This window comes from Natrix helvetica (genome assembly GCF_964273705.1).
Source record: "Natrix helvetica genome assembly, chromosome: 4".
Taxonomy (NCBI): domain Eukaryota; kingdom Metazoa; phylum Chordata; class Lepidosauria; order Squamata; family Natricidae; genus Natrix; species Natrix helvetica.
Window position 1 is genome coordinate 113,234,170 of NC_138550.1, and position 144,179 is coordinate 113,378,348.

Below are 144,179 nucleotides of genomic sequence, written 5' to 3' on the forward strand. Positions count from 1 at the left end.
TTCCATTAATAGATGTTCTTGACTTTCTTTTAAATAATCAGCCAGTGCATGTTTTTCTTCTTCAACTATTTGCTTTACTTGTAATAATCCTCTGCCACCTGATTTTTGGGGCAGGTATAGTCTATCAGTGTCACCGCGTGGATGTAAACTGTAGTGCATTGTCATTAGTTTCCTGGTTTTTCAGTCCAAAATGTCCAGATCAGCTTGTGTCCAGTTAACTATACCGGCTGTGTATCTTATAACTGGCATTGCCCAGGTATTTATGGCCTTGATTGCATTTCCACCATTTAATTTAGATTTCAAAATTTTCCTGACTTTGTTGGTGTACTCTCTCCTGACAATAGTTTTTACTTCTCCATGTTTGATGTTCTCCAACTGAAGAATGCCTAAGTATTCGTAGGCTTCATTTTTGTTGCATTTAATTAGTTGGCCATTGGGCATTTCAATTCCCTCACACACAGTGATTTTGCCCCTTTTTATGGATACAGTGGCACATTTTTCCATGCCAAACTGCATTGAAATATCAGTGCTGAATACTCAGACTGTGTTTGTCAGTGATTGGATTTCTATTTCTGACTTACCATAGAGTTTCAAATCACCCATATATAATAAATGCGATTTTTTTTTTCAGCTTCTTTGGCTGTTTGGTAGCCTAATTTCATTTTTTTTAAGATTACTGATAGTGGGATCATCGCGATGATGAAGAGAAGAGGTGAAAGTGAATCACCCTGGAAAATTCCTTGCTTGATATTAACCATTCCATAATTCTCATACCCTACTGCCAACTCAGTTCTCCATTGTTTCATCGCCTTTTAATTAAGGATGTAATATTGTTTCTAAGCCAGTTGTTTCTAAGCATTTTATGATCCAACTATGTGGCAATGAGCCAAATGCGTTTTTATAATCAATCCAGACCATATTCAAGTTCATTTTTCTTTTCTTACAATTTTCTAATATCATTTTATCAATCAGGAGCTGATCCTTTGTGCCCCTGCTCCTTCTTTTATTGCCTTTTTGCTCTACTGGCAAGATGTTGTTTGTTTCCAAATAATCCATAATATTATCTGCAATAATGCCTGTGAGTAATTTGAAGGTTGTTGGCAAGCATGTTATTGGTCTGTAGTTTTCAGGTATTGTTCCTTTAGTTGCATCTTTCTGAATCAAGTATGTTTTTCCAGTTGTCAACCATTCATCAATTTGACCATTTTGTAAAATTTCATTCAGTTGCCTGGCCAATATTGCATATAAACTGGTCAGATATTTGAGCCAGAAACTATGTAATTGGTCATTTCCAGGTGATGTCCAATTCTTTACTTTTTTTACTCGATTTTTGACCATCTCAGTTGTTATTTCTAATACTTGCATTTATTTGTTACCAATGCTTTTCTCAAAGTCATGTATCCACTTTGCTTCCTTATTGTATTCCTTTGCATTTTCCCACACTCCTTTCCAGAATTCAGCTGTGGCCTGCTTTTCTGGTTTTTCACTTTTGGTGTCACTATTCACATTAAGACTTTGATAAAAACGCTGTTGGTCTGATCGAAATTGTTGATTTTGTTTGTATTGGATGATTCGTGCCTCATATCTCTCAATTTTTCTAGCTGTTGCTGTTATCTGCTGTTTTACAATCTCTACAGCTTCATTGATGTTTCTTGTATCCAGTCTATATCTTCTGATTAGCTGATCTATGATTTTGCTGTTTTTAAGCCGTTGCTCATGCATGTTATTTAAGTTGCTAGCATCTGCCCTTAATTTTTTGACGTTTTTTTCTAATCGGATTTTCCACTTTGGCTTTGATGCTTTTTCCATTGTGTGCTTAGGTGCTTTGATTTTAATGCCTAGTTCATTAGTGACTATTACAGCTACACTGTACATTAACTGATTCGTTTCCAAGATGGATCCCGATTCAATTGTTGAAAGCACTTATTAATCTTTGGTGAGATTCACAGCCTTTGGGGCAGGTTGGTAGCCTAACAGCTCAAATCCTAACCAAGGACCTAGGAACTGTTAAGGTAATGTCGGAGGATATAAGTTGTTCCAAGTAGGTTAGTTTTTTGTAGAGTCAGAATGTTCAAGTCAGAAAAATTTAGAATTTTCTATTATTATTATTATTATTATTATTATTATTATTATTATTATTAGTAGTAGTAGTAGTAGTAGTAGTAGTAGTAGTAGTAGTAGTAGTAGTAGTACTTTTATGTATTTTTCTCCTTATTTATCAATGTTTTATTTTACAGGAAGATAGTCATTATGAGCCTTCTGGGATTTGGAGTAGAATAGAATAAAATAATAAAAACCCAAAAGAAATCCATCCAATTTTACCATAGTTATTTTTCAGTGTTTACATCTTTTATCAGGAATCCAGTTTTTCTGTGAAATTCACCTCTTGCTGGTTAAAAGTAAAACAGTTGTGGATACTTAAAAGAAAATCATATTTTAAAGATATATATATCAATACCTCTCTTCTCTAATTTTGTTTATTCTACATACAATATTTGAGCTTCTAGATTCTTTAATTAAACCTGCAGAATAACTCAGTTTATTTGAAAGCTAAATTTGGGGGGTGATATTTTTACAGTGAAATAATGAATAATACAAAAATAATGAATTGATGCACTGCTGGAGTTATGTAAAAAAAAAAAACCACAATGAAAAGAAGGATGCAAGGGAAAGAAAAGAAGAAGAGTAATGAAAATGTTTCTGTTGGTTTTTGAATGATCAACTATCTGTTTAAAAGGTCAGAGGTATAGCCACTCTGCTATTACTGCATATATATTTAGCTTGAGAATGTGCTGGTCTTTGGCTGCAATAAAGATTTGATTTGATTTGATTAATGAAAGAAGAGTCATTCCCATATTTCATTTCATTGATTCAATTTGATAATTTGTTTTCATCACTAATCTATAAATGATGTCATTGTTCCATTCACATATAAACAGTCAAATGAAAAATGTATTACATTTTTACCACTCATGTACTTGAAATTAAGTCCTTTCTCCATTAAGAAAAAAGAAAGAAAGAAAGAAAGAAAGAAAGAAAGAAAGAAAGAAAGAAAGAAAGAGAATTTCTTGTGTTTTGTTCACAAACACTATCTTCCTGTACTTTAACTATGGGTTCGACCTCAACATCATAGAAGCATTATGATGCTTTGCACAAAAGAGCCAGTGTTTTATGAGGAACACCCAAAATAGAAAGCAGTAACCAGTGACATACTGTGAGTTTTCAAACCCGAAAACATAAGTGCCTTTTATTGGCAGGAAATTGTCACTTCTCAAAGCTCTCAAAAATTCCAAACGCAAAAGGACTTCTGTTTCCTTTTATCAGATATTTATTAACTATTTTTGTATTAATTTTTTTCTAAAGCTAGAGAGTTTGGTACCACAGGTAAGTTTTATATTTTTATTATTCCACAGGAAAAAAATAATAATGTTCATGCCTTTAATTTAAAAAAAAAAATCAAAATTCAGACAACTTTAAATGAAAATTCTAGAAAGACCAACTCCTTGTTTCTAAAAACATGCTTGCTTGCAAGTAATATGCAGTTATTTAGGATGTGACTTTAAAACCAAGAAATGTATTTGGGCTTAGAATATAAATGTGTTGTGTTTTCCAATGCTATTTTCAAAGTATAAAATATTGTATTTTACCTTCCTTGTAAGAAACTCAGAAATAAGTCTGTTTTCCACAAGTACTATGTTTAGTAGAGGTTATCAGTTATCTATTTATGTATATAACTCCATGGTTGATGATGAGATGATAAATACATAACTCTGCTAGAAAGAGGTTACAATATACAGATGTAATTTGGTCTGAACATCAATTTCACAGCTCTGATTGTGGACCTTTACACCTTAATTGTTAAATTACAATGCTAATTTACTAAAGATAAGGAATTCCACATTTGTTTCTATCATAAAATTGTTTTTTTTTTAAAGTATACAGAAAAAACATTAAGAGTGTCAGAATTAAAGTAGCAATAATTTTGAATTTATTCATAAAATCATATTTTGGCTTGAAGGAGGTTGAACAACAACAGTAATTCTCAATATGTATTTCAATAGGACTGAAAATGTATAACAGATATAAATATAAACTAGACCAGTTGCCTTTGTTTCCATTGCATATACATTTTGAATAAAAATCCAGTTTCAGTTACATTCCAAACACAATCTGTAAGTTACCTAGACTGTAATATTATGCAGTAAACTCTTTTCAGTAAAAATATCTTCAAAGTAGATGTCGATAGAATTTTGCAACACACTGCAATATATTCTCAGCGCAACTGCCTCTGAAAGTTGTAAACCGTTCATTGAAAACTAAGCTATAATTGGGAAAATGTGGTTACACAGATTCATTGTTTTCATGTCAAGTATGAAAATTCTGATCACTGTGTGCAATAAACAAACACACAGAAGTATGTTCCACTGTGTATGTGACAAACAGAACAAGAAATCTACAGAAGAGTTTATCTGTTTTCTTTAAATATTTTTTTTCCTCCTAATCTAAGACACTGTACATTTCAAGCACATACTTTAATGATAAAACAGTGTTATAAGACATGTGGCACAACCGCATTGTTCTTTTGTTTGGTGGTTTTTGGTTTGATTGCATTAGCAAAACTTAACTTCACTGTTTCATATTTTCTATCCGATTCATCCAATGTCCAATCCTAAATAATTTAGCTGGAAAATATTTCACTGTTTTAAGAGATGATGTCTGTAGTCTATCATTTTTGTCTTTATCCAGTTTATATGAGTATAAAAATAAATCACAGGTTGGGTTGAGCAACAGGAATTTTTTTGTGATTTCCTCGTTACAGGATATTTGTCTGTTGATGGTTTTTGTTGTGGCTTTTTTTTTTTTTTTTGAGGGAGGGAATAGATGGGAAATAGAAATTTCTTTCTGAAGTAGTATAAAGCATTAGAATCAGACCTTGAGCAATTAAAAGTAAATTGTTTTTCCTGTCACACAACACACATACACACAGACATACACAAATGCACACAGAGCGACAGGCTGTTATTATTTATTATCATTTATTATGCCTTATTTATGGTAGAAAAGATATTATATGCATTTAGTTGAAGTAGCATGTACAATACTTGATAAATGACTTTATAAATTCCAAGACTGAACAAGGAAAGATCTCCCCTCATAATGAGCCTGTTGTGCTCTTTGTCAAAAGATATTTCACACATGAATGAACAGTTTGCTTTCTGCTCATTTGATGACACATATCCAACTTCCCAAATGCTTATTTACCACTTGGTTATTATACATTAAGTGATGATTTACCCAATTATCCATAGGAGGAATAGAACGGTCAGCAATTTAGACAGTAAATATATTCATGAAGGATGAGGTTGTTTGATTGTAAATCTTCCTGGTTTAAATAACACCAGAATCTATGATGGCATTCTATAGCTGCTTGTTGCTATGATTTTTTTTTTTTTTTTTTTTGCTTTACTACAAATGTCTGAGATGCATCTGCTTTGATATTTCATGAAACAAAACCATGGATTAGATAGATATTAATTTGATCCAGCAGGAATCTTTCTTTCCTTCTTATGTAGCTCCCAGAAAACTGGGGGCTGTAATTTGGGTTACAATAGTGCCAGGGAAATGTGTAGTGTAGGTATGTGTCAACCTTCAAAGTAGTTGAGACCATGAAACCAAAACCATGAATGCAAATAGTACTTTTGCTCTAAGGTTACAATAACACAATTTTGTAAGTCTGAATGTTTTTCACCCTTCCTCTGCCTTGATTTCCAGAAAAGTAGGGAGGTTCCTCTGAAAGGCTTTCTCCCTTCCCTTTTCCTTTGGAATCAAATTTCATTGTTGTTAGAATCCCATTCACTGTTATTTGGGATGTGGCTCTTCTTCCTGTCTCCCCAGGTTATTCTCACAGCCTATTACAGTACTTTCTTACATCACAATAAGCAAGAATCACTTGAACCTTGTGATATTTTTGTTATATAACCCCAAATACATCCATGCTTACAATGAAGGAAAATCCACTCTAGATAGCAAGTTTAATTTATTTAATTTATTATGTTTTATGCCACCCATTTCGTCTACAAGATGACTCTGGGTGCCTTACAAATATTATTGAATTACAATTTATTCATGATTCCTAATAAATACGCTAGGATTACAGTTTTGGCCATCACCAGAAAGACATTGTGGCTTTTTAAATTTGGCTAATCTTTAAAGAGTTTTATTTCGCAATCTTTGTCTAATCTGACTTTAATCTTTACGGGATGTGTTGTTTATCTGCACTATCACTTTCCTTAGTCCAAAGCCATCTATTTTCTTTACAAATAGGAAATGGAACAATCAACACAGTTTATTTCTGCATGACATTTTACAAAATGATCAGGTATGCCAGCTGTTAATGATACACTGGCATTTGAATGCAAATCTATTGTTATATTAAATGTGATGGGAGGAGGTGGAATAGCTTGCTATACTATTACCTGGATCCAAATTTAACCGGATCTTTCTTCCTTCCTTCCTTCCTTCCTTCCTTCCTTCCTTCCTTCCTTCCTTCCTTCCTTCCTTCCTTCCTTCCTTCCTTTCTTTCTTTCTTTCTTTCTTTCTTTCTTTCTTTCTTTCTTTCTTCTCTATAGCACACCAGTCATTTAAAACTTTGTTCCAGTTGGCTAAAGCAACAGAAATCTCAAAAATGTGGATGGAGGGAAGGAATGAAACCTCCCCCCCCCCCCAATTGGACAGCATGGAAAAAAGTTGCTATGTTGGTCTTGCCATTTTGAGGAACTCCTAGAGATGCAAATACTTTGACAGTTGTTTGAAGGCTGTTGTTTGAAGGCAAAGAAAGTAGACAGGGATAAACAGAAAGGGACAGGGAGTTTATTGATTTGGGTCTCAAACAAGATAGCTGAATTATTGGATTGTATTTACTTAAAAGTACCCTCATGAAGTTTTGGTTCTTTTGATGTCTTCTTTGAAGCCCTATTGCATAAGAAATACGAAATAAGAAATTGTCCATCAGCCCCAGTGCTTTTTTTTCCATCTCTTTTTCACTTTCAGTTCTAGATTCCTTTTCCAAATAGGTTATTGTGCAGCATTTTAAAATATTTGAAATACTATCTGCATGGTGTGCATATTATTTTTCAAAACTGGCTGTTCCTAGCTATTTGATTAATGAATTATTTTTGTTCATAGATAAGGTCATTTATAGATACTGTAAATAGATGATAGATGAGGAAAATGCCTGCCTTGGAGTTTTGATTCTGTTGGGGTGTTACTTGGAACACCCAGACAGACAGACAGACAGACAGACTGACTGACCGACTGACTGACAAACAGATAGATAGATTATAGACAGACAGACAGACAGATGTCTCCTTTCACAAATTCAGAGTGAATGTATATTGTACTAAGACTACTTCAGGATTCAACTCAATTTAAGCTTATTCTCTCAAAATCTAATGCTATTTTAATTGGAGTCCTTTGATCATACTTCATTTTTGTTCAATCATGCTTTGTAACCTTCTGAAATGTTATTTAACCTTTAACCATAATTTAAAAAGCAAAAAAATACATAATGAGGTATTTTAAAACTACATCTTCTACAGTTTTCTAAAATCAAAATTAATAAATCATGACTATGTTGCGGGAACGTTTTCCCTTTTTGCTATGATGTGTTAGGTTTTGTTATAGAGGTGGGGACTATAATTGTATTAGATAATATGAATTTGTTAGGTTTTACTTTTTAATTTCCTCTACCTTCAGGTGGACTCACCTTTTGCCCACCTGTTTTTATCTGCTATGGAACACATAAAGCCAATATCTAATTGTTTTATGGACTTTTCCAGTCCATATCTACAAAATTCAAAATACCACATCCGCAGGTGTGTATGTCTCTATTTCAGAGGTGGTATTCAGCAGGTTCTGACCAGTTCTGGAAAACCGGTAGAGGAAATTTTGAGTAGTTCAGAGAACCAGTAAATGCCATCTCTGACTGGCCCTGCCCCCATCTATTCTCTGCCTCCCAAATCCCAGCTGATTGGGAGAGAATGGGGATTTTTCAGCAACCTTTCCCTGGAGTGGGGTGGGAATGAATATTTTACAGTATCCTTTCTCTGCCACACCCACCAAGGCATGCCCACAAAGCCATGCCATGCCCACAAACCCACGCCCACAAACCCATGCCCACAGAACCAGTAGTAAAATTTTTGAATCCCACCACTGCTCTATCTCCACCCCCCCTTATTGGACATCATGGAAAGAGACACTATGTATAGCAGAGGAAGTTAACATATATATGTGAGGGGGGAGGGAGGAAGTGCTTCAGGAAAGGAGAAAAAAAACAGGCTAAGTTGTGTATGTCATAATAACATGTTTGCTTACTTATACCAAATGTAGTGGAAGTGATCCATCATAGTGTTTTGGCCAGAACCCTGAGGGCAACATGTCCTAGAAAACAGTAAAATGGTTCACTAACTTATCCAGAATGTCAGAATGAAAGACGTCATTTAATTCACAATAATCAAAGGAACACAGATCTTATTTGCAAAGATTAGAAAGGCTAACCAGCATGAATTCTACACTCTACAGAATGGTGATATGGGAGTGAAGAGCAGAGAAAGGGGTTCTCTTTAAAATGTTATTAGATAAAACAATGTTTCTAGACAGCATGTAGAAAGGACATAAATATAAACTCTTATAAAAATTTAGTGAGTAAACATCTGACATTTAAGTTGAAGGTGCATTTTAATTTTTAAAAAATAACTGCTCATCACTATCCTGCCTTCCCATAAATATGGAGCGATAACTAAAATAGCACTTTCCCTATGCCTGTCAATTTAACAATTACATTTAATAAATCTCTGATTAGAGCTTGATCATAATGCTTGAGGATCCTGAAATGAACTTAAGTGGTCCTTGATCCAAAATGATGAAAGGCTGTAAATATATTAAGACCAACAGCTTCAAATGAAAGCAGCCAGGCACTGTAGCTCATGTGAAATAGCTAGTTTATGATCCAGAAGCCTGGTCATAATCAGGCTCAATGCATTCTGCACCCACTACAACTTCACCAATGAAGCTTACCAATCATTTGAAAAGAGTAAATAAAAGTAGGTCAGTTCTACTACCATTTCCATGTACTTAGTTCTTTGAGGCTCTTTTATTCAGATCTATTAATGTTCACTGAAGAGGAACATCTGTCTCCCTTTTAATCTCTCTGCCAATGACAATACATTATTTTTCTTTTGTTTGTTTATTCTGAAGGGGAATAAACTTCACTTTCTTAGTCAACAGCCTGAACTACACTTTACAGATCTTTTGCTTTCTTTCCAGACAATAATGCCTATTTCTATTTATTCTTCATCAAAGAGGTTACTTGCTCTTCTAAATCTCTTTCCATATCCCCACAAGTTATGCCCAAGGAGAGTCACTAGTGAATGGAGAAAAAAATGATTCATTTCTATTTGTTTTGATCCTTTCCTTTTATCCAGCATAATACAGACTACATGGCATTGTACTCATTTCAACATAGGAGCATAAAATGCCTTTAAAAATGGTGGATTTCATGGTGCACTGATGTGGTTTTCAACAGATTTTCCACTCTGTCATACACTTACTTGTTTATTTGGTCTCCCGAACTGACATTTGCAAACTGAAGCTGAGTGAAGTGGCACATCTCTCTAGTATTAAAAGTGGGTGGAAGCTATTCCATTGTATCCTTGTTTTATCCTTGTTTTCCAGCTCTTTCTCACAATTCCCAAAAGTGAGCATATCTCCTGGTTGGATATTCTTGGGAGAAGAATTGGTTAATTACTAAGCACAAAGCAATAAGAAGTGAAAAAGCACACTATTTTCCAACCTGTCAGAAGAAAATAGTAATAGCCATAAACAATCTTATAATTGTCCATTTTGACATTTTTCTTGATAATTTGTCAAACATGAACTAGTATATGAGCCAAGCAAAAACAAAAACAAATCAGAGTTAACCTTTTTGAAGTCTGAAATGCCTTTAGGATATAACTATTCAATAATCTGTACACATGGATCTGTTAGGATCCAATCCTTTTAAAAATCACTGCATTGGGGAAGGAAAATTAAGAATAGTGTTGGAAACAAAACTATACAATAAACTCTTTTGACTATTAAGATAAGTAATTGATTAATGCTTGGCTGGAAATTAATGAATGAGCTAACTAGAGTGAAATATGTTGAAGTTGTTTTTAAAATATGATATGTTTTTAAAATGAATATATGTAAAAAAAGATATACGCATATTCATAATCACATGGATAAAATCAATCTTCCTCTAGCTGTAGTTTAATTTCCATTTACACAAAATATCTCAAAACACTAATTCTGTATAAGCACCCCTACCTGGAAGTAAAGTCCACTGAATTCAATTGAACTGATTTGTAAATAGGAATATATACAGCTGATTCATAAATATAATTTTTATTCATTCAATTTATTGTTAGTTTCGGACTCAGCTTTATTAGAATAGTAATAGCTTGTACTTCAGTATAGATACAATAATCATTAAGTTAAGACCTTCTAGTTCTCTGTTCCCAAAGAACTTTCTTTTCTGAAAATAGATTGGGTCTCAGAATAGGGATTGGTCATAAGTGATCTCATCTTAATTCATAATTTGTTCACTGCATTTTTGATCTAGTGTCATAACATCTGGCAAAAGGTCAGAATTGGGTGCATCTAGTATAAGTGATATGATGATTCTCTCCATGTAGTATGATGTCACATATCCCAATTGATCCAGTGGTGGGATTCCAAATCTTTTCCTATCAGTTCTATGAGAGAGCATTTCATACACACATACACCACTCAAAGACTGCCCTTAGTGTCAGCACTGGTGAGCTGAGCTGTTGTTTAGCTCAGCTGAGGCACGGCAATCTATTCTGCCATGTGAATCAGATGAACTAAAAACAAGGGACTATAGGATAGGGAACAGCAGGGGCGGGGGCAGGAAGGCAGGGCCAACCAGAGGTATTTGCTGGTTCTCTGAACGGCTCAAAATTTCCGCTACTGGTTTGTCAGAACCAGTCCGAACTGGCTGAATACCACCTCTGAATTGATCCCTCCAACAATCTTGATTTGTATTATAAAATACTAGATTAGTTGAATCCCATTAAAATAACTTCTAAATAAAGATTTAAACTAAAATAAAGATTTACACCAACTCCCATTTCTGACAATATGAAAATATATCAAGCACTTTTGAATTAATTAGTAAAAGTGGCTTGACCTGGCACTAGCAGCTTCTGATGGCTTCTTCTCCAGATGCAAACCATGCCAAATTCACTGAGCTTTCACCAAGTATCCATTTTCAGTCTTCATCTTACAATATTTTATGAATAACCATAATGACATCATACTACATGAATCTTCCAGTTTCTGCCTCCCTCCCTCTCGCATTTCTTTCTTGCCAATAAGCTGAATTCAGGAAATAAACTGAATTCAGGAAAAAAGATTAGAATGTTGTTGTTTTTCCCTTGAACACAAAGATAGTTTCATACATCTGGTCTGATCCCAATTTCTTTCAATTGTTCCATATTTTTGCTATAAATAAAGTAAATATAAATAGGTAATTCCTTATTCATAATGTGAAATGATAGAAAAACATTCAGACAGCAACACTGCACTTCTGAATAATCTTAGTTGAAAATTTTCATGGTAGGAAACAATTTTAATAGCAAGGATATAATGCATGTATAAGTAAATCTGAACAAGGATGTAAAGCATATTCAGTATCCTGATTAAATCATAAATAATGATGAAGTAGCACCAAGATACAATTGAATTTTGGCTTTCTTCCAGCATTTAATAACTGTATTAGGACACAGGAGAGGTCAGTGTTGCTAAAAACTCCTGAAATCAAAATGCCTTGATTTGGAACTAAGGCAATTACAATTGTCATTAAAAAGAAAATCCTAATCACCTACTTGGTATAAAAATTTGTCCAGCTAAAAATCTTCAGCTGTATTGCGGGAATTATTTGGTTAGGAAATGTACTGAGGGTACTATTATATAAGCATATTATTGCCTATATTCACATATTTACTAAATTAATTACCCTCAATGCTTTTACTATGCTTATGTTACTTTTAATACCTTATAGTCAAGCTGATAGCCTTCCATTAGGGATTAAAAACATAGCTTTTCTTGAAGGCTTTGGCCTAGAAAGTTCTGAGCCTGTTTTGGAGGCTGTGGATAATGTGTGTGTGTGTGTGTGTGTGTGTGTGTGTGTGTGTGTGTGTGTGCGTGCGCGCGCGCGCGCTGTTGGTGTTCCTTAATCCTGAAATCAAGAAGCCTTTACACAAGGTATTCAGTTCTGGTCGCCACGATGTAAAAAAAGATGTGGAGATTCTAGAAAGAGTGCAGAGAAGAGCAACAAAGATGATTAGGGGACTGGAGACTAAAACATATGAAGAATGGTTGCAGGAACTGGGTATGTTTAGCTTAAGAGAAAGAAGGACTAGGGGAGACATGATAGCAGTGTTCCAATATCTCAGGGGTTGCCACAAAGAAGAAGGAGCCAATCTATTTTCCAAGGCACCTGAGGGTAGAACAAGAAACAATGGGTGGAAACTAATCAAGGAGAGAAGCAACTTAGAACTGAGGAGAAATTTCCTGACAGTGAGGGCAATTAATCAGTGGAACAGCTTGCCTCCAGAAGTTGTGAATGCCCCAACACTGGAAGTCTTTAAGAAGATGTTGAATAGCCATTTGCCTGAAATGGTATAGGGTTTCCTGCCTAGGCAGGGGGTTGGACTAGAAGACCTCCAAGGTCCCTTCCAACTCTACTATTGTATTGTATTGTAAGGTATGCTGGCCCAACACCACAGGATCAGAAACAGCAGTACACTTTCACGTGGAAGAAAAATGATACTCTTCTGTGGATCATAATGTTCACATTTTGGTCAGCATAGATAGATGGTTTGAGAAAGGAATTTATTTATATTAAAGAGGAAAATCCTTAGAGTGGTGTGGTGGCCTAGATGTGGAGCACTCGTCTCACAATCATGAGGCTGTGAATTCAATTCTAGGTAGAGGCAGATTTTATTCTCTCTCTGGGCATGATGAGATTATATCTGCTGAATATAACTCCGCATTCGTGACAGGAAGGGCATCTGGCCAGTAAACACTCAGCTCCATTCAGTTGTCCAGACTCCACCCCACAAGGGATTATGGGGTTGTTAAAAGATGATAATGATGATGAAAGAGGAAAATCCTTCCCTCAATAGAGGTGGAGGCCTCATACACAACTTGTCTACCTTTATTTATGCCACCCTTGCATCAATCCCCAGAAAGATCAAGACCACTTCAAAAGTCCACCAGGGAGGTTAATTTTAATGACCCTAAGGAGCCTAGCAAGCCTGTATAGGCAAGGAAATTAAATTACCCTAGAGGGCATATCCAAGATCCCTCTAATCAACTTGGTCAAACTAAAGAAGCTATTTGGATAAACAGCAAAACATTTCAATTTAAAAAAGAAAAGGAACTTGGGGAAATGTCTGACATCGCGACGATTTGATGTGCAATCTCGGGGCTCCAAGATCGCAGTCAATACTTTTGCCACTGGACAGTCCATTTGGACCTAAACCGTCCCAAAGAGATGGTGACAAGGAAGGGTACATCTTGCTGATCTCAGGGACATCACAAAGTCCCTGATTGATCCAAGAGAATCTCTTCTAGCCGGTGACAAAAAGCACAGCCTCAAGCTGCTGAAGTCGGGACAGCTCCACAACGGAAGGAAAAGCGGAAAGAGAAAGTGTCTCCATCTGATGAGAAAATTTTATTTTTATAAAAGAATGCCCAAAAAAGATTGAAGTTAAATTAAATTGGTAAAGAAGAGGAAATAAGTGGCAGAATTAAGCATTATTGGACAGTGTGTTATCTTTTTTTTTAAGTTTTATGTTAAAAATGTAGTGTTAATGGATAAAGTTAGATAAATAATTAATAAGGATAACAATGTATATGTATGTATGTATGTATGTATGTATGTATGTATGTACGTATGTACGTATGTATGCATTGTTTTGATAAGAGGAAATTTGGTAAAAAAAATTAAATGGTGAAAAAAGGGGGGAAAGTAAGTTAAACTTAGTCAAACTATCGTTAAATAAATGACTGATAATGATGATAATGTAATAATTTGTATTGACAGGATAAAAGGGAAATTGGATGTACATTGTAAACAATGATTAAGAAAAGAGGTTTAAAAACTTTGTAAATTTGGTATAAATTTTTAAATGGTGAAAAAAGGGGAAAAAGTAAGTTAAACACAGTCAAACTAAATGATTGATAATGATAATAATGTAATAATTTGTATTGACATGTTAAGAGGGAAAATTGGATATAAATTGTAAACAATAATTAAGAAAAGAGGTTTAAAAATTTTGTTAAAATTAGAGCATTATGTTAAAAATATAGTGTTAATGGATAAAGTTAGATAAATAATTGATAAGGATAACAATGTGTGTGTGTGTGTGTGTGTGTGTGTGTGTATTGGTTTGATAAGAGTAAATTTGGTAAAAAATTTAAATGGTGAAAAAAAGGGGGAAAGTAAATTAAACTTAGTCAAACTATTGCTAAATAAATGAATAATAATGATAATAATGTAATAATTTCTATTGACAGGATAAAAGGAAAGTTGGATAAAAATTGTAAACAATGATTAAGAAAAGTGGTTTAAAAACTTTGTTATTAAACATAATTATTTTTTTTTTATTTTGAATGTGTTATAAAGGTATAATGTGATTGGATGATATTGAAAATAGATAAGGGAATGCCACTATGTGGTTTTGTTTTAAATTTTGGAATGTTTATTATAAAGGGACGTTAAAACAACTATCGTCATATGAAGGATGAGGTATGATGATAGCAATATATATATATATATATATATATATATATATATATATATATATATATATATATATATATATATATATATATATATATATATATATATATATATATATATATATATATATATATATATATATATATATATATATATATATATATATATATATATATATATATATATATATATGTTGGTTTTGTTGTATTCGGGTCTTTTCCCGTGTAAAGTTGAGATTGTCTTTGCAACGTTTCGGCAGGATCGCACCTGCCATCTTCAAGCGTAGGCTCAAAATGTGGGCTTAAAAATTTTTTTTTTAAGCCCACATTTTGATCCTACGCTTGAAGATGGCAGGTGCGATCCTGCCGAAACGTTGCAAAGACAATCTCAACTTTACACGGGAAAAGACCCGAATACAACAAAACCAGCATACCTACACCCGTGAAAATCTACGAAAACATATATATATATATATATATATATATATATATATATATATATATATATGTGTGTGTGTGTGTGTGTGTGTGTGTGTGTGTGTGTGTGTGTGTGATGTAAAGTAGATAATTTGATATGAATTAGAGGTGATGATGGTGGAAGGGATGCACGAAAACTCTGTGTAACCAATTGACACACTTTCTACAAGTTTGTAATGGAGGATGGTTTTATTTGTTTTTATTTAAAAAAATAAAAAATGGGGAAAAAAAGAAAAGAAAAGACACTTCAGTTACCATGACTGAACATCCAGAGCTACTTGAATGGTTCATTAGATTTCCTGACTGTGTTTGGAGACTTTTCTAGTGATCTAGAAGGCAGTATTAGCACATAGCTGCCATCCTATGAAATTCAGAGGCAGTCAGATAATTGAATAAAATTGCTCCTTGGTGCTTTTTCCCCCCAATTGCTTATCCTAAAGTAGAGGTAGTCCTTGACTTACAAACAGTTCATTTAAAGACTGTTCAAAATTACAACAGCACTGAAAAAAGTGACTTGTGATGATTTTATCGCACTTGCAACTGTTGTAGCATCTCCATGGTCAGATGATCACTATTTTCCACTTTCTGACAAACAAAGTCAAGGGGGAAGCCCGATTCTCTTAACAATGGTGATATAGCTTTTTGAAGAATAACTCATTTCCTTTCCAGTAGCAGAATCAAGGGTAATGTTTGGATGAGCTGTTTTGGCATGTTTGTGAAATTGTTTGCGTATAAAAAGTTTCCTGTTCATTTAGATACCAGTTAGACAAATTTAATGTGATAATGGAGTTGCCTCTGATAATGGTATCTGACCTTGATGAAGTGAATAAGACACTCAGTTCCATAAGCTCAATCACTTGTGGGCCCTCCTATTCCTTCAGGCAAATAGAAAGAGTGTGACTAGATGGATCTGAAAGCTTTTTTTGAGGGAGATTGAGGTCAACTCTTCTTTGAAAAAGACATCTGTCATTCCAGCCATCTTCTACCCTATCTCCAACTGTCACTTTCTGGGAAAGGTTGTTGATAAAATGTGATGATGACATTGATCACAATGATTCCTAAAGGAAGTAAATTATTTGGATCCCTTCCCATCACCAAATCCTTCCATCCATTCTGTCCATCAATCAATCATAAGCAATCAAAAATAAAATGACATTTAAAAAGAAAAAAAAATGTAAAGAAACCCATATGTACATATCCTTCAGTAGAATTCAAGGTCATTTGTTTGTGGGTAATGACAGCTGCTATGCAAAATTTTATCAAATTATGTCTAATAAACGTTTTTGTGCTGATAAAAGAATATTACCATAAAATTCATCAGGCTAAGCTGGATCATGTAATAATGAAAGAAAGATTAAATTCTTCCTGTCATTAGAAATCATGTGAAGTATCACATAAAGGATGGGCTCAATAGGATCAGAATCACAAGGACAAGTTTGTCAAATTATGGTCTTTATTAAATTCCCCCCACAAAATTACTGAGACTAAGTTAAACCTAACTCTAAAGAGCAAAAGTTAGAATGCTAAAGTAAATGAAGTAAAAATACATAGCTAGTCAGTTGCTCTCTATGATGCTTTCGTTGTTCTCTGATGTGCTTGGAGTTCAGATGTCTAAAAACATTTCTCTGATATTTTCTTAACCCAGATAAATTCTAAAACATGCATATAATCCATAGATAGGTTTTATAATAGGCCATATTATGAGAGTTTACCAGAATTGCTTAAAATCATGAGGACTGAAATTGGCTGAATACGGCAAGCAGATTTAGCCCTATGGAGAAATAACACTTTTAAGCCAATATTTAAATATTAAAAGACACACTTTTCCCTCAGTCTTTGCTTGTCTAATCCATACTATATCTTTAAATGTGTGAAACTCTGCTTTTAGGAACTTGGTGTACATTTTCTTTCCTCATTTACTTGTAATTAGGGCCAGGGTTTGACAGTAAGAACCTATCTGTGAAGCTATAGAGCAGCTGAGATATGGTAGCAAATTATTTCAGAGATGTAGGGCTATGTTTTCTGTCTTTCCAACAGAATAATTTTACAACTATTGAAAAGTTTCTTTGAGCACCAGAACCAGAAATTTAATGTGTCCTTTTGATAACAGTGAATCCTGATATATTATCCCAAGGCATTTAAAATTCTTCATTTGCAGCAGTCTTTTGCCCTTCTCTTATCCAGTTCAGCTTCTTTGGTTTATTGGCCAAAGCCATCATTCTGAGGATTAATTACCAGCTAGTTTCCCTGCATCATTGTAAGTTTCTGAGGGCTTGTTTAAGGTCAACCAAAGTCAACTGCATAATATCTGTATCATCTCCCTGCAACAAAGGGACATGTTCACATCTGCTATTTTTGGAAAGTGAAGGTTTGAATCTAAGAACAATTACAAGTAATTTTAGGCCTGGACAACCTTGAACTATGCCGTCTACGTTCCGACCTGAGCTTAGCGTATAAAATAATCTGCCATAATATCCTATCTGTTAATGACTACTTTTACTTCAACTGCAATAACACAAGGGCTATCAATAGATATACAAAAAAATGTAATCCATTCTAATCTTGATTGCAGGAAAAACCGTTTCAGCAATAGTGTAGTAAGTGTGTGGAGCACCCTACCTGATCCTGTTGTTAGTTCTTCTAACCCCCATATCTTTTACTTTCAACTGTCCACCATGGACCTCACACATTTCTTAAGAGGTTCTTAAGGGGGCGTGCATAAGCACACCAGTGTGCCTACTGTACCTTCTCCTACTGTTCCCATTTATATGTACTCTTTTTATGTATTTGGCTATGTTTTGCTTATTTATATCCATATTATTTATATATATTTAGTTGTACCATTTTTTCACGTGTTTTCATACTTGTTTCCTTGTATTTCTTGACACATAAATAAATAATTAAATTAGTAGGTTCATATATACGCTGAGTAGGGAAGGAACAAAACACAACTCTAAGGCCATAATGTACCTTTTATAAGATGAGCTTTATGGGATACAATTTTATATAGGTTTTTTTCCCCCCAAGAACGGACTTGAAATTAAGGCAAACATTGATTTAAAAACAGAAAGCCACATATATAGACAATTTAAGATTTACCACTATACAGATAATGGGTGTGACATGAAAGCAACAGATAATTCGGGAAGAAGATCTGTGTTGGCATCTCTGGTATAGGTGTACTTTTTTTTTTTCATTTGTGGTGAGGACTTTTAGATATCTCAGAAACTTTTAAGTTAATCAACCATGGTATTTCAATGGACAATTTGCATTATTTATGGTAGTTCTACCCTATTTTGGTGGACATTTCTAATAAGTAGTTAGGAGAAGAAATGTAGTCAAATCCACAGGATTTAGCCTTTTCTCTCTGCTATTTAGCATTAACGTAAGGTTGCCAGAAGAATTTGTTTAGTTTAGTTTATTGTTTGTTTACATAGCTACCCATCACACATAAGTGACTCTGGGTGGCTCATGATTATTCTTTTATTTTTGCAGTAGATATCACTCGTATGCTGTCCTATGGCAAGCCAAAGATGCTCGGAAAATCCGAACCTGATATCTGAGTGTATGAGAGTCTGAATAGGTAGAAACAAACTCAAGTATAATCCTAGAAAGGTGGAACTGCTATTGTACAGCAATTTATTGGCTTAGAGATGGTTCTATAATAAGGATGAGGACCTTTCCCTTGAAACAGCAAGTCCACAGCTGAAGTTTCTCCTGGATCAACCTGTATGCAGGTGGTCTTTATCCTGTTGTCACTGGTGCACCCATTACAGCACCTTCACTACCGATTCACAAATGTGAGCATGCTCCACCTCCGCGCATGCACAGGATCTTCGGTGCATGCACAGAGCATCAAAAATGGATGTGATGACGTCCGGGCAGGTAGGCAGAGCCTGCTACCAAGCACGCCTGAGAGCAAGTAGAACAGTTGGGGGGGGGGGGATCCGCTGTGCCACTTGATTTAGATTAACTATAAAGCAGGAAATCCTGCTTTCTAGAAAATATAAATCGCACGTCACAGCTGATCGTCGGAAATACCAGTTTGCCCGAACCGGTAGCAATTTTTTTTCTAGTAGTTTGGGTGAACCGGTATTTTTTTTATTACCAGTTTGGGTGAACCAGTCCGAACCAGTAGCATTTCAGCCTTGTATTACAGGTGAACACAAAGCCCAATATAACTGTTACCTTCATTACTATGCAATTAAATTATTCTACAATATTCTACATGGAGTAGAGAGACCAAGAAACTTCAGTTGGTACAAAATGCATGGGCCTGGTTACTAGCAGGTACAAATCTATACCATAGTGGAATATTTATTATCTGATTCCTTCATTGATTTCTAATTAAATTCCAAGTCCAGTTCAAAATGCCAAATTTAACCTTACATTGCCTGGCTCCAAGGTATTTCAGATTCCATCCCTCCAAGTACCCAGCCCATGTGTGCATGTATAGAGAATAGCATAGAGCAGTGACGGCAACCTTTTTGTAAAGGCATGCCAAAATTGTGTGTGCGCACGCTATCGTGCATGTGCACACGCCCAGACCCACAATGGAGAGTGCCCCACCCACCTGCACATCCATGCACGAGGTCCCCCTCACATTCATGCATGACACCCACCTGTGTGGGGGGGGGGAGTTTTCACCCTCGCCAGGCTATGGAGACTTTCCTGAAGCCTGGGGAGGGTGAAAACGGCCTTCCCTGCCCTCCCCCCCAGAGGCCCTCTAGAAGGCAGAAATGGATTTGAGGCTTTCCTGAAGCCTGGGGAGGGTGAAAACAGCCTTCCCTGGCCCTTCGGAAGGCCGAAAAGCAGCTGATGGCTGACTTGCCAGCAAATATGGCTCTGTGTGCCACCTTTGGCATACGTGGCATAGGTTTGCCATCACAGGCATACAGCTTTTTCCCTGCATCAAATTATAGTAGTCCCCATTTTGTACAACATCCAATGTGTTGAGATTTACTGGTATTTTGCATGGTAGTAAAGATCATTTTATTTTGTGTTAATAAAGTGTTGATACCACTTTATAATGCCTTGTTAAGGCCACACTTGGAATACTGCATTCAGTTTTGGTCGCCACAATGTAGAAAAGATGTGGAGACCCTAGAAAGAGTGCAGAGAAGAGCAACAAAGATGATTAGGGGTCTGGAGACTAAAACATATGAAGAACGGTTGCAGGAACTGGGTATGTCTAGTTTAATAGAAAGAAGGACTAGGGGAGACATGATAGCAGTGTTCCAATATCTCAGGAGTTACCACAAAGAAGAGGAAGTCAAACTATTCTCCAAGGCACCTGAGGGTAGAACAAGAAGCAATGAGTGGAAACTAATCAAGGAGAGAAGCAACGTGGAACTGAGGAGAAATTTCCTGAAGTTAGAACAATTAATCAGTGGAAGAGCTTGCCTCCAGAAATTGTGAATGCCCCAACACTGTAAGTCTTTAAGAATATGTTGGATAGCCATTTGTCTGAAATGGTATAGGGTTTCCTACCTAGGCAGGGGGTTGGAATAGAAGACCTCCAAGGTCACTTCCAACTCTGCTATTGTATTGTATTTAACCAGCCATTTGGCAGACTTTTTTGTGATTTCTATGGCCTTTGGTATGGAATATTATTATTTATTTATTATTTATGCTTTTGTTAATAAATTTGAGGATAAGTAATTTCTGTATTTTTAATGTTATTACAGTAAACTACATCCCAAACATGTATGAGCTGGGAAATAGCAGATATTGTAAAATAAGGAGATAAATAATATATAACTTGATGAATAAGTCTGGGTGCACATAGAATGCTAGATGGTAAACCAGTGTTTACAAACTAAAGGATATTCCCACCAGAACTCGCTTGGCTGGCAGATATAAGTGGGAAAAAAGGTATCAGATTTTTTGAATCTTAAATTGAATGTGGATTTTTTGCCACTATTCCTATTCAGAAATAGGTGAATCTGCTGGAAAAAAATTACCATTGATGAATCATCCATGCGTCCTCTACATGGGGCTCCCCTTGAGATGCACCCGAAGGCTACAGCTGGTCCAGAATGCAGCCGCACGGAAAATAATGGGGAGTACCAGGTACTCCCATGTAACACCGCTCCTGCGCGAGCTGCACTGGCTGCCTGTGGCTTTTTGGGTGCGTTTCAAGGTGTTGATTGTCATCTTTAAAGCGCTCCATGGCTCTGGACCTAGTTATCTGCGGGATCGCATCCTACCCCACACATCCCTGCGGCCAATCCGCTCTCACAGAGAGGGACTCCTCTGGGTACCATCCGCTAAGCAATGCGGGCGGGCGGTGCCCAGGAGTAGGGCCTTCTCTGTGATGGGCCCAACCCTCTGGAACGACCTCCCCCCCGATATTAGAACTACTGTTGATCTCCGCTCCTTCCGTAAGAAACTCAAGACCCACTTGTTCAAATTAGCTGGCCTGGCCCAATTGTAATTGTAATCAGAAATATAGTATAATTTAATCCTGACCTTCCTGGATGGCATTTTAAATTTTTTAAATTTTGGGGTTTTTAAATTGGTTTTAATTGGAACTATTTTTAACTATCGTTAGTTTGGTTATTGTACGGACTGTGTGTTTAAGTTGGTTTGTCTGGGTTTTGTGTTTTGCCTTGTTGTTCTATTGTATATTTATTGTCTGTACACCGCCCCGAGTCCCTTCGGGGAGAGGGGGCGGTTTATAAATTAAATAAACTCAAACTCAAACTCAATTGTTTTTTAATTAGTTTAAAATACATAATATAAAAAGAAAAAAGGAAACAGTGGGAAAGTAAGGGAGGAAAAGGGGAATGGAAAAGTGCAGGGCAAAGGGGAAAAAGAAAAAGAAATACATCTTATTCCCTTTGGTGCAGTAGAATAGGATAAGATGTATTTTTTTTTCTTTTTCCCCTTTGCCCTACTAGCTCCATCAACTTTTGCAGCCACTCATCCATTGTAGGACTCAAAGTGTCCTTCCATTTTGGTGCATAAAGTAATCTTGCTTCCATCAATATACATACAGTACCATTAGAGTTCCATTTTTTTCCCAAGTCTTTATCCATTTAAACCCTCCCAAAATTGTTTCTGGTTTTATTTTTATATTCACTTTGAGAATCTTCTGCATTAAGTTGTAAATTCTATTCCAACATTTCTTTGCTTTGTCATATGTATGGGACCTCAAATTCTCAAGCCTTTAACATTTCTTTGCTTTGTCATATGTATGGGACCTCAAATTCTCAAGCCTTTAATAATTTTCCCAGATTTTATATCTGGTGGTTCAGATGGGATGCAAGTCTACTGTTGTGGCCCAAATGTCGATCATCTGAAGAAACCAACTCACATTGAAGATATAACATAATTTTATTTGCATGCACACAAACAATAATACAGTATATATTGGACCCCCGGCAAAGCTTTGATACTTTGCTAAGTAGCCATGAGTAAAAGCAGAACCTGAATATATATGCCTTGGGCCCACTACATTGCAAAGGCAAGGCACAAAAAAAAAAAAAAAGACAGGAAGATAGTGGAATATGTTAAATCCATCTATGCAACATTATTATCTATTCCAGTTAGGTCAGTATGCTAACTGTACTATATTTGAGATAGAGTCAATGAATGGAAACAGTTTGGCTTACTGGGCCACAGTTGTTGACCGAAACTTCTCCCTGCTGCCAGGTCAAGTCAACTTGTTGTGGACTTTTTTTTTATAAATGAATTTTTAGTAGTTTATATGTACTAGAGAGGGACATTTCATAGATTTGGTAGTGAATGCTGTTTCCCCTTCTGGAGCACAAGTGGTCATAGCCCATCCGCTCCTTATCCAGTAAGGTTCTATGGGATTGGTCTACTTACCAGTCCTTATGGTCACAGCATCATCTTCTCTCATTCAGAAATGTACTATCTCACCATTCCTTACCTGGAATAGTATTAAAAGTCCTTACATGTATGTATATATTATGCATTTATATTTTTATATCCCCTTTATTATTTTATCCATTGCTCAAGGTAGCAAACATAGCTAGTATTCAAACTTCTTCCTTATTTTCCCCACAACAAATCCAAAGTGGATTGGGCTGAGAGGGAATGACTGCCCCAAAGTCACCCAACTGACTTTCATGCCTAAGGAAGAGCTAGAACTCATGATGTCCCAGTTTCTATGTGTTCAAATATTTGAATGAAAGAAATTAAGTTTTATTAAATAATTAAAATATAAATGCATTTTCACTATATCCTCTTTTGTATTAAAATTGCAAATATACACTCTTCTACCTACATGTAATGCTGAAGTAAGATTTGCCTACAAGTGCAATTATTTATAAATCAGTGTAGAGGAATAAACACTCCCCAATCAGAAACAAGCTCCATTCTGAGATTGGGATCTTTGCTGCCAAAAACTAGCAAAGACTTAGAATTGTTGGGTTCTGACCATTTTTCCAGACATACAGTAGGATCTATAAACAAGGTCCTCCTTTTTTTCACTCTATTTTGTTGAGGAATACCAATCGTTGCAATGATTTCACCAGCAAATACCTCTAAAAATTTCAACCTTTTCAAGCTGCCATTGAATGATAAATCAAATTATTTTACTGAGGAATTCTTGTTAATAACAATTGGTTTGTGTGTATGTACAAAAAGATTGATTTTTTTTGAATGGGCAGTTCTATATTTAGGATGTCATAAGGACAATTAGCCAGTGGAACAGCTTGCCATGTGAAGCTTCATCACTTGAGGGGTTTTTTTAAAGAAAAAAATGGATAGTCACTTCTTGTTGTGGCCCAACAAATGGCCAGCAGAACTAGCAGCAGACTCAGACAGTGAGGAGGTTGGGGAGGAACATGGGCCAGTCCTGGAGTCTGGGGAAGCTCTATTGAGTGCTCTGTGTCAGAGGCAGAGACGAGGCCAGGGCCGTCCGATAGTTATCAGTTACCTTCTGAATCGGAGATAAGTGAAGCTGAAGAACAGCTGGAGCCTGTTCCCGATGTGTGCATGCGCAGAGCTGTCAGAAGAAGGGAACAATTAAGGAACAGAGGTGGACTCGGGAGTAAAGGCACAAGGGGTTGCTGAACGGCCTCTCCCATAGGAAATAAATAGGAGCAAAAAGAGAGTGGTGTTTGCAGGAGACAATTAGTTAATTAGTGTGAAGATTTGCTTATCTGAGAAATTCTTTGTGAAGTATTTCTTTGTACAGCATTGCATCTGGAAGCTATCAGCTTGGAACTATCCAAGGACTGATAAGGTCTGTATTTTCACTTCACCCTTGAAAGACTGTTGGCTAGGACTTTGCTGGATGTGAATGCTAGGAATTAACATTAGCCAAATAAAAAGGGTTTTTTGGGGGGACAGAGAGTCTATTTCGTGATTTGGTGAAGCCTAGGTCAGAACACTTGCCTGAAATGGTTTAGGGTCTCCTGCTTCAACAGGGGGTTGGACTAGAAGACCTCCAAAGTCCCTTCCAGCTCTATTCTGATTGATTGAGTTAATCTCAAATTTCAGAGGTATTTAGAACATTAGCTATTCTTGTGAAATTTTCAGATGATCTGAGTTATTTAATGTGCAATAAGCTTTTTTTACTACACCTATGGCATCCAATACATCACACTTTAAGAGTTTTTTGGCAGAATTTTGACTGTAATAGCCTTGAAAAGGTAATATTTATAAAAGGCTAAACTGAGTTTTAAAATATATTATTCTTGGAGGTGTTGCACAAATATTTATCCAGCAAGTATTTAGGTGATATTTGCATTTTAAAATGGTACATAAGATAGTTAACAATGCCGATAAACTAAAATTAAGAGAGGAACTCATCAGTTAAAAATGTACCTTGTCTAACAGACAAATTAGTTTAAAATTCAATATCTCATGGGGCACTGGGACAAGACAAATGAGACTTGGCCAGCTGCTGTGATGGAGCAGGAATGGAGTTATATTTGTTTCCTGTGTTTGCTTTAGAATTGTCCTTCTGATAGTGATGGAATATTTAAAAATGACTTTTCCCAGTCATCCCCAGGCAGCTGCATATGGGAGAAAATGCTATTCTATCAGTTTGATCCAAGAGTCTGATTTTTTCCCCAGGTCATAACCAAAGGTTTAATTATGCTCAAAGATGGGATGAAAGCCAATGAAGCTATTGTCATATAAAACATCTCAATAAGATGATCAAAAAACTGTTTTGTAAATATTCAGCATGCATTTATTCATTTGTTTATTTATTTGCCTCAGTCATCAAGCTCACTTTAGGCAGCTTACATACTAGAGTTAAAAAATCAGCATAAAGACAATAAAAGGAGAACATTAACCAAATAGAAAATAAATAAATAGAGAGCATTCATAAGGATGAAACTCACTTAACTGTAATAAAAAAAACTAGCTCTTTTATGTGTGAAAAATGATCCTTTAATAATTACTGATTAGCATGAAGCATGCTCGGGGTGTATGTTGGTGACAGGTTGAGATATGTTTGTTTAGTTCTCCAATTCCTCAGTGTGCAATGAAATAATCTGTTTGAATTCTAAAACATGAAGTAAGCTATGCATATTCATATTCAGCAACAAATAAAATTCATGGAAATCTGTCAGAAAAACAAATATAGGTAACTGAATTTCTGAAAATACTTTTTTTTGGGGGAAAAACAAAATAATTTCCATATGTCACAACCTAGAGTCTTCTAATGGGTGATTTAATTTCCAACTTTAGTTTGCACAGTGCATGTTCCTAGTCAGTTTCAAGTGAAAATAAGTAGATCTATCACTCAGTTTGGCTAGCAAGAAGTATCACTGTATATTTCTTTGTTTATAGCTCTATGTTTATTAACATTAGGAAACTTCACAATCAGGTGAAACTGGCAAAATACAGGCCAAAGCAGGGAGAACAATGAAGAACAGGCAACAAATTATATTATCTCTATATAGAGGAACAAAGAACTTCCTAGAAGCATTGAAATTAATACTATGGATAATTAATAGGGACAGTTACTTTAGTTGCCCCAGCTTTAAGTATTTTTTTTTTGATACAGTATGTAATGGTGGTAGAACATTTGTAGAAAGTAGGTAATCCTCTATCATCAATCCTACACCATTAAAATGCCAATACATCTTCCTTGGTGGGAAAGAAGATATATCCAGAAAATTAGAATTTCTTTTGTTTAGGCCCTTTCCTAAATTTGCCTGAATTAATTTCTTGACAGGTCCTGGACTGCATGTATCTGATAGCAATTAAAATTCATGAAAATCTGTTGGATACAGCAACCTAACTTTTTGAAATACACTTTCATAAAGCAAACCTACTTCCCTATCTAATAGCAAGACTTTAATCTGTATTGAATTCCATTAAAAAGATGCAGATGGAAGACTTTTATGTTATATTACTTTGTAAAACCAAAACAAAACAAAAAGAAACTCATCAAGACATAGAAATCAACTAATTTCTAATAAGTATTTGTTCTAGCTAATGGTATACACTATTCTTAATTAATCAACATGGAGAAGCAGGTGTATCATCAGGCCCTCATTGTGCTGACTGTAAGAATTAAACTGCTTTTGAAAAGCAATGAAAAGGCTAATTAATTAGTATTATTGATAAGTAATTATAGGAATACACTTTATTATTATAATATGTCCACAACAATATGAAATAAAGGCAGCTGGTGTTGGCCTCCTTTTTCCCAATAATCCAGGATGTTGTGTATTGGCATAATGTATGTGCAGATCCAAAAATTGTAGCCTTTCATAGCCGACAGAGGGAAATTTTGTTTGCATTTTAAGAGCCATGGTGGTGCAGTGGTTAAAATGAAGTATTGCAGGCTAGTTCTGCCAGTTGCTAGCAGTTTGATTCTCAACGGCTCAAGGTTGACTCAGCCTTCCATCCTTCCAAGGTCAGTAAAATGAGGACCCAGATTGTTGGGAGCAATATGTTGACTCTGTAAACTGCTTAAAGAGGGCTATAAAACACAATGAAGTTATATATAAATTTATGCTATTGCTATTTAAGTACAGATTTTCTAAGTCCCATTCAATATTTTTGGGTGTGGCATCCAGTGTGCTGATAATCACTGGGACCACCATGGCCAGTTTATGCCATGATCTTTTGATTTTGATTTTTAGATGTTGAAACGTGTGATCTTCTCCAATTCTTTGCTTTTTATTCTACTGACTCCTGGTATTCTACTGACTCCTGGTATTGTCATATCAATTTGTCACCATTTCCTCTTTGTCACAGTTATATGTGGGGTGTTATTGGCCAAGACTTTATCAATCTGGCAATAATGTGAGATGCTTATTGTAAAAAGGAGACATCATTTCTATAGACTTATTAAGCTGAAAGATATATCAGTAGAATGTGACATCAATGTATTAACAAGCTTCTCTTTATACCATTCTGTTCTATACATAGTAAGATAACAATTGAAATTCATTAGGCAAAAGAACTGTTGTCAGAAATGGAAGATTAATATATCAGTTAATTTACATATATATATATATATATATATGTATGTATGTATGTATGTATGTATGTATGTATGTATGTATGTCTTTGGTTGTTCGGGTTTTCTCCCGTGTAGAATTGGAAGTATCTTCACGACGTTTCGATGAAGTCTCATTCATCATCTTCAGGCTGGTGCTTCTGGCTTGGTGCTTCCGGCTTGGTGCTTCCAGGAGCAATGTGAGATCTCAGCCGGTTCCTCCTTTTAACTGCCAGTGGGGGTTTGTGCTGATTGGGTGGGAGCTTGGCTGCATTCTGATTGGGTGGAGGTGTATTCTGATTGGTAGGGGGCTTGGCTGTGTTCTGATTGGATGGGAGTTTGGCTGTGCTCTGATTGGATGGGGGCGTGTTCTGTTTGGGTGGGGGCCTGGTTGTGCTTGTGTTAGTCTGAGTTGCAGAGGGATTTGAGCTGGTGAGCTGCTTTACTGTTGTTTGGCTTCGCGTTTGTGGTCGTGCCACATCTCCGTGGTGGGCATCAGTTTGCTTAATGTATGGATTTGAGGGGTTTAAAGTGGCTAATAATGCAGCTGTGGTCTGGCTTCTGGTTTGTGGTCCGGCTTGGAAACCCGCCCTCACTGACAAACGAGTCCCTAACACAAAGAATGATACCAGACCCACATTCACGAAAACCACACAGGATGTCACTATCACACATCCACGCAAAAAGCAAGCCCAAACCCACACCGATAATGACCACAAACCAGAAGCCGGACCACAAACCAGAAGCCAGACCACAGCTGCATCACAAACCAGAAGCACCAGCCTGAAGATGATGAATGAGACTTCATCGAAACGTCGTGAAGATACTTCCAATTCTACGCGGGAGAATATATATATTCGTAGATTTTCACGGGTGTAGGTATGCTGGTTTTGTTGTATTTGGGTCTTTTCCCGTGTAAGGTTGAGATTGTCTTTGCAACGTTTCGGCAGGATCTCACTGGGATTTGAACCTGGGATGTGTTACATATTAGGCAGACTTGCTAGCCACTTGATAGTCATCAGACTTGATGAGAGCTAAACAGCTTGAAATGGATCCATACTAGTCTCCCTTTATTTATTTATCAGCACAAATACAACACAAATATAAAAAGGCAACATTAAAAATAAAAATATGGGTTTCTGCCTGCATGGTTTTCTGTGATGAGCCGAAGGACAGAAAGAGGGAGGAGTGAGCTCCCTCCCATATTTGGGCATACCAGGGGTTGTAACACAAACACACACACACACACACACACACACACACACACACACACACACACACACACACACACACACACACACACACACACACACACACACATATATATATATATATATATATATATATATATATATATATATATATATATATATATATGTTGTATTTCTACTGATAAATAAATAAAGGGAGACTAGTATAGATCTATTTCGAGCTAATTAGCTCTCATCAGCTAGCCATACCCTTACTGGGATTTGAACCTGGGCTGTATTATATCGTCGGCAGGAGTCTTAGCCACTAAGCCACAGGCTCGCCTCCTTATCAGTTGAGCCAGGGAAATAGGTATGTATTTGTGTTACAACCCCTGGTATGCCTAAATATGGGAGGAAGGTCACTACTCCCTCTTTCTGTCCTTCGGCTCATCACAGAAGACCATGCAGGCAGAAAACCATATTTTTATTTTTAATGTTGCCTTTTTATATTTGTGTTGTAATTGTACTGATAAATAAACAAAGGGAGACTAGTATAGATCTATTTCGGCTTAGTGGCTAAGACTCCTGCCTACGATATAATACAGCCCAGGTTCAAATCCCAGTAAGGGTATGGCTAGCTGATGAGAGCTAATTAGTTCGAAATAGATCTATACTAGTCTCCCTTTATTTATTTATCAGTACAAATACAACACAAATATAAAAAGGCAACATTAAAAATAAAAATATGGTTTTCTGCCTGCATGGTCTTCTGTGATGAGCCGAAGAACAGAAAGAGGGAGTAGTGACCTTCCTCCCATATTTAGGCATACCAGGGGTTGTAACACAAATACATACATACATACATACATACATACATACATACATACATACATACATACATACATTCCTCAATCCAGGACTGATTTTTTAAAGCATGACACCTGTCTAATTTGCTGGGTGGGGTGGGGAGAAATGGGGTTATTTCATTTGTGAAGTAGGTGAAAATGATGATATATTGAATGGTTCTTGTTAGTCAGGTCTGATAATGTTTCTTTTATTACTGAGTTCAGTGAAAATTGCACTATATGGCATTTGAATAATAGGGAATATAGAAAGTGTCTAGGACAAATAATTCATCATCCTATGAAGGTGATGTATAAAATTTGGAGAGGAAGTCTACAATTCTAGCCATCCTAAAATCTCAACTAAAAAAAAAGTAACAAAGCTATCTTCTGATGAATAACATGCATGTTAATAGAGGCTCCAGGGGAAAATTCTATTATTATCCAGTATGTTTTCTGAAACTGGTTTCTATTGTTGTATATGAAACTCTGGATGTTTTAGTTGCAGAGTTTAGAGGCTGGTATACTTTTTTAAAGGGTTTGAGCCTCCATGCATTTCTTGATAGACAGTCTTTTGTTTCAGAAAACTATCTTTTAGATGTATTTAGTTTTCAAAAACTCACTTTTGTCCTTTATTTTGTCCTTTATTTTACCTTTTATTGTGTAAACCGAATGCACAGTCTTTCAAATTGGTGAATAAGTATTGTTATAGAATGGTCTTTTAAAAAATATATATTTTTAAAGTAATCTAGATATTTTTATTAGAATGTGTATTTTTGTAAGAAAAAAAATGGTTTTAGTTTAGGCCTAGGATCCAAGCAGGAAGATAGATGGAGAGAGTTGCTTTTTTAAAAAAAATTATGGTTTAAGTGTTTAAAAGTCCTTGCCCAAACTATAGCAACATTCTATTGCTACAAGAGAAAAATCATCTTAAAGGAAAGCTTGTGAACTTTTTAACCATGATTCTTTATTTTTATCAGGTAAATGTTTTAGCTAATCTAGAACATGGTTTTAATAAAGTGAGTGTGACAGTTTTGTATGCACTCAAACATTAAAGCTTAACCCTAACCCTTTACTAAAAAGCTGTATATGAAAATGAAAAAAGAAATGCAAAATAAAGTACAGGATTTTCTTTCTAAAAAAACAAGACAAAAAGAGAAGTATTGACCTACTGTTGCAACAAAAAAGATTAGAATGACATTTTAGTGGAAGTACTTTATACTAGAAGGCAATCTGGCATCACATAGAATGTCTAGGAAATATATGAAATATTAAGTGTTTCATACTTTGATGAAGCTTTTTGTCATTCTGTAGATTGCCTAGGCAATTTATAAAATGCCTAATTTCATACATGAATGATAACATATATAAATAAACTTTTAAAGCCTTATCATTCATCTTCTTGAAGTAAAACCCATTAAAATCTATTAAGAAAAAATCGTATATATATATATATATATATATATATATATATATATATATATATATATATATATATATATATATATATATATATATATATATATATATATATATATATATATATATATATATATATATATATATATATATATATATATATATATATATTTGTGTTACAACCCCTGGTATGCCTAAATATGGGAGGAAGGTCACTACTCCCTCTTTCTGTCCTTCGGCTTCATCACAGAAGACCATGCAGGCAGAAAACCATATTTTTATTTTTAATGTTGCCTTTTATATTTGTGTTGTATTTGTACTGATAAATAAATAAAGGGAGACTAGGATAGATCTATTTCGAGCTAATTAGCTCGAAATAGATCTATCCTAGTCTCCCTTTATTTATTTATCAGTACAAATACAACACACACACACACACACACACACACACACACACACACACACATATATATATATATATATATATATATATATATATATGTGTGTGTGTGTGTGTGTGTGTGTGTGTGTGTTGTATTTGTGCTCATAAACAAATAAAGGGAGACTAGTATAGATCTATTTCGAGCTATTTAGCTCTCATCAGCTAGCCATACCTTTACTGGGATTTGAACTTGGGCTGTATTACATATTAGGCAGATGTGTTAGCCACTAAGCCACAGGCTCTCCTCCTTTATCAGCTAAGCCAGGGAAATAGGTATGTATTGTGTCACAACCCCTGGTATGCCCAAATATGGGAGGGAATACACTGCTTCCCCTTTCTGTCCTTGGCTCACTCCAGGAGACCACCCAGGCAGAAAACCACATTTTTAATGTTGCCTTTGTTATATTTGTGTTGTATTTGTGCTGATAAATAAATAAAGGGAGACTAGTATAGATCTATTTCAAGCTATTTAGCTCTCATCAGCTAGCCATACCCTTACTGGGATTTGAACCTGGGCTGTATTACATATTAGGCAGATGTGTTAGGCTAGCTGATGAGAGCTAAATAGCTTGAAATAGATCTATATTAGTCTCTCTTTATTTATTTATCAGCACAAATACAACAAAGGCAACATTACAAATATGGTTTTCTGCCCGGATGGTCTCCTGGAGTGAACCGAAGGACAGAAAGGGGAAGCAGTGTATTCCCTCTCATATTTTGGCATACCAGGGGTTGTGACACACACACACACACACACACACACACAATCATGTATCATGATTGGTAGATTGGTGCTGATTGGTGCTGATTGGTGCTGCCTCTGTGTACATTGTTGTTTCATGTTGCAATGGCCTGGGTGGTGGGTGGGGCTCGTTTGTTGACTAGTGCTGGTTTCCAGCTGTTTGGTAGGTGGGAGGCATCATCACGTTTATTTATGTTGTGGAGGTGTATCTCTATTTCAATAGCTTCCATAACTATTCTCTTGTTGAAGTGTTCTGTTTTGGAGATTAACCTGGGTGCCCTTCTCCCTTACATCAAAGGCACCATAGATAAAATCATCAAAATTCTCCACAAACACAATAACCAGACAGCCTTCAACATTGACCAAAAAATAGCCAACATCTTAAGAAGCCCCAAAGATAAAATCCAGCTAGAAAACCAAGGAGTCTACAAAATACCATGCAAAATCTGTCCTGCAACATATATAGGACAAATGAACAGGAGAATAAATGCATGCATCGCAGAACACAAGAATCCATATAAATAAAAATGTAACGTTTGTTCGTTCAAAATCTCAAAAGTCTAATCTTTGCTAAAAACTTCTAAGGTGCTGTTCAAAAAGGTGCTGGAAAAGGGAGGAAGTATTTTTTCTTTTTTTATTACTGCAATAGCTGTCTGGTTAAATGGAAAAGAAAGAAAAGAGAAAGCGCAAGTTTCTAATATGTTTAATTTCACAATGCTTGTGTGTATACAATATTTTTTGCTGTTCCATTGTCTGTGCAGATATAGAGATTGTCTGGTTTGCCAACTCTAGAACATGCAACATATAATTGTCCATGTGAGAAACAATTTTCAATTGCTGGAAAGACGTTGGACCGGGCACATTTACCAAAAGCATGCAAAGAAAGAAACATTCCCAGGGTGGTACCCTCTGGGCAGGGCCATGCTGTTACCAGCAGCGACAAGGTTCGTGAGGGTCTTGCCCACCTGGTGGGTCCTGCCACTCGCTACACCGGCCACGGCTCCCCCGGCAGAGGCATGGAAGTGAGCCATGGTGGCCCCTGCAAGAGCCGCCATGGAGGGTGCTCCCACAGGCCCCGGCCTGGCACCCTCCAAGCTCCCCATGATGGGTAGCCTTTGGAACGATGGGCTGGATGGGGCCCTCCAGACCCCAGTGTGGGAGGGAGGCTGGGGGTGTCTCCCGTGGGCGTAGTGGGGCGGCGGGTGGGAGCAGTATCGTGAGCTGCACCATCTTCTTCCTCTGCTGTGTCTCTGCCGCTGAGTCAGGCTGCTGTGGCTGCTGCTGCATTGGGGCCGGCAGAAGGCCCGATGCTGCCCCCGATGATGACGACATCTCCCTCATGTGCCAGCCCAGCCGGGCTGAGGAGGAGAGGAGAAGAAGGTGGCAGCCGCCCCCAACCCTACTTCTCTCAGCGGTGGCAGCAAGAGGAGGCGTCCGGCGTCCTCTGAGGAGCAGGATGATGATGAGGAGGAAGGATGTGAGGCAGCCCCCGCCAGCCATGGCCCAATGCAGAGATGCCACCGCTGCTGCAGCCACCACCTCACAGGGCACCCAGCGGGTGCCCCAGCTCCACTGCACCTCAGGCTGACACCGCTGCCCTCCATCAGAGCCATCTTGGCGAGGCCGTAGCTGGATCGCTGTGAGGGGGTGGTGGAGAGTGCGCACTGCCGGTCCAGCTGAGGAGATGCTCCTCCTCTGCCTCCTCTGGAGCGCCACTGGGCTGGGTGGGGGGAGGCTGGCTTAAGGGTAGAGGGAGGCGGCTGAGGGATGGTGCATCACCACCCCGCCTCAGACAGCAAAGGCCCGGCGGGAGGAGAGGGGAGGAAAGCATGTTTTTACCTGTCACAGGTGTGACATCTATATAATATACATATATAAAAACATGTGTGTATTCGAATGCAATGTTGTGTCAAAATTTCAAAGCAATCGGTGACAAACTTTCGGAGATTTGAGATTTTGGACAAACAAACATTACATTTTTATTTATATAGAAATTGATTGAATAAGCCAATAATCTGTCTTTTTGCTTTTAAAAGTCTTGATGGTTATTCATTTTAATTCATGTTCCAAAAACTGGGTTTTTTTAAAAAAAAATTATTTTTTCTGGAATTCTTTTACAACATATCTCTTCTATAAGTCGAAGATTAAAAAAATATGTTCAAGTCACTGTTCTGAGTTCAAATCCATATATCCAAGTCTACTTCAGTGTCAAACCCACGGTGTTATGTTGTTATCACATGATGTATCATTACTTTTTCCCCTTTGCTAAACCAGGGTGGCTGTGGTTAGTGTGTGACACATCTGGCCTGCGCTCCACAAGTTTGACCCCCCTGCTCTACTTTATTATATTTGTGTGCCTTGTGGCTATTAAAACCTCACCTGCTTTCATTTGGAAGTCCTGTGTAACATCTTTGTCCATATCATTCCTGTAGTCCGCCATTTTAAAATCCTTATCCAAAACAGCCTGATTCTCACATATCCACCCTTTCCTCTAAAGACACTTTTATAATAGCAGATGGTCTTTAAAAAAAAAAAGTTCTAAGTACATTGTTACCAAATCGTCTTGAATTGAGTTAAAATATTTTTTCTCAATTCTGTATCAATATACTTCTTCTCCTTCAATTGTAATTATTAATTCTGTCTATTGACCAGCTTTCAGGTCTCCTCTTATCATTTTCCCCCCCTTCCAAATCCACCACATTTTCCCATGGGAAGATTTCTTGCAATTGAATTCAAAATCGTCATATATTTTATTGAGATTTTAAATAACCGACAGGAAGGCGTTTCATAATTAGTTTCAAAGTCTTATTTCTATTTGCAACTTTCTAAACCAAACTTTTTAGCCCTCTTTTTGTTTTTTATATCAAAATAAAATATTTTTTCTTTACGTTCTTAAATTTACATGAAACTTCGTTCACTGAGGATTGAAGGAAAATAACATGGTGTAATGAAACCTGTCTTTTGGAAGGTTCTTAATATCTAAAAAGTAGTTACTGTAACAAGCCATTTCCATAATTGATTAAGTGCACAAACCCAGTGTCCGTTTGATGGAGCCAAACTACAGCTTAGAGAAGATTATTTTCTCATAGACCCCAGAGTTCTGAAACCCACTGGAAGCTACTGTTTTTATGATCTTTTTGTGGAGATTTTTGTAAGGAGCACCTGTGAGCAAACTGGTTTCACTTCTTGATCCAGAGAGTTCAGGGAGCCAAGCTATTTACTGACTCCTCTCTCCACCGAAGCTGTCACTTCATTCACTACAGAGCTATCTTCAGTCTGCCATTGTTTCCCCAGAAGTCCTGCTAGTTTAATGTTTCTCAACCATTACAATTGTAAGAAGTATAGATTTCAAGTTTGAGAGTAATAATAATAATAATAATAATAATAATAATAATAATAATAATAATAATAATAATAATAATAATAATAATAATAATAAATATTTATTTCTTAGCCGCACCCTCTCCCGAAGGACTCGGGGCGGCGTACAATGAAACATATGAAATAAATATGTGGACAAAACAAACATATAACAGAGACATATACCGAGACACACACAAGGAGGAGGTCGGCTGATAAATAAAAACAATTAAAATACAGTGTTTAAAAACCCCTAGATAATTAAATATAATTAAAATACCCAGTTAAAAACCCGTCAGGAGCGATATGGTTAGATCAAAGTTGAGCCAGGCCAGCTGCTTGGAATAGGTGGGTCTTAAGCTTAATACGAAAGGAGCGGAGGTCAGAGGTATTCCTAATATCCGGAGGGAGGTCATTCCACAGGGCTGGGCCCGCCACAGAGAAGGCTCTACTCCTAGGCGCCGCCCCACGACACTGTCTAGTGGACGGCACCTGGAGGAGGCCCTCTCTGTGCGAGCGGATTGGTCGCAGGGATGTATGGGGCAGAATACGATCCCGCAAGTAACTAGGTCCTGAGCCATGGAGCGCTTTAAAGATTGTTATCAAAACCTTGAAACGCACCCGATAGACCACAGGAAGCCAGTGCAGCTCGCGCAGGAACGGTGTCACATGGGAGTACCTAGTATTCCCCATAATTACCCGCGCGGCTGCGTTCTGGACCAACTGTAGCCTCCGGGTGCATTTCAAGGGAAGCCCCATGTAGAGAGCGTTACAGTAGTTACCCAGACAGCATGTTTGAAGTTGGAATCCATGCATCTTAAAGTTACCGAGGCTGGAAAACTTTTCACTAAGAGAAAACAGAACTACAAATTCATATATTCTGTTGCAGGTCTGATTAAAATTGACCTCCCCCACCCAAAAAAGAAAAAGAAAAAAAAAGAGGGAAAGACTCATTGTTTTCTCCTTTAAGTGCTTATACTGTATGGCTAAATATTTTTTAGAATTGTTTTTAGATTCCATAACAATAATGTGAAAGCTTAATTGGTCAGCTATGATAAAAGTGATTTTCCTGTGTCTATCCTGTTTGTGGGTTTACATCAGGGGTAAAATCAACTTACCTTCGCTATCAGTTTGCAAAGGTGAGCATGCATGTGCCACCTCTGTACATGTTCAGGATCTTACATATATGTGCAGAGTGTCAAAATGGGATGTGATGATATCTGGGTGGGTGGGCGGAGCCTCCCACTGCCACCACTACTGGTGCACCTGAACCAGATAGAACCAAATGAATTGCACCACTGGTTTACATGTTTCTGAAAAACAAATATCGAATCAAAGATACTTTTTAAAAAGGTGGTTTTCATCAATTTGACACAGAAACAAGGTTGCTGCTCTAAGAGTTATTTTTTTCCCCTTTCTTTCCACAGATGCATATTGATTGAAAAGGAATTATCAGCATGTATTGTCAAAAATGGATTTATTTTGCTTTGACCCTCGTTCACGTGGGGCCATGCATGCACAATTGTGATACTAAGGACATGGAACAAGATTTGATGAGATCTCAGATTGTGAATCTTAGCGAGATTCGGAGATTGCTCGTTGCACAGGAAGAGATGATGTCAACACTTCTTTTGAAATCAGGCCAGGTATGGTAATTTTCTGAAAGAAGATTAGCAAGAGACCGAGGTGTTGATTGATATCTGGCTGCTTGACTAAGCTTTCCTTTAATCCAGTCTGGTGAGAAAGATTTTTTCTTGAAACTTTCTTGTGTTATACTGTATATGTAGCAATATACAATGATCTATAAAAGACATAGAAGCACAGAAGCATTTACTACTACTTTCCTAAAGGTTCTCATTTAAATGAATCAGGAGAAGTTCTGTGTCTGTTTTTATTTAGGCATAGAGCTTCTCTGTATAGAACCAAGATTTGGCCATCTGAGAGTGGGACATCAGGCAGCAAAACCAATTAGATTATGTAATGTGACACTGACAGTATCCCATTGAGTGAAACTGTCAGTGGTATCACCCGACTAGCAAGAGAACAACTCTTGCATGATTGAATATACATAAGGTAGTAATGGTTTTACTATTTATATTTTGATTTTTAAAAAAATTAAAAGGTGCTGTCCTTCTGTAGAGATTCACCAACAGGTTACTGGCATTTTCTGATTGTGGTTGTGGTTATTTGTGCTTCTCTTGAATTATAGAGCACCAGCAATTTTAGGAATGAGTTTCAATACCACTAGCAGGTGTCTTGGAAAATCTACCCCAAGTGTTGGTATTCCTGGTTGGTAAGACACATTTGTGGAGCAGACCAACCCTTTTTATCTTCCAAAAATAAAATAAAAAGTTAATCATTATCAACATCTGGCCATTGATGAGGTAGTGCAGTGGTTAGAGGGCAGCACAGCAGGCTACTTCAGCTGATTGCTAGCTGCAGTTCAGCAGTTCAAATCTCACCAGGCTCAAGGTTGACTCAGCCTTTCATCCTTCCAAGGTGGGTAAAATGAGGACTCAGATCATGGGGGGCAATATGCTGACTCTGTAAACCAGTTAGAGAAGGCTCTAAAGCACTGCAAAGTAGTATATAAGTGCTATTGCTATTGATTTCGACCCTTGTTACCATTGTTCAGTTTTGGTTCTTCATCAGAGTAGATGCATAGCACAAGGAATGAGTTACCAATATTTTAGCTGGGTATTTTATTATGTTAAGTAGTGGCTAATTTGCTCATCATTAATTTTTAATGAAGCTGATTAATACTAAATCCTTTTACCAGTAAGACAGCTCTAGGGCCCTGCATGGTTCATTATTTTAATGTGGCTTTGCCACAAGGAACAATTATTTTTTATTCTTCTTAAAATATAGACACTGATTGCACATTTGCTAATTTTTACTCCGAATTCTTCCTCCTCCTCTTTGCACCTTCTCTCGCCTTTTGTGTCCTTCTCCTCTACTGTGAGGAAAAAGCAAGACCAAACATGTAAACAAAAACACACCTAAATCCACTTTTTGATCTTTAGATGTTGCAACCTTTTCTGTAAGGCAACTTTCAAGTTGAATGAATGGCAAAAAGTTTAACCACTAATTAACTGGCACTAAAATTTAATTGGGCCCAAAGGGTGAAGTACTCAAAATCTATTAATTACTTTTCACAGCTTTTTAAAGCAACCATAGTGGAAGAATGATGACTTATTTCAGAAAGGGCAAAGAGAAACATACATTAAAATGTGTGTATCCATAAATGTGGTATCCTTTTAAAATGTGCACATGCTATGCAATGGTTTGACTTTTTAAAAAATCAACAAAAGAGTAAGGAAATTCAAATATTTTTAATCTGAAGGCCAAAAAAAATGACTGCAGAATATTTTGACCCACATAAAGGATATTGTACATAGAAAACGATGAGTGGCTTTTTCAGTGAACTTCTACAGTGAATTTATAGCCATTCTTGATAGTTTCCCTTTGAATATGAATAATAGACTAATCCTAACATATCAAACCTATGTTCTATTTATTCTGACAACCTGGTTGTGAGTGGAGAGGAGACTTAGCTCAGTATGCAATGTGATTATTATTCACTATGGCACTTGTATGCCTACTAAGAAAAGACAAGTTCCACACCTGGAATGATTAGAAATGAACTCAAAAATAAAAATATTCTAAATATACAACAATAATAAGATTGCATTTCAAATGCTGTATACATTTCTGGTCATGCACTTCAGAAAGCATATGATAGAACTGGAAGAGAGGTTTTTTTTTTAAAAAAAACCAACAAAATTATTAGGAAATAAAACAACTCTGATATAGAAAAGATTACAGCTTTGGGTGCTACTTAACTTAGAGTCAAACAAAGTAATGGAGGCAAGGTGAAGATATATAAAATCAAGCATTCTACAGAATATGCAAATCCAGAGGTTTTCTATAGTGTTATAACTTTCACATGATATAAGAAAATACAATAAGAATAAAAATAACATATTGAAATATTGAATAACTAAATAATGGAAGATTATAACAGCATAAATATGGGTATTATTATTAGAACCATATATGTGTGTTAAATGTAACAAATATGATTAGTAATATTTTATTTGTAGTAAAAGGAAAGACACTCAGAATATGGTGATTGGCATAAAAATAACATTGAAATATTGAATAACTAAATAATGGAAGATTATAATTCAACCAAAATATGTGTTCTATTACCAGAACTATATAAGCTTGTCAACTGTAGTAAATATGGTGACTATTATTTCATTTGTACTAAAATGTAAGACAGTTGGGTGCCACACTGTTCACTCATTGATATGTTTGTAAAAAAATAAAAAAAAACCTTTAAAAAAGAAAATACAATATTACACAAAACAATGTTAAACTGTAGGGTATGTTGCCATAACATGTGGTATTAGCCAACAATTTGGAATGTTTAATAGAGAGCTAAATAAATTCATAGAGAGTAACTCTAAGTCTGGTTGACTGTATGGTACTTCCTTGAATCACTGGTAATAGATGTTAAACACCCAAGGTAGAGGAGATCTAATGCCTATGAATTTGCCAAAAAATATAGAATTGGCTACAGAATGCTGGACTAAACAGATCTTTGGTTTGCTCCATAAAGGTTCTTTGATCTTCTGCTTCAAAAATCCAGAAGTAGGATCAGGGTCAAAGCTGGACATATGTGTAGAGGCCATGTATAGAAAATTAAAATTAAAGTATAGGTTATGCTTGGAGATATTTAGTTCTTTCAGTCCAGAATTTCTGTGATTTGTTGGAAATAGATCAGAAGCAATGTGAGAGTAGAACATGTATCATTTTGTAATCTCATTGCACTGGGACAGAAGTAAAACAGCTTCACTTGGTTAGACAGTGGTATAGATGTAAAACTGGATATCATCAATGATATATAATATCACCCATTGGCTTCAGGGAAATATTGAAAAAGAAGGGAGAGAGACAGTAAATTTCAGGATCCTCTTGTTTGTTGTTGTTTGACCTATCATTTCTTGGACTTAGCATTTTTTAATATTTGTCAGCCCAAATGTCATATTCTACAATTGTTTGTCTTCCTGAATCAGAAACAAACAAACAAACATGTTTGGGCAGACAAGCAATGCATCAGTTCGCCTGCAACTGGAATGCCAGATTTTGTGCGTTAATATTTCTATTAATATGAATCTCAACCTAAAAAGCATTGCTGACTGTGTCTGTCTTTCTCTCTTCTTTTACTTCATTTTGAAAACAATGAGCTTTACTTGAATGATGTTTTCAGATCAGCTTATTACTCTCTTTTTTTCCAGCTGAAGTCTGATTTAGACAAACAAAATAATTATCTGAAGGATAAAGGTCCACAATTCTTGGATGGGCCTTATGAAGCTACAGTTCCTGAAATGTCTCCAGAGGGTATGGCATGTTGTACTTAGCTCTTTTATTGATGTTTGTGAGTATTGATAAAATAAGTATTGCAGTTGCTACAGGAATGTTTTTTTTCCCAAGTATCCAGACTTCACAAGGATTTCTTATTTCAAAGATCCTGTACATTCCATTATACCCTGAGGTCAGTGGTGAAATTGAATTTTTTTACTACTTGTTCTGTGGACAGGCTTGGTGGGCTTGGCAGGGGAAGGATATTGCAAAATCTCCATTTCCATCTCACTCTGGGGTCAGCCAGAAGGTGGTATTTGCCGGTTCTCCAAACTAGTCAAAATTTCCACTACTCTAGAACTGTCAGAACCTGCTGAATTTCACCCCTGCCTGAGATTGGATGGTGAGGTTGGTGAGGTTGGATACACTATTTGATGAGGTTGGACACACCATTTTTTTGACTTCTACCTTTTGGACATTTCTGCTTCTTTAAAATAATCATTCAATGACATTCTTTGCTGATTTGGTCTAATAAGGACCAGTGAGTGAGTGGCCTTCTAGAATCTCCTCCCCACAAGCCTCCCTCCCCAAATAAAACCCTTTAATGTAAATTCCCAGGGCTTGAATGCAGAAAATCCTATCTTTCCTGATACCCTGAGTCTGAAAAAGATACACTTTCCCTCTTTAGAGACTTGTAATCTGGTTTACTTAGCTGTACAAGTATTGATAAGAATGTAGAGTTAAAAAACCTAGTTTGTTTCATCTAGCTTGAGCAGTCTTACTGAAAATGGCAAAAGACACCTACCGGTAATTTGGATGAAATTTGCAATTTTTGTTGTTGCTGTTGCCTTTCCAATTTGCACTGGATTCAACTTACAGCTCCATCTTTCTCTGTATGTCTTCTCTCTGTTTAATTTTTGCTTCTTAGAATTGGTATGGTTTGTATTTGGTTGCTGTAGATATATCTGGGCAGTTTTATGAGGTTTTGATCCAGTATAGATCACTCAGTTTCTGACAATTTTCAAGATAATTGATGCTGTAATGAAGAGGAAGGGGAGTGAAAAGCGGCATCCTACACTTAAAGTGTATTAAAATTAATTTCAGTTATTTTTCAGATGCTGTTGCATCTATAACACATATTTAGTTCCAGGAGATGTTGATTTAGTTATTGCTCAGATTTCTAAGCCAAGAAACAATTGCAATATATATTTTTTGAAATTAATTAAATTAATTGGGGAAAAATCAAGGTAATAACAGAAAGCAAGCCATATCAAACAACTAACAAAAGCACAACAGAGATATGAACATTTAACTACCTTCTGAAAGCTCTGCATGGAAATTGCTAATCTAACCTCAGAAGTGAAGCTGCTTCTTGACACAAAGGCCACCACATAAAAGATTAAAAATATAGAATAGAATAGAACTCGTGTATTTGACCAAGTGTTATTAGACACACAAGGAATTTATCTCCAGTGCAGAAGCTCTTAGTGTACAATATGGATAAGAGATACTGTAAATATCTCCATATCTATATCCCATAGCCTTATCTAGGAGAGGAACCACAGTTATCTCTTCTCTAAAAGAACAAAAGGACAGGGAGATTCTCCTCAGAAGAGACAGTCTAAAACAGGCCTGTCAAACTGGTGGTCCACGGGCTGGATGCAACACACACAGGCCACACCCACCCTGGCTCCGCAAAGGAAAAAAGTATCGGGATACATCATGATATGTCTCATGACACTCATGGTCTAAAACATAGCTCAGAGACAAGAAGGTAATCTCCAGCATTTTAACTAAGTGCCAACTTTGCAGCCACAAGTAGCAAAGGTGTTACTCTGCTGTTATTTTGGCACTGCAGTTTCTGAGTGGTCTTCAAAGATAGCCCTAAAAGATCATGTTGTAGTAGTCTAACCTAAAGGTGATGAAACTATAGATCACCATCACAAAGATCTCTTGTTACAAAAAGGGATACAACTGGCCAGTGGTGGGTTTCAAATAATTTAACAACCGGTTCTCTGCCCTAATGATTTCTTCCAAAAACCAGTTCACCTAACTGCTCAGAAAGTTAACAACCGGTTCTCCAGAAGTGGTGCGAACTGGCTGAATCCCACCACTGCAACTGGCATATCAGTCGAAGGAGGGGAAAATTGTTCAAGAATCAATATCAATGCACCTTTGTTTCAAGATTCAGCACACTATCTGAAAGCTTCCTCCTCCTCCATGTACATTTCATTAGACTCAAGGAAACCATAACAGTAAATGATGCCTTTTGAAAATGGAACTGCATAGTATTCCCTTAGGCATTTTTCCAAAACATAATTCATGTAGCTGAAATGTAGCTGATTAGAATGCACCATATGTATTAGTCATTTTGGTGGACCAGAAGTTTCATTTAAAAGGCTTCTTTTTTTAAAAAAATCCCCATAATTCTCTTTTAGCTTTCATGATATTCATATTTAGGGTTTTCAATAATGCTTTCAAATGTTTAGAAGCTGATTATGAAAAACACTACATGAATGTGACAGTCACAAGTTCTCAAATTGGAAAAAAAATGTGGCTGCTTTAAGAAGTCACTCATTTAAAAAACATGCAGCTGTTAAAGCTCCAGATGATTCCCACCCCCCAGGAATACAGAGAAGCTTGAAAAAAAACCATTCTTTTTCATGATCTCTTCAGAGGCGCGTCCATTCTATTTTCAGCAACTGTCTCGACTGTTAAAATGATTTAATTCAAGATGGCACACTGACTTGTAAAATCAAGTCACTGGGCCTCAGTGAAGCTGACATGAACCCAATTCAGCTGGCTGCTTTCCTTCGGCAGGGACCTACATATGTAAAGTACAGATAGAAGCTCCTTGCACCTAGAATGAGGCAGTGTGCTTCTACTGATCTAATGCTTTGAAGGGGGGGGGGATATTTCAGCCTGGAGTGCCACTCAGTCGCACATTTCAATTAAAGCTTCATCAAATTTGAGTGCATTCTCCAATTAACATCACTAATTAACTAGGTATCCCAGTGATTGAAGCCGGATTAAGAGTTTACACTGTTCTTCTAATAAAATGGCACACACCTAGCATGACATTTGTCTATTTTTAATTATTACATTGATATCCTGCTGCAATCATGAAAGAATCCCAAGATATGCAACTCACAAGATATATAGTAACAAAACATTCAACAGTAAAGGAAAAGGCATACAATAAATGCAATGCAGAGCATTTAATAGAGCAGCCATAAAGATCCCAAAAAATGCTGTGATGCGTGTATATCTACAAAGGTAAGAACCATGCAAGCCATGGTGTTCCCTGTGATATTCTGTGGAAACAGAAGTTGAACTTTGAAGAAGTAGGATAAAAAGAGTATTGATACTTTTGGATTTTGATGTTGGTGGAGAATACTATGGACAGCCAACAAAACAAACAAATAAATCACTGAATTAATCAACCCAGAGTTCTCACTCAAAGCACAAATAACCAAGTTCAAATTATCCTACAAACTAAAAGTTATGGGAAGACATAACCCTCTGAAGAAGGCTTTAATACGGGGAAAGACAGAAGGAGAGTGATGAATGAGGATGACCAGCAGCAAAGTGGATGGACTTGGTTACAGTGGCTATGAATACACAATTGGAAGACCCAAAAGGTCAGGTTAGAGACTGGTTGTTATGGAGAACATCAGTGTATGTGGTTTTAAAATGTCAATAGTGACTTGATGGTACCCAATTAATCCATTAAAACATCCACAGTTAGGTTAAAATTAGAAACATATGCTTATATAAAGCATAAGCAATTCCAGTAGCCAACTATGTATGTATGTATGCATTTATGTATGCATTTATTTGTAAAATTTACTGGCTGTCCATCTTGCCTCAAGGTAACTCTGGGTGGCTTGCAATCCAGAAACGTATGCCCATTTTTCAGCTGTTCATCTTATTTATTAATCAAATTTATATGGCACCCATCCAGTGGAAGGTTTTAAACATTTTACTACCAGTTCTGTGGGCGTGGCTTGGTGGGTGTGGCATGGGTTGGTGGGAGTGGCAAGGGAAGAATACTATAAAATGTCCATTCCCTGCCACTCCAGGGGAAGGTTACTGCAAAATCCCCATTTCTTCCCGATCTGCTGGGACTCAGGAGGCAGAGAATAGTTGGGGGCAGGACCAGTCAGAGGTGGTATTTACCGGTTCTCTGAACTACTCAAAATTTATGCTACTGGTTCTCCAGAACCTGCTGAATACCACATCTGCACCCATCTCATGAAAGGGCAGCATGCAACAGTCCAATAGAACAATAAATACATAAAACAATAATTACCTCAAACTATTATATAATAATGATTATTTTAAAAATCATTAAAAACTAAAAGCAGAACTAAAATAAGAAAAGAAATAATAGATGGGGGGATATTAATAATAGTGGAAGCCACCTTATGAGGTCACCCATCCCTGGAGATGCCAGGCCTGCCGGCACAGGTGGGGCTTAAGAGACTTTGAAATGATGGCATTGTAAACTGTTTAGAGTGTGCTGTAAAGCATTATGGACTGGTATAGAAGTCGGAGTGATATTCCTATTATTAATATGATCCTGTAGGCAAATCTATTGCTAAATCATAAAGGGCTTTATGAGTTAAACATTTTACATTAAGCCCAGAATGTAAGCAATGTGGACGCTGTAGCATGGATTGTCTGTAACACATAATGGAAGTTGTTACTTTAAAGAATGCCTGGGGATTTTCTAATGGTTTCACAGCAATCATTTTCCCTATCAACTTTTTTTTACAGATAATATCTGTTTTTTTTTTTAATCATTTGGGGGTCTCCTGATGAATTTATACGTAAAACATCCAGTAACAGATGGAAGAATGTGATACTCCAAGCCTTAGCAAATGCTGTAGGTCTTCTTTTGCCTGACAGGGAGGTTAATTTGTATTTAAATTTAAACCCTGTTTGAGAAATGAGTTGGATATGAGTTTTTCTCATAGTGATCTGAGAAAAGAAAAAGAGAGAGAATGCTAGGGAATATTTTCCCATGGGTGTAATCTCTCAAAAGGCCGTTGGGATAGTATCAGAATTAGATCCAGGAGACAAGACAATTCCCGGGTAGAGATGAAATTGTCTTCAATAGATGGATTGTAGTATCTGTTCTTCAGTAGAAAATGCTCATTCCAGACCTCAAGGATATGAAAAGCTATCAGAATCCTGTTTGAGGATCATAGCTGCATTACTTGTTTGGCGTTTCTTTCTTTCTTTCAAACCATACCATAGGTATTAAATTGGAAATTGATACACGGCAATTGCTTTTTTTTTTTGCCCTGACCAGAAGCTTATATTACTATCTTTTCACTCTACTGCAATTGGAAAATTAAAAGAATAGAGCAGCTCACATGCATACACGAGAGCATGTATACTTTCAAACGCAGAAGGTATATATTAAAAAAGGGACTATTATTGCATAAATAATATTGGGGAGAAAGGGAAAAAATCATGCCTTAGCAGCTTGACCATTTTGTATCCATTTTTTCTTCATTTTACTGATTTACAAACTGTATAGAGATTCAGGCTGGAGTGCAATAAAACATAATTTTAAACAACCCATTGTTCCTTAGCTTAAACAAGCTAAGGAACTATGGGGATAGCCAATAAATGTTAATAGCAGTATTAAAATTACTGACAACATCAGTTTAAGTTGTTTAACCTGAATTCCATTCATCAGGTTTACAACTTCCATGGAGAATAATAGTAAATCTGAATGTAATTCAAGTATCGTTGCTAATTTATTTATTGCAAAGGGTCTCCAATGACAGATATATTCTGCTTTCCCATTTATGATTAATTGTCATATTCTAGTTTTATTCTTAAATTAAAACCTGGCTCATAAGGAGATGTATTCTCACTAAGCTTTCATTAAAAATATTTTTTTCCACCATGTAGATAAAACAATATGATTTATGCAAATGGGAGTAGGACTAGACTAGGACTGTCCAATCTTGGCAACTTTAAAACTTGTGGACTTCAACTCCCAGAATTCCTCAGCCAACCCTGCTGGCAGTTGAAGTTCCTAATTCTTAAAATTGCCAAGTTTAGACTCTACTGTACCATACCGTTTAAGATAAGGACATCAAAGGATATGAAAGTAGGATATACCATAGATATATCCTATAGATATAGGCTAGAATCCATCAGGAAGATGGATTCCATCAGGTAGAATCCATCAGGAATTCCATCTCAAACATTACTGGAGCTGGTGTCTTATATTCAGTTATCTGAAAAGGCTGTTCTGCCCTCTATAGGTACTGTAATAATTCATGCTTTATAATAAAGGGCAGTTGTATATTTCAGAAAACGGTCCTTTAGATTTCTTTATTTTTTTCAAACAGTCACTTTCAGCCTTGGCAAGTGTTTTGATCTCTTAACTTTTACTGTACGATGGTACATTTAATACCCAGTCTTCTACATAAACATGTGAAAAAAGGGGGAAATTGAATTGTCTTTTTAACTTAAAATTACATTTAATGTTTCATTTTAGGTATTTTTTAATCAGAAAACATTTTTCTTCTAAAGTTTTTTTTTTTTTTGCGGTTGCTCTTAAATTTTCTTTGTAAAGCAAACTTATAAATATATAAAAAAACAATTATTATAAACAGGAAGCAACTTGTTTACCCTCATGAAGGTCTTTCAGATTTATCCCCTTTTCGGGTTTGTTCTTTATATTTCCCAAGAAAATATGGTCACTGTATCTGTAGGTGATGCTTCTAAATGGATTCATTTATCTGCCCAGGTCGGATGGCACAGCTTTGCCTCATGATATGAACCTCTTCAATGTGTTTTATGTCTCCTGAAAGCTCCCAAGAGGCTCATGCGCCAAAGTGTATTTCAGCTTCTTTCCATATATTATTGGAATCTTCTTCTGGAATTGTCAGTGAAGACAGCAAATGTCATGAAGTGGCACATTATTTTACTTGTAGAACCAAAGGTGCCATATTGATTTGTGAAGCACCTTTAAAGCTTGTTATAGTCCAACTATCATTGCATCCCTGACATTGTTCCATTTTTATGACCAGAATGGCCCTCGTTCCTCATATAAATGCAAAAATGCAGAAGAGAAAACAGTTACAAAGAAACTCCATCTTACTGCCATGGACAACCAAAATCAGCTTCCTTATTTATTCACAATGTGGGATTCCATAAAGGACAGGTGTTATAACATTTGCACATCACTAAATAAATGGATAACATTAAGACAGTGCTTACTTTCACCTAAAGAAAGATTCATCACTCATGAAGTAGGGAACTCCACCAAGAATATCAGCAAGTGACTTTTGCAGATCATATTTCATGTTCTAAGGTAAAGGTAAAGACATATGTGCTAGTCGTTCCTGATTCTAGGGCGTGGTGCCCATCTCCGTTTCAAAGCCGAAGAGCCAACACTGTCCAAAGACATCTCTGTGGTCATGTGGCTGGCATAACTAAATGCCGAAGGAACACAGAACGCTGTTACCTTCCCACCAAAGTTGGTTCCTATTTTTCTACTTGAATTTTTTACATGCTTTGAAACTGCTAGTTTGGTAGAAGCTGGGACAAGTAATAAGAGCTCACCCCATTATGCAGTGCTAAGGATTTGAACCGCTGAACTGCTGATCTTTCTGATCAATCAGCTCAGTGTCTTAGCCACTGAGCTACCGTGTCAAAAAAAAATCTATTATTAAAGGACTAATATTATAGAATAAATAGAAATGTAACAAAATATCATAACCGAGGTGAGCAAATCTCTGTCCAAAAATCAATATTCTTATAACAGCTGGATCTTTCGTCCAATGTTTTCTCAGGTACCTCAGTCATTCAGGTGACGGCAACATACCCAACAGGTGTTCGTCTGATTTACAGTATTCTTCCAGAACAACCTTATTTTTCTGTGGAACCAACTTCAGGTATTGTTTCTTTTCTAAGTTAAGTATCACCAATAAATCACTTAAGTATATTGCAGTCTATAATTTTATTAGATTCATTTTTAGGAATACTTCAAAAAGCAAATAAATGAGATTTAATTCAGTAAGATTATAATTTATTTATTATTTATTTGTTTGATTTGTATACCGCCTATCTCATTTAGAAAATTGGAAAGCCACATGTACAGTATTGTCCTGACCTAGACTTAAAACTCCGTCAAAAACCCCTTCTATTAATTTACTGTGAATTCTGCTCATTCACATACAGCAAAGTCTTTCAAGGGAGATTTTACCTTATCTGGCATAGAGAGCTGCCAAGCTGATATCTGCAAAACTTGGCAAGGTGTCTCAGAGAGTCACGAGCCCATTAAGCAAACTAGTTGTCTCCTGTAAACTCCACTTCCCTTTTACTCATCTTTTATTTCCTCTGGGAGGGGCCATTCATCGTCCACCTGTAGCCTTACTCCCAAGTTGACCCCTGTTTTTTAGCTGTTCCCTTCGTCTGGCAACTCTGTGCATGCACATACTGAGAACAGCTGTTCGGCTGCCTCACTGATGTCAGACTTTGAAGGCAGCTGATAACTGGCATAATGCTCTGGCCCCCTCTCTGCCTACAACACAGAGTCCTCATCAGAGCCTTCCAAAGACTGGCCCATGTTCCTCACCAACCTCCTCACTGTCCAAATCTGCTGCCAAATCTGCTGCCAGCTCCTCTGGCCGCTGGCGAGCCACAACAAGTACTATTTACTGAATCAAGGGCTTGCCCTATTGTGATCTAGTTTCAATCTAACAAACTTCCTGGGTAAACAAACGTATACTATCCCAACATTTTGGCTTTCCTCCCATATTTAATAAATTATGAAACTGAATATAAATTATATGATTTATTTCACTATGCAGAGATGTAAGTTTACTATAAAACAAAATATCCTATACTATAAGTTTGAAATTTGGTCTCTAAAAGACAGTGAGGTTGATAAATATCATCCAGATCATTTTAAAATGCAAGAGTATTTGGAATGCTATGTGGCCATGACATTTCAAAATAATAGTGTAGAATGCAAATCAGAGCTAGCAAGATATTGAGGTTCTAGGGAATTTACATTTGTGGAAAGAGTATAATGTTTGGAAGTCTGCATCTTAGAAGCTATATTAGGACAGAGCTATAAAAAATAAAGTGAATATGCCTGGTTTTTCTTCTTTATTTAGTATTAGAATTCAGGTAAACTCTAATGAAGCTGAATGGGAGAAATCCAGGTCATACCAAAAGGAAAAAAAAAATCCAGGTAGCAATTGTTTGGATAAAGCTATTGAGGAAAACACTATTAATAATGATCATTATCACATTTATTGATTGGTCATTTTTAATTTATGTATAAAATTAACATAGCCACCCAAATTTGACTATATTTAATCTTTGCTCTTACATCACATCTGGTTGACCACTGGAGAGAAGCAAATTATAGTAGTAGTGTTTTTGGTTTAATCCACAAGGGCTATTCTCTGTTTTTACAAAAAAAAAAATAATTAAAGATTATAATTGCAATAGTAAAAACTGATGCAACCCAAAAGAAAGAAGAGTAGAGAGAAAATAAAAAGTGCAAAGAAAAAAAAGAAGAAAGAATTGTTTATAGTAAAGAAAAAAAAAGAAATACATAAAGAAGTAACTCCCATAAGAAGTATAAGCAATATTGGTAACATTTTACTTCCTTTTAATGTGTAAATAATGATATCTTCATCTCATGGCCCATTTCTTATTTATAAATAAATTCATACAAAATTGTCATTTCAGAAAAAGTCTATTAAAGGTTTGCAGAAAAAAGAATAATAATATATTTTAACCTTGGTCAAATGATCTAATTTCTATTCTTCCTTTTTATTTATAACGATTTTAATCTTTAGTCCATTCAAATAATGTCAGAGAATTTGATTTATTTGTATTTCTTTTTTATTCCTTCTCACAAGATTTCAGCCAAGTTTTGACAAATTTCTTTTGTAAATCCAATATAAAAGAATTTATCCAGATCATGCTCTTGGTTTATCGTTTGCCACAAAATGGTTGTTCTCTGCTTGTGTTATATTTTATAGGTGTGGTTAGAACGGCCTACCCAGGGGACAGAGAAACCCAAGATAAGTATTTTGTTGTTATCAAAGCTACAGTTGAACAAATTGGTGGACCTTCAGGTACAACAACAGTGACTATTAATCTCTCTGATGTTAATGACAATCCCCCTCGTTTCCAGCATAGTAAGTTGAATGTATTTTCATCATTATTTACCATTTGAATACCCATGCATAAATATTGCATTCCTAGTATGTTAAACAGTAATTGAAAGCTAGTCTACATTTAATAATTATTATGTATGAGCTTGATTACTCTCATCAAGGAACCTTAAGCAAATTTGGTTTGCCATTGAATTCTTATTACTGATATATAAATACTATGTAACAATAATTTCTGGAATATATTTATTTTAATATAATAAATATAATCATATATTCTTTTTCCGTGATCATTTGTCTTCCAGCAAGAACGGAAGGGTAGTTAGACCAAATAATCAGGGATGGGATCCTATCAGTTTAAGAAACAGTTCGCTGAGCGCGCACTTCGCTGCCAGCTGATCTTCGGAGCTACAAGTTTGCCGAAACTGGTCTGAACTGGTAGAATTCCACCCCTGCAAATAATAGAAAATGAAGAAATTAAAATGTCCTGGGACTTTAAAATTCAAATAGACAAGCACCTGCCACATAACCCCAGACTTAACAATTGTCAACAAGAAAGACAAAAAAAAAGTCTGATTATTGGACTTGGCAGTATCTGGAGACAGCAGAATAGCGAGAAAGAGTTCAAGAAAATAACAGAATAGAGGTAGACGTAAGCATTTGTAGCAAAAGAAAGTGAAGATAGTAGTGATAGTGCCTTGGGTACAATCCTAAAGCATATGGAGCCCCATCTGAACGCCGTTACCATTGACAATATCACTATCAGTGAATTGCAAAAGGAAGCTTGGAGCAGCTTACATCCTGCAACAATACCTTTAACACCATCAAACAACAGCATCTGCCTATTCCAGGTCCTTGGGAAGAATTTGATAGGTAGATAAAAATCCCAAATCTCATCTAAACATCTGGCTGACTATGCAACCAACCATAATAATAATAAATGGTAAGGAGTTAGCAAGATTTTCTTTCCCCATTCTTGCCTAGGACAAGCAGAGCTGCACTAATTTAATACATCTGTCACTGTATTCCTAGGCATTGTCAGTGCTACATTTTTTTTTTAATTTATGCACTGGAATATGTTTAAGAATGAACCCTTTAAACTATAATCATATTTCAAATGAATCAATATAATCAATACAAACTATAAATGCTAAACATTGCCATTAAAACCAATAGTAAAATAGTTAAAAATACAATTTAAGTGGATTTGTAGATCTTTTCTGAGGAGAAAAACAACTTGAAGATGCTTCCAAGCTCAATATATATTGGATATGCATTGGATAATATATGAATGTCCTTCCATACATTTCCTAAGCTTTTACTTGCCAATTTCTCTCTTACAATAACTGAGAAGGACCTCTACTGGCAACTAAATTTACTACAAGTGAAAGTACCTTACCCAACATTTCAAGTTTAAATTAGCACTGGGATTGAGAAAGCAGCTGTATGTTCTTCTACCTGAAATTTCTTAATTATTTTTAGAAGAATTTTATATAAAGTACATCATGGTAGTCCACCCTAACAGTTACCAGAATACAAATAAAATAGAGAGACAATGTGTCTTTTCCAGGTAGCATCCACATGGTGTACCAGCCTTGTTAAAACAAAAAATATATCACCTGAGTTTTCCCCACCATACAAAACACATTGGTTTCATAGAAGGGACCCAAGATTGATTGACTGATCATTTATTTAAAAATATGTATATGGCTATGCATCTTAAGCAAATCTGGAGTGCTCACAACAATAACCGAATACCAATTCTGGCAATAGCGATAGCACTCAGACTTATATTCCACTTTACATGGCTTTTACAGCTCTCTCTAAGCAGTTTACAGAGTCAGCATATCGCCCCCACAATAAAACCGATGAATAAAACAATCATAAAACTATAATAACAGTAAAACCATAAAACAAAATAGAGTGTAGTAAGGAGACCCAGATTCAGAGGTGGGTTCCTACCAGTTCGGACTGATTCGACCAAGTAGGTAGTAACTCAGCCTGCCACGCCCCCAAACCAATTCTATCTTGTTTTTTTTTCCTTCTGCACATGCACAGAAGCATTTTTTTTCAGTACTGAGCATGCACGCACAGTACTGAGTGAACCGGTAGTGGCAGCAGCCGGTTCCCACCACTGCCCAGATGGTTGGGGGCAATATGCTGACTCTGTAAACCACTTAGAGAGGACTATAAAGCAGTGTGAAGTGGTATATAAGTCTAAGTGCTATTGCTACTTGTTTGTCACCATCTATCTCTAAAAACATTAAAAATTCAATTGGAGTCGAGCATATAGTAAATTTAAATAAGTAAACCATAACAATCTGCCTCTAACTTTAATTTACTAAAGCCAGTTATTTTATGCTAATGTTGCACCATGTTGTCATTTGTAAAAAGTCTTGGAAGCTCAGAATTTTTTTTTTAAATAGTAATTATTATGCTACCGGAAGGAATTATTTTCCTCTCTGCTTCATTTTTAAAGCTACCTCCTTTCCTGTCTTCCTTTACTGGAGGATTAACACACAACTATTCAGGTTTGGCTATATGATATACGCAATATATGTTGAAGAGCTGAAATAAGAGTTATTTAAGGACAAAAATCCTAGGAAGATGAAGTAGTGAAGTGATAAAGTAATATGGAATAACATGGAAAGCTAAGCAGTTCATAGCAATCCAACAGATTTTTAACTTAAGAAAATGAAAACACCCCTTGGCTTAAAACAGAGATGGGACCTCAAATTTGTAGTGTTATTTTCATGCCATCTCAGGAGAGTTCCCACCAACTTCCCCAGACATGAGTCAGTAACAAGAGCAGTCATGTTACCTACATTTCTTTTTAAACAGTGGCTCCCAATTATCCTCAAAATTCCATTTTGAAGTTTTAAAAAATAGGCAACAAAATCAAATAATGCTACATAACAAAGTAACTAACTAAAGGATGGGGGGAGGAGAGCCTCTATTCTTAATTTGTTATGAGTAAATTTATAAGGTAATTTGAATAAAACAGTTCAGAAGAATCTTGATTTGCATATGTAAGAGCAAAAGACTTTTATGTGATGAAACCTTACTGTAGTTGCCTTAATGTATTTCTTTTTCTTTTAATATATATAATGGATTCTGGGGTTGCTATTTATGTATTTATTATTGGTTCCTCTGAACGAAGGAGACACATCAGAAGACCAGTTCTTTCATTTCCCAATTAGGAAAATAAAATAGAGAAAAAAGAATCAGATAAAAGCAAGGGGAGAAAAGGCTTTTGAGGGCATCTCATGTTCTGATAAGAGAAGCATAACCAATGTGTTTGATGTATGAAAAAAAAAGCTTCCAGGGGAGAGGGGAGTAGAGGATACAGCAATCTCTTGATATGAGTCAATTTAAAAAGGTGACAATAATATGGATATAACAGGGAAAAGTTGGTTGAACTTTCTTTATTTTATCTGCTTTGGGAAATTGATTTTCAAATTGATCTGTATTCAAATTTAAGAACTTTGCTATATTTTGATGTTCTACTGTTCACTGGTGTTATTCTAATTATAAATAATGATATTAACGTGTCAGGTTAAAAGGAAAAACTTCAGGCACAAGAGATTTAGCAGTTCTACATTGCAATACTTAAAAAAAAAACCTCTACACAGCTACTTCTTTTGAAATTCAGGAATGGTTAAATTAAACAGTCAAAAGCTGTTAAAGACAATGAGCTAATAGCCCAAACAAAGAAATATTTGTTACAATACTTCTTTACATAACAATGTGAGTCTCAGAAAGGATCACGATTTACATTTTGTTGCTTCAAATGAACAATGAACGTTTAATCAGGCTTGTACTGATAATTGCCTTTTCTTTAAGAGCGCTATGAAATGAATGTATCCGAGGCAGCTCCCTTGGGCACCATCCTTGGAAAAATCATGGCAAATGACAGTGACATAGGAGACAATGCAGCTATGGATTATATAATAGAAGATGATAACCCTCATATCATTTGTATCATTACTAATAATGACACCCAGGAAGGAATTGTCATATTGAACAAGGTGAGATGTGATCTGTAACATTACAAACAGGGAACCAGGCAAAATCAAACAGCTTTACTCATTATAGGTTCAGATGGGAAGAAGTTGTAATAACTCTAAAAGCTGTTTCATCCTCTTTTCCAAGATTTCACCCTACATAAGCATGATCAATATAAATAATGTATTCATAAAATGGGCAGTTTATTTGTTGCATACCTAGAAACAAACAGTGTTAATCACTCTTGACTGAGAAAGTTAAATATTCTGTGTTAAACTCTGCTGGCTTCAGATTGTCTCAAGAAATGTGTTCTCTTGGCTTAACTTGAAATAATTCTTTCGAGCAGTCCTTATTAAGTCTAATTTTGCACTGCAGGCTAAACTACTTACTTCCCATGTTGCTTTTAAAATTCCAGTCTGGTTTGTAGTGGTTTGGCAATGAAGCTGGATTTGTGCTCAGACAATGGCCTTTTCAAGCTACGATTGGTCTGTCCTTGCATTTCAGCCTTTTAATCTGTATAAGAAAGGCAACCCTTAATGAATGGCCTCTATTGAGAGGATCTCCCAGGGTCTATCTTTTTTTTAAAAAAAAAATTAGGAACTGTTTTCTTCTCAACAGCCCCCATTCTTTTCCTTTGCTTTCCAAAATGTTTCCACACATGCATACCTTTACATACCCTTCATATATCCTATAGTGTTTCCACTCGTTACTCACCTTATTGTATCAATCCAAAAGACACAGATTATGCCTTCATTCCACTGTAGCCCATAGAAACTTTGGGGAAACAGAGAACTGATGGTCCAGATTCTTAGAAGTAAAGGAATAGCATTCATTGCAATTGTGCAACTTCCTTCCGACATACCTGTGTTGATATTGAAATACTTTAAAAGGTTGCAGTATAGTGGACACAGAATGGGTGGAAATGAAATGGATGTCAGAAAGAAAGTTCAAGGACGGGCAAAGATATGCTGGAAAAAAAAGAGTAAGAGACAATGACCAAGAGTATCTATAGTAATTTTTACAGACCACCATTAGATCAACTGGAAGAAAAGTAAATGAAATCAGCACAGAACATAATGAACCAATCCAGCAGTCCAGGATGAAATGGCTGTAAAGGGATGCAACCAATGCTGTTTCTGTTTTTATGGAGTAACCATACCTGTTCATTGCAAAGACTATGTGCTCTGTTGTCTCCCCCCCCCCAGAAGGGATCTAGGACAACTCACTGTGATCATCTCACAAATGCCAACTCACTGTAGCCAACTTGCCACGGGACAGTGGCAGGCAACATTTATTGTGCTCAGTTGCCCTGCATGGAATTGCCCAACAGCAAGTTATCCACAGTGAGTTGGCTGTGGTGAGATGGCTGCACTGAAATACAGTAGCCATGTTGGATTGGCCATAGAGAGATTGCTGTAGTGAGTTGGCTGTGGCAAGATAGTATCTGAAAGTTGGCCATGGCAAGATGGCAGTGGCTGTTCCATTCCATTCCAGAAGTGATGCTGAAGGTTGGACAAGGAGTAATGGATGAAAACTGACCAAGGAGAGATTCAAACTAGAAATAAGGAGGATCTTTCTGACAGTGGGAACAATCAACCAATGGAAAGCTTGCCTTTGGAAGTTGTGGGGGCTTCATCCCTTGAGACTTTCAAGAAGAGATTGGACTGTCATTTGTCAGAAATGGTGTAGGGTCTCCTGCTTGAGTGGGGGGTTGGATAGATGACCTATAAGGTCCTTTCCAACTCTGTTAATCTGCTAATCTGTTAAATCTGACCCCTCTCTCCACAATTCTGTTTTTTCCTTATCTCCCCATGCTTCCTGGCTGGGAAACATTGGAGGGATTTGTTCATGATGATTCTCTTTCCCTTGGATGGGAAACCCAGGGAAAGTGTCAGATCACTGGACAAGATGAAACACCACACAGTAATTTATATTACCAAAACCAACTAGTAAGAAAGGTAACTGAAAAAAGTATGCACATGAGGATTACACTAACATTTTCTTCCCCTCGGGGCAGAAAAATATTGGATAACATGCCTATTTTGAAAACATTCCCTGTGAAACTGAAGCAATGTTTCTCAATTACCTGCTTATTGTTGTTAATTTCTCAGTATCCAATTTTCTTCTTCTTCTTCTTCTTCTTTTTATAGACAGTTGATTATGAAAGCCAAAGGGCATACAAAATAAAAGTCAAAGGCATTAACCGGCATGTTGAAAAGCACTTCCTTGAAAAAGATGCTAAGTTTGAAGATGAAACGATTCTCAGGATCACAGTGAAGGATGCTGACGAGCCTCCAGTTTTTCTATTAGAGGAATTCTTTATGGAGGTTCCTGAAGACAACTTGAATGGCTCATTTGTGGGAACTGTGAGTGCCAGAGATCCAGATGATATTGACAGTCCAATCAGGTACACCCAAATTTTAAGATATTCCTGGATAGAGATATGACTGGACATAATATTATTATATGGTTTTTAGTGACATTGAAGAATACTTCCCAAGAACATTGGTGTAAGCCTTTGGGTGCTGTATATCTGAACATTACACATGTAGTTATTTTATTGCAATGGAGGTTATAGATAAATCTCCTGCTTGCAAGGTATCCCTTGCTTCATTGGGATTCAGAAAAAGGAAACTTTCATAAAGTTTCCTGCTCTGAAAGGTAGGGAAGGAAGGAAAGCTAAACTAAGCAAAATAAATGGGTCACAAAGTCTGTGAAAATAAATCTATCAGTTTTGTTCTCCCGGTTTCAAGGGTTTTCTATCCTTTATGTTTAATGGAAGTGGTAGTTGTTCTTTTGCCTTTCTCCTCTTAGTATTTTTTCCCTTTGACATTGTTTCAAAGCAGCCACAATAAAAATGCACTGCTGTAGCCCAACTTAGTTGCCAGTGTGAGTCACTTCACAAGTGGCACTTCACTGTCTCTTTTTAATCGAGTCCTTCACCTGCTGGGAGCCTGTCTGTGAAAGAAGAATGAATAATGCATTTTAGATTTGCTTCACTCTAATACAGGTATGAGCATATTTCAGCGCATAAAAAGAGGGGCTTTGATCTTGGCAGCAGTGAATTTTAAATGTTTATCACTGTTCATTTTTCATGATTTCTGAATAGCCAAAGCACTCATATCCATATTCATGGCTACACAATTCTGTTTCCTTGACTGACAATAGTTTATACATCCTTCTTTATGAAGGAATTTTTGTATTCCAGGTCTCCGAAACTCACTCTTCCTCTTTCTTCTCTCTTTTTTTCTAAACCTTTCGTGTGCAGATATTCTATTACCCACCACAAGTATTTAAAGACGTTTTTCAGCATTAATGCCCATAATGGAACAATTAGTATAACTGGACCTTTGGATCGAGAGAAACAGATTTGGCACAACCTAACTGTTACTGCCATAGAATCAAGTGAGTAGGAGTTTTAAGGTACCTGTCCCAAATGTGTATCATGCAAGGGCATCTGCAGGAAAGGACGTTAAAAAGTCAAGAAGGCAGCTCGGATGGTGAAATCCAAGCCCACCTTGCTATGATGCTTGTAAAAAAGGACTAGAGCTTGGCTCGTGCATTTATCATCATCAACTTGACTTATTTAGCTACCCTTGCAGATGTCCCTGTTACCAATATCTTTTTATAATAATTATTTTCCAAAGGGTTCATCTTTTGCAGTTGAGACTTCTTGTTCCTTTGTTGCTTGTTTCAAAAGGTAACATTAAGGAAAGGGATGCCTTTGTAGCAGAGGTGGGTTCTGGATGGCACTACTCCCAGTTTGCTCATGTGTGCGCTTGATGCACGCTGTGTGCGCATGCGCAGTACAATTAAAATTGAAACTGAAAAACCAAGATGCCGCCACCACCATGCAAAGAACTGGTTTGGAGGCGTGGCAAGCCAGGGTTGCTACCGGTTCTAGCGACCCAGATCACCAAACCACTACCGGTTTAGCTGAACCAGTTCGAGCCATTAAGAATTCACCACTGGTTTGTGGGGGTTTAATCTAAAATTTTATTTTCTTTGATCAAAGAGCACATTTAAAAGGACAAACAATACAGGTAGTCCTCGACGTAGAGCTACAATGGAGCCCAGAATTTAGATTGCTAACTGGGAATTTGTTAAGTGAGTTTTGCCCCATTTTAGGAGGTTTCTTGCCACATTGGTTAAGTGAATTGCTGCAGTTGTTAAATTATTGACACAGTTTCTAATCTGGCTTTCCCATTGACTTTACTTGTCAGAAGGTCACAAAAGATGATCACATGATCCCAGGACACTGCAACCCCCATAAATATGAACCAGTTGTCAAGCATAGGAATGTAAACCACATGGCCACGTGCATGCTGTAAGGGTCATTAGTGTGGAAAATGGTCATTAGTAATTTTTTTCAGTGCCGTTGTAACTTCAAATGGTCACTAAATAAACTGTTATAAATCAAGGACTACCTGTATAATGGAAATAATAAGGTACACTGCAGGATATAAAATTGTCCTCTTGATACAGGAGCTTATATTATATTAGACTATATTTATCAGTTCTTTATTCGTTTATGAATTAATAAAGTTAATTTCACTTTATTAATTATTAGTGGTCATGAAATTACCCAGTGTTTACCTGAACTCCAGTCAGAAAAATTAATTCTGAAACTGACGGCAGATTCAGTTGGACTTCTATATAGCCCCATCCCTTTTGATATTCTGAAAAGCTCTTAAGATCTGGTTATGGGCCTCCTATGAACTGGAGATATGTCTAGATAGCATTCTTGATGAAGGAGGTATTTTTATATTCTTCAATTATGGGTTGCGTTTTTTTATTAGGATATCTATAGGTTTTTATAGTTGTATTTTCTCTTTTTATTTTCCTGCTTTTTATCTATTGTTATGCACTGACCAGTGTCTCCTTGGGAAAGTTGAGTGGCTATATAAATTTGATTAACAAATGAATTTAGTTGGAATTGAAAAGGATTGTCTATAAATAGTTCTCCAGTTGGTGTTATATAAAATTACAATGCAAGTTGGAAGTTGCCTAATCTATGCATTTCTTCGCAAGTCACCTTGCCTTTTAGATGTTATTTCTTGCTTGGTTTTTTAAAAAATACTTAGAATTAGAACTAAACAGTCTCTGCTAAATTTTTAGTTCCTCATAATAAAAGGGTAAATGCAAATCATAAAGGGACAGTTTTATCTATCTTAAGATTGGTTCTTCAGTAGGACAAGCATATGGTTTTTCATTAAAAAGATACTGCAGGCAAACACTTCAGCCAAATAAAAGGAGAAATAATTTCCATATTTTTTTTCAGAATCCCAGCTGAGTGAATACAGCATTTTAAGTGTACTAAAAATAGTGGATTTTATATGCACAATGTCAAGACATTATGTGACTGTTTTCATTCATATTCTTAGATTTTAGCTTTTTTAAAATCACAAAAACATAGCAAAAGAACTTTAACTATAAAATATTCTTAATAATTACAAAAAAGTCAAGACTATCTAACTATAATTGTACTAATTATTTATTTAAATAAGCACTTACGTCTTGCTCTGCGGATAAATGTGCACTGTTCCAAAGAGGTAAATAATTAAGATAATTTAAAAAAAAACTATTTTAAAAAAATGGAAAATAAGACAAAAGTAATCCCCAAAGTGCTTTTTTCAAATGGCAACTGTTTTTGGTTTGAAGAAGCTTCTTGGATAAGAAGTGAAACATCTTCAAGCCAAAAATTAAATCCAGTTGCCATTTGAAAAAAATGCACCTTTGGGACAACCATGACCTGGATGACTAAGAATCTTCATAGACAAGACAAAAGTAAGTGAATTGAATGTCAGCTATCAAATCTAGAAGCTAACATTTAAAAAAAATCATGTAGAATGAATATAAAGACAAAGTCTGTTGTAATTAGTTTAACTGATGCTGGTACAGTGGAAAGAAATACACATTTCCATTTATTAGTGCATGTGTGATGCTTACATCATATGAGTACTTTTGAAAGGGATTGCATATTGTGAAAAGGTAAAAATTGAGTATTTGAATCTGTTTGATCAAAGATTGACCTAAAATTAATTCAGAGATTCTAGTTTAGAATTATGGCGTTTTTGGATCACATTAAAGAAATGGAGAGGCAAGGGGAGTAATGGAAAGAGAGACAGATGTGTAGTAACCATCCAAGAAAGAATAGAGGAGTTGCTTGTTCACATATTTCAAAAATGGCAGCTAAGTCCAGGAAAAAGGGCAAAAATAATATGTAGACATAAACTTGATGAAATTTCAGAATAATAAGCACTTGGGCTAGTAATCTCAGTAATTACAACTACTTAGTTGAGATCTACATCTTTTCCAACAGTACTACAACTGGAAATAAACCAAACAACAAAATTAGAGAGAGAGAAAAGAAAACTTTAAAAAAATGAAATTATGATTTTCAATTTCCAGTCATAAAAACTTTTGCCTTGTTAGCCACTTTCTCCTGCTCTTAGAGTTTATAGGAATGTAATAATTTGGAAGAGTTAGATACTTAAACTATTTCCTAAATCATATTTTCAAGGAAGATTACCTGAATTGCCTATTTATCTATTCAAAATTCCAAGTAGTTTATACATGCTGAAAACAAAACTGCAAATATGTTGGATCTCCTCAATTTTACATGAATGCATAATTTTCCCAAACAAATGGCCTGATGCTTATAAGTATCCATGTATTAACTGAGTTGCTTAATAATTTGGGAAGTGATTTTTTTGGAGTGAGAAAGATAATTCCTATAATTGTACCACACTTTGCCTTTATCTACATATCATAAATTAACTTTATTAATTATAATTTATTGCAGATCAACTTTAACTGAAAAGAAAGAAAAATAAAACAAACATGGGAATGTAAAACATAACTTTGGTGGTATGGGTAGGGGAGGAATAAACATATATTAAAATATTAAATATGTATTATATTTGGAAATTGCATTTCATACCTCACTATTGCAGAGCTTTACTTATAAATGGTGAATTAATTTAAGTAATCCTATAGTCCAGTTCTTTAAAATAAAACAGATTAATTGCATATTAGTTGCCTTACCAACCAGTGACAGAACTAATAGTTAAAATAGTTCAACAGGGGGACAAATACCCTAAAATATTTTGTTTAAAACAATGTCAGATTTACTACACAATCCTTCTGCATGATATCACACTAGCTTCCATATTATGATACATAAATAGTCAAAATAAATTATTTATCCAAATTTCTGATAATATTATATGCATTTATAGCACATTGGCACAATGGAAAATTCTCACAGACAGGTGTTGAAATTATATCCAGAAACTCTTTCACTCTTCTTTTTAGTGTATAATTAAATATTTTACTTTACTATTTATTTAATCATTCACTAGTAGAAATGTATCTTAGAAAATAGAAGTGTCCAGTTTTTGAACACTTCCTTGCAGTAAGAAAGGCCTACTTTGTAGCTCTACTGAATTCAGTTGAGTATATATCAGAGCAAATTGTAGCATATTGTGCTTTAATTCACTTAAGTAATTAAGGAAAAAGGATTGCTTTATACATTTGTCTAGCTTACAGCTCACAAATCATCTTGATAATTAAGCTAATTTAAATATAGTGCAATTCACTGTTATATAGTTCTTTTCTGAATGCCTTAAGCAAAGACCCATCTGTGCAAAAGGATTTGAATTTAACATATATTCACTCAATTATTTACAAAACCTCCTTACCTTCCTTCCTTCCTTCCTTCCATACATACATGCATACATCAATTTTGAACTCATGAAGACATATGAACTTTTTTATTTGCTGTTTAATTTCTATAAACTATATTATAGCAATAATCAAACACAGAATGCATCTGAATTAATATTTGTAGTTGCCAAGGTTGTATTAGATCATTTATGAATCATTTCTTATAGAAGATTTTTTATAAGATGATATACAAAAAGCAACATGCAAAACACTATTGTTTGTATTGTGATTTCATTTTGTCATATATTAATGTTGAATGTAGTCTTGTATATAATACTTTTTATTTAAAATCTAAACTGAACATCACAATGTTCCTTAGAAAGGATTTTTGAACAGAAAGAGAAAGAGAGAGAATTGCAACAGTAGAGAAAAAGTTGTTGACTTTTCATTTTGTTGTATTTTTTATTTTTGTTTTCTTCTAATTTAGTAAACCCAAAGCAAATGTCAGAAGTAAATGTTTATATTAAAGTTCTTGATGCAAATGAATATGCACCAGAATTTGCAGAATACTATGAGACTTATGTGTGTGAGAATTCAAGAGCTGGACAGGTAAGACTAACACTTTGTAAAAAGTATTAAAATTCTCCTGAGATCTATTATAATTTATATTGATATTCATTGTTTCCTGATTGCTTATTTGTACCTTATGACTATCATTAAGTGTTGTACCTTATGATTCTTGATGGATGTATCTTGTCTTTTTATGTACACTGAGAGCATTTGCACCAAAGACAAATTCCTTGTGTGTCCAATCACACTTGGCCAATAAAGATCTCTATCCTATTCTATTCTATCTGCCAATGTTTCTTTCTTCTACTTGTAGGAAATATTGTAAGACTTTTTTTGTTCATGCATGCATCTGGAGTAAAATCTTTCAGCTGTAGTGAAGAGCAACAAAGATGATTAGGGGACTGGAAGCTAAAACATATGAAGAACGGTTGCAGAAACTGGGTATGTCTAGTTTAATGAAAAGAAGGACTAGGGGAGACATGATAGTAGTGTTCCAATAGCTCAGAGGTTGCCCCAAAGAAGAGGGAGTCAAACTATTCTCCAAAGCACCTGAGGGTAGAACAAGAAGCAATGGGTGGAAACTAATCAAGGAGAGAAGCAGTGACATGCAGTCAGGTGAGGCAAGTGAGGCACAGCCTCACCACTCTCATCATGAAAAAAAAAAGTAAAAGGAAAAAGCTGAGCTAGTTACTGCCTCACCGTGGATGATTCTGCTTAACTGTTAAAATAAGCTGGAAAAGGTACGTGTGGGTTGGAGGGAGGGGGAGGAATTCAAACTTCATCCTTCTGGTGCTCTGCAGGGCTTTGGGCAAAGGCTGGAGGGAAGGACCCTGGCTCGCTTGTGTTCTCCCTCCCCAAGAGTAGTTTGATTGCAGGCAGAGCCACATTGTGGGGCCAGTGTGTGTGCTACAGCATGACTCTTTGCCTGGCTTCCTGCCTCCTCCTGTGGTCTCCTCACTGGTGCTCTCTCCCCCCAAGTGTGGTGACTTCCTCCCCAGGCCCCCATTCATTTCTCCTCACACACACACAGCTGGATAAAACTATATAAAAATCTAGCCCAGCTTCACTGATTACAAGTTTGAAAAGGCAACGTGGCTCCACCTGCAATCAAACTACACTTGGGGAGGGAGAGCACAAGCGAGCACTGATGAGACCACAGGAGGAGGCAGGAAGCCAAGCAAAGAGCCATGCTGTAGTACACACACTTCCCCCCAGTCTCTTTCTTTTGGAAGGCTCAGATCGGCTCCCCTTCGGCTTCTCTGCCTCTCCTATCACCCCAGCCTGCCAGCAGGAGGTGGTGGGTGGGCTTTATTGTGTTCCAGGCATTTCCCACCCAGACAGCAGGCTGCATTTGCAGTGGTGGAGGTGTTTGGGAAAGGCAGCAGGGGAATGGGGGGGGGGGGTGGCAGAGGAGCTGCTTTCAAGCCACTGGAAAAGATATCCAATCCAACTTTTGTGTGTGTGTGGGGGGGGTTGTTTGAGAGTGAGTGAGAGCAGGAAGGGGTAGGAGAGATAGTCCAATCCAACTTCTGTGTGTGTGTGTGTGTGTGTGTGTGTGTGTGTTTGATTGAGAGAGGGGGAGGAAGGGAGAGAGGGAGGAAGGAGGGGAAGGAGAAGAAAAAGTAAAAGAAAGAAGGAGCAAAGGAGAAAAACAAATGCTGTCGCTTTAAATTGGAACTGAGCATGTCTGGCTGTGGAATTCTGGGAGTTGAAGTCCACAAGTCTAAAAATATTTGAAACCCAGCACTGTGTCAGTGCCTCACCAGTCATAAACCTCACTGCACGTCACTGGAGAGAAGCAACTTAGAACTGAGGAGAAATTTCCTGACAGTTATTAATCAATGGAACAACTTGCCTGCAGAAGTTGTGAATGCTCCAACACTGGAAGTTTTAAAGAAGATATTGGATAACCATTTGTCTGAAGTGTTGTAGGGTTTCCTGTCTAAGCAGGAGGTTGGACTAGAAGATCTCCAAGGTCCCTTCCAATCATGTTATTCTATTCTATTCTATTCTATTCTATTCTACTTATCTAGTTATAACATTATTCTTTTTTTTTCTTCTATATCAGAAATGCGAAGAGAGGCTTTGTTCTGACCGCAGGTTACTTGTATTTTCATAGCCATATATTGTTCTGTTTGTCTTTACAAAATGATTGCATGCTAGGATGAAGTGTTAACTACAATAAAAGAAGTTAATTTTATCCTCTGCTTAGCTTTCCTTTACCTCTCTCTATGTTTTATCCTTCACTGTTATAAAGAGGGCATAGACCTGAAAATAAAATAAAACAATATTCAGGAGTTCCAAGAGATGTCCCAATTTACATTATCCTTTATCTCCAATTTAGGGTTATTGAATCATTTCCTGCCATTTTAATGTCACCACTTGCAATACTGGCTTAGCTGTTGATATAAATTTTAGTTTCTTTTGGCACTTCTAACAGCCAGGTACTGCTTATGGGGGGAAAAATGATCCTACCATTTCCCCATAAGCAGAACTTGGCTCTTAGAAGTCCCCAAAGAAACTAAAATTAATGATGGGGCTGAATTCGATTTATTATATCAAATCAGATCAAATGTATGTGCAGAATAATCTCAATTTAATTTAGTTTTAGCTTTAATTCTCTGGCCAAAACTGAGCAACAGGCATAACAAGAAATGTTATCTATCCTCACACGACTAGAATTTGATTGGCTCTTGGTTCTAGACTAATAAACCTGAGGAGTAGAGGTGCTCTTAGAATCTTAATTATTTTAAGAATCAAAACAATGCATCATTCCCTACTCCACTTGAAGTATTAAATTACATTAGTTGGGCAATAGAAATCCCACTCTTTGATGTATTGTTGCCTTCATTTCTGTGTATCTTTGTCTACAGTTGATACAACCTTAGCATTATTTATTTATTTTTGTCTTTTAATGACCCCGTAATCCTTTGCATTGGGGTGGAATCATAAAAACTGAATGGAGCTGAATGTTTACTGGCTGGACACCCTTCCTGTCACCAATGCAGAGTTCACAAGAGATAGTTACTCATAGTGCCCAGAGAGAAAAATATCTGCTGCTACCTAGGATTGAACTCACAGCCTCCTGATTGTGAGGCGAGATCTCCCCCTCTAGGCCACTGCACCACTCACAGTCATAACATCATATGATTAAGAAAAATGATTGCATTTTTTTAAAACTGGGTTTACCTGGGAGGATCTGATAGTATCAAAACAAGAATATGTGTATCATCTTGCCATTAAATAAATTATATGATAATGCAACTGCAACGTGATGTCTGACATATGAATGATCATCTTCATGAAAACATGATCAACACATGTTGATTCTGCACTGTGCATTAGTTATAAGCAGGCAATGCCATTGTCTAATTGGAGCATGCTAACTGTGAGAGAAGATTCTCTTGCTATTTTAGATTCCTTCAAAAAAAAAAAAAAAAACTAGTTAAGAAGCCAGTAACTATATGCATAGTTTAGCAGCTAAGCAAGAATATCGTTAGTTTTGTGTGAATAGCTCAATCTCCCCATGGGTCCATAATTTTAGTTTTAACCACAGATTCCTATATAGATCTTCAAAATAGGATAGGACAATATATGTGTTGTATACATACATGTATGACTGACATTAGCAAGAACAAAGTCAAAAAGGATAAGATGATTGCTATAGTAGTATGAGCAACACCTCTTTTGTGTATGCATGTAATCTTGATGAATGTGCAAAGTGCTAGACCTTCAGTGGTTTTGACAAACTGCTAAGTTGCCTTTTACTTTCTACTGCTGTTCTATTGCATGAATTGATGAAGAATGGTCAAGGGGAGTAAACTAGTGATGGGCTGCTATCGGTTCAGACTGGTTCGGGCGAACTGGTAGTTGCAACCTGCCCCCACCCACCTGCCCTGGCGCTTTGCTGTCCTATTTAGCCTTGTTCTTGATGCTGTATGCATGTGTGCAAGGCGTGTGTGCAAAGTGCATGCATGGAAGGTCGGACGCATGTGCACGCTCACATTTTTTGTGCTGTGTGAACCAGTTGTTAATTCATGTGCCGCCCATCTCTGAAGTAAACAATTATACATTTCCTTCCTACAACTTTCTTGCCCCATGTTAAAGGTGAAAGGAGAAGATAGGAGATCAGTATTCCAATTCATTTCTACAATTTGGTCACTGTCCTGGAAGATACTGTTTCTCAACGTTAGCTGTATGGACGTTAGCGTTAGATGTATGGACTTCAACTCCATGAGTTCCCCAGCCGCTCATCTTAATATTTCCAAGATTCAGAAACATTGTTCTAGTGCATCAAAAATAATCATAAACATAATTTGTGGCAAAGTAGAATCTACGGGAGGGAGGGGAGTCACACAACAGATTATAAATAATAATATATAAATAAATATTTATTTCTTAGCCGCACCCTCTCCCGAAGGACTCGGGGCGGCGTACAATGAAACATATGAAATAAATATGTGGACAAAACAAACATATAACAGAGACATATACCGAGACATACACAAGGAGGAGGTCGGCTGATGAATAAAAAACAATTAGAATACAGTGATTAAAAAACCCCTAAATAATTAAATATAATTAAAATACCCAATTAAAAACCCGTCAGGAGCGATATGGTTAGATCAAAGTTGAGCCAGGCCAGCTACTTGGAATAGGTGGGTCTTAAGCTTAATACGAAATACGATTGTCAATTGCATTGCACGTGATGTTTGAAGGATTGGGCCAGATATCACAATACGAGCATAAAATCTTGATATGGCATAGCTGAACATAAACTTTAGTATCAAAACTCAACTGGGATTAAAAGAATTTGGTAGATGCACTAAATTGATTAATGATAGCTCTGCATTGAAGGCATAAATCTTTTGCTGTCATTGGTAGGTGGCCAAGCACTAGCTACACTAATTAAACTTTGCAATTGCCCTTGATTTTTTCTTCCTTGTATCAAAAGAAGAAACGTTAATATATTTCTGTTAAAGGAGATGGAAAGATGCCCTTTGGATGTCATAGCATGAGGAACATGAAACACCAAGCAGTCACACTTCTTATTCCGCTGCTTAATGTCACACTTGAAATAGTAGGGCAGGGAGGTCACGACATCTACAGAAGGGCTTCAGTTTGCAGATAAATGCGATTGCCTTCAAAAATACTTCCTTTCCAACAAGTATGCCAGAATGGCAGCAATTTATCAAACAATATAAAAGGGGACCAAATTGATCTAAGGTATTACAAAGGAAAGAATTGGACTCTGTTAGAATTATGATGACCTGGAACTATAGGGGAAAAAAAAAAACGATTTGGAATGTTCTGCTTCAAATCTCTCAATAGGAAAATAATGTGAAGAGCAAAAGCTTGAAAATATTTTCTGTTCAGCTTTTGTAGATAAGACTAAGCAGGAAGAAGCACTTTACCATTATCTTTGCTGGAACTGATTTTTTTTTCAGGGATAAGGCATATTGCTTTTTTGTTGTATTAATATTGCTTCCAATTTTGTTCCTACTCATAATAGAATTAGGATATACAAATCACTATAAAACTAGCCCATGTTAGTTTTATATTGTTATTTATTTCCAGTAAATTGCTTTAAAAAATGAAAAAAGTTACAAAATGTATTTTATATTGACATATGTTTACCCAATATATATTGTTTTGTACATATTTTTGTACAAAAAATTTATATTTAGCCATTATTTGTGCATTTTCTATAGAAATGGGAAATCTGTTTTCCCAAATCACTTTGAAAACATTCTGGTGGCTTAATGTTATGCCTTGCAGATATGACTTTTGTTTGCTCAAATGCAAGAGTCAGATCCAGCTGAACACAAAACATTGAATTTATCTGTGTCTTTCCACATTTGTACATATTTATTTTGACACAAATCCCTGCAATTTGAGGATCATCTGTGGATTGAATTTAATATGGCAATTTACTCAATTTAATGTATTGTAGAGTGGGTGAAAGTGTGCACTTTCAGTCAGAAATGGTAAAACAACACTTATTTACCTAGCACTTAATATAAATCAGCAATTATAATAAAAATAAGGCCTGTTGACTTGACATAAGCTCCCTTTCAAAAAATATCCTAAATACTATAAACAATAACAGTTTAAGTGAAATATTTTAATATATAAAATGGAGGAGCTTTCTGAATAAATGAAAGCCATGTTGAAGATTCACTTTGTTGTTCTCTCCTCCACATATATAAATAGCTTTCCTCCCCTGAGTTACTGAGGGGAGAAGGTATAGGAAAAATGCAATTATGCAAGAAAAATGAATTGAATAAATGCAATATTAAAATGCACAAAAGTCTATGAAAGAACTATCAGAATAATTTTTTGAGTATATCTAAAATTCTCTAGAGTTGGAACAAATCAAACTTCCAAAATCAAATGCTATTATAGAAATCACCCCATTCATCTAGTACAGTAAGCTTTACTCCAGGTTCATTGAAGAACATTATCGATGTCATTACTCCAAAGGACACTATCTCAATTAAGCTGTTTTTCTTACCCCTAGTATGAAAGGAAGATGTGGTCTAAGCAGCTACCTAAAACTAGCCATAATCTATAATATAAGTGAGCGCCATCATCTCCTGAAGAACTGATTCTATATGCTTTCTGTAAACATAGGTGCATTATTGTCTCTGCTAAGGACTATGTACCTCAGTTGACAGCACTGAATATGATATTAGCCTATACTCCAAGGTTTTCTGATAGTAGTCCATACTCCAAGGTTACTAGAGCTAGTTCTAGGCATAAATGAAACAATGTACTATTTAGGGAGTTACAATCTGAGGGAGGGTTTGAACATTCAAGATTCTTTTTCATTTCCTACATATTTGTTTTAGTTTCATATATGCATATTTCTATATATTAATCTATCATCATCATCATCATCATCATCATCATCATCATCATCATCATCATCATCTTTTAATGATCCCATAATCCCTTCTGGGGTGGAGTCTGGGCAACTGAATGGATCTGTTTACTGGCTGGATACCCTTCCTAATATATTCAGCAGATATGTTCTCAACGTGCCCAGAGAGAGAAATATCAGCCACTACCTAGAATTGAACTCACAGCCTCCTGATTGTGAGACAAGAGCTGCACCTCTAGGCCCCCACACCACTCATATATCAATCCATCATGATTCTCATTAATTACAATATGCTTTGTTTCTGCATTCATTCATATTTTCTAATCAAAGAGTGCTGTCTCTCACTCAACAAGAGATTCATTATGCATTTTGGTAGCATCCTTGTTGATTTCAGTTGTTTGTGGTACTTGCATGCAGAGCCCCTTTAGCTTCTCAAATCTTAGGGTTTCACCATGTTTAAATCTAGGTCAACTGGTGATATTCCATCATCCCACCTTGCCGAATCAAGTGTCCAGACAGATTTATTTATTTTGGAAGTAGAAATAGAACATCCTTTCTTTTCTGGCATTTAAAAACAATTCTGATCACATATTTTTAAAATGGGGCTTTTTCATCATTCTCCAAAGTACCTGCATGATGCATCTGTTTGCTCTTTGGGATGTAGATATTAAAGATAGGCCAATCACCCTGTCCAAACTCCTTTCCAAACTTGTGGGCAAAGGTATTGGGGTGACAATTTCTTCAAATTTGTCTGAGAATATCATTACTGATAAAGCCTAATCATAGCTCTTCCACCATGATAACTTCCTTTAGGATTTACTGGAAGTGTGAGAAGAATAGAGGCTTATGTAAACTGATGAAGAGACAAGGACAAAATAAAGGACAACAGATACAGAGCCATCTCCTTACTAAATCAGTGCAAAATTCTACTCTAACCATAAAGCGTTTCCAAATTTCTCTACTCTCTCAAAACAGTTTTGAATGCAAATTGCCTTTTATCCATTTGAATGACATGTAGAAATAAATGTGGGAAAATATCTCTAGCCGGCATCAGTAGGAATAGCCTTCCCAGAGTGTTAAATTACTATTGCAAACACATAGTCCATTTAAGCAAATGTTAGGCAGGTACCTAGTTGTCTTTTTCACTGCCTTGTAGATAATTTCAGTTTTCAGATTAATGAGGCTTGATACAACACAGTTCTTAGCAATTAGATTACAATCAATAAGCCAACTGCAGATGCTGGGTTTCCAAAATATAGTCTAACTATATTACTTTTGCATTCTAAACCTTGATCCAAATATAATTAGTGTAATACTGTTGTTTTTAAAATCCAGCCTATGGAAGAGCTAATCATTTGCTACATTTAAGTAATTAATCTAAGACCAAACTGAACATAATGTGGAATATCCAAGACTATAGACCAGTTCAGTCTGCAAAGTGGGGACTTAACCTTCCTTCATCAGCAATTTCCTGACTCAAACCCAATGGTGTCATTATTTATTCAGTGTCATTAGCTACTTTGAATTAGAATTTAGACAATTTTCTTTTTCTTCTTATATTGCCAGTAGAAGCTTTAAATCTGTGGAAAGATGCAAGGAAATCCAGCTGTTTACTAAGCAATTCCCTCCTCCTTTGGCTGTTAGATGCCAAATTATGAACATGGAAAGCTGCCAATGGTCCATCTAATCCTAGGTAGTTAATGGCTGGCAGCTGTTCCCCAAGGTTGCCAGGAAGATGGTTTTTTTCCCCAGCTCGGCTTGGAGATGCAGGAAATTGAATCTGGGGTATTTTGTATGGAAATCACATATTCAGCCAGTAAACTATGGCTCCACCTGTTTTAAGAAACTAAGAAAGTGCCAAAAATATCTTACTATGTACATCTCTAGATGATTTTTCCACTTTTAATTCAGCCACAACACCAGAATTCATGTTTTTAGAAACTCATTGATTTTGCTGGATTCTGCCCCAAATGTTTTATGTATACACATGCATACCAAATAGACGAATAAATATTTGATGCCCATATTAATTTAATTGTATCTTGCTTTATGAGATGAAGCTTTCCTAGGATCAGTTAAAATATAGGAGACAAAACAGTTGAATGTCTGACATTTACTGTGTATAGCTATCTATATGCCATTGGCAAAACACTAAGAAAACATGAGCGCATAGAAAAGATTAGCACATCTACATCCTCCTTATTTAAACCCTGAGAAATTGGTGTTTGTTTCTCAGTGTATGAGGTAAGGTTCTTTCTGAAATAGGAATATATCAAAGGAAGAAAAAGTATGGAAAACATGTACCAACCGTAAAACTTATATTGTGTGTAAAATGTTTCTTTTATCACATCTTTAAAGTAGAGTAATGGATGGAAACTAATCAAGGAGAAAAGCAACCTGAAACTAAGGATATTTTTTCTGACAATTAAAACAGTTAATATTTGGAATGACTTGCTTTCAAAATTTTGGTGCTCCAACAGTGAAAGTTTTTAAGAAGAGATTGGGCAACCATTTATTGGAAGTGGTATAGGGTTGGACTAGAAGACCTCCAAAGTCCCTTCCAACACTATTATTCATGCAACTATAGCAACAGGAAATGTTCCTTAGGACATCCATAAGAGGAATACTGAGAGAGGGAAATTGGGCTGCCACCTATTGCAATCCTGTTAAGCTGAATCAACAATTTCATTCATACAGTAGTCTAATTGAAATTTGCTGATTCAGCCCCAAGGCACAATATATCATACTAATACTTAAGTGCCTGGGTTTCCAAAATATGCTATTCCAAAGCACATTTTTTCCATGGGTGATGGGTGAACTAAATGTATGTCACTGATGTAATCATAATAATTCTTTTATTTCAGGCATAACAAGAAATGTGCACTTCTTAAATACTATGGGACATGATGACAAAGTCAAGGCATTGCTCTTTTTTTTTAAGGAAAAAAGAGGGAAAACAATTTCAAAACATTAATGGAAATATGCATAAATCTGGTTTTAGTCAAATTAGTTTTTCTAATGCCAACTAGTTAATTATTAAGGGGTGCTTTATAAAATTGAATTGAAATGGGAAATTAAAGAGTGTTTTCAAAATAGTGTGTGAGGCAGTAAACAACTTTTACTGACAATAGTAGCATTTTTTTTTCCTGCCATGGAAATGATGGGTTATTATGGCAATTGTAACATGACATGTTTATGAGATGTGAAATTTATCCTTTTTTAACGCAAATATGCTAATTTTTACTTTTCTTACACATGGCAATTTAGTTTGATATGTTTTGTCAGTGGGGATTATTTTCCTTCTTTGAAAAAACAATTGAGTGTTCCCATATTCAATCTGTTACAATCTCAAAGAATTAACAATTCAGCACATGAACCTGTCACACTCTTTGGGTCACAGCTAGCATAATACATCATTTAAGTGATGCCAATGAGGTTTCTGCACAGGATGGAAATAGATATTGAAGGATGTGTTCAAACATAGAAAGTTATACTTTTCATCTTGAAAAACAAAGAGTAGAATACTTTATTCATTCCTTTTCCTGTCCCTCTTTGTTGCTTATGGAAACTTTAGTTAACCTTTGCATTGCTGTTTTAAAAGTAATTTGCATTACTAAATTGTCAAGAATTAGTGCTTATCTCCTTCCAATCAATACAAAATCAAGGGGCATAATTGTAAGGCATTTAAAAAAAAAACAACGCCCCTTAAAAAGGTTGAATTAAATAATGTCAGTTTGTAGCAGCAGTTAAAAACATTCCCTGCCCTTTGGAGACAAACTTTGTTAATTGAATAGAATATATTGCCTGCAGTTGTGACCCATTGCATTAAAACCCAAGCAACAATCCTTGGCACTAAACACGTTGTTTATTGATTTTTGTTTCCAGCTCATCCAAACAATCAGTGCAGTAGATAAAGATGATGCTATGGAAAACCATAATTTTTCATTCTATCTGATGGAAGAGAGCAAAAACGGTTCCAGTTTTGAACTTGAAGATAATGAAAGTAGGTAATGAACATGGTTTGGGGATATCTGAATTTATTTCTTTTTCATTACTAGATTAGAAACTGAATGTTCATATCAAAGGAATGTTTTGCTTATTTTGAAAAATGACCTCCATGGGCACCACTACTCTGGGTTCTCCCCTCTGTTGACATTAGTGGCTGTCATGGCTCAGAATCACAGCCTGAGATACATCCCCTCAAAATCAAAAAAATATATATCCAATTGCCTTTTGGAAAACCCCTTTGGGGCAACCATCACCTGGAGACTGAGAATGTCCATAGACTCCTGATGGCCATTAAAGATCCCTTCTCTATGGACTTTCTCTTGATGGTCCTTTGAAAACTTCTCTTTGCTGTGTGCCAATTGCAGGGATTGTCATTGAGTATTCTCTTTTGGCTACTGTCCCTGGCACCCTCTCTTTCCCATTTACGTGGTCATCCTGAACACTGTTATAATCCTACTTTTGTTCCTCGGCCATGTTCACTGCTGGGTGGAACTCAACTAAGTGCCCTACTCAGCTGTTTCAAAAAGGCTGGCTTCCATTTCCTCTGTGCTTGCTTCATTGCACATAATCCATGGGCCTAATCCATCTCCAGATTATGAGGCCTGACAACTGTCAGCCTCTCTTCCCTTTGGGAGTCACTATTGCCATACATGGTGTCCTTGGCAGTGACATTGCTGTTGGCTGTGGACATCTTTGTAGCCGTCCTTACCTTGAACATTATTTTGCCCCACAGTGGGTATGGCTGTTGTGGTAGTCCATAGGAGATGTGGGATGTCTTAGTGGACATATTTTGTTAATAATGGTAACAATAGTGGATCTTCTGATAATAAAGTAAAGCACTCCAAACTCGATTGCAGAAAATATGACTTCAGCAACAGAGTGGTGAATGTCTGGAATGTTCTGTGGTTTCTTCCCCCAAACCCCCATAACTTTAACCTTAAACTGTCTACCGTGGACCTCACCCCATTCGTAAGAAGTCTGTAACAGGGCGTGCATAAGTGCACCAGTGTGCCTACCGTCCCTGTCTTATTGTCCCCATTTATTCGCACCCATTTCCTGTGTTCGTGTCCATGTTTATACTTATACCCGTTATCTGATATGTGTTTGACAAACTAACTAAATAAATAAACTTCAATGTTTAAATAAGACATTTAAAAATGGTGTTCGAGATTTCAGTGATCTATTTTGAGAGACTGTTCATATCATAGTAAATTCTCACCACCTAAAATAATTATCCAGTGGCTAGAAGGTCATCAGAGGGCTATGCATTTACAAGCTGACTTGAGTTATTGGAAGAGCTTTGGTTGTAAAATGTTGTGCAGTGTGATTGATAGTAAAAAAACAGACAACCAGAGAAGAAATTATCCAGGGAAGAATGAGAGGTGACAAGAAAAAGTGCCAGATCTCCCAATAATTTTCATCTGGTTTGTTATAACCAGCATTCTATTTTTTTATTCCTCAAATTTATTTCCACTATTTTCTCTAAGCTCTAGGTCATCTCTACTATAAAGTCATAAACTCTGTTCGGTTTTGTTATCCTTTGCTTTAAATTATAAGATTGTAATCCCCCGAGGAATTCCTACCTAAGAAATATTATCTGTTCTCTCCTGTGTTGTTGGGTTTTTTTTAAAACAGAGGCTAAGTCTTTGTGACTGGGTCATATATGACTTAAGATACTGATCAAGCTGGGTACATGATCTCTGGCTTTCTAAACAGCATTTATTATTTGGCCTATTTTTTTTTTAGTAGGCAAGAGTGCAGATAAGTCAGTGATAGTAAGTTTAGAGCATATAGTTTTCCTACATAAAGAAGCTTACATTATCCATGACCTGAAGTAATAAACATTAGTATTAAAAAAACTGTACTTGATCTGAAGCCAACTATTGACTCCCAAAAAATCATTTTTGTGGTCCTTTGTTCTTTCCTCTGAAAGACATAATCTGTTAATTCATCCTTTCTTCTTTAATTTTTCTGTCCCTTGGCATGGCCTTTTTTTCTGCTTGCTCTCTTCGAGAGATAATTGCTTTCAGAAAAGGAAGTTTGGGTAATGGTGAATCAGACTACTGATTTGCAACATCTGAATCTTATTTGCATGATCTTTGATATGTTGTATATGAGCAGCTGACAGAAAATATAACTCTCATCATTATTACTATAATTTTGATTATTAAATTTATCATCTATAAAATACCCTATTAACTTATTTTCCTATGGTAACTCAGTACTATCTGTTATATCAAATATAAAGGAAAAAGAGTTGTGGTCAACTTTCTTTTGATAGAAAAAAAATCTACACAGGAATGTCTGAAAATAGGTGCTTGGTAGGACCTCCAATAAGTTATTGAGATATACTTGGCATCATTGAAAAGTATAATTGATTAGACTCTTATTTTAAGAGCTATTTTATAAATATCTAGTTCAGGTTCTTGTTTTTTTAATGTATAGAAATCTATATGAAAGGTTCATAGTTGCTTTCTAAATATGAAAACTTTTCATACTAAAGACCTTTCTTTTATCTGGTAAAGCTGCCAAGTGCTGAGTGGTATTAGAAAAGCATATAGAAAAGCAAAGAAGCTGGATTGAAAATGAAGCAAAGGTGTAATATTAATAAATGCTTAAGCTGCATTTGCTAAAATGAAATGAAGGAAAAAGAAATGAAATTCATAATTATAGAACTTTTTTTTTGCGTCTTTCTACTGATGTTATCATGGGGATGGCTTTTCTGTGCTGTGGTGATATGCAGCATATGGATCCTGAAAACTGAGAAAGAATAATGTAGGGGATACTAATTTTTAAAAATCTGAAGGGAAAATCTAAGTTGAACAGCTGATAAAAATTACAGCAAAGGTCACTAAAGGTATCCTGCAGAGACTTAGAAGAAGAGCTATTTCTAATTCAGCCAAAGCATACATTGCTCATATTTAGCTTGCTAATTATAATAAATGTTCTGGCTAACTGAATAAATCAATAAAGCTAACTTCTGGAAAGTTCACGGTGGTATAAATAAGAAGTGACATGTTTACTTTTGGACTTGATAATATGGCATCCTGAATTCCAAACCCATCGTATTTAAGTATAATTTCCTAAATGACTTGTTACTTTGGATAATGGAAAGGCAAACACAGGCTAACTGTAACAACAGCTCATTATTAACTCAGTAGCAACTATGTACAATCCAGCAAAGGTTGAGTCTGACAGCAGCCCTTTTATAGGGAGCTGTCAGACCCTTCGACCAATGAGATTAAACCTCTGTTCCCGCTGGAGCAGAGGACCTTGGTGGAAACCATTATAGCTGAAGCTATTATCTAACAACCCTCCCCTCTTAGATGGAGTAATCCTACTGGTTACATAGTCACACAGGTAGGTGGGCTTTTTAGTAGCTCTGTCTGACCTGCGCAGTTCAGTCGGAGGGTGTTCTTTGGACAGGTCGGACAGATCTGTTTGCTCCACAGCTCCGCTTGGTGGAAGCTCCTGTAAACTTTCACAGGCCGCGGCTGGACCTTCTAGAGCCAGTTTGCTCAGAGCTCGCTGCGGGCCTGCAACACAACCAGATAAGTTCCCCGGTACCCTTGGGCTTGAGCTGCTTGTAGACGAAGTTAGTTCTTGCTCTGTTTGGGTAGGGCTTTGGCTAACTCATTCAGGAGTTACCTCTGGTTGCCTAAGAGTGGAGTTGGAGAGGCGGCCACGGAGTTGGTCAACGTGCCTTCTCCAATTCCGACCGTCCTCAAGCTCTACAAGATAAGAGAGAGGCCCAGTGATGCCTATCACTGTGGCAGGAATCCACAGAATTCCCCCAGCGTAGTTGTGGGTATAAACTGAATCCCCTACATTAAAATTCCGAATTTTGCTTGTGGAGTCAGGGTGCTATGCAGCAGAATAGTTTGGGTGCAGCCTGTCTAAGTGGGACCTTAGCTGGCGACCCATGAGAAGCACTTCTTCTCCCTTTAGTGGCACTGGGCATGATGTGCTGAATTAGCAAATAGTGGTCAACCCATGTTTGCCAATTTCCAGGGCCCATCCTAGATAGGGCCTCTTTTGTAGATCTCACCATTCTCTCTGCCTGACCATTGGATGCCGGATGGAATGGCACAACCAGGGCATGTCTGATTCCGTGTGCTTCTAAGAAGGTCTCGAATTGCATGGGGGTGAATTGGGTCCCGTTATCAGAGACAAGGACGTTGGGCAGGCTGTGCGTGGAGAAAAGTCTCTGCAGTACCTTGATGACTGCTTCTGCTGCAGTGGTGGTCATCAGGACTACTTCTAGCCATTTCAAGTAGGCGTCCACAACTACGAGGAATGTCTGGCCATGAACTGGGCCAGCAAAATTAATGTGCACCCTAGATCACAGTGCTTGCGGTTGCTTCTACTCCTTAGTGGGTGCCTCTGGGGGAGCTGGTCTGGACTCCTGGCATGGTGTGCAGGTAGTCACCCATTCTTCGATCTCTATATCCATGTTAGGCCACCACACGTAACTCCTGACCAAATACTTCATCCTGACAATTCCAGGTTGCCCTACGTTTAAAGCCTCTAATACTGCAATGCACAGTTTGTGTGGAACAACGACCACTGCAAACAGCCATTAACAACAGACAGTTCATCACGCTTACTATGGTACATTTTGAATTCAGTCCCAACAGGCCCCTTAGGCCACCCCCTCCACACCCAGTTCAAAATTTGTTTGATGGTGGGGTCTTTTGCAGAGTGATGGGCAACATCACTAGACGAGACAGGACCAGTCTCTAAGCAGTCAATGAGAAGAACTGGCGTCTCGGGGGTAGGGTCAGGAAGAAGTTCTGGTAGCGGGCAGCGGCTCAAAGTGTCGGTGTGCCCCAAAGTGGAGCCTGGTTGGTGGATGAGGCGCTAGGAGTAGTCAGCTAAGAAAATGATCCATTTGTTCATCCTCGCTGATAATGACACAGGAGTAGGCCATTCCCCAGCCAGCAAACCCAGTAGCGGTTTATGGTCCGTAATTAGTTCAAAATTGCGACCGTATAGGTACTCATGGAACCTTTTTACTCCAGCCACTGCAGCCAAAGCCTCACGGTCCAGCTGGCTGTAGTTCTGCTCAGCAGCGGACAAGGTCCTAGACTAAAAGGCTATGGGAACCTCAGGTCTGTTGGGCATGTGGTGGCTGAGGAAGGTTCCGACACCAAATAGGGAAGTGTCACAAATTAACACAAGTGGCAGGGTCTGGCTGTACTGAACCAGGAGTCTCTGACAGTAGTCTCTTCACCGTGGCAAATGCAGCTGCTTCGGCTCTGCCCCAGGACCACTTTGCATTCTTTGCCAGGAGACGATGTAAGGGCTCAGCAACGGTGGCTTTCTATTTAAGAAAGCCGCTGTAGAAATTAAGGAGCCCCTGTAACTCAGTTTGATTGTGAGGTGTAGGGGCATCCTGCTTTAATTTTTCTCATGGTCAGGTGAATCCCAGAGCCTCAATTAGGTATCTTAAGAATTGAACCCTTGGCACGTTAATTTGGCATTTTTCTTTTTTGAGATGGAGGCCGTTGTCTCTAATTCTAGCCAAAACAGTTCATAAACGTTTGAAAAGTTGCACCTCATTTGCAGCAGATACCAAGATGCTGTCAAAATAGGGGACGACTCCTGGAATATCCTGCAAAAGCCATTCCATGACACTTTGGAACAGTCCAGGGGCGATACTAACTTCAAATTGCAGGCGGTGACATTTGAATGCACCCCTGTGTGTCACAATGGTTTGGGCCTCCACTATAGCGTCATCTACAGGCAATTGTTGGTATGCCTGCGCCATGTCCAATTTAGTGAATACTTTGCTGGGGCCAAAATAATGTAATAGGTTTTGTACAATGGGTACAGGGTAAGCACTTTGTTGTAACGATTGATTGTGCATTTGTAGTCCACGCAGATACAGACAGACCCATCAGATTTGACAGGTGTCACTATAGGGGTCTCCCAGCATGCGTGATCAACCGGCTCTAGGATTCCCTGGCCTACGAGTGTGTCAATTTCCAGATCAATTTTGGGGCAGAGAGTGAAAGGTACTCTCCTGGGTATTAGCCTTATGGGGCTATGTTGGGGACCAAATTAAAAGAGATTGGAGTCCCCATATACTTACCCAGACCGGTTCCGAAGACGTCTTCAAATTCCTTAAAAATCGCTTCAGCGCTCTCGTCTTTCAAGGCATTGATACCGGTCACTTCTAGGCCCAGGGTTTCTAACCAGTCAAGACTCTGGAGGCTCTGCAGGTCGCCGCTGACCACCATCACTGGGAGCTGGCCGCTGCATTTCTTGAATTGCACCCAGAAGGTGCCCTGGCCCACAATGGGGACTCGGTTCCCCTGGTAATCACGGAGGCATTTGTCAGGGGCTCCTAGATGCTGCTTCTTCAGGCTAGGGATAGCCTCCTTGAGTGTAGACCATGGCATGATGGTCTGTGATGACCCTTTGTTGATCTCTATCTTGCATGGAGAGCCCTCGATGAGGACTGTGACCCTCAGCTTTTTTGGCCGCCTAGTGTGGACTGGCCGATTGAGGTGTGATAGGTGACTCTGGTGTCACCCTCTGAGTGCTGTGGTGGCTTCTGCCATGCTCCTTGGTTGGGCCTCTGCTGGCTGTTGGATCGGCTTCTTCGTTGCCAGATCGTCATGGAGTGCTCGCTTCTGCAAATTTTGGCAATGTGCCCCTTTCGTTCATAGCAGATAGCGTCATGGAAATGGCAAGCCGATTGGGCATGGTCTCCTCCGCAGCTAGTGCAAGGTGGGAAACCCTGTTCGAATTTGCGCACCAGCTTGGTGTGGCTACTGTGCATGCTGCAGCTGTCATTTTTTCACCTTCTGAGCTCTCGGCCTCTGCAGCCTCATGATGTACGCGCATGTTCTTTCGCACATCTTGTGGAGTGCTTTGGCACTGCGGGGTTTCTGTTGACTTGAGGGCCGATTCTGCTGCCCTGGCTTCGTCCAAGGCAATTTGTAGAGTGAGGTTAGATTTGGTGAGTAACCTCCTCTGTAAATTAATGTCCTGCACACCGCATATGATGCGGTCAAGAATAAGCTTGTCAAGGTTTCAGAACTCGCAATATGCTGTGGCCTTTCGTAGCGCCGCAACGTACTCGTTGATTAATTCACCTTCCTTCTGGTTGCGAATATTAAATTCATGCCAGTGGACATGCTTGGACGGCTTGGGAGTGTAGGGAGTCCTCAGTGTCTGCTGGAGCACGGACCATGCAACCGATTGTAGTGGCATTGGTTCTGACAGGTCTTTGTCAGTTTTGAACACTTCCCGTCCACAGTAACCGAGGAACATGTTCTTTTTGAGGCCTTCAGAAAGGCCCATGACGTCGTTGGCTTCAAGGAAGCAGTTGAACCTCAGCATATACGAATCCCAGTGCTCGGTGACTGGGTCATACGAAGTCAGTGGGGCATGCATGGCCATTTTGTGTTCTGAAGGTGTTTTGAGTTTGCTGCTCAAAAATGGCTGCTCGAAGCCATGCTGAGGTCCGGGCTGGTTTTACTTTGCTGGATTGCTACACTCTTTTTGGTTCACCTAGTTGCCTTCCAATCCCACCTTTGTCGCCAGTGTTAGATTGGGTAATGGAAAGGCACACCCAGGCTAACGGTAAGAGCAGCTCTTTATTGTAACAGAACAAGTATGTACAATCCAGTGAAGTTTGAGTGTGACGGCAGCCCTTTTATAGGGAGGTGTCAAACTCTTCGACCAATGAGATTAAATGTCTGTTCCCGCCAGAACAGAGGACCTTGGTGGAAACCTTTATAGCTGAAGCTAGTATCTAACAGGACTATTGATATTATATGGCTAAAATATATATTTGGTAATTTATATCTAACCCTGATTTGGGCTTTAAGTTAATATACAACTCAGGAATAAGCACCCCAGTAAATCCTCTAAGTTTAGAAGTTATTATTCCATGATTAACTGTCGATGATAGTACCCTACATAAAGGCATTTTATTACCCGTAACCTATGTACAGTATGTGCCCAAATATTGCTTTACATTGGTGCAGCAATATTATGATTTATCAAGGCACTTCATGTTGTTTTGGGGGCTCCTCCATCATGGCTAGAAGCCAAATGAGGCAGACAAAATTATGGAAAAGGAATAGACGAATCACTTTGTTCTCTAGAAGCAGAACACAATTGTGTTCTTGAACAAATCAGCTTTGAAGGAATATTTTGCTCTAAGCACTGTCTTTGAAAGTCTGCACAGCTTTATTAGTGTTATGCCATTTTATACGTTACCCCAGCTACTCATAAATATAATATTCAAGTCTAGTTTAAAGCATTTTCAAAAACACATCTTAAAAATGGCAATAAAACCCAAAATTTTAAGCTCAGGAGTTCAGGCTAAGCAAATATATCATTTGTTTAAAAATGTCTGCATGAAATTCTATATATTCCTCAAAAACAACGGGGACACCAATGACAGTGTATGGAATTGTGGAAAATGATGCAATTGTAGCAAAAAATAAGTATTTTTTACAACTCCCTCTTTCCAGAGAAAGTGTAGAACTGTTAGATACTGCAGAACTGAAAGTCAATGTTTTGTTATTCTGTACATTTTAATTTTTTACTGTTATATTGGTAGAATTTACAAGAATATAAATTTGCATTTTTTAAATTCAGTTTTAAAATTCTACACTGAAACTGATCTGTTGATAAATAGTTTTTTTTAATTATTATTTTACAGATAACACTGCCAGGATCTTTACTACAAGAAGTCGGTTCCATCATTCTGAACAATTTCTTTATCCCTTGCCCATACTAATTGTGGACAATGGAATCCCTGCTCTAACTGGCACCAGCACTTTAACGGTCACTGTGTGTGATTGTAATGAAGAAGTTAGCCTTTTGTCCTGTAGATATGGAGCGTTCCTGATTTCAATGGGGATTAGCGTACAAGCTTTAGTTGCTATTGTGGCTTGCCTACTTATAATATTAGGTAATTTTTTTTCTTCTGTTTTATGCAAAATACATCTCTGCTACCGTTTCATTGATTAGACCAGGGAGGGTCAAACTCAAGACCTTAAATCTGCTTAAATCTGGCCCGTGGGGCCAGCCTGGAAATAGCAAAGGACCAGCCCGCAGTGCCTCTGGCATCCAAAATTGGGTGCAGGAGGCCACTTGTAGCCCCCATGCCCCATTTTCAGCCTGGATGGCCTTCTGCAGCACTTTGCCAGCCAAAACGGGGCACTGGGGGGGGTGTGCCACAGGAGACCATCCAAACCAAAAATGGGTCACAGGGGCTGCCTGTGCCCCCCCCATGCCCCTTTTGACTGGTGGGGTGCTGCAGGTGGCATCCTTCTCATCTGTGCCCCCCCCTCGCAGAGGAGAAGTACAATGCTAATCCAGCCCTCAAAGCAATCAAGTTTGATATCCCTGAATTAGACCATGCTGCTTATTTTGGTAGATGGCTTGGATCCAGAACATAAGATGAATAAAGCATTTGAGTCTTCTGCCCTTCTTTTTCTTACCAACCTCCAGTGGTCCCCTCCCAACCCCCCCCAACCCCCATCCTGTGGAGAATAACATGGTGGCTGTAGCACTGGAATGAAGAGAGAAGGAAAAATGTTGAAAACTGGTGGAGAAAGATAGATTTTGCCCAAAACACTCCACAATGACCTTGGTTTGATTTTCTCAGTGTGACCTCTTTGTTCATCTCTCCCCCAAGCTAACTCATAATGTTCACCACTGTCCACAGTTCATTAAAGCTCATTTCGGTGGACACTGGGGGCTTGGTCAGAAGGGGAAAAAAGAAATGGAAAGTCAATTTTAACCTCCTCTGTTCTACAGAAGGATATCTAGCTCCAACATAATGTATCAATTATGTTTAGACATTTTCATCAGTCACACTATTTAATCTAAACATCTGTTTGCACATTACTTAGATTATCAGTTGACACCTAAAAATATGACCTCATTCCATCACAGACACAATTTAAGTAACCACATAGCTACTAGGATTTGCATGTTTGTTCTTTGCAGACTTCTCAAATATTTGTTAATCTTTTTTTCCCCTGTTTTGTTTGCTTGCTTGGCAGTATTTGTTTTAGCAGTTGTGGCTTTGAAGCACCAAACAAAGCCAGCAGCATTTCATGAGAAAGGAGAAATATTCAGAGAGAATATTTTCAAGTATGATGATGAAGGAGGTGGAGAACAGGACACTGAGGCTTTTGATATTTCAGCACTGAGACCACAAACTGTTCTGCGACCTCACAAGCCACGAAGAAATATTACAACAGAAATCCAGAGCCTTTACAGGCAATCTCTTCAAGTTGGTCCAGAAAGTGCAATATTCCGGGAATTCATTAATCAAAAGCTAGAAGAAGCCAATTGTGATCCAGATGTTCCTCCTTATGATTCCCTCCAGATTTTTGCTTTTGAAGGAACAGGTTCATTGGCTGGGTCCCTTAGTTCATTGGAATCAAACTCAGTAGGATCACTTATGAATGACCATTATGATTACCTTGTTGAACTAAGACCTCAAGTCAAAAGTCCAGGAAGCATGAATGGCCACAGTTCAGCAGAATGGTTAAGTGTTAAGAAGTGCTAATATCAAACAAGTGGGAAAGAATTGGAAGGGCGATTAGGATAATCTGAAAAAATCAGAAGACAGAGAAATTGATGGTTCTGCCAAGCACAGTTAAACTCAGCACAAATCTTATTGCTGACACATCCTTTTCTAATACACACTATCACAACTGAAAAAAAAGTCAGCACATGGGAATAAGAGATCAGCATTCTTAAAAAGAAGATTCTGAAATAAATAACAAATTGTGCTACTCTCAGATTATCTTTTGGGTCTTAGCAGGCACAAGTATATTTTATTTTGCAAACGCCATATTAAAATCAGGAGCAGAATCTATATTTTCTAAGAAAGTTTTCAGCAAAAGAAAGACATTAGAGTGCAGAATTTTATTTTTTGAACTATTTACAAAACTGCAGATATATTGACTGCAGTTTAATTATTATCATAGTAAACTAATATATGCACACACACTTGTTTGAAAATATAAATGCAATTATATGGAATTATATATGAATGAATTTATAAAAATGAAAAATAATGTGGGTGAACTGGAAACCTGGAGGAAGATCAAAATAATATGTGTTTTCCATAATCATGTATAGGTAAATCCCCAGATCAAACTTCCTATATTTTCCTACAGTTTTCTTAAGTCTCACAGCTTCCGTTCCCCCCCAGATAAATTAACCAGTTTGCTATTACAAATAACTTAGCATTTGATTGTTGCTTATGCCTCTACATATTTTTAGAATATAAATTATTTTATTTTTCTAAAACACATTAGAATAAAAGTATGGATTGTTAATAAATTTTGTGGAATCACTGTACTGGAATTAGAGTTTGAAATGATAGTTGAATTTGTGATTCAAGAATCAAGTAAAAGAAGTTATTCTACTTTACATATTTGATTAAATTTTAAAACATTGGCCATGGAGTATGATGGGAAAATATTAAAATATTTGTGACTGCTACTCTTGGGGAAGTGGGATGAAAATAGCAAAAAAATGTATGTAGGATATTAACCAAACATATATAGGATATTAACCAAAGTGTTACTTACATAGCTTCAAGAATTCCACCACAATCAAATTTTAAAATATTCTCTGTATTTCTGTTAAGGTAGCAATAGGTTTAGAGAAAAAGGGCTAAAGCAGTCTTTAGATTGCCAGAAAACAGCATACAGTGAACTGTATCAAACCACTGCAGAAAATTGAAGGAAGGAAGGAAGGAAGGAAGGAACGAAGGAAGGAGACAGGGAGGGAGAGAAATAAAAGGAAAGAGAGAGGGAGAGAGGGGGGAGGAAATGAGGAAGGAGGGAGGGAGAGAAGGAAGGGAAGAAAGAAGGAAAGAAAAAATAAAAAAGAAGGAAAGAAGAAAGAAAGAAAGAAAGAAAGAAAGAAAGAGAGATTTTGTTAAAGTTTAAAAAGTTTACCACTTAGAGTTTATTGGCTTGCCTTAGTGTCAAGGTTAGCCACACTTGTTTATGGAATAATTTAAAAGCATGCATGAGAAGCAAGTGCATCAAGGCTTCTTTGTATATGATACAATACTATATAAATCAGTGACGTGTGGTGAGGTTTATGACTGGTGAGGCACTGACACAGTGCTGGGTTTCAAATATTTTTAGACTTGTGGACTTCAACTCCCAGAATTCCACAGCCAGGCATGCTCAGTTCCAATTTAAAGCGACAGCATTTGTTTTTCTCCTTTGCTCCTTCTTTCTTTTTCTTTTTCTTCTCCTTCCCCTCCTTCCTCCCTCTCTCCCTTCCTCCCCCTCTCTCAAACACACACACACACACACACACACACACACACAGAAGTTGGATTGGACTATCTCTCCTACCCCTTCCCTCTCTCACTCACTCTCAAACACCCCCCCACACACACACAAAAGTTGGATTGGATATCTTTTCCAGTGGCTTGAAAGCAGCTCCTCTGCCATCCCCCCCATTCCCCTGCTGCCTTTCCCAAACACCTCCACCATTGCAAATGCAGCCTGCTGTCTGGGTGGGAAATGCCTGGAACACAATAAAGCCCACCCACCACCTCCTGCTGGCAGGCTGGGGTGAGAGGAGAGGCAGAGAAGCCGGAGGGGAGCCGAGCCAAGCCTTCCAAAAGAAAGAGGCTGGGGGGAAGTGTGTGTACTACAGCATGGTTCTTTGCCTGGCTTCCTGCCTCCTCCTGTGGTCTCCTCAGTGCTCGCTTGTGCTCTCCCTCCCCAAGTGTAGTTTGATTGCAGGTGGAGCCACGTTGCCTTTTCAAACTTGTAATCAGTGAAGCTGGGCTAGATTTTTATATAGTTTTATCCAGCTGTGTGTGTGTGAGAGAGAAATGAATGGGGGCCTGGGGAGGAAGTCACTACACTTGGGGAGGGAGAGCACCAGTGAGATTAAGCAGAGTCATCCACGGTGAGGCAGCAACTAGCTCAGCTTTTTCCTTTTACTTTTTTTTTTCATGATGAGAGTGGTGAGGCTGTGCCTCACTTGCCTCACCTGACTGCACGTCACTGCTATAAATGAATACTCTATTATACGCAATAGACTAAAAACCGAGCACTTTATCTAAGAGTCATTTATTTGCTGAAAACTCACTCTCAGGCAAAAGAAAAATAAATCAGGCTTCTTTTCCCTGTTTAATATTTTGAAGGGATGGTGTGGAAAATGCAAAGGAATATAAGGGAAATTGAAATAGTAGAGATTGTCTTACTATTCAAATAGAGTTATTTGGTAATTAATGAATTATATGAATTTGAGGAAGAGGAGAGAGAGAACCAAGCAAAATAAACTCAAAGATGCCTCTTCTTTTGCCCTTCCAGGCAGATCTATATTAAAAAAAAATGAAACTGAAACAAGTAACAAAATACTATTCCCCCAAGTATTTTGATAAGTAGGGTTGATGAAGGAGATAAAACTCAATGGCTCATATCAGTATTGGATTCCATTCAAGTCTCATAAGTTGATTCAGCAACAATGTTTAAACATGGACCATATGCTGATTCCCAAATCACCTTTGAACTCTGAAACAATTGAAATCGCCTGATTCAGTTCAATGTCTCAGAGAGATTTGAAGGCAAAATCTGATAGAATCTCATGAACTTGAAGATCCTTTCAATGCTTTGCAAAACCATCCTAGTCAACTTGCGTTCACATTTGTTAGTTTTCAAAATTCATTTAGCTACCTGCGGGATCGCATCCTCCCACACACATCCCTGCGGCCAATTCACTCTCACAGGGAGGGGCTTCTCCTGGTGCCGTCCACTAGGCAATGCCAACGGGCGACACCGAGGAGTAGGGCCTTCTCTGTGATGGGCCCAACCCTCTGGAATGACCTCCCCCCCGACATTAGAACCACTACTGACCTCCGCTCCTTCCAGCAGAAATTGAAGACACACCTGTTCCGACTGGCTGGCCTGGCATAATTATAACGTCTACCTCCTGGCATACATATTTTTTACTGGTTTTTAGAGGGATTGTTTCTTTTAAACTTAATTTTACAGGATATTGGGGTTTTAAATTTTGTATATTCTAAATTATTTACTTAGCTGTACAGTTTTGCATATCTTTTTATCCTCCTCTTATATAGGTATATATGTATCTATCTATTTAATAATTTTAATTTGATATATTTCTGATACGGACTGTACACCGCCCCGAGTCCCTTTCGGGAGAGGGGGCGGTCTATAAGTGCTAAGAAATAAATAATAAATAAATAAATAAATAAATAAATAAATAAATAAATAAATAAATAAATAAATAAATAAATAAATAAATAAATAAATAAATAAATAATATATTGATTTCTCACTGGCAGAAATCTGAAAAAGTTTAAAATCAAGCAATTTCAAGGATAGAGCTGTATCTGCTTTAATTGCACTAACCAGCTTGTGTTACGGTATATAGAACAAAGTCTATTCACATCTACTGTAGCTCTTCCCTTCCTAAAAAATGATTGACTTCCTAGCCAGTTATTTTATTTTTATTATAGAATATAAAATTAGCTTCAGCAATCATTTTTATTATCAGAATATTAAAAACCTTTTAAAATGCTGACATAAAATTTTATGCATAAAATTAGTTAACATGCTAATACAAGGCATTAATGTTAATCTAATTCTTTAGGAAAGGATCCCATCCATTACATCTCTCCAAAATTAAATTAACTGTTCCTACTGTATTGTTTGTTTGCAAAGTCTCTAGACAGAATAAAATTGGCTTCAAACTATTATTCTCTGTTATTATAGCTAGCTGATAAGCCAGCCTTGGCCGGGTATTTATTTATAGGGGGAAAACATCCGGACCAAACTTAATTCCTAATGTTGGATTTCCCCCTCACCAGAGGGAGCCCCCTTGTGGAGTACTGTGAAGCCATTACCATGGCAACATCACTGTGCTGTACAGTAGAATCGGCGGGTTGCAGGTGGTACATCCCAGTACGGGCGTACCGGTGCCTTCCGGGAGCACCGGGTTCCATTCCAGTATGGTGCTCTGGAGGGCCCACCCGCTTGCCCAAGCTCCTTACATGTATTTGAGCTCTTTGGTGGTTCTGCACATGCACACGGAGCGTACAGTGCCTGCGCGATAATCTGCTGAGCATCTGGAGCATCGTAGAGGTGTCATGGAGGTAAGGACGCATGTGCGCACTGTGCACATGCATGTGGGGGATGCAAGATTAAACACTTGGACATTTTGTTTGGGGTATTGCAGGATGCAGGCCTTTCCATCTTACACAAAGCCACTAAAAATGATCACTCATCACCTTGCAATACGAAATTGTTAATGTTGTACATCTACATACCTGGCTGTACAGATGATATGGTTCTAGCTCAGCACAAGAGCTGTTAGGGATTGGATGTAGAAAAACAGACTTGGATTTAATCCCAGAGCTGCTGAAAACCTGGAAACCTTCTGATTCCAGAAATCATCTTGCCCTGAATAGGTTACATTCTGCAGATGCAGCTAGTTTACAATCTGGGGTTTCTGTAAAGGCTCATGGCATTGGTTTAAAAGCAAGGGGATATTATGGGGCAAAAATCTTTTTATCAACTCATAAAATTATAGGATTAAAATTTTGTGAAAGGTTGTTAACGGTTCTATGCTATTTGTCTGTCCAGGACTAGGCATCAAATACACCATGCCATATAAATAAATTGGCAACCATGACATAATCACAGCATTTAGCCAGTCTCAATCTCTCAAAACTAAGCAATGATTGGATTAGAACTTGGATGGGAAGCGATCCAGTAATACCAGAGCCCTACATTAGACTGGATTTTTTAAAGGTGCTGAAAGATGCTGTCAGCCTCTGTTTCGCTATTTGCTTTCGGCTGCCATTGAAATGGGGAGGCGGGCTGGTATTTGGGAGGGGGTTGGATACACATTGATATGTATACTTTCGCGCGCTTATGCCTCAGATCTTGTTTTACTTAGCTACTCTTTTCTTAACCAGTAAAAGTACTCTTTATTTATTTTTATTTATTTATTTCTTTGGATTTATAAACCGCCCCCTCTCCCAAAAAGGGACTCGGGGCGGTGTACAGTCAATGAAACACAGATAAAATACATAAATAACAATATAAATAATATATAAACAATTAAATACTTGAGCATTTGAGTGGAGGAGGTGAGACTGTACAAAGAAATAAATATAGTATAAAAGCCCTAAAACATCCCAATTAAAATACCCAAACCCAATTAAAATATATCCCCGGGAGGTAAGACTAAGAGTGTGCCAGGCCAGCTAATTTTATTCTGCAAAATGGAGTTAAGTTATTTCTTTCTTGGTTACTGAAGGAGGATGGCTTGACATTAAGCAAGATCTCAATTATGCACTAATCCCAGAGCTAACACCTTCCCAGAGGAGTGCAAATAAAACCAAAACCTTCAAAGGAATGACTTAACCAGGCAGCCACCAGGAGGATGACATGGGAGCGGCTGCATCCTCATGTCCCTTGGAGATGGAGCGGATGGCGGATCTGAATTTGGAGGAACAATCTGTCCGCCCCAGGTGGTCGTAGGGAGTGGGACAGAGTATGACCCTGAGGAAATTCTGGCTGGAGTTACCACAAGGCGACATTGGCGACCGGCAGCTGCAAGGCAGGACGCCCACGAGGAGAACCTTATGATGTCCCAGGCCATGAAACTCTTTCAAGAGGCTTGGGAGAGGCGACGTTTACGCGAGGGCGGTCCCAAAAGAGAAGCTGACCTCCCAGACCTAGAGGAGAGAACTGCAGAAGCCCTATTCTGCCCAAGGGGGGCCCTGGGGGCAGACAGTGGGGCTCATCAGGATGGAGAAACTCTGCCAGCAACAGCAGCAGCCACCGCAAGAGCACTTCCAAGAGGTGGGGAGCCCGCAGATGCCAGATGGCAAAAGTTCCTCCACTTGGTGTGAAATTTAGAGGTGACCCAAAGGAACTAGTCTGGAATTTCATGCAACCATTCGGAGAAGATCTCCCCACAGAAGGAGCCAAGGTAAGAATGGTTGCCATGGTGCTGGAGAACAAGGCAGTGGCATAGATGGTTGCCCTGCATAATGATGACTCCTCCCTGCTGAGAGACTATAATAGGTTTATGGCCACCCTGAGGAAATGCTTTGACCCGCTCACGGAGCAGAAGGCCAGAACCAGAATGAAAACCCTTACCCAGGGGAAGAACCCAGTGGCTGATTACATACAAGAATTTCGTGAATTGTCCATTTATATGCGGGATGGTTGGAAGAAGATTTAATGGACAGCTTCATGGATGGTTTAAACAAAGATGTATACCAAAAGTGTGTAGACACCCCCCCCCCCCGTAACTTGCAACGCTGGTACGAATTAGCAACAGATGTGGAGATCAATCTAGCCAGAGACAAGTGCCATGAAGATAATGAGAAAGAGAAAGCTACCCATCCCAATCCCCCCAAAGGAACTCCAAAAGGAGGGAAAAGTTGGTCTATAAGCAAGCCCCATTCTACCACCTGCTTCTGTTGTGGAAAGGAGGGGCACTGGGGAGCATATTGCCACTCCAATATTGGCCCAAAGCCCTCTGTCGGGGGCGGAGGAGAGGAAGCCAGACAAAAAACCCGGAAAGGGAAAAGACACCACCATGAAAGGGGTGAACCTGTTGCAAAATTCCTTCCCATCCTGAGAGAAGAAGAACTGTCTTCCTCATCAGGGGAAAGTGAAACCGAATCCAATGGTGATCATCTGGTGAGTTCCCACTCAGGCCCCATGACTATCCCAGTAGAACTTAAAGTGCCCTCTACTGGTGCCTAAGAAAAAATGCTTGCCTTTTTAGACTCGGGATGCACACGTTGCATTATTAGCCCGGAAGTGGTGGAAAAAATGGGCTTGGAACTAAGAACTTTGAAAGTCCCCATTGCTTTTTGCCAACTGGATGGATCTATAGCTGGAGGGGAGGCTGCCCATTTTGTGATTGAACTTATAGACATGTGGATGGGAGATCACCAGGAAACATTAAGTTTCATTGTAGCACCGGGGATGGACCAATCTCTCATACTGGGCTTACCCTGTTACATAAATGGAACCCACACATCAACTGGAAGAAAGGGTGGTTGCACATCCAATCCGTTAAACCCCCTGAGGGAGATGGGAGGGTTTCCAATATTACCAACATTGAAGCTAACCTAGCGGCCATGGTGCAGGAAAAAATTGAGGGGGAGGAGAAAATCCCAAAGGAATATTGGGACCTAAAGGAGGTTTTCAGTGAAAAATCTTCTGATAAGTTACCCCCTCACTGCACGACGGATTGCAGCATTGAAATCCTCCCAGGAGTAAAACTTCCAAAACCCCAGATCTACTCAATGACCCTATGCAAGATGGAGAATTACAGAAGTTTACTGACAAAAATTTGAAAAGGGGGCTTATTGAACCTGCTAGACCACGTGTGGCCACCTCTGTATTGTTTAGAGAGAAGATAGATGGCTCCTTTCGTCTCTGTGTGTGAATTACAAAAATTTAATTCTGTGTGTGTTGAAAATGTATACCCCCTCCCTCTGATGAAGGACATGTTGGCCCAATTGGGTAAAGGAAAGATCTTTACGAATTGGACTTAAGAGAGGCTTACTACAGAGTCAGAATCAAAGAGGGGGATGAATGGAAAACTGCCTTTAACTGCCCACTCGGGTGTTTTCAATTTGGAGTACTCCCGTTTGGCCTACAGGGGGTGCCAGCTGTCTTTATGCAATTAATAAATGAAGTTGTACATGAACACCTGTACAAAGGCATGATGGTCTACCTTGACGACATCCTTATCTACAAGGAAACACATGATGAACATGTGACTTTAGTACGGTCAGTACTCAAAAAAACTCCGGGCCACAGAACTTTATGCCAAACTGTCTAAATGTGAATTTCATCAAGAAAAAATTTATTACTTGGGCTACCGCATTTCCCACAACGGCATCAAGATGGACCCCGCGAAGGTCCAGGCTGTAACTGAATGGGCACCTCCTCGCACCTCATGTGCAAACTCAAGGAGGGCCTTGAGTCCAATCCTGGTTCAGAGAACATTCAAACGAATGCACTATGGAGGATGGACTGGCTTGGGTAGGAGCTAAGTTATATGTTCCTGCTAGCCTGAAGACTATTGTTCTTCAACGGGCCCACGATTCGAGGATGGCAGGTCATTTTGGATTTGTGAAGACTTTACATCTAGTTAAGAGACAATTTTGGTGGCCTTCATTGAAAAAAGACATTGAGTCCTACATAGCCAGTTGTCCAGATTGTGCTGCTGCAAAGCACCCACCGGGAAAACCCCAGGGCCTTCTCCAAGGTGTCGCCTGCCCTGAGGCCCCATGGAAGGAGATATCAATGGACTTCATTGTTGAATTACCAGAGAGTTCAGGCAATACTGTGATTTGTGTGATTACTAACCTGTTTTCCAAACAAGTTCATTTTGTACCCTGTTCCAAAATCCCATCGGTTAAATCGTTAGCTAAATTGTTTATTTCACATGTCTACCGGTTACATGGAGTACCAGAACACATAATTTCAGATAGAGGGGTCCAGTTTACCTCCCTCTTCTGGAAGGAGTTTCTGAAGCTAATTGGCTCCGCCCAGGGCCTAAGCTCCACTCACCATCCTCAAACTAACAGGGCTTGTGAACGGACTAATTCTGTGTTGCAACAGTACCTCCGGTGTTTCATTAATTATCAACAAGCTAACTGGGCTGAACTGTTACCACATGCTGAGGTGGCATACAACAACTCAGTGCACAGCAGTACTGGCTTGACCCCGTTTAGAGTTGTGTTTGGACAGGACTTTGTTCCAATTCTTGAGTTGCCTCAAGAGAAACCAAAAATTTTGTCCCTCTCTGAATAAAGCTACCAGCTTTGCCTTATTTGGCCCTTGACCCACCAGGCATTGGAGGCGGCTCACCAGGTGCACAAGAAACAGGCTGACAAAAAGAGGGTGAAGCAAAAACAATACAAAGAGGGGGAAATCAGGTGTTTTTGTCCACCAAGTTTCTACAAACCACCCAGCAATCAAAGAAATTGGGGCCAAAGTATGTCAATCCTTTCCCTATCGTGAAAATCATTAATCCTGTTTCTGTACGGTTGGAGTTACCAAAGCATCTTCATTGGATTTATCCTGTGTTTCATGTCAACTTGTTGAAAGCTGAGCACACTTCTTGTTTTTGTGCGCCCCTACCTCCACGCCCTGCCCCTCTTCTTATTGAGGGAGAGCAACACTTTGAAGTTAAAGAAATTTTGGATTCCAGGAAACATAGGAATCAAATTCAGTATCTAGTGTCCTGGAAACATTTCCCCCCCTCCCAGGCTGAGTGGGTGGATAAATCTCATGTTAGGGTTCCTAGGCTCTTACAGAAGTTTTACACTAAGTACCCTAATAAGCCTTGATCTTATTTGCATCATACATGTCTTATATTGCTTTTTCTATTGTTTTATTTTCTTACAGGGATTACTTCTTTTCCTGAAGGAGGGCCGGATGTCAGCCTCTGTTTCGCTATTTGCTTTCGGCTGCCATTGAAACGGGGAGGGGGCCCTGGTATTTGGGAGGCAGTTGGACACACATTTATATGTATGCTTTCTCACGCTTATGCCTCCGTTCTTGTTTTACTTAGCTACTTTCTTTTCTTAACCAGTAAAAGTACTCTTAATTCTGCAAAATGGAGTTAAATGATTTCTTTCTTGGTTACTGAAGGGAGGACGGCTTGACAGATGCAATGGCATACTTCTGCACTATGGCCAAGAAAACAACAAGGACTTCAAATTAAAGTATTCTAGAAGGAGCAGATTTGGATCATTTCCAGTCAAGATTGAGACTTGGGAGAGTCTCAATGGTGGGAGATAAACAACCCTGACTCTTCTCTTAGATGATCTTTCCTGGGATCTGTCTGAGGAAAGGACACTTATTATGACCCTCTTAGACCTTTTAATGGCATATGGTACCACTGATAATGGTCTTCTGTCCATGTATAGTTGTTAGAAATTGGGTTCATCATTTTTTAAAACCCTCAGTGGGTAGGTCCAGCTAAGTGCTTGAGGTGTCCTTAGTGCTCTTTGAGCTTGGTTCTTGCAAACATTTCATTACTCCAACTGGATACCATCATCACTAATATGTTAGAGATGTTTGAGATGTCAGAGAGCTCCATTTCCAACGACCCCTCATTTCAACCCTGAGCTACAAATATTCCCCTTTATTGGTAGCAGTAATTGAGCCCTTGGTTCAATTCACAGTAGGAAACTTTTGACTAGTTACAGTGTGACTTTTATGTTTGTAAGACTGAGGAAGAAATTGAATGACAAAGACAATTTAATAACTCCTATTATAAATTGTAACAATATTCTTTTTCCCAAAATGAGTGACAGCAAATTGCCCAAAATGAAAATTAGTGACTATTTCTAATGTTGGATGAGTCAGATCATATATGAGTTATAAAACATCTAGGTGAAGGTACCAAGAACATTTTTTTTCTGAGAATATCAAAAGAAGCTTGTGATATTCAGCCATAAATCATTACCACAGAAGAAGCTGCAATTTCATGAACATTGGATGGATTGTTTTATTTTTCAAGCATACAAAAAAAGTCAACTGAATGTAAGTTAAGTCTAGATAATCCTGGGAAATTGATATGGAGTGTTGTAAGCACTAGCTGGTAACCTGTGGTTTTCCAATTGTTCTGAAATCGAACCCAACAGGGCAGGTGATCGAAGATAATCCTGTCATTCAATGACATGTGGAGGTTGTCCACTGTTCTGCCTTGTGAGAAACCTACTTATATTAGATCTCAAAGATGATTGCTCATATATTCTTCCAACTGAAGTCAATTTATCAGTTATGTATGTGAAAGAACAACCTCAACATTACTGGGGCAGAAATGTTATACACAGAGAGAAATCTAGAGAAGGCTCCAAAGCAGGCATCTGACTCTTTTGCAACATATTATGCAGTGATCTAATTTTTACTTCCCAATTGATGTTCAATTTGCCACCTTTATATTATTTTATAGTTAAGCTTGTGTCAGAAATATCCTTGATGACATACTCAGATATCCCAATGCATTAAAAAAACAGACATTTTGAAGGAGAAATGTATTTAAGAATACATATTCCAAAAGCATACATGCACGCACACACACACACACACACACACACACACACACACACATATACCCCCATCCATCCATTCATCCATACATCCATCCATACATCCATACATCCATACATACATACATACATATCTGTCTGTCTGTCTGTTTGTCTATCTATCTATCTATCTATCTATCTATCTATCTATCTATCTATCTATCTATCTCTATCTATCTAGATGTATGTATGTACGCATGTATGTATGTATGTATGTATGTATGTATGTATGTATGTATGGATGGATGGATGGATATTTGCATGTATGTAAGTAAGCTGGTCTTGTTGTATTCAGGTCTTCTCCCGTGTAAGATTGAGATTGTCTTGGCAACATTTCAGCGTGGTCTCACTCACCATCTTCAGACTGGTGTTTTCGGCTTAAAGTGTGGTGATTGCAAAGGGGCAATTGCAAAGTTGAATCCTCTGGAAAGGACATTGGTTTCAGCTGTGGTGAGAGTTCTGTCTGATATGTTGTGTACTGTTTGTTTCATGTGTTGCTGTGAAGGGGGGGTTGGTCTTCTGTTGTTTTTCTAGTCTGTGGAGTTTGTTGGTGTGTGTGTCTGTCTTGTAGGAGGTTTCTGATTTGGCTCTCCAGAGGGCTAGTTGTTTGGATTTGTCCCAGAGTGCTGGGTGGATTTTGTTGCTGAGTTTGAGGTGAAGAGTGAGTAGGTCTCGGTTGGTTTGGTCTAGTAGGAGTCTTTTCCTGTGGAGTTTGTTTCTGATTAGGGCTAATTCAGTTCTTTTCAGGATCCTTTCGGTGGCTGAGGTTTTAGAATGGAATTTTAGTTGGAAGCATGTGGGGATCAGGCTTTTGTCTCTGCAGTTGCGTACGAATGTGAGGTCACATAAGATGGTGGCTCTTCAAGTTTCTCGTAGGTCCTGGTGAGCAGGAAGGTTTCCTCCCCATAGAGGTAAGATATTTGTTTTCGTAAATTTTAATGGGTGTAGGTATGCTGGTCTTGTTGTATTCAGGTCTTTTCCCGTGTACGATTGAGATTGTCTTGGCAACGTTTCGGTGAGTTCTCACTTACCATCTTCAGGCTGGTGTTTTCAGCTTAAAGCGTGGTCGGAGCTGCCGTCTTTCTATAAATCTTGGTGGGGCATGTGTGGAGTGCTGGCTTTGTTTCAGTAAGTGGATTGATTGGCTGTGTGGTTGTGTGTGTGTGTGTGTGTGTGTGTGTGTGTGTGTGTAATTTCATTTACATTTCAAGTCAATATATGCTTGAATTACATCAGTTGGAAAAAAAATCCAGTTGTTTTACTATACTTTTACATTTAAAACGGAGCAAAAATGATATTGATGTAAAGGAAATTGTACCAGAAAAGACAATACCCTATATATTATTGTGCTTTAACATTACTAGAGAAGGTACAACTTCTGCTCTGGGATTCAGTGACAAATGACTTCAATGCCATTAAATATTGACAAAGCAATAGTTCTAATGAATGAAGAAGTGTAATAGGGCAGAAGGAATAAAGCTCCCCCCTCATTTTTTTTTCACATTTAAAGAATGAAAAAGGATGGGAAAAATTATATAATCTACAAATTGATTATAGTAATTATTATTAGTAGTAATATGTATACTTATCGAACTGCATCTTTCTCATCTGTTGATGGATAGCAATAGCAGTTAGACTTATATACTGCTTCACAGTGCTTTACAGCCCTCTCTAAATGGTTTATAGAGTCAGCATATTGCCCCCAACAATTTTGGGTCTTCATTTTACCCATCTCGGAAGGATAGAAGGCTGAGTTAACCTGGAGCCTGGAGCCTGGTGAGATTTGAACTGTCAAATCGCAGGCAACTGCCAGGCAGCAGAAATAGCCTGCAGTACTGCACTCTAACCACTGTGCCACCATGGCTCATAAATAATGAATATCTGCAGAATATCTCAATTGTAGACTGAACTGCTGAAGACAGCACAAAGGTTTTCTTTTAGAATGCATTTGATATGTGAGTTTGTTAACGCATCATAAGAGCAGTGGACTTTGTAAACTGAGAGCTGAGGAACTGACTAGTAAATTGCAGAATACTCTCCAATACTAGTACTCTCCAAAAGAACCTGCTGAAGTTTTTATTCCCTGGTCCCTTGAGTACCCAGGGTTTTAAAAACAAAATTATCCAGGGATTTAAAAACAAACACACTCTTTGGAACCTAAGCAGTCCATACTAAGATGTCAAACTAATGTTCAAAATAAAACATCTGACCAAAGAAGTTAATTGTTCTGACAGTAGCAATGTGACGCTTGGTCTTCTTCTTTGCCACCAAAAGTCTCAGGAAGCCTTCAGTCTCAACTGTTGCCTTGCGTAGCTTGTGCAGTCTCTGGCTTCCTTTCTTTTTAGCTTGAGGAGTTAGTTCTACTCTCTGCCTGGACATTGTTATGCGTAAAGACCAGACAGCAGAGTAGAGCGGTGGATTTGTTTGTATAGGTCTGATAAAGTTGTCCCAAAGGTGTCTTTTCATAAGGCAAATGAACTTTCTTAGGTTTTATTTCCCTTTCAAAACATTTTGCTTCTCATTCAAGAGTGCAGATGGGTGTGGAATCTTCTTGGGATTGCTGAAAGTCCTAAGAAAGTGCCACACCTATTTGGACTCTAATCCAGATGACTGAGGATACAGATAAACCTCCAAGTGGCCTCAAGGATTTTCAGAGAGCTAATGATCAGATGACTACAAACAATATAAATTCTTCCATTCCCCACCATTCACTTAGAACTCAAGAAGCTTCTTGGATGAGAAATAAAACATTTTCAAGGGGAAAAGAAACTCCAAGGAAGTCCAGTTGCCTGTTGGAAAAAGCATATTTGGGATAACCATGACCTGGATGATTGAGAATTGTCATAAATACCTGATAAAGTTGATCTACCAGGTTCCTTTTCTCTAGGTTTCTCCTTGCTACCTTCTGCTGTCTCCCTCAGCCTTCCTCTCCAATCCCAACCTGCAACAGCAGATTCTAGGTACTGTTATTCTGCGGAACTTTCTTCCAAATATTTATTACAATGTTCAGGTGAGAATCAAAGAGAATCAGTTATCAGCTACATAAGAGTCCTGGGAAGAAGAAGCATATACATTAATATAGTGAATATATTGTAACACAGTGTATAATAATGTAAAAGATAAACAGTGAACTAGTTTTCGCTTGCTTGTTTTTTGGGGAACAAACATCCATTTCTATGTATATATGGTAGCATTGAGACTCTTGCTGAGAGATGGAGATGAAACTTGGCTACATTTGCAGAAACTTGCTGAACTTTTCCTGAAGCTGCTTTTACCTAATTGTTGGCAAATTTAGTAACTCAAACTACTAAAGCAATTTAACATAAGAGAAATAGCTTCTGGTTTAGGATAACTCTTCTCTTTCCTGCAAGAATAATGCTTTTTAAGCAGCATAGCCAGAGAAAATCCACACAGTAACTGAAGGTTTCTACTGCATTTTGTATTTTGTTGTAGACACGTTCTTGAAAACGGAACTGCTAGTTTTATATGTTTTTTCAAAAGTACTTTTTTCTCCCAGAAGGTTTAATAAACAACTTTTAGAAAAAAGAGTTCTGTGAAGCAACTTTTTCAAGTTGAAAACAAGTGATCTGTGCAATGTATGGTCTGTGACAGCTAATTTGCATGGTAACATATGTGCTAACAATTTATAACAGCTATCACAAGAATTGGAAAGCATCAAGATTCTTCAGGAAGACAGAGAATAAGGAAGATTTCACCTAAATAAATCAGAACAAGCTTAGCATATTTTGATAAACTTATTTCTATAATTTTTATGTTTCTTTTAGATATGTTGAATGCTCTGAATGAAATGTAAAACCTTCTGATTTCATTATTAGCTATAGTTATGGAAATCACAGAAAAAAATGATGGCTAGTTGGACAATACATAATAATCTGGTGTTTTCTTTCAGTGATTTACTAATATTCATATTAAAACAACCTATAAATTCATATATCACCCTTTAAATTCCAGCTCACCTTATCTTACACATCCATACGGTTGTCCAGTAAAATATCTCTGTATTTCACCAGTGATACTTGTATTAATCTGTATTTCCATTATGTTTGGATTATAAATTACTGTCTATTTAAAAGTGAATAATATGCACCTTTCAAATGAGACAATTAATACTGCACCATTAATTAAGAAAAAGAAGAGGTTAGTGAGGCAAGCTAAACTTAGGATCTGGCAATTGATTTTGTAAATCAACTATGACAATTAATTACACAATTAGAAAGCATATACCTCTATTCACCACAATTTTCCAAAAATCCATTGATTAGTGTAAATCATCTGTACAAAGAAGATTGAATGATGATAAAGTGTGTGCCTGCTGTAATTTTAGTAGCTGACAAGGATACTTTTGCAATCTCTTTAAGCACGACTTTACTAAGGATATTAGGAACGGGTGCTAAGTGAGAATTATTGCATAAGCTGCTTTTACTACAGGCAGATCCTTTCAGGTTCTTACATTAGGTTAAATGCTGATTGCTAGTTTTTTTTTTTTTCTTTTGAGCTTTTTCTGGGTCTTGTTCTTAGTTTGTAAAGTGCCTTCTTTTTAGATTAGTACCTACTGGACAAAATCTTGATATCCAGTTACTATTTCGTATTCTGATTAACTTTTCAGTAGCAGTTAATAAGACTTTTCATCTAAAAAGGGTTTTAACAAAACTATGTCTTTGAGGAATGCTTCAGCTAAAAAGATTGTAATTTCTGAATTTTCCTCAAAATTGATTCAGATTTTTCTAAATGGCAATACATTTTCTACCTTAAAAATAATAATTAAAAAAACCCTACTTAATGCATCATAAAAATAATTTATTTGATTTTCAAGGACAGTTTCTGTTTCCTAGTACTTGATAAGCCATTACCTTATTAATATTGCTGTTCTAAACTTATTTAATTTCTACATATGTTACTTTTTTAACTAATGCAATCATTATTAATATTACATAGCATAAACTAATTAAATTTATTACTGTGAATTTAAATCTACAGTCTTATATTCTATAATGGGAATGAGAACTCTCTAGATGCTATTGCATTATAATTTTAATCAGTCCCCATTACTGTAGTATGATAATGTAATATAATGAGAGACATTCATGGTTAACTGAAGTTGTTAGCCTGTGTTATATCAACATACATGGGAATGAAGGTGGCAGGCTTGAGACCCAATACAAAGATGGCTTCCAATATAGAGGATGCTATTTGGACCCTGACAGAAGCTCCTTTAACCAGAAGGAAGGAAGGAAGGAAGGAAGGAAGGAAGGAAGGAAGGAAGGAAGGAAGGAAGGAAGGAAGGAAATATACTGCTTCATAGTGCTTGACTCGACTCGCTAGGTGGTTTACAGAGTCAGCATATTGCTCCCAACAATCTGGGTCCTCATTTTATGAATCCTGGAAAGATGGAAGGCTGATTCAACCTTGAGGCAATCAGGATTGAACTGGCATTGGGCAGAATTAGCCTGCAATACTGCATTCTAACCACTGCACCACCACAGCTCTTCAATAGGTATAGCTAATATACTGACCTAGTAGGAAGGATAGTAGGAATTAAATAGTAATAAGCTCAAAAACATTCTAACATCATGCTGCAATTTCTGCTATGACTGACTTTTTCATTTTCTTGCCTTTAAATGTAAAAGACAAATAGTTACATAAATGATGGTTTTGCTTTTGCTCAGGGCTGCCAACACTTTGCTTGGAGCTCAGCGTATCTGTTATGGCCCGCAGAGGTCTTCCAGCAGAGCTAGCTGCAGAGTCAGATGAGGAGGAGGTGGAGGGAGAGCCTGGAAACAGCATCAGAGACAGAAGCAAAGCCTGGGCTTTCAATCTTCCCACAGGTGGAAAGGCAGCTGTCTTTGGGGCCTGACTTGAGTGAGGGGGATGAACAGATGGGGCCCATCCCTCATGCATGTATGCGCAGAGAGAAAAAGAGAGAAGAGCAAAGGAAACCAGTAAGCCGGAGCTCAGGGAGGGACAGACACAAATGATAGTCAGTCCCTCTCTGCCTGGGAAATAAATAGTAGGGGTTTGGGAGTGGCCGGTTGTCACAGACAACCATTTGTTTCTAGTATTCAGCATGTGATTTGGATTTCTTGGCCAAACCAGGTTTGTTGCAACTAATTACATTTGATTTTTTGTTTATCCATGTGAATAAAAGACTGTTAGTGCCTGATTATAAAAAATGGGGCTGTTTTACTCACCAGTAAACGTCATATCACTACTTGCAAAGGCTGGGTCAGAACAGTACACTTGTTCTCGTTTGCATGCTTAATAAATTTATGTTGTATTTTCAAACAATTTTTGTTGTTTTAACTGAGCCAGATTTTGGCTGAAGCAATATATTAATAAACTGCATTTTTAAGCTTGTGGTTAATGCTCATAATCTATATGTACTTTAAACACACACACACACACACACAGAGACACGTGTGTGTGTGTGTGTGTTGTATTTTTGTGTTGTATTTGTGCTGATAAATAAATAAAGGGAGACTAGTATAGATCTATTTCAAGCTATTTAGCTCTCATCAGCTAGCCATACCCTTACTGGGAATTGAACCAGGGCTGTATTGCATATTAGGCCGATGTAATTGCCACTAAGCCACAGGCTCTCTTCCTTATCAGCTAGGCCAGGGAAATAGGTATGTATTTGTGTTACAACCCCTAGTATGCCCAAATATGGGAGGGCGCTCACTACTCCCCCTTTCTGTCCTTCAGCTCATTACAGAGAACCATCCAGGCAGAAAACTTAGTGGCAATTACATCGGCCTTATATGCAATACAGCCCTGGTTCGATTCCCAGTAAGGGTATGGCTAGCTGATGAGAGCTAAATAGCTTGAAGTAGATCTATACTAGTCTCCCTTTATTTATCAGCACAAATACAACACAAATATAAAAAGGCAACATTAAAAATAAATAAAAAACTATGGTTTTCTGCCTGGATGGGCCTCTGTAATGAGCCGAAGGACAGAAAGGGGGAGTAGTGAGCTCCCTCCCATATTTGGGCATACCAGGGGTTGTAATACAAATACATACAGATTGTCTCTTGAAAAAGTTGTCTCTTGAAAAATTCATTTTAAAAGAGCTAGGATCAAGTTGAGCCAAATTTAAAAAAAAGGTGGATTCATTGCATCAAAGCCCATTATCAGAAACATTTGAGTTTTCATAAGCTAGCTGTATTTTAAGAAATCATCAATCATTTCTGTCCCCTTTGGGGTGGGGGCAAAAAACAGGAAAATTTGTTTTCAGCACTGAGACAGCAAAGCCAAACATTTTCAAGGTTAAATGGTATATAGAATGTAAATCTTGAGCAGAAGTTTTCTGGCACTTTTATGCATTAGTTGCAATGACTGTTGAATGTTAAATGGGCTGCACATAAAAGAATATGCCACGATTCCATAACATAAAGATATTGAAATATCAAATGTAAGAGGCATTTTATAAGTGTCATGATGTAGATGACTAAAGTACATTGCTGACATAATTAAAATCTCCCCCTTCCCCCAGTCCTTTCTTACTATATATTTGTTTCTCAGGATTTTTTCACTCACATTAACCCTGACTATTACAATATTATAGTAAGTTAAATGCATGCTTTTTACTCACACATTTCTGGATCCAAACCCAGCAGCAATTGCTTTGTATTGTTGTATTGTATTCCTCCTTCTCCCTTTGCTTTTTTAAAATAAAGGCAGTTCAATCATTTCATTGATCTTCCAGTCATCTGAAGTAGAAGACATCTCTTCAGCTTCCAAGTATTCCAAACAATGGTGGGCTTTTGGGTCCATGGAGTGAAAGCTTTACCTGAATGAAGTCTCAGATAAATAAAACATTGTGAAATGGTGGAACTGAACCATCAGCAGTTCAAGCTTCATTGAAAGAGCTTTCAGCATGGCATTTACCTAAAAAGGAGGCCACTTCTGGAATGCAGAAAAGCTTCAAAAATATTTTGAGACAATGGCCTCAAACTCCAGATTGTTTAGTACAATGAAAACTTTAGTCATACAAGCACATTGGATAAATCTGGGGCAGATTCTCACTACATGTAGTCCTCAACGTATGACCAGAACTGAGCCCAAAATTTATGTTGTTAAGTAAGAAATTTGTGAAGTGATTCTTGCCCCATTTTAGTCCCAAAGGTGCTTTTTCAAGAGGCAACTGAACTTTTTAGGTTTTTTTTTCCTTTGAAAACATTTCAGCTCAAGAAGAAGCTTCTTGGATGAGAAGCGAAACATCTTCAGAAACCAACTAGAAAGTCCAGTTGTCTCTTGAAAAAGCATCTTTGGAACAACCATGACTGAATGACTAAGAATCTCCATAGACATTTGTCTCATGTTACAACTTTTCTTGCCACATTTGTTAAAAGAATCACTGCAGTTATTAAAAATCTAATTTCCCCATTGACTTTGTTTGTCAGAAAATTGCAAAAGGTGATCACATATATTGCAAGATATTGCAACCATCATAAGTGTGTGACAGCATAGGAATGTAAATCATGTGACCAGGGGGATGCTTCAACCATCATCAGTGTAAAAAAATGATCGTGAGTCACTTTTGTCAGGGTCATTGTAACTTCAAATGATCAGTAAGCAAACTGTATTAAATTGAGTTGCATAGCTCAACCTGGTCTACAGAGTTGGGAGAAAAAAAATAGGATGGAAAAAAATGAAATGTCAGTGTGTCAGTACTATCCTGAGCTATAGTGGTCTTTGAATATTAACTTCCTCATGCCTCTTAAGTATTATGACATGAAGTCATTTCCCTTTGGCTGTTCTCTTTCTGTTTTTGTTGTTTTAAAAGCATCCATTCTTGTTGATTAACTGTAAGTATGCATATATAACCTTGAACATTCTTTTCAAACGCTTGGCTCTATTTATTCTTAATTTGCTGCAGTAGCGATCTTGATACCTTTAAAACAACCTACATTTCTTGCATGCAGCTCCATTTCTCTTACAATTTTTTTTCCTATTGCAGCTGTTTATTTGGATGAAATTGCCAGCGGCAATTCATCCAATGTAGGTATATAGTGGCAGCATACAAGTTTAATAAAATTATTATTGCAATTGATGACACAATTAGCCAGATGTTTAGCTGGGACTTGGCATTTTTATTTACCCATCAAGTCCTTCCCAAGGACCTTGAATAGACAGATGTTGTTTGAAGTTGATAAAGATATTGTTGCAAGAAGTAAGCTGTTCCAAATAAAGTTACCCTCTGCAATTGACGGGTGCTGATTTTGTCGATATATTATTATTGGTACTATGTTTTCTTCTACTTCTATCTACAGTTCTTTGTATTTTGTGTGTGTTTTTAGTTCATTCTTCTGACCTCTGCTATCTCCAAGTACTGCAATGTCCATTATCCAATTCTTTTTGTCTTATCAACAATTGTTAAGTCTGTAGTGTTGTGTGGCAGATGCTTGTCTGCTTGAATCCTAAACTCCCAGAGCACTTTAGCTTCTTCATTTTCTATTACCTTGCCTAGTTTTTTCTTGCAGGCAAATGATGTTTCTTGCAGCTATTCCAATGTAGCTTTGTTGCTAATTTTGCCATGCTGTTATTTGTAATCAGTCTTTGCAGTTGTCTTACAGCAACTAACTAGGTGGTCCGTTGTTTCTTACATTTCTTTGCAAAGGTGGTATTTGAAAAGGTGGCATTATTATTGTTAAGACAATGGTCACTGCTAGTATTTTGGGGAAAAGATCATGAACTGCTCTTTCCTGTTTGACACAAGTAAGTTGCAGAACCTGTGCAATGATGTCACTACATATATATTATTATTTCACATACACCATAGATGTCTATCATATAGTTTTAAGCATTGTACTGTCAGTGCTAAATTGCTATTTATTAAAACGTAAAACATGCACCATGGGTTTAGCTCTGCTGTGGAAATGTTAGCTAATATGCCAAACTATATAGTGCAGGTAATTCTGAAAAATATGGTTCTCAATTGCTTCCTCCAGTGGAGGAAATGTGGTTAATAAAGGGGAAAATAGGAAGCAAGTAGATAGCCTTGAATTAATCTCCTGAAGTAAATGCTTAGTAATTTATGAGTTGACACTACTACTTCAGTCCTAAATTGATCAGAATTGGTTCTTATTTAAAGATAATGGCAGGATGTCCACATAGAATGCAGATGTTACAAATCTGCTAGAAGAACAATGTATAACTGGTGTGTAATCAAGACGAAATGTAACCATGCATAAAAAGAATATTAGTTAAATGAATATGTATATTGAAAATATTTATCTATCTATCTGTCTGTCTGTCTGTCTGTCTGTCTGTCTGTCTGTCTATCTATCTATCTATCTATCTATCTATCTATCTATCTATCTATCTATCTATCTACACACACACACACATACACACACACACTTTCAGACTTGCAAGATTCTGTCAATAGATCTGTACAATAAAGTGACATTAACTCATCTGGTCATGATTCCTATCTGGTTTACCTGGCAAGATCAACATCCATCTTGCAAGTCTCAAATTACTGTTTTTTTTTCTACATCTCCTTTACAGTTCTTGCACTGATGGAAATAGAGTGATAAAAATGGTTTCTTTTAATCTGTAAGAAGATGTGTAGAATGATATGATTTGATTTGAAACATTTAAAAAAAGCTATGAAGAATATTTGAAGTCAGAATTCACTGAATATATTGGTGCAGTCAAAATATCCCTCCTCCTCCTTCATCTTGTTCTCTGGAAGGGTCATCCCAGTTGCAATGAGGTCTACAAATACACATATATACATTTCACTTTTCTAGCAGTCCCAACAAAACTCTGCCTCTGTACACATTTAGACGCGCAGAGATCTCTTCGAAACTCTAGTAGTAGCCATTCAGAGGATAGCTGTTTCAATGCCCCCTTTAAGGAGCAGGTGTTTGGCTTGTACCAACACTCAGTCCAAGGCAAGCCTTCAAATACTTTTTAGTCTTTCTAAAAAAAAGGGGGGGGGGCTTTATTGTCCCCAAAGTCAGTAATTGAGTTTTCAGCAACAAAGTTAGGAATTCATTTCACAAATAGCACTACATGGAAAATTACTATATGAGGAAAAAAATGTTCCCATCTGCTTAAGTTCATAGCTAGGATTTCTCCAGATACAATGGGAAAGTGATCCAGATCTCAAAACATTCTTTTTACATTTAATTTTTATTGCTTGCATTTACTCTTGTGATCCACATTTTCTCTAGGTGTTTAAAGAAAATAGTAATCAATTTAATTTATTAAATTTTCATTGCTGCCCATCTCATTTGATTCTGGGCAGGTTATAAAATCCAGAAAACAAGAAAACCAATTAAAACAATTACATGTTCATAGTAGTAACAGTTCTACCACAATTTTCCCCCTTTATCCACAGAGTAATAGGCTGGTCTGAGAATTTAAAACAGAGATCTAATCTACCCAGCCTTAATTGAAAACCTAAACTTATTCTTCAACATTAACTCTTGATGATTTTATACTGGTTTATATCCTTTCATCTCTCAGTTGAGCAAACCTTGATAGTGGCTATTTTATTTCTGTTTGCTTGTCACTTGTCTTCCCCGTCAATGAAGTATTCATCCCAACCTAAAATCATTTTGGAGTTTCTCGAAACATAATGTTAAATATCTTATATACCACTGATATAAGGAAGAGGAGGAGGAGGAGGAGGAGGAGGAATGTTGATGTAAAGATAGCTGAAATGACTGCTGAAAATTCATTATTTTCAAAATGCTATAATAGTCACAGCAAAAGCTCTTGCTAAATGTGAATGTCTTTCGATTTATTATACTTTCTTTCTGAACTGGTGCTACCAACACATATTAAGTAATTTGCTGCTTCTTTGTCATTTTTAATTTTTGTCAAATGTCATGTCTTTACTTTTCCCTTTATCAAAAGCAGGCCTGTGTTAATTTCTTCCCTATTCTTTCTTTTTTTCCTCATTCCCCCACTTCAAATTTCTGCTTCTCTTCCCACTTAGAATGATTAAGCCAAAACATTTATATTATATGCATAACTCAAGCTCACATAATAATATTTTTCTCTAAATTGATCTCTGTTGCATATTAATTGCCACTTAAGGAATGAAAAAATATGTCATAGAAATTCATTTTCCTTGCTTCTTTTATATAAGAGAACAGCTTTTGCTTTGCTCTTGCGACACTGTATTGCAAGAAGTTATAGTGTAAACTTCCCATTATGCAAGTTATTTTTCAATAGTGACAGAGAAAATTTAAATGTAATTTGGGTTACAGGGAATTCTTGTAGAATCAGGATGCTAGTTTCATTTCATAGTTTACCAGAAAAATATCACTTAGATATCTAGCCTAGAGGTTCTGTTCCTGCTAAAATTAAAATAGCAGTTTCTTAGAGGAAATTGGGAACAGAACAAGTTACATTCAGCACAAATAGACAACTTGGTTCAAAGTGAATCAGGAATTTCACAGAGAATGATGCCAACAATATTGAGCGGCTGCTCCGTTGACAATTCTATGTTCATTCCTGTTAGATTGGGTAATGGATAGGCACACACAGGCTTAACAGTAACAACAGCTCTTTATTATAACACAACAAGTAAGAACAATCCAGCCAAGCTTGAGTCTGACAGCAGCCCTTTTATAGGGAGCTGTCAGGCCCTTCAACCATTAGGATTAAACCTCTGTTCCCGCTGGAACAGAGGACCTTTGTAGAAGCCACTGTAGTTGGTATGAGTATTTAACAGTTCCAGTGGTGGGATTCAATGTTTTTACTACCAGTTCTGGCTTGGTGGGCATGGTGTAGCTTGGTGGGCATGGCAGGGGAAGGATACTATGAAATCTTCATTCCCACTGCACTCCAGGGAAAGGTTATTGCAAAATCCCCATTCTCTCCTGATCAGCTGGGACTCAGGAGGCAGAGAATAGATAGGGGTGAGGCCACTCAGAGGTTGTATTTACCAGTTCTCCAAATTGCTCAAAATTTCTGCTACAGTTTCCCCAGAACTGGTCAGAACCCACTGAATGACCTCTGGGTCATTCTTTAGTCATCTTTCCAAATGAATTCTAGAGCAAACCTTTCTTAAGTTGAGTCCCTATGACATTGGGAATATAATATAATAGAATAGAATAGAATTCTTTATTGGCCAAGTGTGATTGGACACACAAGGAATTTTATTGCTTTCATCTTATTGTCAGCCCACAGGTGACATAGCTAAATCATTTTCAACTACTTTAGTTTTAAAGTGGTTTTTTTTTGTTGTTGTTGTTAATCTGGCTTCAATGAGAGTACAAAATGACATGTTTCATCTGTTCAGGTGATGGCACACTCAAGTGACCCTATATGATGGGGGCAGCCTGAGGTCTATTGGCTACTTCAGGCTACTGCAGTTATGTCTTCCCTACCTGGGGTCTACTTTCCTCTACCTACAGGTGGAACAGTCAGGATACAGTCAAGTCAAAGCCTGCCAAATAAGCTGACCAGCAGCTGGACGAGCAACACTGCCAAACAGGAGACCCAGTTCCACCCAAAATCTGAATTACCAAAACAGTTATGTTGGAAGGCAGATCCATGTGAAGGAATTTCATAAAACCCCCACAAATAAAGAACAAACAAACAAATAAATAGGAAAACCTCTCCAACTTTTCTCTGTTGTTCACCTGCCTTGAAGATCAGCTGCCCAGTAGACTTATTTGGTTCATGGATTTAGTGATTTTTTTAAACAAAGCAATTAAATCTATGTTTCCACAAACATACCGCCCTTCAATGGTTATGCCCGCAGTCTGCATGCCTTAAAAGATAGTATTTTGACAAAACACTAAATACGTGATTAAGCGCTACAGATGGTTTCCTAATAGGCAGTGAGCAAAATTAGAAGGTTTAACTAATGGCTTTGTTTAATATGACTTACTACAAAGCAGAATAGCAATTTCTGGTAGAGTAAGGATCAACAGTGGTTTCTGGAATTTTGAAATTGATAGTCTTTTATCAGCAAAAGGCAGAGTAAAAATATTTTTAATTGAACCCTGGGAAACATCCTGAATGAATTCAGGATGGAAATGCCAGATAGATCACTGTTAAGAATTCTTCTTGTAGCAGACAGGTTTGAATACCACTTGAGAGATAGTTTCTACATATGGAAAGAGAGATTAAATGGGACGGGGATACAGAAAGAATTTTAGCAATGTCACCATATCCCATCCCAATGACTCTTGGCTTCCAGTACAGTAAAATAAAAAGCGAAGCCTATAGCAATGCTAAGTCAAATTGAATCCTTGAAAAATTATTTTTAGCCTGCCACTCTGGACATAAGAACATGCCACATTTATTTTAGGAGGCATAATTAGGAAAAGTGCAGTCAAATGACAGAAGGAAGTTGCCAGATGCTGGAAACAGAAAATTATACCGTTCTTAATACATTGTGTTTTTTTTTTTAAATGAAATGACACTGTGGGGACCATAGAAAATTATCTAGTTTCTTTTTTAAATAAATATTATCTCACTTTTCTCTTTTCTTGGGTATGTTAAGTGTCAGTGTTAACTAGTCTAGAAAGTTATTCTTTTTCTATCAGCACATAATTAGAGTCAGTGTGTGTGTGGATTTGGCAATTTCAGTATCACCTAACTTCTGTTTCCAAGTTTAGGTCCATTCTATCTTGTTCCTGCCTCACTGTAAGAACATTGTTAAGATTTGGACTGAGATTTCTGTGCATTTAATGGGCATTTCTCATCATATGCACATTTCTGACATCTCTTTGGGACTTATAAATTCATTTAACCATGACATATCTTTAACCCATTTCATTATTGGGTGGCATTAGGCAGCAAATAAATGAATAAATGAAGCACGTATAAGATTATGCTGCTTGAGAACTTCTGAAATAAGAAATAGGGATTCTTCATTCATGGATGACAGCAGGCTCAGGCTCAACCCCTCCAAGACAGAGTGGCTGTGGTTCCCGGCTTCCCGATTCAATCAGCATATTCCATCGCTGACCATCGGGGATGAGCAATTAGCTCCGGTGGAAGGGGCGCGCAACTTGGGCGTCCTCCTTGACGATCGGCTGACCTTAGAAGATCACGTGGCGACCGTGGCAAGGGGGGCGTTCCTCCAGGTTCGCCTCATGCGCCAGTTGCGGCCCCTTTTGGACCGGGAGGCCTTGCGCACAGTCACTCACGCGCTGGTGACGTCCCGCCTGGACTACTGTAACGCTCTCTACATGGGGCTCCCCTTGAGGTGCGCCCGGAGACTGCAGTTGGTCCAGAATGCAGCCGCGCGGGTTATTATGGGGAGATCGAGATTCTCCCATATAACACCTATCCTGCGCGAGCTGCACTGGCTTCCTGTGGCCTACCGGGTGCGCTTCAAGGTACTGGTTACCATCTTCAAAGCGCTCCATGGCACAGGGCCTAGTTACCTGCGGGATCGCGTCCTGCCCCATACATCCCTGCGACCCACTCGCTCACACAGGGAGGGGCTACTCCGGGTGCCGTCCTCTAGAGAGTGCCTGGGGACGGTGCCCAGGAGTAGGGCCTTCTCTGTGGTGGGCCCTACCCTTTGGAATGACCTCCCCCCAGACATCCGGACAACAACCGATCTTCGCTCCTTCCGTATGAAGCTGAAGACCTACCTGTTTTGTCAAGCCGGCCTGGCATAACGTTACTATCTTGCCACCCCAGGTCATTTTACAATGGGAAATTTTGTTTTTAATATTTTTGGGGTTTTAAACTTTGTAAGTATGCTTATTTATGGACTTATTTTTACCTCCTCTGCACGATTTTATGGTGCTATCTTGATTATTGCTCTGTACGTCGCCCCGAGTCCCTGTGGGGAGAGGGGGCGACTAATAAGTTCAATAAAATAAATAAATAATAAATAAATAAGCAGTAATGTCATTCATTCATTATTATTTTTAAATAGACATGATATTCATTTATTAATTTCTCAAATTTATATATTCCTATGTATGGCCTATATATACCATGAAGTAAATGAAGGAGAGCGAACAGCAGTAAGAAAAGATTTAAGTCCCACAATACAATATATCTGCTTATTACTGTAATTCCCATATTGTCTAGTAACAAATTATTACATAGTTTGGGTAGGACAAATCTAAGGACATTTACTCTGAAATGGGCTCCACTTATTTATAGTAACTTGTTTTCTGCATGTATGTAGCATTATGTCAGCATTTTGTTTGTTACTCTCTGTGGAGAACGGTGGTTTAATAATAGCATCTCTTTAAAATGTTAAATAAGTAATAGGAATTGGGTTTGGAAAGTCTTTGATGTATTATTGCTAATTATCCAGTGCTTTGGCCATAGGCATTCATTTCAGCCTTGACAAGGACAAAATATGCATTGTGATGCCACAATACAGCTTGGGAAGTTAGTGGATTCTGTAAAACTCTTGGCAGAAGCTTCCCGGAGCTTCCAAATTGTGACTAGCTTTGGGGTTATCTTGCAGATGAATCTTAGCTTGACAGGAACTTTTAAGGCCTAAATAATTGGCTCTTTATCTTAATTTTCTTTTTCAGAAAGTTCTACACATTGCGATGTACCATCTGTTTTTATATCCAGTACAGAAACGTTGGCATTTTGCTGCATGGCAAATTTGTTCCATTTTGTAAGCTAGCCTTTTTTTTTCCCTTTCCAAATGCAAGTTAGCAATCAGAATAATGCTACTATTTTCTTCCCCAAAATTCTGCATTTACTACTTTTTCTGAATCTAAAGTAATTTTTCATCATATTGGAGCACTAAAACTATAGAGAAGATTATATTCCTTAGCCTATTGAAAGTTTATCATCAGTTGATGTCCTATTGTTTCAGTTGATAGAAATTTCAGATTTCAAAGCAGAAAACGAATAAACAATATTCCACATCCAGCTCACCCTGGCCAGTGTAGCAATCTGTCAATTATACAGTGTAAGCCAAAATATTTTGGTCTGCCAACTTGATTTGATTTGATTCTTTCATGAGAGAAGCAATATGTGGCAATACTAAGGCAAATGTGGATGAGTGTGCCAGATACCTATGGATATTTTATGCGAGTGTGCATCTGCTTTCACTCGAAAAATTACCCACCCTGTGTTCAATGCAAAACAAGCATATGTGACACATGTTTAATGTTGCAATTACTCAGACAATAATAGCTGATCTCTCAAATTCAGTAATGTAGTACATGATTTTTCTGCATGCGAAAAATGAAGTGTTTTTTTTTTCTTTATATAATGGGACAAAATATGAGGACATTTGAAAATTGGATTTCCAGTATCTAAAGGCCATCTTTCACTTACATGAACTGCGTAAGCTGAATTTAATAAAACATCTCTCTGCTACTTCTATTTATTTATGGAACTTAGCTCTCAAGGTAGCCATTTCGCAGTATCACTGCATGTGTTCAACTTGTTACTTCACTATATTATATATTGACCTTCAGCAGGAGTGAAGTAGCTATGTGAATTTACTTACTTATTATATTTATGTACCATCACACTCATAGGGACCAGGGCAGCATGAGGTCAAAGCCAAAACTTGCTATAACACCAATAATAAATAATAATACCTTAAAATGACTAAACCTTTCATAAATCTCTATAACCAACAGTAATAAGAGGCATGCTGATGATATATATCCTTTTGGACAGTTCATTTTTAAAGGGTTTTCTTAGGCTCGGAAGCAATGGAACTGTCCAGATTTCTGATGAGAAAGTTTCATAGGATTGGTGCCATTGCTGGGAAGTAGAAACTCCATTAGATTTCACATAGAGAAGAATTCATTAGCATCTGGATCTGACATGTGTATGGTTGATGGGTAGGATCCACCAGCAGGAACCCAGATGACAAATATTATACTCTAAAGATTAAATCAGCACTTTGAATTGCACTTGAAAGCCAATTGGAAGCAGATGTGGGCTCCACAGCGTCAGTATTAAGAACATGTAGAAGCTTTCACCTACCAGTAAGCATTTTGACCCACTGCAACTTCTGAAGAGTATTCATGGCTAGCTTCTTATAGACCATATTGTGGTAATCTAACCAGGAGATAATACGAGTATGGGTCATGACTCCTTTTTTCAGAATTAACTTAGTCTTTTTTCTAAAACATCGTAAAAAGACAACATTAATAGAATTCCCTGGACTGGCTAACTTTAAGATAATTTAAGATATCTGTCCCCTGTGGGCATACCAATCACCAAAGAGAACAGATTGCATTTCAACAGCTATATAGATTTATTAATTCAAATTTCCAATAATTTCCTTCTTAATATATTTCTCAATTCCAGCCAAACTATTTAGAGATTTTCACAGCTGTTCAACACTGCCTTCTTGCTAAGATAAACAGAGTTTCTATTACTTACATAGTAACCAAAAAGATGCCCTACTGCGCCTTAATCCCAGATACATTTACGCAATCAAATCATTAGAGGAAAACAAAAAGCTATAGAAATAAAGCCAAACAAAACTAAATCAAACTGAACTAAACAAAAACTGAATTAACTAGTCAATTTCTTTCCCTTTTATTATACTACTGAGCATAATAATACATTGACTGACCAAATATGGGAATGTTTATTATGTTATATCCTTTCGTGAGACAATGAGTGGAAAATATTTTCTCCTGGTCTTTGGAACATTCTCTTCAAATATTGGTCTTCCATAATGCCTTAATTCATCAAAATCAGTAGTTTGGCTATTGTTTACTGGATCTCATTTCTTCCAGCCATGTTCTCATTACTTACGATTCAATATCATTAACTTAGAATTCTTCTGTTTGTTCCTGTTCATTCTGGCATAATTTTTCTCATTGGTCATGTTTTACTGTGAATTATTCAGTCCGGCATGAATTTTCATTCAAGCAACAATTAATTGTGTGATCATGGAATATGTTCACAAAAGGTTGCTTTCAGTTCAAACATGGAAATTCTTAGGGTTAGTGAAGTTCTTATGTTTTTTCTATATTTTGTCTCACAGCTGTCACCATATCATTCAAACTTGTTTGGAGGCTTGCAATGTATTGATTTTCTATTATGTAAATCAATTTATAGAAATGAGCTTTGATGAAAACTAAACTATTGATGAAAAAAATGTCCTTCTGGGTTCGGCTCCAAGTAGGGAAAAAGACACTGGAGACATGGAGGCTGCTTGGAAAGATGGTTTTAATGGTGGACAGGACCACATGGCTTGAGCCCTGAACAGAAAAGGTGATCACATGCTTCAATGTTGGTGGAGAAGAAGAGAAGGGAAGATGGAGGGGCTTGCTAGGCTTTTTATAACCTGTTCAGTCCCACCTCTCTGCTTCCTGTTCCTGTGTAAGAAATGTATTCTGATTGGTTGTCAGACTCACATGGGGCCATGCAGGGGCAACCCTCTAGGTTGAGTTTTGAATCCAGGTTTGATTGAGTTCAGATGCCATGTGGTCAGTTGAGTAAAGGCTTATATTATCATGCCTTCATTTTCACTGCCAGAACTCTACACCCATCCCCCTGGAGCTGAAGGGGAGAACTCTTTATTATGTAAAGTGGACTAGCTTGGCCTTCTTAATGGCCCATTGATAAAGTGAGGATGGCAGGAAGCTGCAGGAATTTACTTAGTTTTTAAAATGTGTTTCTCCCTTTTTCACATCCAGGAAAATATATTCTGCCTTATCAATATTTCCCAGGATATTTCATTTTTCTGGGAGAGGGCTAGGTGATAACTTCCTACACTATATCCTGTCAATTGTCCTTAGGAAGGCAAATTTCCCCTCATCTGAATTTTGAGTTGCTGGCTACACCAATTCATCAAAGAAGAACTGTGGTGGTAGAAACTCCCTAGTAAAACTGGCTATTATTCTTTCCTCATATTTTTCAAATCTGTAAATATTTATGCAAAAGATTGAACAAGAAGGGCTGCTTATGGATATCCAAGCAGGAAGCCCAGGTGATTTTTTCCCTCCAATGATTCTTTCTGCAGTAAATACCTGATTAATATTGGCAGATTGCTCTGTTTTTATGGAAGTCGTGAATGATTGTTACCTATCCTTGCTTCCCTTGTATTACTCTTTCCTCAGTAACTCCCCAGTATTTCTAGATATTTGCATTTTTAATGTTTTAAAGGAAATTTTCCATTGAACCATTTTTCAAATAATAACCATTGGTCAAGATATCAGTGGTGGGATTCCAAATATTTTTCTACCGATTCTATGAGACTGTGATTTGCGCTTGTGCACAGCACTCAAAGACTGACCTCAGTGTCAGCACTGGTGAGCTGAGCTGTTTTTTAGCTCAGCTGAGGCGCAGCAATCCATTCTGCTGCAAGAATAAGCTGACCTTAAAAACAATGGAATATAGGACAGGAAACCAGAGGTGGTATTTTCCAATTCTCCAAACTACTCAAAATTTCTGCTACCAGTTTGTCCGAAGCAGTCTGAACCGGCTGAATACCACTTCTTCAAGTTATGAATTTCTAAAAAAAAAGTTTGTCAGTAACTTTAATCTTTGCAAATAATTCATGATATTTTCCTAGGGTTTCATTACTCCCTATGGCCTTCATTCCATGCTAACTTATCTGAAGATAAAGCAAGCTCATTGGTATAGGAATATCTGAAGGAGTGGGGAAAAGGGGGTTCAAAGTGAGCAGCCAATCATTGCCTTGGATGATGTGATCAAATGCCTTTCAAGCAATTCATATATCTTTTTAGCTGTAGGAAAAAGAAAGCTAACTTTATAGTTCAAGCATGCTGTCTAAGGAATTCTGGGAGCTGAAATCCACAGATCTTATGGTTGTTAATTTTAAAAAGACTGGGTTAGCACAATGCTGAATTGTAAGAAAATCAGATCAGAATGTGGTTTAAGATAGATTTTTGACTGGACATTCATGAAAGTATCCTTTATTGAGATAAATGATCTATAAACTAAGTTGAAACATCTGAATCCATCATAGCATGCATATTGCTTTCAACAGAACACCTCTCTGTTGCTATTTTGGAAGAAAAGGGAAACAATATTTTGTAGACATGATTCTTTTGTTAGATAGCACAACAATCCCCACATATTTTTTTAAAAAAAGGTTGAATTTGGGTTACTTAACATGTGGCTTGCTACGTGTTATTTACCCACATTCAATCTGTAGTAAGTTTCTTTGGTTCATTATTTGGGCCCCTTTTTCCTGCTGAAAAATAAGTTGGAGAAATATGTACACTTGAAAATTGCATGCCAAAATTCTCTAATAGAAACAGTTGTAAAAATTATACAAATAGCCCTGCAAACATTTTCTGCAGGATTTATAAAATGCAAGGCCAAAAAAATGAAAAGATCAGCTACAATAAAAATGAATAGGATCATCCATTCATGATCTAAGTTTGTTATTCCTGGCCTAAGCACATTACTTGTACCTAGTTTATTTCAGTTAAATTTCCTCTACCTTTGCAACCTAGAACAACAGATTTATTAAATAGACAGTTTATGAAACTTTACTATATACTGTATTTAATTTTTTTTAAAAAAAAACCTATTGTACTGCTAGAGTTAAGAGTACATGATGAATACATTATTCCTCCAGTTCAACATTATATGATTTGTTTGTACCAAGAAAATTGGGTTTATTTCATTTCCCTACAGATTTCCTAGAAATGAAAATCTGTTAATTCCTTCAATTTTTTTTTTTACTATACAGAGCTGAATTGTAGACCAAACAAGAATGTATAATACTTCTTTGACAAATACTACCATTCTCCAGAGTAAAAAAAAAAGTAGAAAACCAAGTTTATTTAAAGGGGAAAATGGCCTTTTTTACTTCAATGTGGAATTATACTCCAGTTGTCAGAGCTCATACTATATTTTCTTAAAAAAACAAACCCACCAACCCTAGGACTCTTGCTGGTAATGGTTTGGCTTTGCCTTAGATAAATTTTCCCCAGATAAAATGAGCCCTGGTGCTGCAGTGGTTAGAATGCAGTACTGCAGGCTACTTTTGCTGGCTGCTGGCTGCCTGAAATTTGGCAATTCAAATCTCACCAGGCTCAAGATAGACTAAGCCTTCCATCCTTCCATCCTTCCGAGGTGGTTAAATGAGGACTCAAATTGTTGGGGGCAATATGCTGACTCTGTAAACCACTTAGAGAGGGCTATAAAGCACTTTAAAATGGTATATAAGTTTAAATAAGTAAGGATACTTGGTGATCCCATATACTGTATTTCAAGTATGGGTGTACCTTCAAGGCAGTGATGACTCCTGGTGAGTGCTTGAACTAGTCCCTGCAGTTTTCCTGGCAAGATTTTTCAGAAGCAGTTTACCATTGCCTACTTCCTAGGGCTGAGAGAGAATGACTGGCTCAAGATCACCCAGCTGACTTTGTACCGAAAGTGGGATTGAACTCAGAGACCCCAGATTCTAACCTGGTGCCTGAATTATTATACCAAACTTGCTCTCCAAATAGGTATCAAAGTTTAAGAAGAAATAAGTGTTCTGGGGTCAAAGAGCTCTGATCAGCACAAACACCCAATTTATTTTAAATCACAGAAATGTAAACTGCCAGTATAAAGAAGAATAAATATATCCAGTTTAATGAAAAGAAGGAGTAGGGGTGACATGATAGCAATGTTTCAATGTCTCAGGGGTTGCCACAAAGAAGAGGGAGTCAAGTTATTGTCCAAAGGACCTGAAGGCAGGGCAAGAAGCAATGGATGGAAACTAATCAAGGAGAGAAGCAACCTAAAACTAAGGATAAATTTCTTGACAGTTAGAACAATTAATCAGTGAAACAACTTGCTTCCAGAAGTTGTGAATTTTTTGGACAACATTTATCTGAAATGATATAAGGTTTCCTGCCTGAGCAGGAGACTGAACTAGAAGACCTCCAAGATCCCTTCCAACTCTATTCTATTCTATTCTATTCTATTCTATTCTATTCTATCCTATCCTATCCTATCCTATCCTATCCTATCCTATCCTATCCTATCCTATCCTAGGTAAACCTATCCACCATCACCCCACATCTTCCTACTATGTCATGAACTTGGTTTCTCAATGATTGGCCAAAGCTTGTTTATTTTCAAATAACCATTGGAACTATTTAATTTAGTAATCTATTGTGCCGGCATAATCCTTGTAGTTGCTGAAGAAGAAACTTACAGTATGATAGAGATTTGCCAATTTCCTCCTATTTAAAAGCCTGATACGTAACAACATCAATTGAATTTGATTTAATAAAGTATTTATCTTTATTTAATTTGATGACAAAATAAATAAAAAATATTGCCATTGGATATGGGCTCAATTTACAAAACTTGAGATATATAAACGTGTACACAGTTTAACACTAATCCTTTTCATTGGCCAATTTTAGTCCTTTTTATTTAACTGGTCTTTTAAACACACTTCATATTAGTTTTCTGCTCCTGTGTTAACTGTTATCTGTTGTTTTGAGGTAATTTTTATTTTTTTAAAGGCTGCATACTTTAGTATTTTCTGTTAGTTTGATTTTTACAGAGGCCTGTTGTTTAAAAACTAGATGTAAACAACAAAATCAGGAATTTTCTGACTATTGAACTCATTAAGTGCTTATACCAATTTACCAAATAATTCCTGTGGCATGTCACTTTCTATTTCCATGAGCCTTTAGAAAAAAAAAAGTCACATTCCAACACATATCACTCTTTCTATGAGATCCTTAAAGTCTACCTCCATTTTAAAAGTTTGGCACAAGAAGTCAAATAATAACTTACTTTCTGTTTGTCGATGAAGATGAATTTTCTTATCTGATGTTTACAATGCAGAAAAACTGTTTTAACCCTGTGTAGAGACAAGGGAACAAAACATTTTGGAAAGGGAGTATTTTTCCCCAGTTGGTAATTTACCTCAGCCAATATTATTTCTTTGTTTTTCTGTTATCTAACTTTTCTCAAGGGGTGGCATCTGTCTTCTTTACCTAGTGTACAACTCTTTATTTGTGATGAAGGTATTAAAGGGGCTGTTTACACAAGAAACCCTTCAAACCAATCATAAATCTTTAATATAAATTAAACATGCTTCGGATAGCATTATTTGATCAACTACTTTCTCCAGGCAGTTTATAAAACAAAGTGTTACACTAGTTCCAAAATCTTTTTCAATTGGAAGTTGAAAAAATAAACATGAACACTGCAGATCAAGGGCATTAATGTGAATGAAAAGTTAGTTATAAACTGAATTCCTAAAGGATTTTATATTATAGGGATTGTATTATGATATTTGGATTCCAAGAAGAGCCCAAGTATTTAATTATTTTGATATTTCAATAAGCGATTGAGAAGAAAAATACTTAACTGTTCAGGTCTGGTGTTGCAGTTTAATAATGGAAGAGAAATAATAAATCAGTGATAGGGAATAAATCTAGGTAGTCAATAGTCCTTGACTCAACACCACCACTAAATAATAGATGCTAAAAGAAAATATGTGACATTTGATAAATCTTTTACTTTGGGTTATTTGTTAATACACAATTTGCTGAAATTAATTCAGATTGCCAGAGGGCTATTGAATAATATATAGCATAGTAATTTGCATTATTTTTGACATATTTTACCTACATAATCAGAAATGTTTTAATTATTTCTTTTTTATTTTATTTTGAGAAGGCATGTTTTAGTTCTAAATAAATTGGTAAATAAAATCATATATTTTTTGCTTAAGAAATGCAAACAGAAAATAACTAAAGAAAAGGTAAACACTAATCTATTCACAGCAATATGAGAACATATAATTATTTACAAGTAATTGATACAGGAATGAGTTCAATAATCATACCAAAAGCTAATTGTCAATTACAGATTTGTTCATGTGGATATTTTGTAGATGTGTTGGACTGAAGTTCACACTATACCCAACTAGCACAGCTGGTAAATTCCAGACGGGAAAAGTCTAAACTGTGAGTGATATTTTATCAATATACACTATATTGCCAAAAGTATTCCCTCACCTGCCTTTACTCGCATATGAACTTACTGTAAGTGAAATCCCATTCCTAATCCATAGGGTTCAATATGACGTCGGTCCACCCTTTGCAGCTATAACAGCTTCAACTCTTCCGGGAAGGCTGTTCACAAGGTTTAAGAGTGTGTTGATGGGAATTTTTGACCATTCTTCCAGAAGCGCATTTGTGAGGTCACACACTGATGTTGGACAAGTTTACATGGCCTACCACTTCGTGGCCGAGTTGCTGTCATTCCCAAACACTTCCACGTTCTTATAATACAGCTGACAGTTGACTGTGGAATATTTAGGAGCAACGAAATTTCACGACTGGATTTGTTGCACAGGTGGCATCACAGTTCCATTGCTGGAATTCACTGAGCTCCTGAGAGCGAGCCATTCTTTCACAAATGTTTGTAAAAAAAGTCTGCATGCCTAGGTACTTTATTTATACAACTGTGGCCATGGAAGTGATTGGAACACCTGATTCTGATTATTTGGATGGGTGAGCGAATACTTTTGGCAATATAGTGTATGTTTACTTTGAGAAAAAATGATAATACTAAAGATACATCTCTCATGATAACCAATTTCCAGTTTGTTTATTCCTTTTGATAAATACTAATTAGTTCTACCTGTAAGTCACTTCAAAGTTTTCTAGAATTGTTTATATATTTCATTATTGTTATTACCGTTTGGCTTATTATTAAGAGGTTTTTTTTTTTTTTTTGGTAATTTTCAACTGTAAGAACCACTCTAAACTATAATTAGGTACTGAAATGTTTCTTGAAATGAAAAAAACAAAACAAAACCAAATCTTCCTCTTCTTCAGTCTGGGAGGAAATGCTTATATATACAGGTAATCCTTAATGTACTATCATTCATTTAGTAGAATAACATAATAACAGAGTTGGAAGGGACCTTGAATGTCTTTGAGTCCAACCCTTGCTCAGGCAGGAAACCCTATACCATTTCAGACAAATGGTTGTCCTATCTCTTCTTAACATTTCCAGTATGGGAGCACTGGCATGTTTTGGGGGCAAATTGTTCCACTGATTAATTGCTCCAACTATCAGGTAATTTCTTCTTAGTTCTAGACTCGTTCCCCCCTTGATTAGTTTCCTTCTGTTGTTTCTTGTCCTGCCTTCAGGTGCTTGGAGAGTAGGTTGACGCCCCCCCTCCTTCTTTGTGGCAGTCCCTTAGGGTTTACGGACATAGTCTTTGCATTTATAACTTAACAGTGTTCCCATGGTCACATTTTTGTTTATCTGAGTTCTTGACAACTGGTTTGTACTTGGAACAATTGCAGCTCCTGCAATCATGTTTCTAAAGGTGATCTTTTCAGTCAACAGCCAACAAGTGAATAGAAAAACTGGCAGCAAAAGTTGCAGTCACATGATTTCACATTTAATGACCACACCACTTAACAATGAATTTTGGAATCCCAATTCTGGCTGTAACTCAAGGACTACCTGTTGTTCTTTTTCTAGAAGAAGTTACCTTAGAATACTCTTAACATTTTAAAGGTTTATTGGAGGAGAAAGCAGCTATGAATAATGCCCAATTAAAGGAAAGAGGAAAAAAAACAGAAGGGAACATTCTTCTGAGTTTGTGCAGAGAACCTAACCAATGGTGGGATTCAAAAGCAACCGGTTCTCTGCCCTAATGACCAGATGGGTAGGCATGGCTCAGTGCTCATGTGAATGGGCGTGGCCAACTCAACATCACTTGCATAGATGGGCACTTTGCCTTAGCTATTACAATGTAATAAGGGTTAACCAGAGAGGCAGTTTCTGTAAGCAGGTCAATAAAGATTAGGCTAGACACAACACCAGAATGTTTCCTTTCTGCCTTCCTTACAGGATTAGCCCTGTAAGTGGAAAAAAAAACAAAAGGAGATTTCTTCCAACAACCAGTTCTCCGAACTGCTTAGAAAGTTAGCAACCGATTCTCCCGAATAGGTGAGAAATGGCTGAATCCCAGCACTGAACCTAACTAACCCCATCTTGTGATTGCTTAATTCTTTTCAACTTCCTGCAATATGGTGAGAGAGCGGGTAGAGGTGCTACCTATTTGCTTCATTGGGTTGTTTCTACAAAAAGAGTTAGAGCTTTTATTACAGCAGAATAACCATTGCTCTAATCCTCATATTTAGTGTCAGAAGAACAGCCAGCTCCATTTTAAGCATTACCATATATATATTCAACTTGGAACAGGGCCTTTATAAATCAACAAAAATAATAACAATTTATATTTCAATTGTACATATATTCAGTCAAAACGAATACTCAGAAATATTTCGTAAAGACAGCGTGTTCTACATGGAAATGTTTCTTTTTAAAGGTATGTGGATGTCAATTCTCAGAATTTCCCTGCTACCATACTGCACTAAACGATCCACAGGAAATGTGGAGCAAGCAGCAGCAGGAAAAGTTTGTTGTGTTGGAACTAATTTTCAAGATTAAACTTTTCTTTTAGCTTGCCTTTTCTGAGCAGAGTCAAGATTGTGTCATTTCCAGAAGCTGACAAAACAATACTTCTCACATAATTATAATTGCTTTCTATGCTCTAGAACACTTTCACTTTTTAAAGCTTAGTCTACAGAGGCTTGTTCAGAAAACATAAAATCTAATGTCATCAGTGTTTCTTTCTTTCCTGTCAAAGATAAAGTTCAAAGCTCTTAAAATAATTGTAATAAGGGGCACTGAAAGCCATACTGAAAATGTCAGCAGAATTTTTGATATCTCTTCTGAAAATGCATAAGCAAATTCAAACCTACTTAAATAAGCAAAATACTTTCTCCTTTTGTGATTTAACATAACCTGTTCACTATTTGCATTACAAACTCTATTTGAAATACCCCATTTAATATAAGCAACAACAATGATAATACATTAAAAAAAAACCAATTGGAGAAACATTCTAAATTTTGACTGTCAAATTTAGAATACGACTTGAGGCTTACGTGATTAAAAATCACTTTTCTTAATTGTGACACCATTTATAAAGAAATCCATGAGTGTGTATGCATGTGTGCGTGCACATGTATGTATGTGTGTATGTGTGTGTACATACACACACACACACACACACACTTTCATGGATTTCTTTATAATTGAAATAGCACAATCCAACAAAATGAAAACTGTCACAGCCAATGTAAGCAGGAATGCATAGGTTCCAGTTGAATTCCTTGTTCCCCATTCCAAAAGCTGTACAAAACTATTCATTTATAAATGTGTGATTTATCTAACACCTCAGTCCTGGTGATTCTTGGTGTTAAAGCTAATAAATGAAAACAATCTTTAAAAAACATGGTAATTAGAATAGACAAATAGTTTGGAAAGAATTTGTGAACAAAAGACATGTGCTTTGAAAAGATCCACAGAAAGTCTGGAAATGAAGTTTTTTGACAAAGATCATAATAATGTGATAGCATAGTGAAACACGCAAGCATGCACAAATGCAAGTTCCTGCCACAATTAAAGGTTAGAAGCAAATATAATTTTCCTCATGTCTACTTTGCACAAGAAAGGAAAATAAATAGCAACCCTGAAACCAACAGGACAATAAGTGGTTGAAAAACAGTTAAGGATTCAAATGTCAGTAGGCCATCTGTCAACTAGAGAGAAAAAAGAGAGACTTTTGCACTTGTCTATGTACAGTTTCCTTCGAGAATATCCATTTTTACAGCTTTCTCTTTTGCAAAAGTTCCCTAATATATGTACTTTGTATTCAGTTTTCCTAAATAAATTAATTTCTCTAGGCAATTTTTGTATGTTGAAGTGAAAATTGCAAAATTCAGAGTGGCACACAATCTAAAACTGTTCTAATCAGCAAATCAATGTATGCATACATAAATTAGCTTATAATGTGTACCTAATGAAAATTTCCCATTTTCAGATTGAATGTGCTGGTTCTGTCATTTATTTCAGAGAGACTGAACTGAAAGGAGTTTCATCAAATAATCAACTTCAAATTCTGTTTTGAATATTAGAAAACATCCATGGAAGAATGTTTGTGAAGGAAAACATCTTCATTCTGGAAAGAAAAAAAAATGCAAGGGATTCTTTAATATCTCTTGAACAGAGAAAAACTATATCTACCAATATCCAGTGTCTAGAACAGTGATGGCTAACCTTTTCTGGCCTGAGTGCCCAAAATGCGCAGACACAAACTCCCCAAATTCAATGCACATGCAGCCCCGCACATGTGCACGTGGTCCCCCTACACACACACCTCCCCTTATACATGCACACACACCCTGTGTCCTGCGCATGCATGCATACCCCCGCACATCCCCACCCCCTGTGCATGCCTGGCAGAGACCTGAAGACCAGCTGGCGGGAGCCGCACATGCATGCACAGGGTGATAGCTTGTGTGCCATCAGAGAAGGTGCTGTGTGCAACCTCTGGCACGCATGTGATAGGTTCTCCATCACAGGTCTACAATAATTTAAATATATATTTGTACTTCTGTCTCATGTTGGACATACTTTCAAATTTAATACAGACATTTGCTGAATAGCCCTAGTCAAATCAAGTCAGATAATTGTTCCTCGCATGTATCTGAACCATAATATTTTAGGTTTGGACAAGTGAATTATGGACTGCAGAGCTTTCTCCTGAATACATATTGCACTGATATCTAACACTAACTCAGCATGACAATTTTAGTTTTTTAACTTGACTATATCTTTCAGAATGGCCAATTTACTTGCTTTGTATGATCTCAAAGAAAGAGTGAACTCACACTGAGATGCTACTCAGATAAATATATAGAGGGCAGGGTACCCTGCCTATAAACCATCACAACATTTTGAAAAATCACTTTGATGTTTGACAGAGAGCCAATGGTGCTCCCTCCAGATACTTTCACCATGCTGAGGACACTTAATGTGAGCAAAATTTTGTAAACAGCATACTGTCCAATTGAAATTCTATATAGACTTTCCCCCAAACGTTTATAAAATAAAGCACAAAGATAGCAAAACGTAAGGATAAACATTGATTTCTTATTTTGACTGAATTGTCATTGGCTCCAACTACTAATCTAAATTAGTAATATTCTTTGGTCCTTTGCTAGGGGAGACATGATAGCAGTGTTCCTATATCTCAGGAGTTGCCACAAAGAAGAGGAAGTCAAACTATACTGCAAGGCACCTGAGGGTAGAACAAGAAGTAATGGGTGGAAACTAATGAAGGAGACAAGCAACTTAGAACTGAGGAGAAATTCCCTGACAGTTAGAACAATTAATCAGTGAAACAGCTTGCCTCCAGAAGTTGTGAATGCCCCAACACTGGAAGTCTTTAAGAAGATGTTGGATAGCCATTTGTCTGAAACGGTATAGGTTTCCTGCCTAGGCAGGGGGTTGGACTAGAAGACCTCCAAGGTCCCTTCCAACTCTGCTATTGTATTGTATTGCTATCTATTATTTTTTGTTTCTAAACAAAAGTCACTATGGAACAAAACTTGTGGCAGGCGAGAGATCTTAACAGAGAGATAAAAGAGATGTTTTATGAAAATCAAAACATGAAGGTTTTTCTGGAAAAGGGCATTCAGAAATCCAACTCCATCGGGAGCTTTTCAGAGTTGGGTTGTTGCCAGTTTCACCCGGATTGGCTGAACCGGTAGTAGCGGTGGCGGCAGGCTAAGCCCACCCGCCCAGATGCTTCTGTGCATGTACAGAAGCTTTGGCGCTTATGCAGAGCGTGCCTGAACCGGTAGTAAAAAAATTGTCAACCCACCTCTGGACCAGTTGTCTTTTAACATGATCATTCTATCAGAATAATCCCATTAGGCTACAATTTACACTGGAGAATGACACAGGTTAACAGAGTTAGAAGGAGTCTTGTAGGTCATCAAGTCCTACTCCCTGCCCAAGCAAACTTTACACCATTTCTGACAGATGGCAGTCCAGTCTCCTCTTGAAAGCTTCCAGTGATGAAGCATCCACAACTCTGAAGGCAAGCTGTTCCATTGGTTGATTGTTCTCACTGTCAGAAAATTTCTCTTTATTTCCAGGTTGGATCTCCCCTTGTTCATGAGGCCAATGAGTGGAGGATTTGTAATTGTGCTGATAAGATACTGAAAGAAGATATGGGCTTCTGCAGCTGGGTACCATAATTCAATCTTCCATTGGTCCAAACTTGCTATTTCAAATGAAAAACAAGAAAATAAATTGAAATCTGGTCTAGAAGACATTAAGTTCAAGAACATTTACACCTGATTGTCAAAAGACAATTCTTCATTATAAAGCTCATCCCTCTAGTTTTTATAGTATTAATAGCAATTATCAGTTGATATAATGAATAAAATGGATGACCTTCAAGGACAAAAGGAAGATCTTCTACCAAGACAACAATCAGGTAAATAAAACCTGAGCCCAGGACAAGAAATTGAGTAAATGAGTCATACAATTCCCTCCCATTGCATCTAGTTCTCGTGAAGAAATAAGAAGAATGAAAAGTACCAATAAAGGATAATATTTCTAGTTCAGGGTTGAAATGAGGGTCCTTGGGGTTCTCGGAGTTTGGTTGTTTTCTTTCAGATGTTTCATTGCCCAAACTAGGTAACATCATCAATGCTAGTGATGTTACTCCCTAGTTTGGGTAATGAAATGTCTACAAGAAAACAACCAAACTCAGAGAGTACTAAGTGTTAAGCCCTGAGGCCCGGGCTTGCCAAAGCAAGGCGGGAAGGAGCACAGGTAAAGGTGAATGTCAGGACCACCATCACGGTGACCATGGAGCACCGGTGACAGAAGGTGTTAAGATGGTTGCAGCAGTGACAGAGGTAGCCCAGATGTGTGATTGGGAGGCATGGTATGGACAGCCACTCCTAGCCACAATCAGCTCTGTGCCTCAGTGGCAGCAGAGACAGCAAAGGGGCTCAGCTGTGAGGGCACGGAGGTAAGGCTGTGCAAAGAATGTGATGAACAGCTGTTCTGGCCTGACAATCAGCTGGGCCAGAACTTCGGCGCATGACAACTACTGGAGTGAAGCCAGGGAATGGAAGAGGCATAGCTCACCTACTTAGGGGCGCTAAGGGACAGCAGCTCCCAGCACTGACTTTGCATCTAAAAAACTTGCTAACTGACTTTGCAGACCACTGTTTGCTGCTGAATGACCTCATTGCGTGCCTGAGTTGGGCTGGAAACTCAGTTTGCTTCCTCATGTGTGTGGCGTTTTCCTACTGGTGTCAGTCCGGAGCTTGGTCTCTTGAGAGGAAGTCAGCGCTCCTCACTCCTTTTTGCCTGTGTCCTTCACCTGGAAGATAGATGTCCAGTAGGGAAACTCTTGGGACTAAGGACCCCTAAAAAAATAACACATTCATACTTGCAGATTGTCTTACTGTGGTTATTTTGAACAGAGCAGCTTTATTTATTTACCAAATTTATTTGCTCCCCATCTCATAGTTCAAAGTGAGCCTGAGGTATAAGTCTGCAGTGTCTATTCCTTAGTCTGGTCTATATGTCAATAACTACTATTTTATATTAGGAAAAGGCAATATAAGCAACCCATTTCCCACTTTTCCTCATTCTTCTCAATAGAGGAAACTAACAAGCACAACAATAAAGCCAATAACAGATTTATATGGGCCTATGGTTTTCATATCTGCCATGAAATCCATGAAATCCTATGAAATCTGAAATAGCAGTAGCACTTGGGCATATACACCCTTCACAGTGCTTTACAACAGTTTACAGAGTCAGCATATTGCCCCTGACAATCTGGGTCCTCATTTTACCTACCTCGGAAGAATGAAAGGCTGAGTCAACCTTGAGCCTGGTGAGAATCAAACTGCTGAACTGCTGGCAGCAAGCAATCAGCAGAAGTAGCCTGCAGCACTGCACTCTAGCCCCACCATGGCTCTTCAGTAAGAGATCATTAGAAGAAATAAGTTATCATCAGAAGGATCTCCAGGGAACATGATCTGAAATGTAGAGTGAGAGGAAAAAATAAAACAGCCCATGGCTTCATTCTGACACACAAAATTGCTGCTCCACTTCTGCTCTCTTTTGATTGGGCTAGGGCCTAGAACTCAGACTTACTTTGAAGAAGCTGCTCCAGCTGGACTTTAGAATGTCAGCCTCAGGAAACACCAAGCTAGGAATCACTTGAGGTTGATCAAATATAGATTTCATTGGGACAGTCATATGTTGAGAGCAGAAAGCTGAACAAAAACGTTCAATGATGCTCCTTGCCAAGAAAGAAAAGTACTATCTTTAGTTATTTGGCTGATTTTAGAGGCAACTTGAAACTATCATCCAATTTCCTTCCATTGCTGTGAATCCCACTTGTGAAACTCTTGACCTTGGACTGGCTAAGAAACATTGCTTAACTTTCTGAACTTTTAACTGGATTACGAGTGTTCTTCTTTGAGCTCCTGTTGAAAGTGGGACCATCTAGGCAAACCTTCTTTCCAAGAGAGTGTTTTTTTTTAATTTACAATACTTTTCTTGTCTGCTGCTATCAGCTCAGCCTTGAATAAATTGCTACTATCACCTAGCAACTATGTGTATGTGTTGGAAACCTGACACAGTACCTCTCCCAGGTTCCTCAGGCATTAGCTAGACTCCTGCCTTTTTCAGTTTTTGAAGAGCTATCTCACTAACTCCTCACAAAGTTTCTGGCTGAGGTTAAAGGTAAAGAAATATTCTTTACTCCCATACAAATATTCCCTTGTATTCATATTCATTTCATGTATCCATAATCATGTTTATACTTATGTCTGTTACCTAATTTATGCTTGACAAAATAAATAAATGAAACAAAGTGAAGATGCAGATAACTTTCTACTGGGTCATGCCAAAACTTGTGGAGCAGAGGCAAGTGATGGTCTTTTCTGAATTATCTGAGTCCCTTCGGGGAGAGGGGGCGGTCTAGAAATCTAAATAAATAAATAAATAAATAAAATAAATCTTACTTCAGTGCCCACCAATCATAACAACTACACTATGGAGCAAGAACGTTGCCTTCTGAAGAAAAAAACCCAAAATTTGAAGAAGAAAAAAACATACCTTTATCCGCCTTATTGTATTATTATCTAATTAGAACATAACAGCCATTGTATTGGCTATTCTTCGTGAGCAATTTAAAGACTATTAAAAATTAATATTACTTAAGAAAACACATGACATTTTTAAACAAAACTGATTATGGATTTTTTTTTCTTCCTTTTGCATGGACATTCTAACACAGCGTGGGCAGTCTGAATAAATAATTGACATATTTTTCCTCAAACTTTATTCTCATAGCAATATGCCCCTAAATTATGCTACAAATTAAATTATTCCTTTTAGAAATCCCATTGAACTAGGTGCTCTCGCCCTTTGGTCATCAAGCTACATATAATAGCTTTTCAATGCTAGTGTTAATTTAGATGAAGAGGTTCTCTGTCTCTCTGATGACTGTTCGTGTCAATCTATCCTATTACCTTAGCATATACTTTTATATCAAGTAAGCTGGTAATTATGTAAAGCAATTACTGAGCAGAATTTTGATTTCAGCATAACCTATTTTAGATTGTGGAGGCTGGGGAATGGTAAATTGTAATGAGTTAAAGACAAAGCATATGGCAAGATGGAAGAAACAGCAGGATGAAAAGCTACTTGAACACAGCATAAAACTTTAGGCAATTAAACGTACAGGCTTTAATATTCACTGCACAACCAAATCTAAAATATTTCAAATTTTGAAATGTACTGTGTTCCATAACAGCAATTGACATTGCTCTGTTGTGGAATATATATACCAGGGGTGTCAAACATCATCATGTGATGTATCATAACTTTTTTCCCCTTTGTTAAACCGGGGGTGTGCGTGGCCAGCACGGGTCACCTACGGCCTACGGCCATGAGTTTAACACCCTTGACATACACTTACAAAATTTAAATTTCAATGAACATCCTAATACACACAAGAGAGAAGGGGAAGAGAGAGAGAAACAGAATGAGAATCTAAAGGGAACGTATGCTACCCAGGGCAAGGTTTTCCTGTTGAAGCACTCTATTTATTAGGCTGTTCACACCTGGAAAATGATTCAGAAGAATGGGTTTAGACCTCCAACCTATTTGCCAGTCATTTATTAGGCCACTTTTTCCAGACTTCTGCACAAATGTTTTAAAATAGATGCTACTCACAAATTGAAAAAAGAAAAAGAAAAAAGAATAATACATCACTTACAAGATGAAAGGAGAAACATACAATACCGGAAAGAGGAATATGTATGTATGTATGTATGTATGTATGTATGTATGTATGTATGCTGACAAATATTTGGGCATACTAGGGGTTGTAACACACATACATACATACATACATACATACATACATATATTACAGAAATTTTTCGAGAAACTGTACAGCAAAGAAAATATATTACAAGACAATATCGAACAATACTACATGAAATTGAGGAAGAGAAAAGAGAAATGCTAAACAAAATATTACAATGATAGAATTAAAGGAAGCATTGAAGAGACAAAAAAAATATAAAACACCTGGCCCAGAAGATATACCTGTAGAATTCTATAAAGCCACACAAGAGCAGACAGAAACAGTGATTCTAGATTTATTTAATGAAGCACTTACAGAAGCGAAGCTACCAAAATCATGGAGGGAAGCATATATAACATTGATACCCAAAGAGGATTCGGACCATCAACAATTAAAAAATTACAGACCAATCTATTTACTAAATGCAGATTATAAAATCTTTATATCAATAATGGCAGAGCGAATTGAAAAAAATATTAAATGAAATCATTCACACAGATCAAAACAACTTTTTACCCAAAAGCCAGTTAAAAAACAATATGAGGATAATTATAAACACACTAGAATATTATGAAGAGAATCCGGGAAAAGAAGTTGTACTGGTCGTTTTAGACGCCCAAAAGGCCTTTGATAACTTAAATTGGCATTTCATTATCACACAGTTAAAAATGATGAGATTTGGAGAAAAAAATATTAAAATGATAGAATCAATTTATTCGGCTCAGACAGCAAAAGTAATAATAAATAGTGACACTACAGAAAAAAAATAAAATATGGAAAGGAGTGAGACAGGGTTGTCCATTATCACCTTTATTATTTATACTAACACTGGAAGTTCTATTAACAGAAATTAGAAACAATCAAGAAATAAAGAGATTAAAAATAAAAAAGAGGAATATAAAACACAGGCATTTGCAGATGATATGGTATTCATATTAGAGGATCCATTAAAATCAGGAATTAAATTAATTAAAAAAATAGAGGAATTTGGTAAGATAGTAGGACTTAAAATTAATAAGATCAAAACAAAGATCATTATGAAGAATTTCACCAAAAATCAAGAGCAAGAATTAGGGGAAAATATGGGAATGCAAATAGTAAAAAAAAAAAAAAATGGCTAACAGGGAAATGCTCAACAATTAAGAAAGATAATTATGTTTAAATGATTCAGAAAATTAAGAAATATCTGGAAAATTGGAGGAAACTACAAATATCATTAATGAGAAGAATTGTCATCGTTAAAATGAATATACTACCAAAAATTTATTTTTATTTCAAGTGGTACCAATTCGCCTAGGGAAATTTTTTTTTCATAGATTTTTTTTTTTAAAAAATTGCACATTTTATTTGGTCAGGGAAAAATACACGAATTAAATTAAAACTGTTACAGGACAGTAGAGAAAGAGGAGGATTTGGACTACCTGATTGGGAGCTTTATTATCAAGCAGCAGCTCTCACCTGGATAAGGGACTGGATCAATCTAAAAAACAAAAGATTACTAACAATAGAAGGTTATAATTTGGAACTGGGTTGGCACACCTTCATCTGGGATGGGAAAGACAAAATTCATAGCTATTTCCAAAAACATTTAATTAGAAAAGCTCTACTACAAATATGGTTAAAAATCAAAACAAAACACTACAACAAAATCCCAATCTGGCTATCCACCATGGAAGCTCTGATATACCCGAACATATTGGACATAAACAAGATAATAAGATATAAAGATATATTAGACAACCAAGAAAGACTAAAAACAAGGCAAGAATTGAAAGACGAGGGAATAGATATAGGCTGGTGGCCCTATTCACAAATACATGCAAGGTATAAAAAAGACAGGGAAAGGGATGGATTTTATAAGGAGCCTCAAGAGCTGGATAAAATTCTACATGGAAGAAGAAACTGTGAAAGAAACAATGATATAAATTTTGGGTATAGTATAGAATTGGAGAAATGGGGAAAAAATTGGGAAATACATTACAAATTAACAGTGGCAATGGCATATAGAGAGAACATGTACAAGATGTTCTACAGATGGCACATTCCACCAGTGAGAATTGTGACAATGTTTCCTGAGTGTTCACCTATCTGTTGGAAATGCAACCAACAACATGGAACGTACTACCATATGTGGTGGATGTGCACATCTGCGAAAAAAGTATTGGAAAAAAATGAAAGATTGGCTAGAGGAGATTACTAAACACCAAATTGCACTAAAACCTGAATTATTTTTGTTAGGAATTATAAAAGGAAATTCTGAAAAAAATATTAGATACTTAATTCTACACATAATTACGGGAGCGAGAATTACATTCGCTGAAAACTGGAAAAATAATTATACAGCAACAGAAGAAAATGTAATAAAAAATATTGGAATGTGCAGAAATGGATAGGCTCCCGAAAAAACTAAAAGAGAAAGAAGAATCTGAATAATACTCCTTATGGGATTTATTGCACAATTGGCTAGAGGAAGGAGGGGAAGCAGGAAAGCAAAAAAGAAAGGAAGGAAGATCAACAAATCAATAGACAACTACAAAACCGGAAAATGACTACAAGATAGAAATGTGAGATAGACAATACCAAATAAATATTCTACAAAATGACTTAAATGTAGTAAAAACTGCTATACGTAGAATATATAGAATATTATATATAGAAAGAAAAAAATGTATGAAATAATGTAAATGCACAAATATAGTAAAGTTATAGTTATAAAAGATTTATTTGTATAAAGAATCACAACAGATATGTAAAAAATGTAATGTGTTGCAAGGATGTGAAGTAATTAAATATTAAAAAAAATAAAAAAATAAAAATAGATGCTACTGCTTTAAGATGTACGTTTATTCTAAGGAGTATACGTTTCTAAAACCAGCAACAAGAGTATCTTTCTTTTCCTTTCGACTGATACTGGAGCCTTAAAAAAAGATGAGCTGTCCCAACCAAGCAGCCGGGTGTTGGGTTTGCATGCCTCTTGTTATTACTGTCACAATGAAGTCTGCTTTGACATATTGCGTTATTACAATATTCAAAGTAAAATGAATCAGGGATGGAATTCTTCAACATGTTTGCCTACAATTGGTTGGGAGCCTGGGAGAATATTAGGCTTCATAATTACATGAAAGAGCATTATTTCTTCTTTTCATACCAGTGTTAATTTATGAATGGGAACAAGTATTAAAAGCTACATACTGTATTTTTTTTCTTTTTTTCCTAGTGTTTTCCTCAAAGTTCAAGGTCTGCTTTTTTTAGATCAACTTGGTCATCCTGGTTTCTGGCCTTGCGCCTTAATTATTGAACCCAGCTGGCTCTTTAAGTGGCAATCTACAGTATTAGCTACACATTCTGCATAGTTCTCATTTGTATTTGTTGAGAATCTCTTCCATAGAAGAAAGATGTGAAAAGACTCAATTTTTAGCTTTAATGTAGTAATTGGAACTCCTAGAGGAAATCAATCCTGACTGCTCTTTAGAAGGCCAGATTCTGAAGGTGAAGCTCAAATATTTTGGCCACCTAAAGAGGAGGAAGAAGGACTCACTGGAGAAGAGCCTAATGCTGGGAAAGATTGAGGCCAAAAGAAGGAAGGGACAATAGAGAATGAGGTGGACTCTGGGGGATGGTAAAGGACAGGAAGGCCTAAGGAATGTTGTCCATGGGTCGAGATGGGTCAGACAGGACTTCGCAACTAACTACAACAGTAATTTGGAGCAGTTGCAGGAGACAACTCATTGTTTTACTTAAGCCTATCATTTTCTTTGATTACACCATGTTTGTCACTTTTTAAAACTGGATCAATGATGAGGTTGACTTTTCCACATTGAGTGGATTTTCCACCTTCAAATTGATAATATGATTAAGATTGAAATACAAATTCAGATAAAAGTTTGGTGCTGGTATTACAGTATTTTAAAATATGGATTGCAAGACACCAGATGCAAAAGAATCATCTTTATGTTTCGTGACAGATAGCAGTTTCCTCAGCATGTTTTTGTGGAGGGGTTTTTTTTTAATGGAAAAAGCAAATGAGTGATGATGAGATATTCATGGGCATAATGTACTGAGCAAAATTATCAGGAGTTACTGTACCTATTAACAAACCTAAGTTTATGTTTATGAGAGGTGACTCAATAGCATCAGCAATATAATTTAACCTTTGCCCCCCCCCCCCCAGTCTGCTAGAGTCCTAATAAATTTGATAGCAAATTTATGAATACATTTTTCTTTCTTCCAAACAATCACAATTCAGCTATTTTGCCACATATGGATGGAACAAAAAATTCCTTGTAGAGCTTGTCTCACCACCCTTAAAGCCATTACAACAAGGCCTAAAAGAGTGGACTCAAAATGAAATCAATTATGTTCCTTTCAGCAATACAGCATTCCCAGAAAGCATCCTGTGTTGCTTGAATGAGTTTTGGATCACAGCCTATAAAATATTGTCAATCTTAGTCAATCCCATGGTCCTCTCCGAGATATTGCCCAATAAGAAAAACTATGAAGAATCTTCCTGTAACTCAGTGATAGGCAACCATTTTAGGTATTTTTTTTTCATAGTGAAAAGTGACAAAGACATAGTGGTGATCTCACAATGTCACTGAAGAAGAGGTAGCTGAAATTCAGAGACCTTTGAAAGTCTTTGGAGTTGACGATTTCATGTGTTTACTTTGATAGCCTAGACAATTATTTAATTGAGATTTTACAGTAGACACCTATCCCATTGAACACAAGCAGTAAATTACACCAACATGATATGCAAATAGGGCAATTTTTGGAGGCTGCAAAAAGAAAACCTTAAAAACTAAACACCATGGGGTGTCTACCCCTAAAAACAAGATGAAACAATATAACCTTTTAAGTTGCCAGGAGAAATAAAACTGTTTAAGGTAAGATTCCAAAAATTGGTTGAAGATCAGTGAATAAATCATCTATATGCAGGCCTCTTCTGAAAAACTCTTTTGTTCCCACCACATCTTGACATTTATGGATGCAGACAAGGCCTTTTAGCAACCTTTCAGAGGTTAGCTCTCCAATTTGTTCTAACTACTGTTCTAATTAGACATTGTTTTCATGTGATCCCAGATGCATAGGGGTTGAAATGACAGGCTTTTAAAATTCTCACCCTAATATTGTGGGAAATCTGAAGAGGATGACTTGCTATGGCAAACAGACTCCTTTCATGATCAGAAAGGCTGATTATTCGAGGCATTAACAAATGTAATAACCCAACTCTCACACTTCATCAATTTGTAATTGTGTGAGAATAATACTAAGCAGAGCTTCTTGGTTATCTCTACCATTTTTTGATTCAATTTAAATACTCAGCCAGGTAACCTTGACTGAACTCTGAGATCAATACTGGAATCTGTTCTTCCTACTCCATTAAAATAAGCACAGGAGGAGGTTTTCTGAGGTGAGACCAAGATTTAAATATATACTCTAATAGAAATCCTCTGGCTTTTTCTTTCGGTGACTTTTAAAGGAGCATTTGATTTAAATAATTGCCTTGTTTTTAAAACAGACACATTTTTGTATTACTGAGTGTTATTTTTAAAATTGTAGCCAAAGACACATATGGATACTCACTTATACATGTATACAATACATGCATAGACACACAAAAACAGATGTTATAAAAAACAACAAAAATAAAGGAGATAAATCAGAGTGCTGGTTGGGGGAAGAGTTTAATGTTAAGGTCAACACTTTGCACCTTAAAATAAATGAATACCTGTATTTGCATGAAATGAAAATCTAAACCCTAATTGGGCCAAGCTCATCATGCCCAGCCAATGTATAAATATAACACAAGGGAATATTTATGCATCACACAATCAATTGCCTGGATCCTGTCTGCAGTCACAGCCATCCGCGTGGTTAACAGATGCAAATGTTATGAATCCCCTGACAAACACAGACTTTGGAATGCTTTTAAATGGCTGCTTTTATAAGGTGGCTCTAATATTTTAATTATGGAAGTTATAATTGTATCAAGGGTATACAATGTTTTTTAGTCAACTGCAGCACATAGCCTCAGTGACAGCCAATCTATTGGCTTATTATGGGATTAGTTTGGTGAGTCTTCATTTAAATATTTTAATTTTAAACAGAATTAAAAGAAATCCCCCAAATTCTTCCATTAGTCTTTGTCTGGCCATTTTATACTTTAATACAGTTATTTTAGAGTTAGTGATTTAAAATTTTATGATATATGAATAATGCATTTTATTACATCCTTATAGGGAAAGCATATAGAAAAATGTTTGAACTAATAGATAGTCTTTGAAGGACATAATTTCTCAATGGCTGCCTTGCCTGTTTGATATGAATCATTGTGATGGCTTTGGTAAATCTGTTAAATTCATTGGAAGCAAGCAAACAAGCAAGCAAATAAAGACAACTTACTTTTATGATCATTGATAAAAACAAATAAAGTTCATTCATAATTTCAAATTAACTTGCATTCTTAAGAGAAGAATTCAAAATACATGCTAACAACACTTTTAGTAGAAAAGTACGTAGGCATCTGACTTGGGAAGACTTGTACTGCACCAGAATTTGATGCTGCAAAAAACATTTGTCCTTTGTGTTTATTCCCACAGATTCATCAGATTTCTGAAGACCCTTGTTGGAGCAGAAAACAAAGCTAGACTAGAGACTTAAAAAGCATTAATTGTGCATGTTTCTTTCTAATTGTTTAAAGATATTTGAAGCAGGTGATACTTCGGTTAATATACAAGCCAGATCAGACAGCACCGATCTGCCTTGTTTATTAGTACGGATATACGAAGAACAGATTTCAGTACTTTTTCAGTTGTCGGCATGTTTGTGTCAGCGTTGGTGTAAGGGCTTCTGATTTAGACTTCAAAGTTTTGTGTGCTTTGCAGTGGTGGGATTCAAAAAAAATTACTACCGATTCTGTGGGAGTGGCAGGGGAAGGATACTATAAAATCTCCATTCCCACCCCACTTCAGAGAAAGGTTACGTCAAAATCCCCATTCCCTCCCGATCAACTGGGATTCGGGGGGCAGAGAATAGATGAGGGTGGGGTCATTCAGAGGTGGTATTTACCAGTTCTCCGAACTACTCAAAATTTCCACTACCGGTTTTCCAGAACTGGTCAGAACCTGCTGAATTCCACCTCTGGTGCTTTGGCTGGCCTCATTGTTAGCTTTTAGTTCTGGATTGTTGAACAGCACAGCACAGCACAGCACAGAACAGAACAGAACAGAACAGAATAGAATAGAATTCTTCATTGGCCAAGTGTGATTGGACACACAAGAAATTTGTCTTTGGTGCATATGCTCTCAGTGTACATTAAAAAAAATACATTCATCAAGAATCATAAGATAAAACACATAGTGATAGTCATAGGTTATTGTTCCTTTTGTATTTTTTCTAACCTAAATCAGGAAGCCTTTATTTTGAAAATGTGTTAAAAGCGTAAAAGTAAATGAAGGCAATGTTTTATACAACACCATTCCTTTTTTAAAAATATCTGAATTATCAGAAGTATGTGCAGTTGATAAAATCAGTCATTTGTAACAAGCATAGGGGAGACAATACCTCCTCTTGAAATGGTCATACAACAAAGCTTGAGTTTAAAAATAATTATTACACTAAAATAACTAGATGTTTTCTTCACTAACATTAAAAGACATTCCTTTATTTTAAAATAAAAGCTGTCTCTTCCCCCACCCCCCACCCCAATGTGTAAAAGCCCTGTGAGAAATGTTGTTCTAATTCTGGGAGATTCAAAAATTGGAGTGCATTATTTATTGAGCCTGGAAATTGACAACCATCATAGAAAATGCTAGCCATAATGTTAATCCCAATAGCTATAAAAAATAATTTAAAAGGACAATTTAATCAGTATAACTGAACCTTCTTTTTGATTAGATGAAAAAGTTCCACAATAGATACCATCTCAGGATTAGTTTAGTGCGACTCTTTACCATTTCCTTCAGCCAGACATTATATAATTCCTTTATTAAGGTTTTATTTTCAGGGTTCAAGCATATGAGATCTGGTATGACATGTTTCCTGGTTAGAAAAGGTCAATGGCTGAAAATAAGCCCTATGGAGATTTAAGCATCAACAACATGGTTTCTAAAAAAATGGCATACATTTATCTCTGTTTGACAGATACTACTAAACCAATAGCCAGTGACCTTTTATATGTAATCTAATGGGCAAAAAAATGTATCTTTCCCTTTCTTACTTCGAGTTGTCAAATGCTAACAAGGAGTAAAGTTAGAATAGATTTTCATACCAAAGTTCTAAAGAAGATAGTGAAAACGCAGTAAGTTTACTTATTTATATATTTTGCGCTATTTCAACACCAACCCAATTTATATAAGCATGCATAAATTACAAATATGATATTTCCCTATGTAAGAAAGACTCAAAAGCTGAAAAAAAAATCATTCTGTTCTTTCTGATGTTTGAATATTGGTCTTACAGATTAAAACAAATGGTGATCTATCTTCTATTGCAACGGACTCAGTAGCAATGTAACATGAATTGGCTAAACTATAAGATATTTAAATTTTGGATTTCAACCTTTGAAATTCCTATCAACTGCAGTCTCAACATGTAAGTACTTAAAATAAGGTGGGATTTTCCTCCATCCCCAATTTATTTCCATTTTTTCCCAGCATATTGGACTTAGGAAGTAATTGGGGTAGGTTGATAATTCTTTCTCAAAAGACCATTCCTTTTTTAACTGAGTTAGTAAAGTAACACAAACACACAGAGACACACACACTACCTCAAACTTTATGCTGTGGCTACTGTGAAGAACAACTGCACTTCAAGATTTTATCTGTGGTGACTGTTTGGACTTATATAAAAAAGGAATGTACTTTTTCCTTAGTGAAAGTGTTTAATATAACAGAGGAAAGCAGATATTTTTGGGTGAGCAAAAATGATCAGAAGGTTCAGATCACTTATATGACTCTTCATGATATCCATTCTACGGAGAGCATCCATTGAACTGCAGATGCATGATAATTTGATTTTGTCATACAAAAGACAGATCAGGGTCTACTTTGAGCATGAAAAGCCATCCACAGACTCTTCCATTTGCATACACACATTCTATTTTGCTTTGGAACATGTGTATGCCTAGTTCCCTTGTGGGGAAAAGCAAAGAATTGAAAATACAAAGAAAAGGTTTAATGTATTACAAAGATAAGAAGTGCTTCAAATTGGTTTTCCTTCTCTGCAGTACCTGACTGTCTTCTGAACAAAAGGCCCCTTATAATGATGCAGAAAGAATTGAACAGATTAGCGGTGAACCCAGCACATAAGAAGGTAGCACAAACATCCATGTGTTGCCTTTGGTGAAAAGCTGAAACATATTTAAACCAACGATAGTTCTTTAATGAGATTGTGAAGGAAAAGTCCATTCTTTACTAGCGTTCTTTTTCTTTCGTTGCCCTTTTCAATTCTGAATGTATGGGAAATTTGAAAGTTTTTAGATCTAGTGAAGATTGGATGAAAATGGCTAACAGAATGCAATACACAAGAAATTGGCTTTGGATTTGATGAGTTGCTCTTATTAACAATAGAATCTAGTAGAATTTGTTCAAAGGTAAGTGAATACTTCAGTAAAAAGCATATTTCAGGTTCACTACACAAAAGGGAAACATCCTTTTCAAAGGTTTGCTTTTCATATAGAAGGGGGGAAAAGATATGGGGTGTTGCTCTCTGGAATAGGAACTATTACCCATACTGTGCTCATAAAGGCACTTTGCTTCTCTGTGTGAGTCCGAGTGTATATGGGTGAAAATTATTTTACTGAAGCAGTAGGAAAGTGCATGACATCTTATATCTATTTAGTACTATATTATCATCATATTCAACAGCAAAACATAATCAGACCCTAAATATATTAAAGCTACCAAATTGAATAGCCCCTGTCCAGCATGCTGGATATCAGTCATTGTGCAGCTCTATCATGAAATGTAATGTTCTATCTTCTGATATGGTTTGAGTCAGAGGTGGTATTCAGCAGGTTCTGACCAGTTCTGGAGAACCGGTTGCGGAAATATTGAGCAGTTCAGAGAACCAGCATATAATACCTCTGTCTGGTCCCAGAGTAGGGTGAGAATGGAGTTTTTCAGTATCCTTCCCCAGCAATGCCCAACAAGCCACCCCCGCAGAACCGGTAGTAAAAAAAAATGAATTTTACCACTGGTTTGAATAAAAGTTATTAGATGGAACCAAATACAGTACCTAGGGCTACCATACCTAACTAGTATTACCTGACCACTAGGTGGCAATTAAAAAGGGATACATGGAAAGTAATGTTTTGCTGCCATATAGTGGTTACAGCCAAATGAGATTGGGGAGCCCTAGATATATTGCTCCTGTGCGTCCCATTTTCTCAGGTGTCCACTTCAAAATTTCATAAGCAATCCAAATTTTAATATCTAAATGAATAGTGACTCAATTTAATTTATGCATTTCCAGTGATTCTAAAAACTTGAGGATATTAACTATTAGCAACTTTTCTCAAGCTCCCTCCCCCAAATATTAACACTGCAATTCCTTCTCCCCTGGAATATGTACTTTACATTACATTCCTTCCCAGAAGAATTCCATTCCATTCCAGTACAGTGGAATTTGTACCTAAAAAATACACTAGTAAACATTGGTTTAGACTAGGGGTGTCCCAACTCATGGCCCACAGGCAAGATGCATCATGCACTGACCATGCCCAGCAAAGGGGGAGGGGTTGTGATACATCACATGACAACAACATGTCATCACAAGTTTGACACTTCTGCTTTAGACCATTTTAAAAGGTCTCTTTGCAAGAATGTCCAGAATCAGCTTCAGACTTTTCCTGAAATGCTGTCTTCTATGTTCATCAAATGAACTAATTTATTTTTGGCTCAGCTGTGATATATTTCAAATTACAATGAAAAAGTTTAGAAATATATATATTTGCAGTGCTGAAGCTATGCTGTGTTTACGGGTAATGCATTTTCTCCATTGGCAGGAAATCATTCCACCCGCTAAACTTCTTCAGCTAACATGCTGTTCTCTTTGTGGGCCCTCAAAGGGGAAGGCTGACTTGATGACTTCACAAGATTGTCTCTCTAGCAGCTGCTCTGAGTCTGTTTGTCTTCATGGGTGATATCAACAAGAGCTTTGTCTATTTCCTTTTTCTCTTAGACAACAGGCTGCTTTGTAGCTTCAAATAACTGCCTTGCAGTGATGTTTACTAACAATTTCTCTTCTTAGTCTTTGTGCAAGCCTTAGGAGCTGAGAAATGTTTGGGTGCTTATGGAACCAGGACTAGGACCAACTATATAGAGCCGAAGTGGCGTAGTGGTTAGAGTGCAGTACTGCAGGCTACTTCAGCTGACTGCTAGCTGCAGTTTGGCAGTTCAAATCTCACCAGCTCAAGGTTGACTTAACCTTCCATCTTCTGAGGTGGGTAAAATGAGGACCCAGATTGTTGGGAGCAATATGCTGACTCAGTAAACCGCTTAGAGAGAGCTGTAAAAGCACTATGAAGTGGTATATAAATCCTAAGTGCTATTGCTATATCTCTCCCACATGCAGTATCCTGTTCCTGATACCTGTCTATATGTCCTATTTTCATTTATTCAGTCATTAGCACAGCAACATATAACCATGAGTACAGCTTGATAAGTAATTAAGCTCCCCTTTAGGAGAGTGAGTATGCAAAGAAGCGTAATGAGAGTGATATGGTATAACACGCACAAACCAGCATACAGAGGCAGTGAATAGTATAAAAATATAGTAGTTTACTATGTAGAAATATAGATGTATTCAGAGTCCGGTTAACAGTCCAAGTCATACACGGTTCAGTAATTCAGTTATCAAGATAGTCAGTCTAACACACAAAGTATAGCTAAACAGCAAACCACAATACCCCAGTATACACCTGATCAGCTTCTAACAAAACAGAGAGAGAGAGATCTAACAACCATTCTAGCCTCCTCTTATAGCTGCTTGAGGTAATAAACCAATTACGTTTCTCTAACATTTAAAGTAACAATCATAGCTTATATACATTGTCAAGCCAAGCCTAGGGCTACATCCCTAACACGGCTATCAGGGGGAAAGTGTTCAGCTGCAAATTAGACTGTAACACAGCTATCAGTTAAATATAACAAAGAAATGGTGGTTTGCTGCTATTCTTCAATTTTACAAGAATAGCTAAAGAAATGCTGACAGCAATGGGACATTTTCAATTTTATTTATTGCTTTTCCCCAGAAGTTGGAAGGCTTCTGGTAGCTCCACCACATGCAGAAAGCTTGATGCTTAGGGTAGGATAGTTATTACAAATCATTAGTCAGCTGGAAATACAGCACCACTTGGTTTTTAGTGTTTGCTGATTGTTCTCTCCATTGCAAAGTCTGCAGGAGTGAAGGCTATTGCAGAGTCA

The 144,179-nt window shown here is 37.2% G+C and overlaps 1 protein-coding gene across 1 annotated transcript; it reads left to right on the forward strand.

Moving 5' to 3' along the window:
- Nucleotides 1-3,245: 3,245 nt before the first annotated feature.
- On the forward strand, nt 3,246-85,784 carry LOC309392127 (cadherin-19-like). Its single transcript, XM_081953120.1, has 12 exons — nt 3,246-3,384; nt 37,207-37,425; nt 41,083-41,185; nt 48,970-49,071; nt 51,178-51,336; nt 55,156-55,340; nt 57,468-57,724; nt 58,586-58,722; nt 63,473-63,594; nt 74,324-74,441; nt 83,130-83,381; nt 84,481-85,784. Exons 2-12 carry the CDS (start codon nt 37,237-37,239, stop codon nt 84,990-84,992), a joined length of 2,136 nt encoding a protein of 711 aa, XP_081809246.1. The 5' UTR covers nt 3,246-3,384; nt 37,207-37,236; the 3' UTR covers nt 84,993-85,784.
- Nucleotides 85,785-144,179: the final 58,395 nt, after the last annotated feature.

Bases quoted from the DNA above. Each gene is read 5' to 3' on its own strand.
- LOC309392127 (XM_081953120.1), top strand. From the start codon at position 37,237: ATGTATTGTCAAAAATGGATTTATTTTGCTTTGACCCTCGTTCACGTG. The intron at 57,725-58,585 runs GTACACCCAAAT...TTTCGTGTGCAG, and splicing joins GATATTGACAGTCCAATCAG to ATATTCTATTACCCACCACA. The intron at 83,382-84,480 runs GTAATTTTTTTT...CTTGCTTGGCAG, and splicing joins TTGCCTACTTATAATATTAG to TATTTGTTTTAGCAGTTGTG.